Below are 144179 nucleotides of genomic sequence, written 5' to 3'. Positions count from 1 at the left end.
TCACGTCTGTTTTTTGCAGTGGTATAATTTTTGTCTTTTTAGTGTTTAAGGTAAGGCCAGATTTCTCACTTAATTCATTGACCTTTCTAATAAACTGATATAGGCCTTCCTTAGTTTCTGACAGAAGGGTAGTATCATCAGTATACCAAAAATTATATTCCTTCCTCCAATCTTAATTCCAGTGTTTGATTCTTTGAGTTCAATCTCTCTCATAATGATCTCAACATATGAGTTAAGCAGGAAGGGGGAAAGAATACAACCTTGGCACAATCCTTTCTCTATTTTGAACCTGTTAGTGTCACCAAATGTTATATCTACAGTAGCTTCTTGGTTTGCATAGACTGCATCAGTTTGATCAATTCCCTTTCAATGGTTGTTGCTATGTGTTGTTGTATGATTTTAAACAGAAATGAGAGCTATTGTGCGATAATTGGAACAGGTTGTTGAGTCACCCTTCTTTGGCAATGGGATGAACACGGATCATTTCCACTCCTCAGGCCAGTTATTAGTTTCCCAGATTTTCTGGCACAAAGATGTAATGGTTTTGATTGGTACACATCTCAGCAATTCTATGGGTATGTGGCCTTGTTGTTCGACAATTGATTTAAGGCTCAACTTTCTCCTCAAGAATGGCCTTTTCAAGTTCTATTTCTGTTTCTTTTTCATTTTGAAGACAGTAAACTTCTGTTCTGTTCTTCTGTGTATCCCCGCCACCTGTTCTTGATGCTCTGTTGGTCAGTCAGTTCCTTCTTCTGTCTATCTTTGATGATTTTGCAAACAGCATATGGCATTTGGTACCTCTTTACTTTTGTGAAATGCTTGCATTTCTGATTCCAGTACACGTCACTGTTTATTCTTGCTACTTTTTGAAAACCCACATTTAATTTTCTTTCTTCCTCACTCTTGCCTGCAGCTTTTGCTGTTTTCTACATTCAGCTAGTCTTATAGTTTCATCTGAGAGCCATTTTGATCTTTTTTCTGGCTTCTTGTGTGGGAGGTGTTTAAATGCTGTTTCAACAACAGTTGATTTAAATGTCCTGCCACAGTTCATCAGGCATTTTCTCTGTTTGCAGCCAATAGCTGTAGCTGATTTTTTTTTTACCCCCACTGCATATGCGAGTAGAATTTTATTTACATCAAACTTCCTTAACCCTAATGTTCTCTTGATGTGGTAGACTTTTGTTTCAATTTATCCAGTAACAGTTCATGATCTGAACCGCAATCAGCACCTGGATATGTTTTGACAGCAAGGATTGAACTGGACCATTGTTTGGTTCCTATGTAGTCCATTTGGTGATGTTCAAGTTTATAGGCAATATTTATATCGGTTTGAGTCAAGTGTTCATGATACAGAATTGTGTCAGATCATCAACTGGATCATTCCTTTCTCCAAGTCTGAAGTTGCCAGTAATGTCTCTCTCCCCCTGTTTGCTAACTTTTGCATTAAAGTCACTCATTATATAAATGACATCCTTCCTGTGTACTTGTTTTACAGTGTTTTGAATGGCGGTATAGAAGTCTTCATTTGCTGCCTCTGTTGCATCAGATGTTGGAGTATATACTTGGTACAGCTGTGATATTCATTGGCTTGGCACAGATTTGGATTGTCATGATTCAGTCATTGTCAAAAAAGCTTTCTACTGCTCAAGAACAGTTTTTGTTTGCAATGAAAGTCACGCTGTTCCTTCTTATGGAGTTGTGCCATTAATAGTAGATGGTAAAATCCTGTGATTGAAAGAAAACATCTTCTGTCCTATATAATTCACTGATGCCAAGGAGGTCAATGTTCAACCTGATAATTTCTGACAATTTCTAGAGCCATTCCACACAAGGACCAATGTTGCTAAATGTTTGCAGTATGCAGAAACTCTATATTTAATAGTGGAATTTTGCCGTTCCACATACCTTCAATTCTAGTGGAATATTGTAGTGGTCTATTCATTTCCCACATGTTTCTGTTCTCACTGGAATCGCAACAAAGGAAGCGACATTTTTCCGCGCTTCTTCCCACCCCTGGCCGTCAATCAAATAGAACAGCCAATGAACTGTCGTATTTGTGCTCTCGAAAAGCCCCTTTCCCTTGAAAATTGTTTTTTAAAACCCCCAAAACGCCAGTAGCAACGAATATTTGTTCATTCATTGTCTCAGAAAGACCTTTTTTGCTGGCGTAGGAGCTGGCTCTTAATCGTTTCCACACTCTTCAAATAAAAAAAAAAATCCCCCACCTCCAATGGGCGCGCTTTGTGGCTGAAATTACAGGCAGTGTTGAACTGGGAGCTGTATTGTGCTCGGAAACTTTAAAGACAATTGCAGAAGGGAGCTTTGTTTTACTGTTAAGCACTTCTGTGGAGAGACTTTAACCGGAGACTTTAACCGCTTATTCGTTGCTTTCGCCAGTCTAAGGGGGGGGGGGAAATGGCGATTGCATCTCCAGAAGCTTAGGAGCGAGAGCGAGGGAGGGACATTCTTTCTACTGCTATTTTGAGAACACACATGTCTTTTGCTGATGTGTTGTGGATTGTACTCAGGAGTGTAGCGTTTTTTTCAGGGGGAATCCACTTTTTGCAATTCCCCCCAAAGCGCTATAAAATTCCAAATGTTGCTGGAGTTTGGCGGGAGTTTTGCTGATTGTTGATGACATCATGCGGAACATCAAAATAATAGTGTTTACAAACTGTAAGACTTCAGCTACAGTTAAGTTGTGTGGAATGGCCCCTAATATTCCTTGAGTCATTCCTCTAACATTCCAAGTTGCTATTCAGTGCATCTTCGTGAAGCTTGTTTTCACCACTGGCAGCATCAGCACCTGGGGTACCTGCTGGATTTTTCCCAGGCATGTCATGAAATCCAGGGCTAATTGCTGCAGGTCTTTGCTCTTCCTCAGTCACTTGTTGGGTACTTTCTGGCCTGAGGGGCTCATCACTGGGCACCAAATTTAAATCATTTGAGAGCTGTACCATAGGATTTTCTTGCCAAAATTTTACTAATGATGCTGCCAAATCTTTCCTTAACCCTTCCCATTTACCCAAGCTTGTAACTGGCATGCTCAGGTGTGCATGGCCGGGGTGGCATGCACATAGAATTGGGAAATGTCTATGAAGGTCAGTATTGTTTACTGGTACTGGCAGCATTGCACAATTCTATGGTATAGAATTGTGCAATGCTGCCAATATGAGTAAACAATACTGACATTCCTGGATCAAGGGTTTGATTCAGTATAGGGTATATGTAAGACTCTACATATGTAGGATCCAACAGGAACAATGCCAGTTATGTTAATGGAGGGGCTGGGAATAAAAGTCCACTTCCTCCCCATAGGAGTAGACTTATTAAAATGACCCTGGAGGAAGCCAAACTGAGTGGCCCCTGCAGCATGACAGTCCAGATCTGAAAGAAGCCATTCAGTTCAGTGGTACCAATCCTGAGCAATAGTGAGGTTTGCCAGCTCTGGATTGTGAAATAACTGGAGATTTGAGGGGCAAGTGAGTTTGAGGAAGGTAGGAGTTGGGGAGAAGAGGCATTTCAGTGAGATATACTACAGAGTCCACCTGACAAAATGCATTTTCTCCAGATGAGCTGCTCTCTCTCAGTTGTAATCCCAGGAAATATCCAGCCACCACCTAGAGGTTGGCAGCCCTAGCATTAGCTCAGCTGCTACTTCTCTCAGACTAGTGGTGTGAAAGGAGGCACCCATGAGTTAACACAGATTGTCAATATTTGTTAAAGGATCCCTTTAAAGTTAGTGCTAAAGTGACTCCTCGAGAAATTGCAGAGTTTCTTGAGCTTGGTTTTACTCATATCTGGCCACCGTAGCCCTCTAAAGCAGTGGTTCCCAACCCCCGGCCTTCAGCCAGGTGCTTGCCCGTGAGAACCTCAGCAGCGGGACATGGCTCCCTCTCCCCGCCCCCCCCCCCCAGCGAGAAACTTGCCAGGCCGCAAGCAAATCGGCCGCCGAAGCATGCCAGTGACACGCACTGTGCGGGGCGCGCACGCGCAGCAGTTTCATGCATGCACACATGTGCAGAGCTGCCACACATGTGTGTTTGCGCCCCCACCCGGAGCGCAAACACACATGCACGACAGGTCTGCGCATGCACGAATGCACAAAACTGCCGTGCGTGTATGTTTGCGGCCCCCTTGGGCACAAACGCACATGCGGGCCCCGGGTCGCCCTCTCCCCCCACCCCTTGGCAGTGGTCCGCAACCAGAAAAAGGTTGCGGACCGCTGCTATGAAGCAGCTGCCCCTGTGAAATTGTATGCTTAGTTGACCCTTTACACATTTCAAAATAGCTCCCATCACAAGCTAGCAGTCTCTTGCTGCTATCCTTCATTATCCCACTTCATCATTACTTGTTAATACATATGCAATCCCCCCCCCCCAAAGGACAATAACTGCACTTGCGGTAGTAATTTGCTGGACCACATCCAACGTGTTCACAATCCAGGCATAGTTCCCATTGGCATGTGAGGGACTGTGCCTGAATGGATGCCTGCATGCTGCCTTGAGTTGCTCAGGATCCATATTATAGCTCTTTATCTGAGGAAACCAAAGGCCAGTTTATTTTATAAGCTATTCCTGGAAATTAACCTGCCAACAAGGTAGGGGGAAGGGAGATAGATCTCAAAATTTGTGGTCACTGGCAGACCCTACTTCTTGAACCTCTTAAAATGCATTTGCTTTCCAAATTGACTTTTCCTCCCCTAAAGAGAGTTTCATTTAAATTTCAATCTATTAGACCATTTCTGACAGCTGAAACAGTAAATAATATCCATGATTTTCATGGAATGAGCTGGCAGGGTTATTTCCCTTTAGGGGGAGTTTATATAATGCAGCATTCATTTTGAATACTTGGTGGATGTTGCAGAGAAACGCTGCATGAAAAGATATGGCACAAGACCCTCCTCTGTGTGAAGCTATATTCCCCAGTCTGACTGAGTGATGAGGATTAAAATTGAAGTTTATTTTCATTGCCATTGTGCAGACTGGAGTTCATTAGGCATACTAACCTCAATACAATATTAGCACCAGGGAAGGATACATGGTGCACAAATTTCCTAATCCTGTGTTAATTTTATTTTATTAATGAAATAAACCCCACAGCCAGAGCCAGAAGGTCTGATATGCACATGGAGTTCTGCACATGCAAAGGATTTTGCATTGATGTTAATGAGGGAACTGAGGTTCTGAACACACTGCTGGGAAATACACTGTATAGAATATATTTTATGCTGGCTGCTCATGCTGGATTTATGCAAGGATTTATTACCATTTTCTACTGTACAATACTTAGGGCCTACATAGATAAGAAGCTGAACAGTCCAATGTGATTCTACAAGCCTGCAAAGTGTTTATTGATAAATAGCAGCTAGAATAGTCTTCAGTTGAGATTGATGCTATGTCATGGAGGATCTAACAATTTCTCTGTGCCATTTCCTCAAGCCTCCTCCTTAGCTGCTGCTATTTCCAAATTAAAGAAAAACAAGTTATGAAACAATGGCTAGAAGTATCTTATCTAGTTTGCCCCTTAGATTCTAAGCTTTTTTGGGGCAGGGACAGATTACCTTTTGTCTGTAATGCTCAATGAACTGTGTCAATATATCTAATTTTCATTATGGCCACATCTGTTAATATGCCAATCCAGAAATTGGGGCCATGGATCGAGAAGATAGATCTTTCCACAAACTTGAGATATGCCCCACAATTGCAGAAAAATCTTGAATCTAAAAAGGGGGAGGGTTAAAATCTTTCAAAATTTGAACCAAAGCAAATAAACTCAGTGGTATTGTCCACCTTCAAACTTAGTAAAAGGCAGAAGGAAAGGGCAGGGCCATTTACATGGTTGTTTTGTCCTTTGAAGCAAGATTTATTGGGGCCAGGACTGACGTGATATCATGGTACTTGCATGACTCATATAGCACTGAATGTTTGCTGCTGTTCAACACCATGAAAGCCAGTGTTGTGTTGTAGAAGGAATAGGGGGAGGTTTTTATATGCCACTTTTCTCTACCAGGAGTCTCAAAGCAGCTTACAATAACCTTCCCTTTCCTCTCCCCACAAGAGACACCCTGTGAGGTAGGTGAGGCTGAGAGAACCCTGGTATTACTGCTCTGTCAGAACAGCTTGATCAGTGTTGTGGTAAGCCCAAGGTCACCCAGCTGTTTGTGGGAAACTGGGGAATCAAACCTGGCTCGCCAGATTAGAAGTCCACACTCCTAACCACTACACAAGGCTGGTCTTAGTGATTAGGATCTGGGAGACACAGTTTTGAATCCTCACTCTATCGTGGGTCACCTTAGACCAGACAAACATTCTCAGCCTAACAAGTCTCACATGGTTGGTGTGAAGATAAATGGAGGAGAGAAACTGCCTTGGGCCTCCATTGAGACAGGAATGGTATAAATGCTTCAGTCCTCTTCTCCACATCAATTTAAAACATTTTTATTCTGCTTTCTCTCCCCTCAGTTGTTATGGTACACATAAAGTGCGACCCTAAGCACAATGAATGTCATTGAAGTTAACAGGATTAGAAGGGTCAGACTTTGCTTAGGATACTACTGATAAAGGATTACATTATAGTAACTGTGCAGTTCTGCCCTTTGAAAGCAATAGCTCTCTGGCTATACTTAGCTGAAATACCCTCATGTGAGCATCTTTTGACCCTTTGAATCAGTGGTCCCCAACCCCCAGTCCGGGGACTGGTGCCGGTCCGTAGATCAGTCAGTACCGGTCCGTGGCTCCTCCTTGTCCTCCTCCCTGGCTGCTGCCTCAGGGGCTGCCCTGCCACTCTACTGCTGGCTCACTTTTGGTGCTCTCCAGAGGCCGCCATGGGTGGGCTTCCTCTCGGCATGGCACTGCGCAGCTACCCCTGGCAGTGCCCCCCAGTGGGCAGCGGGAAGTCAGGGGCACAGTGGGAAAGCAAGTGGAGCATGGGCTCAGGCGGTGGCAGCAACGTCCCTCAGCAAAAGACTACAACCCCGCCGGGCCTCAGTAAAATTGTCAAGCATTGACCGGTCCCCGGTGATAAAAAGGTTGGGGACCACTGCTTTGAATCATATGTTACAGGCAGCCTTCCCGTCTTTCCATAGCCTTCACATGTATGACACCCCCTGTCCATTTCCCATCCTCAAAGGCATGAGTTTTCTTCTGTTTCTCTTTTCCTTCTGTGATTGAGCTGCCCTAGTTATATTTTCACCAGATAAGGATTTCTTTGTGCATTCACATAAAGGAATAACAATGGATTTAAACTCAGGAATGAACTCCTGTAATAACCCCCCAGTCTTTTTGGTTGTAGGTCTAAGTCACTCCTATATAACTTGCACTTTGCTTCAATCAAGTCTGATTACTGCACCTCAAAGCTCCCTCCCTATGTATTTCACTTAACTCATTTCATTTTGACATTTTGAGACTTTTACAGTCAAACCTACGTCCATGATTCTCTGAAACAAAATTGCAAGATGTTGGAGGTGTTTGTTACAGATTTGATTGAAGATGTATATGTCATCTATGTATGCAAGAGCTAAAGACAGAACTAAAGTAGTTCCACAGGGCATGCAAAAGGGAGCTCCTACACCAGGCATTTGGTTGAGGTCAACCTAATCCATCTCTCTCAATCGGTCCCTCCAAGCCCCCACCCATGACTGTTATGAATCTGCCCAACCCTTGGATCTCAGTATGAGTTCAGCTAAGGCTCTTCGAAGTCCCACCATCCTTTAATGTTAGTGTTGTTATTGTTAAAATGTTAATGCTATTGTTCTTACACCTTACTGTTACCAGAATTATGTTACCTGTACCATTTTGTTGTTTCATGGAAACCACCCTGAGCCTTCAGGGAGGGTGGTATATAAATACAATAAATAAACAAAATAAAGTATTTTAGTCATGATAACAACTTATCAATCAGCCTCTGTTAGCTCTATAGTGGAAATAAAATGTGTAGCCCCTAGGGTTTCCACTAGTTCATCCACCCCCGGCATAGAGTATATATCAGAGTCTGTAACCTTTAACATTTGATACTCAACTCAAATTCTGTCTGATCTAGTTTAGAGACTAAAATAGCTGTTCAGGCCCAAGGATTTTCCAAGGTTTTCCAATAAATCCAAGGTTCAACATTTCTGTAACCTCCCTCTTGATACTGATGGCATTTGGGCAAGTTACTCTATAAGGTGGAAGCGCAATATGCCTGGTATCTTCAGTACTGGTCTTGTGCTGAGCTAACTGGATTCTTCCTGGGAAATTGGAAAAGAGAGTTTGATACTCCATGTGCCATTGCCAGTCTTTTGTCGGGCTTAGTGCCAAATTTACCTCACCTTTGGCTATCTTCCCCCAAACCTGTCAATGCAATTTCCTCTTTTTGCCCTCCTCTGGCCTTAAGGACCAGTAGCACTGAACTCCTAGAAGAGATCTGATCATCATGAGCTCTCCTTCTGCAAGGCATATAGAGATTTGTTTGCAGTAAACTCTTAGTAGAGTAGTCCACTCAGTATAAAACAACCATTACCATCCAGATTATATTGAGCCAAAAAAGAACATGAAACCTGTACTGGAAAGGAAAGAGCTATTCAGAGGATTCATGAGAAAGTAGTGCTACAGGAGGAAAAGAATTACATGCCAATATTAATTTATATAGGAAAAACTGAAATTGCTTAATGAAATGGGCATCACTGAGGTGATTGCAAAATCAGCTCCTACCTCTGAAACCTTGCTTTCTGTTGACCAGTTTATACCACTGATCTAGGCCTATTTTATATACATATACATTGTTATATGTCAGTTCAGAGGTCTGGTAAAACAATGACCTAAAAGTGACAGTGGTTGGGTTGGGAGAGTCAGATGTTGTATAAATTAGCCTGCAGTATGTGGAATACTTGAGAGCAAACCAAGTCACCATGATTTCAGCTGCCAGTATTAGAAAAGGCTATATATGAATATAGTTCCACTTCCTCTTACCAGTCTGTTTCCTGGTCAAGTTCAAGGTTTTGGTATTAACCTTTAAGGCCATGCGTGGCTTGGGTCCTACTTACCTGCGGGACTGCTTGGTTGCTTATGCCCCCCCCCGCAGGGCCCTTCACTAAGGCAACCAGATTGTCCCACTTTTGGAGGGACATCTGGGGGCACCTGGCAAATTGTACTTATATTGCAAGTGAAATATATATATTACAATATTTTTGCATTCTATGAAACTTTTTGTTGCTCCATATAGACCAATTTTTTAATCAAGAACCCCCCCCCCCCAGTCAATGGTGTCCCACTTTACCAATGTTAAAATCTGATCACCTTATTTGCTCTGTGGGTATGAATTAACTGGTCATCCAAGGCCCCCGGAATGTTCGCCTGGCCTCAACCTGGGCCAGGGCCTTTTTGGTCCTGGCCCCAACCTGGTGGAATGAGCTCCCAGAAGAGCTGAGGGCCCTGTCAGAATTGTCAGCTTTCTGCAGGGCCTGCAAGACAAAGCTCTTCCCACAGGTGTCTGGTTGAGGCCAGGGTAGGCCGCCGGTGTTTTCATCAAGGACCCCTTCCCAAAGTCTACTAGAGTCTATTAGACCTGCATCCACTCACTCCTAGTAGAAGAATACTCGGCCTCCATCTGAACCGTCTGAACGAGGTGGGATGGGACAGATTATTGGTGTTTTTGACTACTTGCTTGTTTTATTGTAAATTTGGGATTTTATGGGGTTTTATTGTATTTTAATGTTTTATTCTGTGAACCGCCATAGGTTCCTAGGAAATGCAGCGGAATATAAATTGAATAAATAAATAAATAAATAAATAAATAAATAAATACTTCAATCTTGTGCAAGGGAGGAGGGAAGGGATTAAAAATGAAAATGGTCTTTCTTCCTCCCCACCCCCAACCTACAGAACTTCTGCAGCGTTCTCCAGGCTGGCTAAGAATTCTTGAACTTCCCCTTTTTGGAAGAGGGTAATGCCTGACCCATGAAAGAGATGCAGTGCCTATAATGGAATTGTTTAATCCATGTAGACTCTCCTATCACAAGTTTATAACAGGGTTAGAGCTCACGTTTCTTCCCCATATATAATGGGTAGAAAGAGATCCCTACAGGGGTGTGGAAAGGGAAGAAAGGCCATCTATCATTGTAGTTTCCAACAGATTTGCAAGTCCCTCCAATATACCCTGGGGCAGACATAGAGTGGCCAGATTTTTAACAGTTGCCAACAGGTAAAAAATGAACAGCTAGACTTTTTTCCAAAACAGAAACGTTGTGACAGAAAATTTCATCTTATTATTATTATTATTATTATTATTATTATTATTATTATTATTATTATTATTATTACATTGTCCAGATGATAAAAGCATAGCAGCCTTGACAGGAAAAGTTGGCAACCCTAGACAGATGTTCAAATACTCTATAGTAAAATTACTTTACCAAGGGAGAAATACTACATCACCCAAAAGAAGCCAGAAGCTAACAAAATGTAAATCAATCAATCAAGACAATAAGAAATTCACCCATTTAGAATCTGATTTTCCTAGCAGAATGTTCTAATGTTGCTACTGTGACAACATCGGGTCAGAAAATTGGTTCATAAATCAATTGAACATGTTTCAATTGCTGGGCTACATCATTATATAAAAACAGTTGGAGTCGTATTAAGTGTTTAGAATCCGTGTGTTGGAACTGCATGTGATAGTACATGTACGACTGGTAAAATATGATTTATGAAATATGCATGAATTAAATAACTCGTGGCATTAGGGTTTATTGTTGAACTAATTTTATGGCATCGTCTGACAGAAACCACAAAACTAGAAGGTATGTTTAAGCTCTTGAAAGCCAGCTAGGCTCAGTGTATGTCACAAGGAGCCCCGTAGAAAATAGAAGCGTCTCTTGAAGAGAAAGCCCCCAGTCTCAAGTATCCAGAGAAACAATGCAAATCCCACTGAAATATTTTATTTCTGCTAATGGGCTATGCAGTCCAAAATGGCAATGCCTCCCTGGGCATGAAATGTGGTGTATTTTACATAATTGGTTTAGCAGCAAAATAAGCAGATAAATAAATGTTAATGAACAGCTGGTCTCAATAAACAAGATAAATTAAAATTAATAATAATCTTATTCATTTAATGAACATTCTAACCATATTTTTTAAGGCAGGGATAAAAAATGCATGATCTCCTGCAGGGAGGTGTGAAGCCAAGCAGGAGGAATGTGTTTAGAGGCACTCTGGGGTTACCTTTGAGCCTCGTGGGGAGTGGGCAGTTTGCCAAAAGCTTTGTTTCCCCAGTTCACGAGTGGGGGTGGGAAGGACATATATTTCATCTGTCTCTGAAGATATTTGTATCTTCCCCTCCCAAAAAGGCTTCCAAGAAAGTTTGCAGCAAAAATATAAAACCATAATGTTAGACAGAATGGACAATTCCAGGTACAAAATATCCGCATCCAGGAACAAAGACTAACAGCACCATATTCACCCTCAGCTATTAAAAACTCCTCTAAACTGCACAGCCTTACAGGCAATGAGGGAAAGATATTCTCTTGACATTTGCTGGAAGATCATTCTAAAATAAGGTGATCAGATCCTCCCACTTTTGGAGGGACATCTGGGGGTACCTGGCAAATTGTACTTATGTTGAAATTAAAAATATATATATTACAATACTATTTTTGCGTTCTGTGCATTCTATGAAAATTTTTGTTGTTCCATATAGACCAAATTTTTAAACAAGAACCCCCCCCCCCCCCGGTCAATGGTGTCCTGCTTTACCAATGTTAAAATCTGGTCACCTTATTCTAAAAAGATGGAGTTACCAGTGAAAAACATGACAATCAGGCAGACAGATAAAGACCCTGCCATACATTACAGTTTAGGCAATCTGACTATGCCTAAGGGAAATGATTTTTTCCAGTATGCCTGACTTCTTTTTGTGTTCATAAGTGTCATGCGCCTATGTCAATCTGTTAGTTTTTCAGGGCTAGAGGTGGGATCCTCCCCTCCACACCTCCCCTCCAAGTTCTTTCCTGTTTGCGCTTTGCCTCGCTGCAAGAGGCAAGCAGTATCACTGTGCTCTCCTTTGAAATATTAAACAACCCTTGTAGTGACTAGGAGTAGAAGTCCAGCTGGGAAGAGAACCCAGCCTGGCTGGCACAAGTATTCACACCTGTGAGTTTCAAGCACTTCATCCTGAGAACCCTCCTCCAGTAGATTCCTTCTAAGAAACCAACTTTGATCAAGTGCCTGATGTTCTGGGACTTTGCTTAGTTGGGTCAGAAGGTAAACTTCTTGCCTCACAAACCATGGCAGTGGCAGCAGAGGGGGGCTTGGAGTAACTTCTACTTCTGATGCTGAGCTACTTCCCCAGCAGCTAGAGGAGCTGGCACTGACCGACACTTTTGGATTCTCCAGTATCAAGGGGCTGGTGGCCAAAGACCAGGCTGCCTGCCAACTAGGAGAGTGGTCTGGGGCACACAGAGTTCTCCTTGCACCGGGACTGGCATGAGGGTGCTGAATGCGGGTTCCCAGCTTGATCACCCTCATGGGATCCTACTACACTGTTCATTAGAGCTGGACCCATGTGGGAGGTGCCAGTGGACTGGAACCTGATGACAGCAGAGTTTGCAGCACTTCAACAGGGGGTTCATGCTGAAGGATCCACTGGTGGTCAGAAGAGCACCTCTCTGGATCTTGGCTGGAGGAAACCATGGCCTCATGGGGCACCCACCTGTGAATGCCAGGTCAAGGCTGGCAAGGAGGAGGTGATTAGCAGAGGTCCCATGGTGATGCTGCCATGACCTTTGGGTCATGGCTGACTAGGTCCAGTGACTCTGGAAGCAGGCAAATGGAAAACTACTTTGAACAGCTTTTGCCTTGAAAATGCCATCGTGGACACCATAAGTCACATGTGACTTGACAACAAAAAAATGTTGTGGAAAAGCTTTACCTGTTGATAATGGTTGCTGCTAAAGTCAGGTAAGCTAGTCAAAGAGGCTTGGGGAAGGGTCGTTTGACAACTTGCTTGGAAGAAGCACACTAAGATGTCAAAAATAAAAGGAACATCACACATCCGGACATATTCCTCCTAGCAATGTCATTTTTTTTGCACCACAACAGGTGTAGTATCTCCCTCTAGATCGGTTCACTTTTTGTGCATATTACTGAAAGATCATCCTGAATTAATTGATTGATCTATAATATTATTGGTAATGCTGGGTTTAGCCATGTGCTCAGACACATCAGATAATTATCTCCCACGGGGCTAACCACTTACAGCTGCAACATGAAGCTCAATAGAAAGTAAATCCCTCTGAACTCAGTGGGACTTACCTTCAAGAAGGCATTGCAATAATGAATCAAGAGTACCTTATCCAGCATGTGTGAAAGAGCTGAAGTGACTCCTAGTCTGAATCCACCCAAATAAGACCTTGAAAGCTCAGTGATAATAACTTCTAGGGGTCAACAAAATTCTTGCTTTAAACTGGAACTTTGTCAAATTCTGATATGGTAGAGACCATCACTGAAATGAATATTTGACGAGCTTCAGGAGCAGCTCTTTTTTTCCCCCTTTTTCCTTTTTTTTTTTTAGAGGGCTGTGGGGTACATAACATCATTTGAACAGTCACTGGGGAACAGGGGAAGAGAACATGCTTTGATTTTTTGAATTAGGAGATGGATGTTTTCACATAATTTATGCAACACTGGTTCCCGACATTAAGTCAGTGGATTTCACCCCAGGGTGTGGGAAATTGAAAGGCACTGATCTATTTGTCTAACAGTACATCACTGCCTGAGATGACTGCAGCTACCTAATTCCCTGATCAGCAATAGAACTCTATGGGTTTTTTTTAATGAACTAATTGATTTACCCTTCAACTAGTGCATTTGAAATTGGCACTAGTCCTGGTTAACCAATAGTAATTCCGGGTCACTCCAGGAGAACAGCAGGAGTTGACAGAGTCTTTTGCCATAATCAGAGTTATGGGAACCACCAAACAAATTCAGCAATGAAGATAAATGAACTGAGAATACTGTGATGAGGTGAGTCAATAGAGTTTGGGCTGATATTTTTCAGGCAAAAACATTTCTTTAAACCTAAGTAAGAAAATCCACCTGCAGCTAGTTTCAGCCTTATGGCATTCACATCACATTTAAATGAGCTTTCCAGTGTAGCAAGGGTTTATGGGTTTTCCATATACAGTTCAACTCAATGAAAGATAGTCATGGTAAGTCCCATGGAATGACAATATTCAGTTAAGTGCTTAGCAAGTCAAGTCCATGTGTATATGTGATCTGGGGCCTGTGGACCAAGTCCTGTCAGGAAAGTTTGAGGGACTTGGGAATTATCAGCCTGGAGAAGAGGACGTTTAGAGGGGACCCGATTGCTCTCTTTAACTATCTGAAAGGTTGTCACTTCAAGGAGGGCAGGGAGCGGTTCCTGTTGGCAGCAGAGGAGAGGACCTGCAATAATGGGTTTAAACTACATGCAGAGAGGGACTGGCTAGATATTACGGGGGAAATTTCACAAAATATTTCAGTAGTAGAATCATCTGGCTAAGGAGATGATGAGCTCCTCTTCATTGGCAGTCCTATTGCATCACTGAAGAGGGATACTTTTGATCACAGAGTATTGTGGTATTTTAAATAGGCTGAATTTAACTGGTTTAGCTGTCACAAAAGAATACAAGATGCCAACCTAGTTATCTCCAAATGTCATCTGAACAGAACGACTAGAGCAGTCTTCCCCAACCGCTGGGCGGCGGACCAGTACTGGGCCGTGGAGCCCTTGTTACTGGGCTGCGGCAGGGGAGACGGAGGCACGGGTGCTGGCACGCCAGCGGGTGCACTTTCCTCATCACCTGCAGGCAGCACCCGCTGTGCCGGGAGCGATCAGCCACTCCTGGGCCCCCGTGCAGCGAGCGCCGCGCTGTGGGGGGGGGGAGGTGTGGGCACCGGTAGGCACAAACATGCAGGCGCAGAATTGCCGCACCTGTATGTTTTTGCCCGCCAGCGCACCTGTGCCCCCCTCCCCCTGGTCCCCGGTCCCCAGCCCAGAAAAGGTTGGAGACCACTGGACTAGAGGACACTTGATTGGGGTAGCCACAGTATGGATTATGCTCTCCCATGTAAAATTACAAATTTACATTAGACATTTTGGCTACACCAATTAATGTCTCCTAGAAAATGGTCATTAATAACTTCACAAGGAAAGAGACAAATTGTGGGTCAGCTGCTAATTAAGGCCAAAGCTGAAATGACCCAAACACACCACATAGATGGAGTAAAATATCAGTCAATCTAACAATGATAGAGTCAAATTTCTCTGTGAAAATCCAAAAGCTGATTTTTGTGTCCAATTTCCTATGTAATTTCAATGGTCTCTTGGAACCAGACTTCACAGTTTATTACCAAAAGCCAGAGATTTTACTTGTGAAGTATAGTACCTGTATGTCTGATAATGGGTGAAAGGGTATTCATGGTATTAATTCTCTGGTTTTATTTAGCCTGGGACTAAATTTTGTGTACAACCGCATTTCAGTTTAGTTAGGAAGTCCTTCACATTCAAGACATATCTGCATTTGTCCTTCCTAACTACAACAATAGAATTCTGTACAAATAATGCCATTAAAAGCAGTGTTACACCTGTATCATTTGCACATGAAATGTAACATAAAAATGACATCAAAGAAACAAAAAATATATTTCCTAAAGAAAATAGACAAATTATCTTCCTGACCATGCATAAAAATTAAAAGAGATGGAAAAATATGTTTGCATGCCCTTGAAAAAACTGTCTGACTCTGTGAATGCCAACAAAAATGATCCTTTCCTTTACTGGGAAGCTCAACATTTATCTGAAGTGATTTTATTTTATTTTTGCAATCAAGTCACAGCCATAGTCTCTGAACTATGTTGTGACCTTGAACGTCCTTGGTGGTTTCCCATGCCAATACTGAACAGGGCCAACCTTGCTTAGTTTCTAAAATCTGATGAGATCAGGCTAGCCCACACCATCCAGGTCAGGATATATAGAGGAATATAGGAGAGCAATTATTTAGATGGAAAACACGTATCTGAGAACAGAACTAGAAACCCACCATAATATTGAGAACGCCATCTCCATAGTGCCTTGCTGTAGTGCAACCAGAGTGCAAACAGCAAATGGCTGTACCACTGACCAGCCCTAGATATCCAATGTTACTGTGAGGCAAATTAGAACTGATAGTGTCAGCTAGAGGCAAACAGGTTCAAGAAGAAGAAGAGTTGGTTCTTATATGCCGCTTTTCCCTACCCGAAGGAGGCTCAAAGTGGCTTACAGTCGCCTTCCCATTCCTCTCCCCACAACAGACACCCTGTGGGGTGGGTGAGGCTGAGAGAGCCCTGATATCACTGCCCGGTCAGAACAGTTTTATCAGTGCCGTGGCGAGCCCAAGGTCACCCAGCTGGTTGCATGTGGGGGAGCGCAGAATCGAACCCGGCATGCCAGATTAGAAGTCCGCACTCCTAACCACTACACCAAACTGGCTCTCAAGATATAATCAGGAGGGACTTGAGTGTTTGCTTACTTGCAAAGATTGTGTGGCATGATTGTTTATAATCTCTATAGCACATTTCATATGTGTGCAACTAAACAAACAAACCTATGGTTGTGCAGGAATTTATACCCAGGTCTGTGGGCTTCAAGTGGAGCATTGGTCCTCTCCAGTGACCAGTTCCTATGCTCTGAATTAAAAAAAAATGTGGGACAGCTGATCTGAGAGAGAAATGATTCCATGTTGATCAAACAGCATTTAGATTTAAATAAGCAAATCTGAGTGTCATGATATATTTTAGAAAAGGGATATCTATATGGGACTAATTTCCATTGGATTTGGCTGGAACTAGCAATGACCCCAATAAACATCATCATAAGATTGCAAGGGTGGGTGAAAGGGAGATCTGCTTTGTGATCGTAATCCTCGGTGCTTATAGATCATCTCTCTTTCTTCTGTGTAGTAACTTTTGTTTCTACATTTTAAAAAATATAATATAATGTAATGTAATCAAAACAAAAATATAATAAAAATAATGATTACTGTAAAGAGCAGGAAAAATTAACCCTTCTGTTTTAGTTCATTTTCAAATGCCTTGAAGACAGATAGAGCACTTCATAATAACAGAGTGGCTTTTTAAAACTCATTACAGGGGAAATTTCCCTAAAACCAGACAACAACTGAAAGGATCCATGACAAGCCAGAAGCAGATCTAATCACAGATTACAGGAATGGCTGAGCTGGGAGATTAAACTGCCGCAAAAGTCTCTGTAGAAAAAGTACTGCAAGTATGTGAGTCTCAGTCCATGAAAGGACTTGAATTGAACTCAACACCTTGAACTGAACCCTGAAGTAAGCAATCAGGGCAGATATTTTGGAACAGATATAATGTGTTCATACTAAGTAACTCCTCAGTCAAAAGATGAGCAGCTACATTTTGTATCAATTGAAGCGCCTGAATTGTCTTCAAGGAAGCCTCATGTGCAGCATGTCACAATAATCTAGCTCTTCCCCACCCCCCGTCTATACCTGGATTCAGTTCCAAAGCTATGGATGATTTCATTTAAAGGTCTACCATTATGGTAAATACAGTGGTGACAGGTAAGGTTTACTGTTATTAGCTATGGAACTGTGGTCTAGAATTAGATGTCTCCAGTTTTGGGGGAAACATAAAGAACTGCAATGGAAACGGAACACATTCTACTGCAGAACTCGATTTATGGATCCCAGTCTTAGGAAAGAGCTGGCAGAAGTTCAGGTTTTAGTAGCATCATTTCTTTCCCTTTGTAATTCTGAAGGCTTTGTTTTGTCATACGCAGTTCCATTTTACATTGTTATATGAATGTCAGACTTTTACAGATTGCACTCATTCAAACCACGAATGTTGATCCTTGACTTTTTCACATTTGCAGTAGCATACACATTATTTTATTAAACCACTGAGAGTTAAATCACATCTCAAATGGAAATGCATCCCTTCTGTGCCTTTTCTAATATTCCAGGATTCTAATTTCTGAAAACCACCTCTGTTGTCAGAATGGGAATATCGTCTGTCAAAGAATCTATGAAGAAACTGTGCCATCTAGTGGATTTATTTTGTAAAGAAATCTTGTACATTAAAAAAACAGCTCTTCTCAGGTTTTGCTACAGCTTACTTTTCATTCACAGTTCCTAAACAAGGCAAGGATAATGAACAAACCATTTGATGCAGAATTCAGCATGTGTTGAAGCAGATATATGATGCTACACCAGGCTTGCAGTTTAGTCCTTGTATACAAGCAGGATCATACATAGCCTGAGTCTCCAGAGAAGATCCATTTGAACCCCAGTTCAACTGGAACACTAATTTGCCCCACCTATGCTTTAAAGAAGGGCTTGAAGAAGAGTTGGTTTTTATAATCCACTTTTCTCTACCCTAATGAGTCTCAAAGCAGCTTACAATCACCTTCCCTTTCTCTCCCCACAACAGGAACCTTGTGAGACAGGTGGAGCTGAAAGAGTTCTGAGATAACTGTGACTGGCTCAAGGTCACCTAGCAGGCTTCATGTGGAAGAGGAGTGGGGAATCAAACCTAGTTCTCCAGATTAGAGACCACCACTAATAACCACTACACTATGCTGGCTCTCAAGAGGAAGTGATGAGTGAATCCAAGACCCGTTTTCACTGGTTGGGTCCAATCTGAACAGCCCCACCTGCCCCTGCACTAAAACACTGCCTGAAATGGTAGCTGTAGCCATTGGAGAGTCAGGTGCAGCAAAATGAAAAGGAAACACCATCCTCTCTACAGATCTATTCAACATGATTCTAGTCCAACCAAATTGGTTATGTAAATTTGTTCTATGCAGTTGGGACCATTTTTTACATTTCGAGCAAAACAAAAAATAAATAAACAAATGCATTGCTTTGGGGCTGCCACCTCTTTTTGTTGGTAGGATTAGGATATCCCACGAAGACTCAGAAACCCTCACGTCAGTGAGGATCAATACTAACAAAACAAGAATACTTGGACCTGTTGATAATGTGATGAATGAACTTCTCATATGATTTATACCACTTGTGAATGGGTGATCTAGAAATTGGACATAAAATTAATGATTCATACCATCATTTGAAAGAGCCTCTTGTGGCGCAGAGTGGTAAGGCAGCCGCCTGAAAGCTTTGCTCATGAGGTTGGGAGTTCGATCCCAGCAGCCGGCTCAAGGTTGACTCAGCCTTCCATCCTTCCGAGGTCGGTAAAATGAGTACCCAGCTTGCTGCTGGGGGGTAAACGGTCATGACTGGGGAAGGCACTGGCAAACCACCCCGTATTGAGTCTGCCATGAAAACGCTAGAGGGCGTCACCCCAAGGGTCAGACATGACTCGGTGCTTGCACAGGGGATACCTTTACCTTTTTACCTTTACCATCATTTGAAGCAGTAGGTGCGAACTTAAATGGACTCCGGGGAATGGTAGAGGACAGGAAGGCCTGGAGGATCATTGTCCATGGGGTCGCAATGGGTCGGACACGACTTTGCACATAACAACAACAACCATCATTTGGGCTTAACAGAGTTTGGGGTAAATTTTAAAACACCATAGACAACACATACTCCTAATAGTTTTGAAATTCCAAGAGAATTTCCTCTGTTCACAAACATTTGAGTATTCAAAACCCTGGAAAAGTGATGGTCTGCTGAAATATATACGATCTAATGTGCATGAATGCAGAAAGATGACTGGAAAATCCTGCAGGGGCAATAAAGGGGAAAGTGTCATGCATCTAGAATTCTGATGCCTGGAAGAGACTCCTCAGACAAAAGTCCAATACTCCATAGAGTAGGAAGGAATCCAATCTTTACTGAAGAAATCCACAAGGCATAACAGAAATCTCAAAGAACGGAGCAGGAAAATAATTGACAGAGACAAAGGACCACACTCTACCCAGCCTTACATAGGTCTGGTCATTCATTCATTCATTCATTCATTCATTCATTCATTCATTCATTCATTCATTCATTCATTCATTCATTTATTACCCACCACTACTGAACCAGCTCATGGCAGCTTATAATCATAGCAGTCTTCAACCCGCTAACCCCCACCCCAAAATCTACATAGAGGAGTGGGAAGAGGAAGCATGGATCACAATGCTAAATGCTGACCCTCTTAGCACCGGGGGGGCCATCAGATCTGCCTTGCCATGCTGGCCTCAACCATAACAATTACACAAAAAAACAAGGGTTTCTGAATAAACGTACTAACAAAAAAAAGAGAACCTATCCCAGGCTATCAAAATCAGTACACAATATAATATTTATGCAATTTTTTGTTTCTTGTCTCTATTTTAATAATTAATGAAGCAACCAGAATGGACTCTAGGAGCCATTCCGCACCAGGATCTATGTTGCAAATTGGTTGCGGTACGAAAAAACACCATTTTAAATAGTGGAATTTGTCGTTATGCATACCAGCCTTTGTAGTGGAATCCAGTTGCGTTTCTATTGTTTCCCACAGGTTTCCAGTCTCGGCAAAAATTGCTAGCCAGGAAGCGATATTGCCGAGCTTTGTCCTGCCCCTTGGAGGGGTTGAGTTTCAGCCAACTCTGCTCTAACTATCCAGCAATGGTTTCCAAACATCTGGTAAATGGTTCCAGGGGGGAGTGCGGATCCATGAGGAGACAGAGCTGGGTATCTTCGGCATATTGATGACAATCCAGCCTGAAACTCCGTACCAGCTGTACTAGAGGGTGCATAAAGATGTTGAAGAGTGTGGGGGAGAGAACTGTGCCCTGAGGGACCCCACAAGGGAATTGATAAGGACATGATAGCTCATCCCCCACCGCAACCCTCTAAATCCAGTTATGGAGATACAAGCATATCCAGCCAAGAGCTGTGCCCCATATTCCCGTCTCGGAGAGGAGGTGAATCAGCAGTTCACAGTCAACCATATCAAAAGTGGCTGACAGATCTAACACAACAAGCAAGGCCGACCCACCTCGATTCAGCTGGAGATGGAGATCATCCATCAAGGCGACCAGTACCATCACCACCCCGTGGCCAGGATGTAAGCCAGACTGGTATGGGTCGAGCGCCGAAGTTTCCTCCAAGAATGCCAGGAGCTGGTCCACTGTGGCCCTTTCAACCACTTTGCCCAGGAACACCAAATGCAACATTGGGCGGTAGCTGGCTGGGTCCTGCGGGTCCAGGGAAGGTTTCTTGAGGGCAAACCACTGCCTCCTTTAGCAGCTCAAGGGACTCCCCAGTAGCCAGGGAAAGATTGATGATATCACTGAGCTGACCTCCTATCCGCTGGCCACCTCCTTTGAGGAGCCAAGATGGGCAGGGATCTAGGGGGCAAGTGGTAGCCCTAACCGACCCTGGCAACTTGTCCACTTCAGGTAAAGAGAGCCACCTGAAGCCATCAAACAGCACCTCCAAAGGTGGCCAACAGGCCCCCTAGTTCATTTAGTGTATCAACTGTGGCTAGAAGGTCGTGGCAGAGTGATAAGACCTTATCTGCAAAATACTGATTCAAGACTTCTGCTTGCTTAGTTAGGATTCACGGAATTTTATGAGATATGCATGGAAAACTATGGACAATCTCACTTGGTGGTTTCTTGTAGATGATAAGTAACACTGGTGAAAATACTGATACCTTAAGTATCCCATACACCAGTTCCTGTCAAAAGCTTGTGGTAGTTGCCATGTTTAATGTGATTTTATTTTGATTTGCTTCCTTGGCTATATTCATTGTATTGCTCCAACCCCTTTTGTCTAAAGTAAATCGGCAGTCATTCAGTCCTGGGAATCTCACAGGTAGCTCACTCCTTCCCCTAGTCAGTTTCCCAGCCCCTCTGCTGGGCCCCCTACATCACACACCTTTGGGATTCATGTCCCCTTGAGCCAGCCTGGCACCTGGGCCATCCCCACCTCCTCTGGCTAAGTGACCAGCTCTTATTGTTGCCATGTTGACCATCTGCCTCTCAAGGCAGTCGTTACCTTGTGGGGGAGAATGAAAGCCGAAAGCAATATAGCCCCTTCTCAGTTCAAGAAAAGGGTATGTTTGTTGCCACTTCAATGCTGTGTAATAACGAGCCTCATTTCTACAATCACAAGTCTTGCTAGTGTCTACAGAGAGCAATCCTCACAGTTCCTAGGGAAATAACTCAGCATCCTCAGTAGAAATTCTTTGGCAGACTTTAGATTAAAAAAATACTAAAACCAAAGGAGGTTACATTCAAACGTCTCAAGGGATCCAACCTATCAAATGCTGCTGAGAGATTTTTAAAAATCAACATGGAAGTGTTATCACTGTGTATTTCTACTCATGCATTATATCACTACTTTTTGCTCTTATGAGCATGGCAGAATTTTAGTGGAAAACTACTGTATATACTTGCATATAAACCGACCCGCATATAAGCGAAGACACCTAATTTTACCACAAAATTTTACCACAAACTTATTGACTCGCATATACGCTGAGGGTGGGAAATGCTCCATCATCATAGGCTCTCCCATCCAGCCTCCCCCCCCCCCAAAAAAAAAAAACAAATGCAGAAAAGTCAAGAGGATGAATGGCTTCTGGTTTTTGTATCCTGCTTTTCTCCAACAGAAACCAAAATAATAGTTTGGAAGAAGTGATTAAGAAGAGGAAAAAGTGAAGGCAAGAGGAAAAAAAGATTAGGATATTCTCAGTCAAACCGTTGATGTCCTACAAGCTGCCAGAGCAACAATCGGCTGGCTGGAGCAGGCTTTTATTTCAATTACCATATATACCCGTATATAAGCCGAGGAGGGCTTTTTCAGTGTGAAAAAGGTGCTGAAAAACGAAGCTTATATAAGTATATAGGGTACCTATAGATGATATCTAATTAATTAAGATTCCTAACCATAATCTTAGAGCCTCTTGTGGCGCAGGGTGGTAAGGCAGCAGACATGCAGTCTGAAAGCTCTGCCCATGAGGCTGGGAGTTCAATCCCAGCAGCAAGGCTCAAGGATGAGTCAACCTTCCATCCTTCTGAGGTGGATAAAATGAGTGCCCAGCTTGCTGGGGACGGGGTAAATGGTAATGACTGGGGAAGGCACTGGCAAACCACCCTGTATTGAGTCTGCCATGAAAACACTAGAGGGAGTCACCCCAAGGGTCAGACATGACTCAGTGCTTGCACGGGGGATACCTTTACCTTTTAACCATAATCTTAGAGCAGAATTCATATAACTTTGTTTCAAAACAATGCATACAGAGGTCTTGGCTGGCTGTTATAGCTGTACCATGCAAAAATAAAATCAGTCTTTTTGTATGTATGGTGTGCAAGCTGTGGAGGAGTTACTCCATTACATATTTGACTGTTCATTTTACACCCAACCCAGGGCTAAAACCATTGATGAGATGTTATGTAGTTCTAACCTCCACTCTATCAGTGAAAAGGTAATCTCTTATTTGACCATGTTGACAGTATTACGTATAAAACCTCACTATTCACTTTGGCTGCAAAAAAGGGCCAACACTGTCATTGTTAAGACAGGCTCTTAATACTTGCATTTCTGTATTGTTACATGCTGTCTCATTGTTCTATGGTTTTAACTTTTCTTTTCTATTTATTTATTTTATTTATTTATTTAGATTTCTATATCGCCCATTTCTTTGCGGCTCTCGGCGGTCTATGGTTTCATTCTATTTTATTGTTTATGAACTTGTCTCATATTTTGTAAAGGCCTATGGCTATATACAAATAATACTGTTCTGTTCTACTACTATTCTATTCGGCCTAAAGGTAAAAAGTGAAGTTGCATGCAGTGCCAATGGAAATCAAAGCCAAGAGTATGATCTATGTACTCACAGGCTGCCTGATGCCCCTATGCTATCAATACAGGGATCAACCAATTTTGGGCAAAATATTACACAGAAAAGTGAGCAGTAGGAAGTGCAGCTTAAGTACTCAAACAAGAAATGAATGATATATGCACAAATGTGTTGCAATGAGAATAATGTCCCTTGTCACCTCAAAAAGGACTAATTTGTAATACCAGGTAGGTAGCATAGACTGAGTAATAACAACTATCACTTTATTAGATGGATAGAAAGAGAAAAGGATCTTTCCTTCCTACAGGGTTCATGAGCAAAGGTGGGAATAGCCGACAAGGCAGCATTGGCAGCCTCATTAAAACAAGGGCTCAGACATGTCGGTTTCACAGTTACGCTTCCTACTCGTTCATTTGTCTTCATTACTCTCACATTATGTCTTCACAGAATCAAGCCAGTGGATAATGTTTACTATGAAACAGGAAGAGCAATGGAGAGAGTCTGCCTCCAGCTCCATAGAGAATAAGCATTTCGAAGTATGATGTTCTATAGTCATTTTTCTACCAAGCCCCACTAACTCCTGCTAACTAAGATAAATTAATTCACATTAGTTATTACTGGTTAGGGGTGGCCCATCCACTACCTGGCCCTAGGTGCCTGGCAAGGGTGCCAGTGATGGAACATCACCAACCACCCCATCATACACATCCCACACTCATGGCATCAGAACCTATCCAAAAGGCAGACTGGTCTCTCCTTCCCTCTACTGAGGGGAGAGGGCCTGGCTTTCTTCCTTTTCTCTTGCCTGATGGGGAAGGGCAAAGAGAACCAGCTCTTGTTGTAGTGGGGGTGGAGTGAGAGCCAGCAGTAGTGAAGGATAGGAGGCAGAAGCTCTGTCCCCCTCGTCCAGCTGCCAAGAGGTCAAGGAGGGAACTGCCTTCTTCCCATCTCCCTGTAGCTTAGCGAGAAAGATTGGAAGACAGCACATCTCACCTTGCCCAGCCCCCAAGGGACAAGGAGGGTGGGCACAATTCTCCTACCTTCCCATCGCACAGTGATGGGTGGGGCGTGTGAAATCTGTTCTGCTTTCCTGTAGTTTTTTGGGGAGGGACTAGAAGACCCGAAATCCTTTGGCTAGCCCCTTTGAAGAGTGTTATTAGCATTAGGGATGCTGCAGATTTCACACCAAACATGTTTGACACTTGAACTTACCTTGTTCAGCTGTGATGATGAGATGTGAGTTGATCATGAGGTCTGTTTGATTTTGTACAGAATGACTTGGATGTCTGCTGAATAAGTTTGCATCATTGTATTGTTGTATGCACGGGTGCAAAAACACTGTGGATCACAGCAGATTAATAATGCTAACAGTATTAATGCCCACTTAAACACTGGCAAAATTATACAGAAGAACTATACAAGCGCGAGCTTAACATCCCTGATGACCACAATGGGGTAGTTACTGACCTGGAGCCAGAAATCCTGGAATGTGAAGTCAAATGGGCCTTAGGAAGTCTGAGCAACAATAAAGCTAATGGTGGTGACAGCATTCCAGCATTTGTCTCTTGAGAAATTTATATGCAGGTCAAGAAGCAACAGTGAGAACTGAACATGGAATCACTGATTGGTTCAAAATTGAGAAAGGAGTTCGGCAAGGCTGTATACTGTCGCCTTGCCTATTTAACTTGTATGCGGAGCACATCATGAGAAAGGCGGGATTAGAGGAGTCACAAATTGGGATCAAGATTGCAGGGAGAAATATCAACAACCTCAGATATGCAGATGATACCACTCTAATGGCAGAAAGTGAAGAGGAATTAAAGAGCCTGTTGATGCGGGTGAAGGAGGAGAGTGCAAAAGTTGGCTTGAAACTCAACATCAAGAAAACAAAGATCATGGCATCCGGCCCTCTCAATTCCTGGCAAATAGATGGGGAAGAAATGGAGATAGTGACAGATTTTATTTTCCTGGGCTCCAAGATCACTGCAGATGGGGACTGCAGCAAAGAAATTAAAAGACGCTTGCTCCTGGGGAGGAAAGCTATGGCAAATCTAGACAGCATCCTAAAAAGCAGAGACATCACGCTGCCAACAAAAGTGCATTTAGTCAAGGCTATGGTATTCCCAGTTGTAATGTATGGCTGTGAAAGTTGGACCATAAGGAAGGCCGAGCGTCAAAGAATTGAGGCTTTTGAACTCTGGTGCTGGAGAAGACTTGCGAGTCCCTTGGACTGCAAGGCAAACAAACTGGTCAGTCTGACTGCTCCTTAGAAGGAAGGATCCTGAAGATGAAACTCAAATGCTTTGGCCACCTCATGAGAAGGAAGGACTCCCTGGAGAAGAGCCTAATGCTGGGAGCGATCGAGGGCAAAAGAAGAAGGGGACGACAGAGAATGAGGTGGCTGGTTGGAGTCACTGAAGCAGTAGGTGCAAACTTAAATGTACTCTGGGGAATGGTAGAGGACAGGAAGGCCTGGAGGATCATTGTCCATGGGGTCACGATGGGTCGGACACGACTTCGCACCTAACAACAACAACAAAACACTGGATGGTAAGATGCTTTTGAAACACAATATTGGTTTATAACTAATTTATATGAATTTTGATTCATTTAGAAGAAGAGTTGGTTTTTATACCCCATTTTTACCCAAAGGAATCTCAAAGCAGTTTACAATCACTTTCTTTACCCTTCCCCACAACAGACACCCTGTAAGGTCCCAAGATAACTGCTCTGTAAGAATAGCTCTAAGAAAGCTGTGATTAGCTCCATATGGCTGCATATGGAGGAGAGGCCACTATATCACACTGGATATTTAACTAAACAATTGCCTGCTGTGTGGATCAACACTGAAGTAGTGGGCAGAATTAAACTGGGCAGTGTGATAACATGCATGTGTGAAAAGCTGATTGCACCATGCTGTACCATTACAAAGGAATACAGCAAAGTAATCCACTGGACAACTAGGAACCAGTTGAGAGATTGGCTTTCCGGACACAACCTGTAAACAAACATGTGCATTGATCCAGGGTTGATCATACAAGCATCCCTGGTTTGCAACCTACATCTGGAAACAGAATATTTAGCATCTGCATTAAAGGTTTTCAGGCATTTGTATATACCGTATATACACGCATATAGGCCCAGGCACCTAATTTTACAACAAAATCCGGGCAAATTTATTGACTCTCATATAAGGCGAGGGTGGGAAATGCAGCAAGCTACTGGTAAATTTACAGGGTGTCCTAAGTGCTTAATCCATGCTCCATCATCACAGGCTTTCCCATCCAGCCCCCAGCCCCCCAACAAATACAGAAAAGTCAAGAGGATGAATAGCTGCTGGTTTTTAAACCCCGCTTTTCACTAACCAAAGGAGTCTCAAAGCGTTTTACAATTGCCTTCCCTTCCTCTCTTGATGCCTGATGCCCTGAGAGAGCTCTGACAGAACTGCTCTGTGAGAACAGCTCTGGCAGGAGAACCAAACAGTGCCCCCCAGGCCAGCAAATCAGAACAGAACAATAGTACACAAAGTTGGCAACCTACTACAACAAGTACAACAGCTACCAAACTGGGGGCTACAGTGCCCCCCACCCAGAACAAAACACTGAAATAAACAACTGTAAAGCTGCAAACTGAAAGAACTGTAAAAATCAACTTCTAAAAGAAACACAATCCCAAGAAGAAAAGGCAAACAATGCTGCCCCTCAGATAAAAGAAGAAAGAAACACTAGGAGAAAGAAACAGTAAATCCCAAAACACCCTCAACCCAACCCCAACCCCAACTAAAAGAATAGTTTGGAAGAAATAATTAGGAAAAAAGGGGGGGGGAAGTCAAACCATTGATGTCCTACCAGTTGCCAGCTTTCAAGATCTTTGCAGAAGGCAATGGTTGGCTGGGAGCAACTAGCTCACTTACAAAAAGCTCAGCTGCAAACAGCAATGCTACAATGGCTGGCTGAAAGTAATAAGCTCATCTTGCAACAAGGTCAGCCCAGTGTGCAACAAACTCAGCTGCAAAAAGCAATGCTACAATTAGCTGGCTGGGAGCAGACTGTTATTTCAATTACCTGCGTATAAGCCGAGGACGGCTTTTTAGTGCTAAAAACTGTGCTGGAAAACTCTGCTTATATGTGAGTGTATACGGTACTTCACAATCTTGTACAGTAGATTATTATTATGATTCCCATGTGGCAAGTAGGAGACTGAAATTAGGAGACCACCTCAACCCACCTGAAACACCTAGGGCAGAGGCAAGATTCAATTTAAAGACTTCCTGATCTACAGCTTAATCTTCTTGCCCCAAAGGCATAGCAGCCACATAATCAGTCTCCCACTCAGTGACCATGACTCTCCAAGGCACCTGAAATCTTTTAGAAAGTTCCTTGAAATAAGTTAGCATTGAAAATAAATGTCCAAACAGTTCCTTGGGAAATCAGGCCTATTATCCTTTGCATGCCTTCTCCAGCAGTTAAAGAACTGAGTTAGTGCTAAATTGAATGTATAAACAGAGAGGTAACAAGGGTCAGATTATGAGTATCTCCAAGAATCCAAAGTTCATAGTTGGCTTCTATAAGGCTTTGTTGCACCCCACAAGCTATTGGCCAAGAATATGAGTTGCAGACCAAGAAATCCCCAGTTAAAATCTGATTTCAGTACTTGTGTGGTAGAATTGTAAGTTGTTTTAAAAAAATGGATAAAAGTTTATGATAAATTATTGGCTATTTATAAATGCAAATTTCCAGAAATATGCTGTATACCGAAACAAGGAAGAAATTTTTTCTTCCATTCAACAACAGCTGCTAGACTTCAAATTGCATCATGTTGGAAATTACATCACCCTCCTCATATGGACTCTTGGGCTGGAAAAATCAGAGCAATTGCTGTGATGGCTAAATTAACTGATCTGGTCAATAGCACACCCCTGTGAGAATTTCTGGATTGCTGGGAAGTATATATGAATTCTTTGTAACTCTTTTCTTTTATTTGTAACCTTTCTAAGGTAACATTTTTTTTAAAACATCTAATTTCAGTCCTGAATTGGCTGAGTATACTGAGGCCAACTATTCTCAGCCTCTGGAGAGAAATACTGGTCTACCTCAGAGCACTGTTATAATGGTTACATAGAAGCTTATCTTCTTGAAATACTAAATATATCAACTCAAACCAATATTATTGCAAGTCTCTGGGTATAACAATGGTACATTCACACATCACACTGTAGTTAACATTTCAGGCTATGCAGTCATTAACCCACCTTCTTCCTAAAGAAGTCAGTCATCCTGCTCCAAGTCTTGCAAAGGTTCTTATTTAAAGCAAAAGAGCAAAGCACAATTCTATCTGGTAAAATGATCCAAATAACCTGAGCACCTATCAGTTGCCTCTTCTGCTCCCCATGTTCAAACATTTGACACCCAGCAACCATGATAACAGCAACAAAAACACCAACATTGAAAACCCAGCAAGATAGATTTAACCATCTCTTGGAGTCAAATGTTGATAAAATGGCTTGATCAGAGAGCTTGAACAAACAAACAACTCTATCATAAATCTGCTGGTTGAAAGAGCTATTTTCTGCAAAGCAGAAATGCAGCTTGCCCCTGTTAACACCTGAGATTTGCCAGTTCAACATATTTCTGACATGGTTACAGAGTTCTTTGTTCAAACTGCAACTAAAATTAGAGAATGATTCCATCTCCTACAAAATGCACACAGCTGACTTCTAAATTACAGCATTTAAACACACACACAACACACACAGTCCTAGGATCCAGCAACAGTACTTCTGAGTTTTACATCATTTATGAAAGAATAGTTTTAATTACTTCATGGGGCTGCTACACTGGCTATTAGACTTGCTAATAAGCAGCAGGCTACGTGCTCTCACTAGGGGACTGTCAATCAGGATACTAACAGGTATATAGCAATGAGAGAGCCTGGCTGAATGCACATGTACCGTATTGAAGCTCCTTGCAGAGTTTTTGTATTGCCTATGGAATGACAGATTTGGCTCAGCCACAGAGGGTTTTTGAAAAGGGACAGAGCAAAAACGGATTAAGTCCCATTGACGCGCAGCAAGCATAAAAAGCACTTAGTGGAGGAAATCTACCTTCAGCACCATGAACAGCTCTGTGGTTCAACCAGTCCACTACGCTGGAGGCTATGAGCCCCAAGATTCGAAGGAGTGGAAGGTGATAATCCCAGCCTTTTTAGGAGCGATCTGCTTAGCCGGCTTTGCAGGGAATGCGTGCGTAATTGGGATCCTGCTGCAGAACACAAAGAAAGGGAAACCATCTATGATCCACTCCTTGATCCTTAATCTCAGTTTGGCAGATTTGCTCCTTGTTCTTTTTGTTGTGCCCTTCAGGGCAGCTGCTTACTCCAATGGAGCCTGGTACCTGGGCTGGTTCCTTTGCAAAACCTCCGACTGGTTCCGGCATGTTTGCATGACAGCTAAGAGTTTGACCATTGCTGTGGTAGCCAAGACATGCTTTATGTATGCTAACAACCCAGCTAAACAGGTAACCATTAAGTGGCACACCATCTGTGCTGTCCTGTTGGCTATTTGGCTGGTGGCCTTGGGAATGCCACTGCCCTTGTGGTTCTTCAGCAACCTCTTAGAGCCAGAGGTAGGCTCTGCTTCATGCATCATGAAGATTCCAGCCCATGCTCATGCGTTTATGTCAGTCTTTGTCAAGCTCTATCCCCTGCTGGTATTTTGTGCTCCCCTTACCTTTGCTTTCTTTTATTTCTGGAGAGCTTATGGCAGATGCCAGCGGAGGGGGACCAAGACTCAAAACCTAAGGAATCAGATTCGATCCAGGTGCCTCACTATGATGCTTCTGAGTGTTACAATCACCTCTGCGCTGATGTGGCTGCCTGAATGGATATCTTGGCTGTGGCTTTGGCACCTAAATAAGGATGGGCCTGCTCCACCACAAGGATTCATGGCCACTACCCAAGTCCTGATGTTTGCCATCTCCTCAGCCAACCCTTTAATATTTGTGCTTATGTCTGAAGAATTCAGAGAGGGTTTCAAAGGCTTGTGGAAAAGACTTGCACTGAAAAAGCCTCTGCCTACCCCAGAATGTCAAGAGGAAATGGCAGCTGATAACGTGGAAGATCTCCCCAATTCTGCTCCATCACCAGAGTCTGTGGCTTCTAAGGAAGAGACAGAGCCTCCGTCTGTACTCCACACCTCAGAAAGCATGGAAATCAAGAAAGAGATGCCTGTTTTGCCAGATGTTGAGCAATTTTGGCATGACAGAGAAGCAGTCCCTGATGCTCAAGACAATGATCCTATTCCTTGGGAACACAACGAACAAGAGACAGTAGGTAGTGATCAAAAAAACTGAAGCAGCTTGTTGAAAAAGTAAACAAAAAGTTGTTAATATTTTTGTTGCTTACTTGGGGTAACGCTAAACTGGTATTTGAGGCGTGTAAAGCATTGTTACATGGACTATATTAGTTTGATCTTTGTTTGTGTTCAGTAGGGTTGGGGACATCAGAGTTAATAGCTGAATCATTTGCTCCAAAGTTTTATAATGCATTTTACTTACAATTCTTGTTCTGCACTTTCAGGAGGGTGGCTTAGCTAGAAATTACATAAAGAAAAGAAACTGAGTTGGTTGAATTAGCAAAGCAATTCTACTCCAGTGAGATGCGTGATAAAACTGCATGATCTAATTATAAAGCAAAAGGACTTTAGTGCAAGTAACAGGTTTTGTATGTGTCCACTGCTCTGAACAGGTTTTGTTCAATGCAAAAAGGTGCACAGCAAAAATGTAATTATTTTATTAATGAGAGAGTACATTTCCCATTTTCTTGTTATTATGACAACAGTATTTATTAAATGTACTCAAAGAAAAAAGGGACATTTTCCTGGTAAATGTTCTTGCTGTACTAGCTGCCTTACTGTTGCACAGAAATTATAAGAAGTCGGGTTCATGTTTTAGGAATAGAGCTCCATGCTATGCAAGGAGGCTTTTTTCTGTCCTCATTTTAAATGCATTATACTCATTTGGACAATTACAGAATGTCTGCAGTAAAGCTAGTTTGATGCCATGCAAGAGCATAACAACAGTCACTTCTGTTCCATTGTACTCACAATAATTTTACTAAAAATATATTACTCTGAAGTTTTGTAAAACTGACATCATTTAGCTGTTGCTGGATATCTTGATTTAAGATAATGTTAGATTTTAATGATTTAATCTTAATACGTTTTGGCTACAGCAAACTACAGATGAGCTTCTGCCTGTACGATAAGGCTTTCCTGCTTGCTTTTTCTCAGTGCAATTCCTAACTCTCTCCTGTAAGCCTCTAAGGGCTGGGGACATTTTGGAATTGCCTGGTGAGCAAGGTGACTTTGGGGAAAGGGAAAACTGGCAACCATCAGGGATTCCTCTTGCACAAGGCTCCTTTGGATCTATGATGGATCTTCAAAGTTGCCCATTACACAAACATGAAGTTTATGTACCAGGTATGTCCCAGCGTCTACAAATTCTATGTTTTTGTTCTTTCATTTCTTTACTATTTTGGAAATAGTTACAATAGAACAAAATTTACCTTTCTCCAGTGTCAAACATGAGTTCTCCAATGCACCTAATGAAACAATTGTTTATATAAGGTAAAATTGATACCAGAAAACCAACTTTTTGAAAGGGGCAGAACTTTTAGACCTATTTGCTTATGTAAATTTGGTAAACTGATTCAGTGGGCAACTATTCATACCAGCCAAGGGTCCCACCTACTTGTATAGAAAAAGCTGTTCCAGTTGCAATCAATTCCTGTTTGGACCATATAATGATCTGTTCACCATATAATGTTGTACCATTATGTTCTGTTGTTGGTAGAACTTAACTGATTGAAACCTCTTTAAGAGCTCTTCTTGGAGATGTTACTAATATATTATGCCCCACCTGTTAACAGAAATAGTCAGCAACATTTACTGTCTAAACAGTTGTACTATGTGGTCCAAAGGGATATATTATGCACACACATCCCATATAGGTGCAGAGGCACCTCATTTCCCCTTTATCTTTCCTTAAGCCTTTCTCTCTCCTAACAACTAGCCAATCTCTTTATCTCTTATCTAGCAGAGTTGCACTGTGCCAGTTGGCAGGTTGGGGAACCTGCAAGGTCTTGTGGGGGCACCTCACTTTCCCTTTGTATTCTTTTCCCCACATTATTTCCTCTTTCTCTCTTCCTAGCAGCTCCAATGTCCTCCTATGGAGCAGGTTAGGCTGAAAGTGTGACTGGCTCATAGTCATCCAGTATGTGTCCATGGCAGAGTTGGCATTTGAGCTTGGGTATGGGAAGGAGTTGGTTCTTATATGTCGCTTTTCTCTACCCGAGGGAGTCCCAAAGCAGCTTACAATCACCTTCCCTTTCCTCTCCCCACAACAGACACCCTGTGGGATAGGTGAGGCTGAGAGAGCTCTGATATCACTGCTTGGTCAGAACAGCTTTATCAGTGCCGTGGGAAGCCCAAAGTCACCCAGCTGGCTGCATGTGGGAGTGCAGAATCAAACCCGGCTCACCAGATTAGAAGTCCGCACTCCTAACCACGACACCAATTTGAAACTCCAGTTACTACATGAAACATGAAACATTGCTGCTGTTGAACAGTAACAAGCAGCTAAGCCTGAGTAAGTCATGCATGCTTTATTTGCTGCCCTGCCTCCTCCCCTTCACTGACACAAACCTAGACTTGAAGGTTGGCAATACTATTGTAGCTGCCTATCAACAGCTATTAAAAGCATTTGTTTCTTAAAACTACAGGTGCTGCTTCTTATATATAACCATCTTCAAGTATTTAAAAGGCTGCCATATAGAGGATGGAGCAGAGTTGTTCTCTCTTGCCCCAGAGGAACGGACTAGAACCAATGGGATGAAATTAATTCAAAAGAAATTCTGTATAAACATCAGGAAGAAGTTCCTGACTGTTAGAGTGGTTTCTCAGTGGAACAGGTTTCCTTGGGAGGTGGTGGATTCTCCATCTTTGGAAATTTTTAAACAGAGGCTGGATAGCCATCTGACAGAGGCTGATTCTGTGAAGGCTTAAGGGGGTGGCAGGTTATAGTGGATGAGCGATAGGGTTGTGAGTGCCCTGCATAGTGCAGGGGGTTGGACTAGATGACCCATGAGGTCCCTTCCAACTCTATTATTCTATGATTCTATGAACTACCCAGTCCTTTAAAAAGATTTCAGATTTGTCTGCAAACCTAGGGCTCCTCTCGGGTTTGTAGAACAATGTCTTCTCTGACCATATTCCCACACTCTGGATTTAAGTATCCACAGAAGGATCCATCTTGAGAATTCAGATATATTGTTATAGAGCAGGGGTGGTTACTCCTCATATAGAGATTGCATACAAATATGACTAAAAGATGCAGGAGATTAAAACTGTGAATGTATACCATGTTATCATTCCAAGAGATACTGTGATGCCATTCTCTGATGCCGTGCTAGGTTTAAAACTTTAAAGGCTGTTTCAGTAAATGCACACATTTACTTGTGCAAAACACTGAACATTTCAGTCATATTGACTACACAATTCTGGCTTCTAATTTGGTTTATTATTTGTGATGATATTTTGGTTTATATTTAACAATTTCCTTTCATTAATGGAGGAATCTTGCATTACGGAAATAAGCATCTAATACTGGAAGGGACCTTCCAGATCCAACATTTGGGTTTAATAAGTATGCAGTTAGTACACAGTCAAGCTGTTCTAACTATACATTATGTAGGCAAATGCTGACTATCTCACTTTTCCCTTTTAAGGAACAAGTTTGTAAAATTAAGCCTTTAGGAAAGATAAGATTCAAGCTGTGAACCTAATGACCACTCCAAATTAAAATGCTGATGACCAACACCGACCGTCTCTGACCCATCTGGTGATTCATGGGAAACATGCAAACACACTTTGAGCAATATAATTCAAAGAGTTATCTATACATTTTTTATAAGACAACATGTTTGTAAATGTATATTACCTATGGCAAATAAGCCCATTGGTACTAAATAGTGAAAAGGTCCTGAATTTTGGAAGAGAAGCATATGTATATAAGCATTTGAGGCTAAAGTGTGTTGTTGTCCTTAGAATTTAAAAATTATTTTTGATTTCCAATCTGAAACTTGTCAGGAAATATAGGATAGCACAGGAACCAGTATATCATTCTGTTTGGCCAGATTTGTCCTCCACATTGTTCTAAGGTCCATTAAAGGGGGGGGGGGAGACACAAAGCAACCATAAATACTGAAATAACTATTCCTGAGGAAGAACTCTGACCAAGTTTTGTGTTCTACCTAGGACAGGTAGCATTACAATTTGGAAAAAGCTAAACCTCCTCCTTACCTTCAGATTCAACCTCCAATTAGTAGCCAAATATCCAGCACAGCAAATAAGCAGAATCATCAGATATATGGAAATCCACTAACATTTTAGAACACAACTAATAAAGGAGCTGTAACAGCAATAAGCACAGGATCCCTCATTATCTCCTCTCTAAAGGCAAAATAATGAGCCTCTTGTGGCGTAGAGTGGTAAGGCAGCTGTCTGAAAGCTTTGCCCATGAGGCTGGGAGTTCGATCCCAGCAGCCGGCTCAAGGTCGACTCAGCCTTCCATCCTTCCGAGGTCGGTAAAATGAGTACCCAGCATGCTGGAGGGTAAACGGTAATGACTGGGGAAGGCACTGGCAAACCACCACGTATTGAGTCTGCCATGAAAACGCTAGAGGGCGTCACCCCAAGGGTCAGACATGACTCGGTGCTTGCACAGGGGATACCTTTACCTTTATCTTTTAAAGGCAAAATCTGATTGATACTGTGGTTCTGTTGCATAATTAAACTTATGTAACATTTGGGCACATTAGAATGCTTTGACGTCTATAGCACTTCAAACCTGTCACCAATTTACCTCAAACTATTCTAAACTAATATGAGTGACTGCATACTGCCAGATACAGAATAAACATTGAATTAGAATGCAATAAACCATTACTAAGCATATACAGTCCATATATAAAAACAGTTGGTTTATTGTTGTTCAAATACATAAACTGAACAATCCCAACATTTCAAAATTAAACTTTAGAAACACAAGTTTAACATTCAAAACAGGAATACAGTTTACGAGAAATATCCAGAAGGGAAATCCGTAGTCTAATTCAGAGGCGGTAGAGATCACTTTTATGGTAAATAAAAGTGTTTTGTACAACCGTGCTACCTTGGGAAGAAACACACTAGGCTTTTTGTGTGTGTATATTTCCAATTTACAGCAAAAACATTACCAGACTACTGGGCAAAGCAATTTGATTGTGCCTATAAGGGAGGACTGGGGAGGGGGGGAATCAAAGCAGGCCTGTGAACAAGATCAAAAGGTGTTTATTCAATTTGGTCTCTGCAAGGTTCATTTTCTCACTGCTGGACCCGGCATTAATGGAGTCATTCCTGATTTATATAGGAAAGGCCACACAAATAAAGAACTAGGCCCTATATTTTCAGGTTGTGGAGGAACATAATCTTACTGGGGCCTTCTATCATCAATAGATTAGTCATCAGAGTGCCTGATATCAGAGTGCCATTAGGACATCTATAGTACTCTTGCAGTTTTTTAACTTCAGACCACAAATGCCAATCATCCCAAGGCTTTCATATGTAACACTGCTGAAAAGAATGACTCCAAATGCTACCAACATCCACATCTTGTACACAGATATCGCATTGTTCTAGGACCTAAAAAATCACTGGAAATAGCTGCATGGTTAGAATATTTGTGAGTCATGCGACAAAGAGAAAAAAAGCACCAAGTTATGCAGATATTCTCTCTGTACAAGGGATCGCTTTATGTTCACAAACACTGCTTTTCCTCTGCTCCTTGGATGGTTCTGCAGTAAGTTCATGGTAATGTATATGATTAAACCTGACAGATGGCTCATGCAAGCTTCTTGACTTAACAGATACTCTTGCTCAACAGTACATTATAACTATTTTGTTGTTCGCCTTGTAGGCTCTGAAGCTGTAGGTGGTGGAGGGGGACCTCTGCGATCTAAGTCATCCACATAGGACACAATAAGTTTGCGTCTCTCTTCCGGCACACAGTCAAGTACCAAATAACGTTTGTCATTCTGTAATATCTTTTCGATATCTTTCAGATGCTGGTCAGATTCTTGAATCAGCTTTTTGGATCTGAAATTAAGTGTAGGGGATTACCATCATGCCAACAGTTACACACTAGATAAATTTTGATACAAATAGGTAAGGTCCCTGTAGAATTTCACCACTACCACAACACCATCCTGTAGCAATTCTACCCACCAGTGCCTGCAGTGCCCGCAGGAAGCTTAGGAGCAGATTGTTATTGGTAGGTGCAAAGTCATGTCCGACCCATCACGACTCCATGGACAATGATCCTCCAGGCCTTCCTGTCCTCTACCATTCCCCGGATATGGACTAATAAACTGGAGTTTAATCATGCCAAGACATATGCAACTGACAAATGGAAAGTCAGACCCAGGACTTAAGAGATCATTCATTCTGGATGGGACTACACTCACTCTGAAGTAACAGATTTGTAGTTGGGACCCAAGCCCACTGCTGGATAAGAATGTGACACCTGTGGCCAGGAGTGCCTTTTATCAGTTGGCAGAAAAAATCTGTCCACTGTGATGCATGTCCTGGTTTTGTCTAGATTACTGCAATGCATTGTATGTGGGGTTGCCCTTCAAAAGTATTCAGAAACTTTAGTTGGTGCAGAATGCTGAAGGAAAGATGTTGACTGGATTGGGTTGTAGAGACCACATTGATCCAGTCCATCTATACTGGCTCCCAATCTGTTTCTAGGCATCATTCAAAGTGCTAGTGTTGACTTTCCTGTTTTATGTTTTAATTGTTGCAGTAATGTTTTTGGAGTTGTGTTTTTATTATATGTATTTTTAGTCTGTTAGCCACCTTGTTTGCCCTGATGAGGGCAGAAAGGCAGGGTATGAATTCTGTAAATAAATTAATAAAGTTCTCTTGACATTGTAATTAAATTGGCCAAATTCTGCAGTACACGGATACTACAATATCCCTTTCACATGCAAATGTACACCTCAGATTAGGCAAGAATGATAAAGTGTAAAGTGTGTGTATGGGGGGAGGGGGGGGGACAACTTTATCCTACCACTGCCTGTACTGTACCTGTTTTGTAGGGAAACTGAAAGCCTCAGTCTCAAGGGCTGCCATGCATGCTTACTTGGAAGTAAGTCCTAATGAAGGAAGCTGCTCCCAATTAATTATGAGACTTTTTAATGACTGTATATAGGACAACAATATTAAAGAGCAGGAAACAGAATTCCAAAGACTACATTGTATCTGATTGCATACCTGTATGTTATAAATTTGGTCTCTTTCAAAAGTGTCCGGAAATCCGCTTTGGCTGTAATATATTTGTCTCTTATATACTCTTCAAACTCCCTTTGTTTTTTCTGTATGAAATAAAACAGGAAGTAATCTTTAATATAACTGGATAAGAGATTGTTACATACTTATAACCTTATAAAAATCAATGACAAGGAAAATATGCCTGGTGTTAAGAACAAATGAAAGACCAAAAATCACCATCATGGGTATTCTTACCCTGTCACTGGAAGAGAATTTAATGCACCTGGGATCTTCTTTAATAATCTTCTTTACTTCTTTCCATGTTGATGTTAATGTAATCTTTTAAAACAGACAAACAGAAAAATTGCAAGCTTATATATGAGGGAACAGTGCTATCCTGACAAACATCCAGTACCTGACAAAGCAAGTCCATGTGATGGACCCTAATAAATAAGGGACAATTTATGCACAGAGACAAGTAACTAGATGGTGTTGCAGAGAAAAGCAGATAACCTACCACTGCTGAACACATGCAGCCAATATTTTCTGGTTCTGAACATTACGGGGAGGGGGACACAACACATGCAACCCCAATCATGCTTTTGATATACTAACATACGGAAATGAAGGAGGAGAGCCCTGAGTGCTACTTAAGACCATAAATCAGGGGAACATTGGTTCATTATTTGTTTGCATTACTGCCTCCATATTGCTTCACAGTACAGCTCTTTTAAAATTACTTAAGTTGAGAAACTAAACTATTTTAAAGAAAACCTTTACTGTTTTAAAACAACTGGGAGGAGGCCTGGGGATGTCTCAGGATAAGTGAAAAATTAGTCTTGCTCCTAGGCCCAAAGAAAATTTGTCAAGGCTTGTCTGAAACAGTAATTCTGAAGAAGAAATAAGCACAAACTGAAAATCAGAAAGAAGATTACACAAACTACATATTTAAAGACCAGGGGGGAAAAACTTCCTTACTGATGACGTTTCATCCAGCAATTGGCGAAAATGCTCTTTCTTCTTCTTTGTAAGTGCCTCAATGTGTTCATTAAATAGTTTTTCCTTCTCTTCTCTTTCCAGAAGGGAGCCAGATTCCCACCGATGATCTTTACGCAGTGTCCTTCTAGTATCGGACCATGACACATCTGAAGATCGCACCTAATACCAAAAAAGAGTTCACATCACTATACATTAGTCACTTTAAACATTTAGCTAATTGTTGGGAATCTTACTTCTGTATGTTTTCAAAAACTCGAAGAGGTAAGATGTCCATATCCTGGACAGTTTGTCTTAACGGTATGTGAGTAGAAGTGCAGTAATGGAAGAGTGGCTATTAGTCTATTCAAGTTTTACATCACAGAATCAATTTCCTAGGGTTGGAAAGAGATATAACAGGAGAAGAGGAATATAGAAAAGGTCTGCAGTCTTTCTATCTAGAGATTTTTAGATTCTTCCCAAAGGTTTTTGCTTTCTTCATTTTTCTCTTCCAATGCTCGCCTCAATTTTTGCCTATTTATAGCCAGAATTGTGCAAAAAGTAATCACATTCAGAATTATGAAGTCATCAATGTTATGCAAATCTGCATTATTTATATATCTGATTTCTGCCATTCCCTCAGCCAAGTCTCTGGGAGCAGAAAACAACAAATTATTACCCAAAAAGAAGACAGCAGCAGAGTTGAAAGAGCATCAGAGGAAGTCCTGATGATGTTTTGCTTCGGGTCCAGAACCTGAGTCCCCGGGGGGGGGGGCATAGATCTATTATCAGCCCCGGCCTCAACCATAAACCTGGCGGAAGAGCTCCGTCTTGCAGGCCCTGCGGAACGTTGAAAGATCCCGCAGGGCCCGCAGCTCTCCCGGGAGCTCATTCCACTAGGTCGGGGCCAGGACCGAAAAGGCCCTGTCCCTGGCCGAGGCCAGGCGTGCTTCCCTAGGGCCGGGAATGACCAAATTATACTCCAGGAGTTGCTACAAGCTGGTGATCATTTACAGTTAGATCTCACCTTACAAATCTGCAAAATGTCACAAATCACAATCAACAGATGTTATTCCTTAAACATGAAAGCATGCTAGCCCTTGTTAATTTTAAAGAATCCTCACCATGTCAGACAGAAGAGCTTTGAAATTCTGTATGGCCTCTTCCCGTTTGTGCTGCTCTCGTTCTCTGTCAATTTCCTTTGTCTGCTCAGAACGAGCTTTCTGAACTTCTCTCTCCCGTTCACGCAGGCTTGCTTCAATGCGAGCCTGTCTTTCTAATTCCTTTTCTTTTTCAGAGTCCACGTTCTGAAACAGATGAAAAATCATACAGTATATTCTGGTTTATCTGTAACTACAAATGTTAATATGGAATAACTCAAATCTGATTAAGCAAGGTGCAACATGTTTAAAATGAGACCCTTTTTGAAAAAAATGTTACCAACATAAAAAATTAAGAACTTTTGTCTTTGCTTTGCACACAGCAGACACAGAGGGCTTGAAAATTAGATCTTGACAAATAAAATGCCTAAAAACAATAGTTTGCAGGAAGAAGAAATAAGAGTACCTACTGAATTATAACAGCTGAGTTTTGCTTATTTTAAGAGTGCAGTACAAATCACAGCTGGCATCTGAAGAACCTCATGACTTGTTCTGCATGTTCAAGCTGGCTTTGGGTTAGTTTCTCAAACAGCAGCTTTTAATGTCACATGATGACCTAACTTTCAAAAGGAGTTGGAATGTGTGTGTGGAAGTGCTGTTTGAAGTTTTTGATGTGCAACGCATCTTCTGGCACACCTCCTGTGACAGAAATGGGTACGGACATGACATCCGTAGTCCCCGCCCCTGGGAGTGTGCCAGAAGACATGGGGAGGCCACGAGCAGATAAGGCTGAGTCTGTGGCCGAGGTGCCAATAAAGGTGGGGGCCCTGAAGCCACCAAGGGCCACCCCACAACCCGTGGGACTGCTGTGGGGCAAGATGTATCCCCAAAGCTGGCTGGAATTGCTGTGTGGCCACTGTGGGGTGGGGCACTGCCCCTGAAGCTGGCTGGGACCACCCCGCAATCTGCATGACCGCTGTGGGGCAGGGCACTATCCCTGAAACCATCGGGGTCCATCCTATGACCCACAGCCAGCCTCTGAAGCTGCTGGGGCCGACCTGAGCAGCCATCAGGGCGCCACTTGTGTAACTGCAGGAGGCTCGGGCACTCCTAGCCTGACAGGTAAGTAGGGAGGAGGAAGGAGTGCCTGTGTGTCTCTGTCTGGGAAGAAGAGGAGAGGGGCCAGGGAGAAGGTCGAGAAAGCTAGAAGGAAGGAGGGAGTGGGGAGGTGGAGATGGGGGGAGGAGTCTGTGTGTATTGGTGTGTAAGGGTGGGAGGGACCAAGCAGCCCCAGAGCAGGTATGTGTTCCACATACCTGTGAGATGCAGATTATCACAACTATTTTTAAAGAATCACAATGGATATATTACAACCTTGGGATGCTCCTTTGCACTCTGGCTTAGGAACTTACATTTTTCCAGATGAATGGAAAACAACATTAATCTAAGAGTATGTAGCCTTTAAGATTAGCAAACTCTACAAAGCTCCCAATTTATCTTGTTCTAGAAATTTATCTGCACCTAATTAAAAAGTTTTTCAAAAAAAAAAATATATATATGCAAGTGGAGCTTCCTAGTGAGCAGACAGACACAGTGTGTTGCTCACATTAAGGGGAAAAGAAAATAAAGATGCCCCCTTCTCACAGCCTCTCTCAAGCCATGTGACTAGTCCTCCTCCTCCTGCTACTGCTGCTTGGTCAGAACAGCTTTATCAGTGCTCTGGCGAGCCCAATGTCACCCAGCTGGCTGCATGTGAGGGAGCACGGAATCAAACCTGGATCGCCCAATTAGAAGTCCGCACTCCTAACCACTACACCAAGCTGGCTCTCTTGGATAAGACCTCCTTTTGACTAACCCATTCTTTTTTCTGAAGATTCCTCTTTTCATATTAGTGTTTTAATTAAAATTAATTTACTATCACTGGGGCTGATATCTCCAACTTGTTTAATAATGTGTACACTTTATAGCAAGTCTTAAGTACTTGTAGCCAAATTCAGGGTAGACTCTGGAAATCTTGTCCATCACAAATGGAGTCATCAAGTTCATGAGACAGCTCAAATCACCCATTTTAATACAGCCTACTCCTCTGGCTGCCTCCCTAATTTCTTCCTCCATCTCGAGATCACTCATAAACATTTGATTAGATGAGCAACAGTGTGTTCACAGCATTGAATTACTTTTCAGAACTGGTAGTGCCAAACAGCAATTCTGTAAAAAAGTCTATTTCTCCTAGGTTTTCTCCTTTACTGGACTCGTTCTCTCTCTGATGGTCTATTTACCCCATCTTCTCTTAAGAGATGAGTCACTCCAAATTGGATTGGACATAAACCCTAGTTAACCAGGCTTATCTAGTGCCCCTTAAGCCTTGAACTTTTACATTGGATTATTCCAATGAACTCCATATATACCCTTGAAGACTGTTTGGAAGTCAATATTAGAATAAACTTTCTGATTGCTCATTGTCATCTAGGAACCATCCAAAAGTGCCTTTCTCTTTAAAAGCCAAAACACCCTGGGATCTGGCTCCTGAGAACTATCCTGTATGCTTAGATCACCTAAGACAGTGGTCCCCAACCCCCGGTCCGGGGACCGGTACCGGGCCGCGGCTCCTTCTCATCCTCCTCCCTGGCTGCTGCCTCGGGGGCTGCCCTGCCACTCTGCTGCCGGCTCACCTTTGGTGCTTTCCAGCGGCTGCCATGGCTGGGGCTCCCCCTCGGCGTGGCACTGCGCAGCTGCTGTTGGCAGCGCCTCCGAATGGGCGGCAGGAAGTCAGGGGCGCCGGTGGGAAAGCAAGCGGAGCAGGGGCTCAGACAGTGGCGACGTCCCTCGACAAAAGACTACCCCCCTTCGGGCCTCAGTAAAATTGTCAAGCATTGACCGGTCCCCGGTGATAAAAAGGTTGGGGACCACTGACCTAAGAAGACCATTCCAAATACCACTTCATTAGAAAATAGCTTTTTTTAGAAGAACCTACCCCTTAGATCTCCCTTTGGGTTGGGTGGATAGGTAATTATAACTCTTCACTATTTAAGTTTTTACTAAGACATTCGAAGGATGCAGATATTTATCTAATGGACTGTTATGATGACTCGGTTTTAACACTGTCAGAACTATTCATTGCTTCCATTCTCAGAGTATAATAGTGAAGTTTACTACACAGATATTCCTCTTCTCATCAAGGAAAAAAATGATTACCCACTGCTTTATTATTTCAGAACCCAAAAACAGGCCATACGTATATATGTTAATAAAATAACAGAATAAGGATGCCAACTTGGGAGTATACACACGAGAATAAAAAAATATATTATGAAGAAAGAAATATAATCAACATTCCTTTTTGAGGAAGCTTTTCAAAGTCTGGTGTTAATTGTTCCAGCAGTGAAATACTCAGAAAACCAAAGCTATTGGTACTGCAATACACATACTTTGGCTATTTTTTCAATATACTGCTTAAAAAGATCCTCCCTTTGTGAAGAGCTATCCACAGCTTTGTAGCGTGGGTCAGTCTCTACTTTGTCCTTCACTTTGCTCCAGCGGGACTGACTGTCCAAATGATGATTAGACAACAGTTCAAAGAAGTCCATTTTGATCTACATTTTAAAGAGAAGACAAAGGGGGGAAAAAGGGAACAAATGAAAAGAGATTGTTTGCTTGCAAATATATTTGAAAAAGGCAGAAGCAGACTTACCGTGATGGGAAAAACTGGTTTTTACTATACTCAAAATTAAGTTTTCCCAGAAGACTATTAGATTTTAAAATCTTTAACGCATGTAATTAGGGATGAAACTTTTATAAATGTATAACAGTAAAACATATTATGCAACAATTATTCAAAATGCACACTGCATTATATGACTGTGTAGTCATTAACTAAGTGAGCACCCAAGTTTGAGGCCTGCATCCAAAGATGATGTTTACACATGCATGCAAGAATGTCCTCAATAGGCAGGGCTTCTTTTTGAAAAACTGCACTAATACTATTCTGTTCTTTTAAATCTAGTTTAAAACTGTCACATCTTAATTCATACTTGAAATGGATCTCACAAAAGCCATATAGAACACCTGGACTGCACTGACAGGGCTAGTCCACTCACCCATTACTCAGAATGGGCTCTCCATATACCAGTTGGGATATATGCAAGGTCTGTAAAAAGGCTCCCTATTTTAGAGTTGTTGTTTTTTGGGGGGGGGGGAAGAGAACAGAACAAAGAATTGCTATTCCACTATTTGTACTGAAAGTCTGTGTGAATTAGCATACAAACTGGCTCACAGTTCTATCACACATATGTACACTGAATGTATGGATTCCAGACATTATGCAAATAACTGCAGGCTGCTCTTTCAAAGGAAAAGAGCTTGGTGAACTGTCCCTTTAAAGTGGACTTGAAGCAACCATTTATGGAACTTCTGGATTAAGGATTATATTATCAACATTTATGAGTAAGTTAGCATTCTAAGAGCACCACGGATAGCAACTAATACTGGACAGCCGCAAGAATGCCACAGTTAAATAGAGAGAAGCTGTACAAATGTATTTTACCTAATTGAACTTAAAACTAAAATAAGTTATAAAACAGAATGTTTTGCTTTTCCCCCCCAAAAGCCAGAAAATGTATGAATTATGACAAGGCCTTTCAGCATTGCTATGACACAGCAGAGGTGTAGCAGAATTCTACTCTGAACTGTTTCATACAGAAATCTCCTTTCTTCTCCCGTATGAGTACATGTAAAATAAATGACTGCATACCCACCCACCCCCATCTTTCCCTTAGCACCTACAGAGATATTTTCTGTTATACTTATGCTGGAAGTGGAAATACACAGCTGTTTGTGAAAATCAATTCCTCATGCATTTTTAGCCACACCACTGCAAAAGCAATTTTTAAAGGGTTGTGTTGGTGAGGCTAAAGTTTCTGCAATTATATGTATAACTGCTCCATCTAAATACCTTACCACACAACATTGTGACCACATACCCACTAGGCCTCTGACTCATGGGAACAAGCATCTCATTATGCCCAGTCAGCATCCTGCTAAATGGCCAGGGCCTTGCCCACCAAGCCAAGCATTCAGCCATCAGAGCAGCACCAAACACTTTGAGAAAAGACAGTGTGGCTATAGTATAATTTAACTTTAGTAATGATTATTCACTTGAAAGCTTGTTAAAACCCACCCTACAAAAACCCAGATCAATCATGCAGAGTGCTGTCACTGGAAACCCCCAGCCTTAACACAATATAGGAAAGCTATTTCTTAGTGACTAAAGTATGCTGCCTGATACAGATGAGCTGCCTTAGCAGCAATATCACGATCCAGATCTCTACAAATAGAAGCTACGTACAGAACAATGCTAATAATCTGTAATTTCCCTCAATCGTGCTTTTGGGCTCTTGGCAAAGTGTTTAAGATATGAAAGAACAATTTTAACTTTGACAATCTGAAGGCAATAATAATGAGGTAACGGTCTCTCACCGTTACGTGCAACAATTCTATTAATAATGGTGGCAAGATTTGCCACTCTAGCATTTAGGGATATGCATAGTATCCTTGAACTTATTAAGAATATGTTATTTAAATGCTAAATTTAACAAAACATGCAAGTAGTATCAAAATATGAAGCTTTCTAAGCCATATATTTAAAATCACATTTAAGCAGGAAAAGTCATGATCTTAGGTGCTTCTGCAAAAATCTTTAAAGTAAGGGTACAGGACACATCAAATGGATAAATGCTGTTCTACTTTCACTTTAGAGTACTAAGCTTACTAATCAGTCTTCCACTCAAGATACTACTGAAGTTCATTTGGAACACTATAGGCATGAAGCAGCTCTACCAACAATGGTAGCCGATAGCCACAGAGCATGCTGTCCTGTCTCTATAGATACCAGCAGCTGTCATCCACATTCTGGCTTGAAAGCTAGTACAAACTGACCACCTAGTGCTACTGTCTCTGCCAAAAGGACACCGATGTTTCAGCTAAAGACAACCCTTCCACTGTCCTGTCCAGCAAATAAAGTAAATCAAGGCAGCTAGCTGATATTTTATTACTATTCTACAGCTGAAGGAACATTCAGAATTTATAGTAGCAGTAAGCAATTAATGGAAAGCATGACCTTTTAAAGCAAAGAACAAAGACAGTTTCAAAAACAGTCTGCAGACTTTAAATGGCCTAAGTAGTTACTTATCATAACTATAGTCTTTTAAAAAATCTACCATTACATTAATCTTTCTTTTAAAAGAAAGTTAGTCATTCCCAGCCCCTGGGAAGTGCGCCTGAGCTCCTGGAAGAGCTTTGGGCCCTGCGGGAGCTTTCTGTGTTCTGCAGGGCCTGCAAGACGGAGCTCTTCCGCCAGGTTTATGGTTGAAATCGGCGTGCTGAAAAAGACCTCGCCCCCCCCCCCCATAGGGCCCTACTGGGCTACTAGTGGCAGATTAAAGAATAAAGATCAGCCCCTTTGTCCACCCCTGGGCCTATTAGCGGATAAGACTTGGTTGTTTCGCCGCAGAGCATTTGAATGGTCTATGTATAGACTGCTTTGGTTGATTGGTCAGGTTTTAGATTGTCTTAAACTGTTTTATGGGATTTTATCGGTGGGTTTTATGTTTATTGTTAGCCGCCATGAGCCTTCGTGGGAGTGGTGGGTCAAAAATGCAATAAATAAATAAATAAGCACACACACAAACAAACAAACAAATAAACTGAAATGAACAATTCTTGGGGAAAACCAACACTGAAGTACTGCAAATTGTGCAAATTCCAGAAGACAACAATGGCCTGAGCATCGTTCAGCTACTCAGGGCTCACAACAGATATTGGGCAACATCTGAAAATGCTGTCTGAAAGCTTCTCTGCTCCCTGCATTCCTCTACATGTGTGGCTATATGACAGAAGCCTAGTGTTTATAGTTTATACCTTATATCTTCCTCTTCATTCCCAAAGTATGATTATATTTCTAGCCCTAAGAGATCTTGACTTTTGTAATTTCATGAAATGAATGAACCACAGAGTTGGAAAATGTCAATATGAAAGTGCCATGTTTCAAACCCTTACTTTAAAGGTTTGTGAAATGTGACATAATTCTTAATTCAAACTTCTTTTCTGGAAAACTGGCTGAGAAAGCTTCATTTAACTTAGTAACCACTTTAAAAAAATTAAGATTTTCACATCGAAACACAGCAAAAGCAAATACAGCTGAAAATACTTTGCGTAATCAGGAGGATTCCCCCCTCTTTTTTTGCAGTTTACACATTCTGGGCACAACTCTCATCACTTCACAAGGAAAAAAACTGAAAAAATGTAAAGTACCGGAACTGCGGGAGGCTAAAGTCACCACACAGAGATACCAATTCTTTCCTCACTAGGGAATCCCATAATAGTTTGCGTGTCAGTGATTGACAGCTGTCAGACTGAACTGATTGACAGGCCGCACAGCACAAAACTGTAAAATCTATCCACTTGTTATAAAACAGAATACATAAAATGGTTACAAGAGGCTTTGGGAAAAAAGAAATAATTAGTTTCAAATGCAAAGATAAATACAATTTTAATACATTTGTAAATGTAACTCATGCAAACTTAAAATAATTTACTTCTTATTCTTTTTTATTATGGTTTAGATGCAACCGCACCACCTGAAACATAACCACAGATTTAAAACAAATTTAAAATACAGCTTAAGTAAGTGTTCCAGGTTACATGCTTTTGCCTCTAGAAAGCTAATCATTCTGGTATAGCACAGTCTAGAAGATGGCCTTAACTAAGCCATATTCTTTAAGTCTGAGTGCCTCACCTTCTATACAGGAATAGTAGTACTGACATAACTTACAGGGTTGTTACAGGGTTACAACAGGAGAATGCACGTGAAACCCTCTGATCTCTCCAAAAGTATTATATAAAATGCTAAGCAGTATTGTTAAAAAAGGACATGAACTGCGAAGAACCAAGAAAAGAATTTAAACTGTATATGCAAATACTTGAAAATATTTTGTTTTTGCAAATAGTTAAGCACGGATTCACATTTAGATTGACAAAGCTCCCTGTTCCAGAGGAATTTCCCAAAAATAATTACACATGCCCCTACCTATATCCCGCTCTTATTGAGGGAAACTTACATTAGCTTTACTTTAAAATCTATGGAAGCAACAAAAATACCAGAAATGATTAGGTTTCAGGGAGAAAATTTCCTTCATTCACACAGCCTGGGACACTGAAGCGGCTCTATATTTTGATGCTATACATTGCTGAAGACACTTTGTAGCATCCACCTTCCCCAGTACCATGCACTTGTTCTCTTGTACTGACAGTGCAGACAAATGACATTTGGAATTCATTAATTTTTAATAGTCGACCTTTAATTCTGAACAGCAATCATACTAAAATACATTTACTGGAAGATTAAAACACATACATTCACATCCACACCCACCCGCCACTGAAGTGTTAGCATTTAGACCTAAAGCAACTGTTTGAAATTTGCTCACAAAGACCTCATATCTTACTGGCACCACTGAGAGAGCAGGCTGGAGTTTTCCAGCCAGACAAGGCACTTCCTTTTAAACTCTGGAATTTTGAAGCCTACGTGTTAATTTAACAAAAAATAATATATGAAAAACAATATACATAATACTTCCTAGAATAATATACACATTCCAAGTTTTAAATTCTTTCTAAAAGCATAAAAAAGTGGGAAATGATTCAACCAGGAAAAATGGATGGCTAGTAAAAGTAATTTGGGGGAGGGAAACCTGGGACAACTAGCAATGGCCTTCTCCCACCCCTCTCATGCATACTACTTTCACACACATGGAATAAAAAATAAATCTTACCTTCTCTCCTCGAGTCTTCGAATCTTCTTTCTCCTTCTTCCTTGCTGCTGTGATAAATTCATTAAACAACGCCTCTCGATCTTTCATTTTTTCAATTGCTTTGAACCTTGAGTCTTTAGCATGCTTGGCTGCAAATTCACTAAAAGTAGTTCTGTAACAAAATGGCAAGTGTACTAATTTGGCAGAGCTTTCTTTGCTGGAATATCATTCAGCAACACAACCGCATGTTTTTCTTCTGTTGAAGCATATGTCCTAAATATCAACACACCTGTATCCTTATAACACAAATGGGTGTTCAAGAAGGAAAGTCGTATACTTTTCCTTATTTTTTAAAAAAGTTTTGCAACTTTTTTCATTTTAAAACTTTCCCTTTCCCCCCATTTTTAAAAGAGTATATGAATTTAATGCAGTTCTTCCATCAGAGTATAATCTTCAGGTACCAGCCTGCCTGGTTCCTTCATTATTACTCAATGCAAAATTATCACTCCCCATTCAACTAAGCCTGAAATGAAATTTAACAGAAAAATCCAGATTCTTTTAATACTGTATGCAGCATTTTCCACCCTTTCTTCCTGCAGCATTTATCATTACAATACTCTCACCTCCAGGGCCAGATTCCAAATCTCAGATGTGCAGTAGATATAGTACTGCCACTTACCTCGAAAAAAAAACACTACTGTGCTTTTTCCAAAATCTGATGCTAATCTGGCCCCAAGATTACGTGAGACATTATAATCCTACGAATGTTTTCATCACAGCACGGAAATAATTAGACTTGGAAAATCCCGCCTACTGTTGCTGTAGGGTAAATTAAAACAAGAGAAGAATTTGGTAGCTTATTCAATTGAATGGAAGTGAACGTAAACCTATACTAAAGAAAGTGAGCTGCAAAAGCAAGAGGCTGGACACCAATTCTTGAGCATGTAAAATACAAGGAGTGCAAACATCCTTAGGGCATCAGTTCCTTGGAGAAAAACAGCAAAATCAGAAGATGAAGAGCAATAACAAAACATTCAGGTCCTGTCAGACCTTAATTTTCTTTTACTTGCTGCTAACAAAACGTGAAAAACAAATGCTATAGAAATAATTATTTCTGTGTCCTTTGGGCTACAAAGGACAGTCAGAAATATTTTAATATTAAACCAGTAAAAGAGTTTTATGGAAAACAGATGTTCAAAATCAACATTTTATCACCTCCAAGTTTTATTCTACCCACTGACCAAATGACCCAGTTAGATATCTGTTTGCAGAATCAGGTAAATTCAAGAATAAAAGCAGAGCACTATTCTTCTCATATATTTCACTTTATTTTGTTGAAACAATTGCACCCAACTAAAACAAATGAATCATTAATACAAATTAATCTAGTTTAAGTTTTAAAAGCATCATGTTAATTGCATGTCAGTAGCATGTTGCATGTAATATGATTAACCTGTGGAAACCCATTTGGTCATTAACCGCACAAGGATGCAAATCTGTAACTTAAATAGGGATAATCTCGATGAGGCTTTCCCCATTGTTGGATGCAGAATGCCTTGCACTTCTGGGGCCATATGGACATGAGCTTTGCAAAAATAGGACCACTCAATATTCTCGAATATCACAACAACTCTGGAATTGCAGCCATGCTGAAATAGCCAGTATGAGAATTTGACCTAACAGCAGTAAATCTACAGGGTTGTGAATTTCAAAGCAAATGAAACCCTGAAAAGCAAGAGAAGCAAGCAACACCATAACACACTGGAGGAAAACACAAACTCTTAACAACACATCATCTGAAAAAAATGCTTTCCCACAAAATGGGGGTGGGGGAGATTCTTACCTAGGATTAATCTTTGATTCTTCCATCATTTTCTTGAAATCTTCCTTAGCCTGCATTATTTTGTTTTTCTTTTCTTTACGTTCTTCTTCGGCTCTAGTTTTCACATACTGATCAAAAACCTAAAGTAGTACCAAAGTGCATGCTGTACAAAATGCTCATCAGAAGACACAAGAAGGGCAAAGCAAAACTTTTTTTTCCTGCAGTTTTAACCCATATGGATACAAAGGCCCTATTTCACTACAGATTAGTGAAATATTTCTATTTCATATTTACATATGTTCTTTACTGAATGATATGGCAAAAATAGAAATGTTACAACACACTTATATTCAGGATCATCTGCTTTTTCGTTTTGCAATTTATTCAAAGGGATATGAAGACTACAAAGTGAAGGCAAGATATGCAGCTCATTCCCACAGGGCTCCAGAGAAGAAGTCACTGTTGATATGCAGTGTTTTGTATAAGAGGAGGCTTCACCTATAAAGAGTTACAAATACAACAAGGCTGATATGCAAACGATCCCTGCACTCAACTACGGATGGCTCTATTAAAATATTTTCTAATAGTCACCTCCAGAATTAATTTCTGCAACTCGCTCTATGCGGGCCTGCCCTTGACTCTTACCCAGAAATTGCAGCTGGTGCAGAATGCAGCTGCTAGGGTCTTCACAGCAACATCTTGGAGGGCCCATATCCACCCTGTGCTGAGGCAGCTGCATTGGTTGCCAGTTGTGGCCTAGATTAGGTTCAAGGTCTTGCTGTTTACCTTTAAGGCCCTTCACGGTCTGGGACACACATACCTGAGGAACCATCTTCTGCCCTATGTCCCTTGCAGGGCCTTGTGCTCTGCAAGCACCAACTTGCTGACCATTCCTGACTCCAGGGATGCTCGTCTGGCCTCAACCAGGGCCAGGTCCTTTTTGGCCCTGGTCCCTACCAGGTGGAATGAGCTCCTGGAGGAGCTGCAGCCCCTCAGAGAGGTTTCCGAAGGGCCTGCGAAATAGAGCTCTGCCACCAGCTTTATGGTCAGGACCAGTGCTAAAGCAGGTGATATGGGTCCTCCTTGGCACTGGTGTCTGAACATCTTGGGGCCCAACATCTTGGTCCCCCCCCCACACACACATTGTCCTCGCAAGGGCCTTCCCGCTTTAAGCAGGGCCATGGGTTTTTTGCCATCTGTCAAGATTTTTGTGCATTGTAGTAATTGGGGTTTTAATGGAGTTTTATTGGATTTTATTGTATGGATTTTCCTTTTATGTGACCTGCTGCAAGCTGATTTTAAAGAGTGGCGGGCTATAAATCCAATAACTACATAAATAATAAACTTGGGAGCAATTACTATGGAGGATAAGATATAAACAGAATGTACTTCTAAGATCATTTAAAACACTGATTATTTCCTTTTGCAAACTCATTTATTTTCTACTTTGTGAGAAAAGACTGCATAGACTAAGATTATTATTTCAAATGCAATAAACTTACTGTCATGTACCTCTTAAATTCAGCTCTATATGAAAACCGCTGTACAGGGCATGAATATGGAGTTGTTAAAAATAATCCTTTGCTGTTTGCATTAGATCTCTGCTCCCCTTAATTTCCATCTCTAAATGTTTCCTTTTATCCCTTTCTTTCCCCTTTTTTCCTTCTCCCTCATTCACCATTTTAATGCAACCCCTTATTCTTCCCACATCCTTGTATAATTTATTTCCCATACCCCATGAAAGTTTGGGCACCATTTGGTCGTTTTAGTAACCTTGGCAGATGACAAGGTGTGAGCAGCTCAAGTTTTCCAAGGGACTCAATGGAGAGGTCAGTCTCTTGCCGTTTTATCCAGTGACCCCCTGATGAGAGGCAGGAATCTGCTGACACATGCACGTGATGGAAAGGTTAGTTTCCTTACAGTCTGCAAATGCAAACTGAATAATTCCTTTGGAAGGGAAGCATCCACAAGGAAAGTCATGCATTTCTGTATATTTGGGGCAACTACTATACTCTCTGGCCTTTGTGACTGGCCCTGCTGCACTAATACTGCTATCAGTAGGGCCACAACATCATTATCTTTAACCGCTCCAGCGGAGCGGATTAAATAATTGGGTAAGGGCACCTAAGGAGAGCCCTGTCCGTGATGGGGAAGGGTGCCGATAGACCAATCGCACTCCGATTGTCAGTCAGGCGGCAAGGGACCAATCGTCGCCCCGCGCTTCCCGCTGCCTCCAGGAGCCCGGCTGCGCCACGCCTACACACGCCCGCCTACGCACTCCCGGCTGCCGTGCCGCCCTAAGACTGCCGCCCCCCAACTGGCTTCCGCCGGCAACGAGCCCCAACCCACCCACACGCCACCCAAACCTCGCCCGGCTGACCCGCCAGACCTGCGCCGACCTCCGACGACGACAGATCCATACAGTCCCTCAGGCAGGCTGCGACCCACTGGCCGCCACTCTCTACCACTTCCGCGACCGCTCCCCGCCCACCCTCCGATCCGGCCCTGCTGCGCCGCGACACTGCCGCACCCCGCTAGCGCCCGCTGTCTTCGTTACAGCGGGCTCTCTTTCTAGTTAACTATAATGACACTAATGTTCATGTCATTTGGCTTTCTGCTCAATATTCCTGGTATTAGTATTATGACATAAGTATTCTGAGATGGGGATAGTTCTTTCTGCCAACATCTTAACACAAGCCTGCGGCGCCGCGGACTAAATAAAGCAGTAAGCCCTTGGAAGGTGGGCTGTGTCCGGGATGAGGAAGGGTGCCAATTGGTCTCTCCCTCCGGACAGACTATCGGAGGGACCAATCAGCAGGCACTTCGCGCCTGCCGATTGGTCCCTCCGATTCCCCGCCGGAGCAACTGCGAGCCGTGCACAGTGCGGCTCGCAGTTGCTCCTTTGCCGGTGACCTGACGCATCGGGCGGCGCAAAGTGCCTCCGACGCATCAGGCCGCCGGGCAGGGAGCCCCCGGCAGCTGTGCTCTGCGCGGCTGCCAGGGGCTCCCTTGCCGGCGGCCTCCCTGCCCGGCGGCCTTGAGAGCCCCCGCCAGCCTCAACGAAGACACCGCCGGAAACAAAAATGGTCGCCGGCAAGAAGACACCGCCAAGGAGCCGCCCGCCCTCGCAAAAGGCCTCTAACGGGTAAGCCACCTTTCCTCACCCTACCCTCGCCAGTCCCTTGCTCTGCCCCCGCCTGCTAGTGCCCATTGTATTTGTTATACAATGGGCTTTTTTACTAGTATAAATATATACCTATGTCTACATTTCAGCGCTAAACTTTCATTTCCTCATAAAAACAAGTCAATTTCTCTGTCGAGAACTTCCCCACTCCTTATTTTGTAAGCCTTGATTTTCTATAATTCCCAAAATGGAGCTCCTATCAAACCACTTTGTCCAGTGTAAATATTAAGCTTTATTTATAAGGATTATAATCATAAAACATCATGAAGGTGAAATAGTAAAAGGACGACTCCTAGACTACCTGCTTGGCACTCTGGGGAGTCGCCCCAGAGGACCAATCATGTGGGCTGTGCCTCCCCGCCCCCACAGGCCACTTACTCCCTCTGCGTGGCCTTGGGGGGGAGAGTCTTCCTCCAATGATCACTCACAGGAGCTCTTGCACCCTTCAAGACGCAGTGCTGAGCCTCCGATTCACCCTCAAGGGGAGGGCGCCCTGCCCCACTGCAGTCCTCTGTGGGGACAGGAATACCAGTGGAGGCCCACTCAGGGACTGCTGTGGAGTCTCCAATTTGCCCTCACCAGGAGGGCACCCTCCCCCACTAAGGCTCTCATGCGGGGCCAGAAGTGCTAGCCACCTCTGCTGTGGGATCATGCTGATCTTCCCAGACTCTCAGCTTCCATGCAGGGCCAGAAGCCCATGGCCCTCCTGCCTTTGGGGGCAACTAGCGGGAAGCCCTCTGTGTGCTCTGCCCCGCCCCTGGTACAGCCATTGACCTCTTGACTTCTGGGGTGGTGTCAGAGTGGCTGGCAGCTCCCAAACCACTTTTAGAGTGGCCTTTGCTGCTCCCGTCCCTGCTGCCCCTCTTTCCCCACTCTCACAGCAAGTACTGGCAGGGGAGGGTCCAGCTGCCAGCCGCTACTCTGCTTTTAAAGCGACCTTCTCCCTGCTGCCTTCCAATCCATGCCCCTTGCTCTCCCAATGGATGCTGCGGGTGCGGGGAGGATGCCAGCTCCTAGCCCACTTTTAAAGCAGGCTTTGCCGCTGCGTCTTTCTGCCCACTCTCCCTGCGCTCCCGCAGCAAACCCTGGTGGGGGAGGGGGTCATCAACTGCTGCATACTAACCCACTTTTAAAGTGGGCTTTGCCCCCTAGTACAAATATAACTAGCATATTGTGAAAAATACCTGTTTTCTTTCTTTAGGGTTAAGAAGCAAGTACCGGGGATCGAAAACTATCTTGTGTAACTCCTTCTCCCAAGTAGAAAAAGCAGAAACCTTTAAAAAAAAAAGGGAGGGGGGGACAAAAAAGTGCTGATTTTCCTGGCAATTAAACTCACCCAAAGTCGTACAGGTTGTGCAGTTTTGCTTGAAACCTACAGGACATCTGTTAGAAAGGACCCACAACTGAAACCCTTATAGCAGTTTCATCACTAATAGATGATGAGCTGCAGGAGGTCTGCATGGCAAACTTCCACACTAATTGGTGCAGAAAACGTCTACATAATTACAGAGAACTAACACACACCTAATTACTCATTAAAATAACCACTACTGTGTGACATTTAAAAATTGCTAGATCAAAAGATAGCTTTGAAGTTCTGCACCATGATTTCCTATGCCTCCATGGCTAGTTTTCTGAACCCTCTATTTCTCACTCATGTGAATTAGACAGTTTCATACACAGAGAAAATTTTGGGTACTACTTAACAGAAAACAATCCTGGAAAACAACAAATTTACCCCAAAAATGTCACAAAACTTATGTTGGAGAACTACACCATAAACTAGTAAGTCTACCATCCCCTACACTGATAAGAGATTTCTGTACTCAAATGTAAATTAATGTGCAATTCTTCATCACTCTCCTCATACTTTCAAGAATGGACATCGTAGAAGCCTGGGAAATATACTTCCCTCACACGTATCAGGTAAGTTGAAGACTAGTGATAGGCACAAACTGGATTTTTGTGGTTCACAAACTGAACTGGTTCATGAGCCATCTAAGCCCCTGCTTTCTGTTCCCCACCATTTTAGTGGCAAACAGAAAACAGAGAGTGAAATGGCTCAGAGCAGCTCTTCAGTTTACGAGCATCACTTTGGACACCATGAACTGGCCAAAATTCATTATGAACTTTAGTTTAGCTAGTTAGTGCCCACCTCTAGAGACTATTGTTAGCTTTATTTTACAAACAAAAGCACATAATTTAGTAGCTATGCTTTATATGTAAGATTTCAGCATCCATTATATTCCATCCTATTTCTTGGTCACCTCACCAAAAGAAAAAAAAAGTTCAATGTTCTTATTAATATATAGGAATATTTCCTGACCCCTCTTTCTAGCAGCATGTCCTTGAACTGTTTCATTCGGGCCTCCAGAGGAACTATGGCCCTCTCTCGAGCAGCTTTAATTTCCGCTTCCATGGCAGCCTCCTTCTCTGAATCAATGTCTTTGTTATCTTCTTTCCTATAAAGACATACACCATTCCACAGAGAATCAGTATTACAATTAAGAAATCTCATTTTCCATTACTACACATTCAGGGTGAATTCAGATTATCAGTATTTTCTGTCCACTATGGGAACAGCACTAGAACCAGACTATCTAAATCCAAACGTCCAACAAGATGAATATTTCTATGCTTTTGTAGGCTCAAAAGAATCGCACAGCTCCACAGAAATGTAATCAACCTTGTGATTACAAAAGTCTGTAATCTTGCAGAGACAATACTTGCAGAGACATTTTAAAGCCCAGATAGATTCACACACATCTTCTATGCGCATAAGAGTCACAGAGATCTTCTATGCTCATAAGCAAATTCACCTCAATCCCATCACTATTCTAATAAATGATGTCTTATGTTTTCTTACCAAAAGATGATTAAATAATGAAGATTTGGGTTAGCCAAGCTTTCAAGGTCCCTACTTAGAAATGTCTACTGTTATGGTGATAATAGTTGTGGGAAACTCTTAGTTCGCCTATTAACCACCATTCATTATCCTGTAGTAGAGAAAGCTGCTTTCCCGTTTCTCCCTCACAATCATCTACCACAGGCAAATTATGGAGCCCAAGAATGCCCCCATTTACGAATACCATTTACTAATTTTAGGTAAACTTACTTTCGTTTCTTCGCTTTAATAGGTTCATCTTCATTGGTTTCTTCTAGCATTTCATGTTCGTCTTTTACTGAAAGAGAGATTTCTATTGGTAAACTTGTAAGATCATTCAACCAAACGTCATCATTTATTCTTGCTTGTCGCCTGCATAGTTCTGAGGAATCTACCTCATGTTATTTTTGAAAGACAGAGAGATATCCTATGGAGATACATCAGCATCTCAAGATCAAAGGAATCATAGTATTTAATCAATCAATAATACATGTCTTCAATTAATACTTAGATAAAAGATACACCAACTCTAGAACAGTTTCCAGAACCTTACATTTTACCCTCCAAGAAACAAGATTCAGATGGAACATCAGAGTAAGGACTGGCAATCAGAAGTTCTTTTGTGGGATTAATATTCCCCCCTCAACTCCTGAATAGTGGGCTTCTAGCAGTTGCAAATTACAGCTGACTACAGCACCTGAACTGACAATTTATGGTGTTAATCTGCAAAACACCTTCCCATCTCACCAACATGGTGTGGCAGTTTAAGAGTGGTGGGCTCTAATCTGGATAACTAAATTTGATTCCCCACTCCTCTACATACAGCCAGCTGGGTGACCTTGGGTTGGAACAGTTCTCTTAGAGCAGTTTTCTCACTCAGCCCCACCTACCTCACAGCGTGTTTGTTGTGGGGAGAGGAAGGAAAAGGTGTAAGTTTGTAAGGTGTTTTGGGACTCCTTTGAGAAGTGAAAAGCATGGTACAAAAACCTGCTCTTCTTATGCCACCTTCCAACTCAGGCAATCTAAAAGGTTCTGGTGTGTGCTCTCCTTGAGCCACAAATCCTTGATTATGGAAAACCACTTTCGCCCAGCTCACTGGTTTGGAACTCAAGGTTCCAGCAGCTACCACCACCACCAGGGACCATCAAACAATGCCCTATAAACCTATATGCAAACTTAGCCCTATATGCAAACTTAGTTGGTATATTTACAAGCAAAAAAAGGGAATTAGAGGCAGGAACCCATGAGTGAGAGGAAAAGGTTTGGCATCAGTATGGTACTTTTAGTAAATCTGTATTGAACTTTTATGAAAGAAGTAGGTGCATCTTGACTGTGTACCTGCAATATGAGAACTTATTTGGGTTCTATTTTTTCATTATCCTTCAGTCACTAAACCTGATTGGACTGACTATATTTAATCTGGATACAGTTTGTTTTTTAATTGGTGGCATTTAGGATATGTCCGTGCTATTTAAAAGTGGCTAACAGTGGCTAACAATGAATCCTGCTGCTTTGTTTTAAGTGGAAGTGGAATATATGTTTGGCCAACATACTTCACCAATTATCAACAGATGGCAGTTTCATAATTATACAAGTACTAGAAAATAAGCCCGCTGCAGGCAAAATGCAGCGGGCGCTAGCAGGGCTGTGCGGCGGGGCTATGGAAGTCCTGGATCGTTTGGGAGGGGTGGGACCTCGCGGCCTACCTGGTGTCCTTGGGGGGGGGGCGCGGCGGGAAAGCTGGAGGGCAGGAGGAAGTGGACTTGCGTAGTATTGACTTCCGTAGGATTCTCGAGCTGCGGCTGGGAAGCTGGCTGGGCACTCAGGCTGTGGCCGGTGGGCGGCGGCGCGGGCGGCGCTTGGGTGGCAGGCGTGATCGGCTGCATGTGGTGCCGGTGGAGGTGGCCAGCTTGGGCTGCTTGGTGGAGTGGGCCGCCGGCGCTGCCGGGTGCCCCGAAGCTTCCTCCACCGGCCGCAGCTGGTGGTGTGTTCCGGTGGGCGATGAGTTATGGGCGGCAGTGGGGCGTCCTGCGCGTGCGCGGCAGGCGGGAGCAGCCTCAGCCGGCGTCACGGGAGCTGGGCGGCTGGCGCTCCGTGTTGGGTCGCGTAAGTGCGGGCGGCGGCCCTGAAGCATCCCCCGCCGGCTGCTGCTGGCTGGCTGGGCTGGGGGGCGATATGTTGTTAGCGGCAGCGAGGACCTGCGGCCTTGAAAGGCTTGCAGGTAATGGCAGCGGGCGGACAGCTGTTTCGGAGCACAGAGGGGGCGGATCGGGAGGCGCTTTGCGGGCGGAGAGGATCGGGCAGACGGCCGTCCCTGTGGCTTCCGACGCAGCTTGTCTCCCCGCCTGTTTGCCTCATGTCGCCGCGGCGGCGGCGGCTCCAGCAGCGGGCGGGCCAGGAGCAACGGGCCGGTGGCTCCCAGCGGCTTCCTTCGCTGGCCGTCCCGACTGGTAGCGCGAGACCTCTCCGCCTCAAAGTGGCCAGGCGGAGCGGCAGACAGCCTGCCAGCCAGCCAGCCGGCGCCGCACGTGGGCCAAGAGCGTTGCGAGGGAGGAAAGGAGGGAGGCCTCCGCGCTTCCCTTTTGCAGGCAGCGCGGGATGGCGCTGTGGCTCGGCGGGGGTCCCGGGCTCGCTCGGTCGGCGGGCTGAGACGGCGAGAGGCGCTTTGTGCCTCTCGCTGCGTCAGGCCGGCAGGCAGGGAACCCCCGGCAGCCGCGCTCTGCGCGGCTGCCGGGGACTCCCTTGCGGGCAGCCGGACGCATCGGAGGCGCTTTGCGCCTCCAACGTGCCAGGCCACCGGCAAAGGGAGTAAGTGCAAAGGGAGCAAGTGCGAGCCGCGCTGCGCGCGGCTCGCACTTGCTGGGGCCGGGAATCAGAGGGACCAATCGGCAGGCGCTGCGCGCCTGCCAATTGGTCCCTCCGATTGTCTGTCTAGAGGAAGGGTCCAATTCGGACCCTTCCTCATCACGGACACATCCCGCCCTAGAACCCCTTAGCCTTTTATTTAGTCCGTGGCGCCCGCGGCACCACGAGCGGTTTAAAGATATTACAGAATTGAAACGGTGTTTTTTGATACCTTGGATTTCTCAAAGCAAGACCTAGCGCTGAAGGAACTTACTATTCTCTTTATACTAATGAAAGTTTAATATAAAAGTGTATGTACATTTAAAGAAATAATACCATCTTTTAGAGACCACTAAATAAGACTATTCTGTCAACACATGTTTGGTCTACATTATTTTTATCTATATATTTTCTTAATTTGGCCTATATAAAATTTTATGTTTTCAACTTCAACATATTTTGTCTTTTTATTAAAGCTGAATTGTTCTACTACTGAATTGTTCTATCATACAGCATTTTGTAATACATCTTACAAGAATCTCTAATCTCTAACTCCATATAAATGAACAGCATTAAAAATCCAAATGAAGTAACTAATAGCTTGGGTTTAAGAAAAAGATGAAAAAAGAAGACACAGAATCTCCTAATTTTGCCCTTCTTCTGTCAGACACTTGTTCTGAAAATCCTCTCCGAGCACTGGAAGAATCTTGTAAATAAATACATATACAATGGTATGAAGCACTGCAGCAACGAGGGGGAAATCAGTTACATTTCTTTCTTCTCCTTCTTCCATTGGCACCTTGTGTCAATGAAGGAAAACTGCTTTCATACTCAACATTGCATCCCCTGCCCCCACCCAATATGCTATGTTTTGTCTGCAGGGCTCTCCAGATCTTCACAGAATATTTGAGAGACAACAGCAGGTACTTAGAAAAGATGAAGGAAAGATCCATTCTATCTACTTCTATGAGCTTTTCTACTGGATACAACCAGGTAAGGCATGCAGATACTACAACTCAGCATTAGTTCACTATCTGGACTTTTAAGTATTCTGACCTAGCAATACATAAAATAACCAGATTTTCCAGGAGAAAAAGCACAGTTTAAATATCTACATTTAGCTGACCACAATATTATTATTACTAGATTTATTGCCCGCCGCTATCAACAAAGCCGTCTCATGGATGGTTAACAAAACAGTAAAACCTCACATAAAATATATAAATATTAATCCCCTGTTAAAAATCTATTCTCCCTGCACCCCCCCCCCCCGTTTGACTAGCTCCCTCTCTGTGTACCATGGGAATCATCTATGAGTGATGGCAGTCCACTACCAGATGATGATCTAACCTGGAGGGGCCCATCCGATCTGAGATGCCCTGGCCTAAACTGCAGATCTGCCGTTTTTCAGGCCCTGCGGTATGCAGGGAGCTCCTGCAGGGCTCTCAGCTCTTCCTGGAGCTCATTTCACCAGGTTGGAGCCAGGACTGAAAAAGCCCTGGCAATGGTCAAGGCCAGGACACACACCCCAGGCGAATCTCCCGGGGGTCAGGTACCACCAACAAGTTAGTGCTCACAGAACGCAAAGCTCTGCAGAGGGCGTAAGGTGACAGGCAGTCCCTCCGGAATGTGGGTCCCAGACGGTGAAGGGCTTGAATTGTGGAGGATCATCGCTGGAGAAGACATCTCAATGTTTTGACTGAGGGACTCCTCTCCTCTATCCTCTATATCAGTGGTCCCCAACCTGCGGTCCGCGGCCCGCTGCCGGGCCGCGAAGGCCATGGCGCCGGGCCACGGTTCCCTCTCCCCACCCCACCCCGCAGTAAAAAACTTCTTACTGCGGGAGGGCGGGGAGAGGGAATCAGGGCCGCGCTTTGTCCCTGCTGCCTTGCTCTGTCTGCCGGCGGAGGCTGTGGGAGGAGTGGCCGGCACAGGTCCCCCCCCCCGGCCCGGCTGCCCTGATGGCGCTCCGGCTGTCAATGCTCCGCAGCGGTGGCTGCTGCTGCCCTGCGCGCCCACCGTTGGTGCGCCGCGGCTCCTGCTCCCGCTGCTGCTGCTGAGAGCGGGTGGGCATCGCTCAGTGCCTGCAATGCTGCCCGGGGTGCGGGCCGGCGCAGGGCACGCATGAAGGCGGCAGCGGCGCATGATGCCCGAGAGCGGGCCGGGGCCGGCGGAGGGCGAGCAGCACAAGCGGGGCTCGGCGGCGGCAGAGGGCGAGGCAGCCCCCAGCGTGCTGGGTGAGTGCGGGAGGGTGCGCGTGTCCCCGGGGAGCGACGGCAGGCAGGGCAGGCGGGACAGAGTCTAGTCTAAAACAAGAAGGGGCATCGTTCCCCCCCCCACGGGGGCATCACTAGAATCAGCAGCCAATTCTCCAGCCTAAAGTATTGCAGCCTTGCGACGACGGCCCATAAAACTACAACTCCCAGAAGGCCTTAAGAGAAGCCGAACGAGAGGGCGGGGAGCTTGACGGTGGCTGCGAAGGATTGAAGGGCGCGGAACGCCTGTCTCCCGCTCTTGACAAATTGGACTCGGCGGAGATCAAATCAGCCAATGAGAGGCGGCTTCGGAGAGCAACGCGGCGCACCCTGGGCTTGGCGCGCGCTTGACTGCCTGAGGAGCCGAGGGGGCGCGGCATAGTCATCCTTCTGGTCCGGAAGGCTTGAGGGAGCGGAGCTCAACGTGCCCGGAGTTCCTCGCGGCTGGCAGAGGGAGGGCGGCCCTTTGAGGTAACAGCAGGTCGCGGCCTCTGGCTGCTCCCACCGCCGGCTGAGAACGGTGTCCGGGTGGCACCTGCCCAACAGGGAACGGGCAAGCCCACTGCAGCCTCCCGGAGCCTGTTCTGTAAAGTGGCCTCTAGTTTTCCCGGGGGGCTGGAGGAAGAGGCCTCTCGCGTGGCTCTGGTCCCCCCGCAGGGGCTCCTCGCGTCTGTGGATCCCCTCGAAAGCTAACCCCAGCCAAGAAGGCGGGGCATTCTCCACGTGCTTTCTCCAGTGTGCATGTTTGTGGGGAGTCTAGTGGTCCTTTTGGAAGGTTAACTTTGGGTATATGTTTTTTGAAATGGCTTCTGTAAGTGGGTGCAGAAGAGGTCGATCTGAATGGACACACTGGGACACAATCCCTTCCCCCAGCTATTGAAAGTCCTGTATTTGACTACACTTCTAATGTCATTCAAATCAAGACAATGAAGACCAAAAGTTCTTATTTGTCCAACAACAACAACAGCTAAAATCCTCAAGATGCCCAGTTCAGTCTGCTATACCATTTGCAAGGGGTGCTCACTCAGAATGCATACATTGCTAGATCATGTGTTATATGTACTGAAATCCGCTGAATTCTGTACCCAGAAACACAGACTTGCAATCACAGGGAATACTACCCCCCCCCCCCACTGGGCCTCAGTAAAATTGTCAAGTGTTGAGTGGTCCCTGGTGATAAAAAGGTTGGGGACCACTGCTCTATATTTCTGTTTTTCTCCTTCTCCCACTTCTTGTTTTCCTAAAAAAAACCCTTTTCTCTTTGGGTTTCTGTGGGTGGGGTGTGTTTGGAAGGGGGGGGGTTGTTTTGAGGTTCATTTGTTGGTTTTACTGTTTTTGGAGGGTGTTTGCCAAGTTGTGGGGGGGGGAGTCTGGTGTTAAAGTGGGCTGGTATTTTTATTGTTCTGGGCCTGTGTTGGTTAATTGTTGATTGAAATTGTTGGAGTTGAATTTTTGCTGTTGTTGCTGTGTTTGGGGGGGTATTTGGGGGGTAGGAGCACGGCGAGTAGAGTTCCTTGTTTTTGGGGTATCTGGTTAGAGTTAAAGAAAGATTGATTCCGGTGTTTTTCCCTTCTTTGTAGGTTTGCATTTGTGTGATTTTTGTGGGGGCAGGGCAGAGTTTGTCTACTGGGGAAGGGGGATCTGATGTTCTTAAAGTGCAGTGTTGAGTCCATTTTTATTGTTCTAGCTCTGTATTGTGGTTTGGGGTGCAGTGATTTTTTGGGCTGCTAGTTTAGCATTTAGGAGTTCTTTGCAGGTCTTGGTTTTGTTGGTTGCCATCTTTGGGGACAGTTCCCTGGGTGGCTGGCTTTTGTTGTGATTTTCTGATTGTATCCTGGAGATGGGGGACTGTTTGGTTCTTCTTGGGGTACCCAATTAGGACTGCCCCTCTAAATAGGCAGTAAAAGAGACTGTTTTAGGAAACATTTTAAAGTCCTACTAGTTTTTAGAATAGACAGTTCCTTTCCTAATTAGCCAGCTCAGGATTGGATTCATAAGAGAAAAGGCAAGTGGGAACACTTAATAATAGCTTAATAATTTAAAACCACCTGCAGGGGCTGTGCCTCTTCTCCACTGAAGGCCAACTTTGACTTGATTTGAAGGCCACCAGTTTCAGGGGTTCTTAGCGGAACAGGAGGGGGTCTTCTGAGTTTAGCTTTTTAAAAACTTACAACTTGTTTCATGTACTGTTTATACATTTTATGTAAACCATCCTGAGCCTCAGGGGAGGACAGTATATAAATATAATAAACAAACAAACAAATAAAAAGGTTTTTCCTCATTCTTTCCTACTCTAGGTTAGCTCAGGTCATTCAAAGCTAGCCAGGCTTAGCATCAGGTGCCTGTAGTTGTTTAAAATCTCCAAGAGAAAACTGGAGCTGAAAACCTCCATAGAAGTCAAGTCAACTTAGGGTCTAAGAAAGCAAAAAAGTAGCTGGGGAGAGGTTTAAGAAGTTTCCAGCCAGGTTTACTTAGAAACAGGTGTCATTGCAGGTAGTGCAGGGCCTCTAGTTTCCCTGTCTCTAAAGGTAGACTAGACACAGTTTGGCCAAGGGTAGCAGAGATGAGTGGAAGGAAGGTCCGGCTAGTGGCAAAGCCGCCAAGAAAACTAGAGGGGTGGAGGGCAGTGAGGGGGTGATGGAAGTGTCCTTCCCCCCACCTGTGAAGAAGCCTCTCTTGGGCTGACCTTCCACCTCTCTGACCTCTGGCCAGAGTGGTGCAATAAAGAGCGCCCGAAAGGCTCTCTTTATTGAGGCGGCAGCTGGGGCGCCCCCTTCAAAGGTGCAGCAGGTAAGTGCTGGCACTACTGCGGGGCCTGCTGATCAGGCAGCCCATCCTGTTACTGCCGTTGCTTGATCTTTCCCTCAGGGTGAGCTTTGTGAACCTGAGTGGCATGTCCTTCATGTCCGCAGGCATCATCATAGGGGTGCAGAGAGCCCTGGGGAGATGGGGGAGCGACTGGCCCGCCAGTCCACTCCTCTTTCTCCTCCAGGATCCAGCAGGCCTGAGTTGAGGGGAAATAGGAGCAGACAGGAGAGGTGGCGCAAGAGGAAATCTCGACCCCTTCCCCCTCTCTCACCTCTTTCTGGCCCTACCTCAGGACACGGTGTGTTCAGCCAGAGCTCCTCACAAGAGGCAGGCTCAGGGGACTTCCGAGGCTTCAAGGCAGCCTGTGGGGTTCTGAGCCTCCAAAGTATGGAATCACTTCCAGATAGTGGAGGGTACCCACTTGGAAGAGTGCCAGCTATGCAGGCAGAAGGTGAGTCGTGGAAGACCAGAGCATCACTACATAACTAGTGCCTTCATGAACCACCTGAAGAGGCATCACCAGGTTGTCCTGTTTCAGGGGAGAGACAGGCTGCAACTGGAGTGCCTGCGCAGGCACTACCAGCCAGTAGCATTTTTAGAGTCTCCCCGGGACCTCCACCTCCAGAGCTCTCCCAAAGGGTTCTTCTGGGAGGGGGGGGGGGAGTGAAAAGAAGGGAAGCTACCATGGTGGAAATACTTGCCCAGTCTAGCTCTGGCATGCCAAAGGGGGGTGTTGAGACAGGGTGCAAGGCCACTAACCATGACCTGGCTGGGCTCATGGCAGTGGGAGGGTACCCCTTTCATCTGGCCGATGATGTTTACTTCTGTCGGATCTGCCATTACATATCTACCTGGTACACGTCTTCTAGTCCTACCATGATTAGCAGGACAGTGTTGACCTCTATTTATAGGGCAGACAGGTGCCACGTGGAGGTAGAGATGTCCTGGGACCACTGAGCTTCTGGGACCATACACTTCACTTTGGACATATGGACATCATTTCATGCGCAGGACGCAAACATCTTGCTGACTGTGCATTGCTGGGATGTACGGGAGGTCCTGGGTGGGGTGGAGTCTATTAGGCAGGGTGAGGGCTAACGGGCTAGCTTTTGCCATGCCTTGCTGCACATCGAGCCCTTCAATGTGTGGCACACAGTGGACAACATTTAGGGCGCCATCACAAGGATGTTAGATGGGTAGTTAGACAGTGGGCTCACCAAGGGATTCTTGGTGACAGATGGTGCCCTAAGCATGACAAAGGCGGTCAAGGACATGGGCCTAAAAGCACATCTCCTGTACAGTCCACCTTCTCCACCAGTTCTTCCACCGAAGACACCGACTTCAGGCATGTCATTGAGAAGTGCCTAAAGATCATGGTGCATTTCTCCCACAGCTCGTACGTCTCGAGGCTGGGGAGAAAGCAGGTCCTGATGGGCGTGCCGGAGCACTACCTGATCGGAGATATAAGTACACACTGGAACTCCACATGTGCCATGCTTGAGTGCTTGGTAGAGCAAAGGAGAGCATTAGATGGCCTTGTCCAGGAGACAAGGATGTTTATGCTTGAGGAATGGCTCACCAACCGAGAGTGGGAGACCATGGCCTAGACCGTGGAAGTTCCTGAGGCCTTCAAGACTTTCACGGAAATGCTCTCATCTGACGTGGCGAGTTTGGTCTTGCCCATGGTCCATAAGGCCCATCAGGTAATGGCCCCCTTTATGGACCCAGCTAGAGGATGTGCAGGCATAGTTCCAGCCGTGTGAGCGCTTGCACAGAAGCTCATGAGAGGGCTTGAGAACCGCTTTAGGCCCCTATGTGAGTCAGAGCCATACAAGGGTGCAGTCCTGTGTGATCCGCATGGAATGGGCAGCATTGAAAAGAGGGAGACGAGCCTTCCAGAATGGTGCAAGACTAGTCTGGTGGATGTCCAAGGAGGCTGAGAAGGCAGCCCAGGCACGGGAGGAAGGAGCCAGCATGTCTGCTGCTCCTCCCCCAGGTCCCTCCTGGAGGCTGGCATCCCTGCACCATAATTGGTACTAGTAGTGTAGGGAGATTTCCCCCATTCACACCCTTGCAGGGGGCCCCTCTTCTCTCCAGTGGAACCCAGGGGAGCTCTGAGTGGACCTCAGTGGGTCTCCAGTTCGCACCTGGAGATGACACCCAAGCATTGCTTAGTTAGTGAGCTACAGCTGTCCCTTGCAGCTCTGGCATGCAGTGTCCCTTTTCCCCAGGAGAGGTGATGGGAATGGGAAGAACTGCTCTATGTGTGATGAGCAGCAATTCCCATCTATTCCCATCATCTCCTGCTTGGAGGGTGGTATCTGCATCCTACACCTGAGTGAGAGTCCCTCCCCTGCTTTACCTCCTTTCCCAGGGGCTGAGAGGGGGGAGTGGGTATATGTAACCCCCCATACTTCCAGGGTAACTCAGGGAGGGTCCTCCCTGACTCCCCTCCAGGTTTTCAAAGAGGTGCTTCCAAAGAGGCAGAACGACAATACTTTATCTGCAAAAAAGCTTGCTGATGCCTCACAGTTCAGGTCCAATTTACTAAAATTTTGGCGCTTCCCTTGAGGGTGGTAAAATATCGAACTACCTTAAACAATTGAGCTGGGTGAGAGCTCATGGACACAATTTCCATGGCAAAGAACTCATGCTTAGCCACTTTCACTGCCATCTCATACGCCCTCCTAAGCATGCGATAAGATGTTCTTGCCGCTTCATCCTGGAAATGGTTATAAATAGTCCTGGAAGTGGTTATTTACACACAAAAATTAGCTAATAGTTATCTCTCTCTACCATGATAATTGATTTGGTAAGAAAGGATGTTTGAAGAGGGAGAAGGGCACTGAAGCTAAAAAGAAAAATGACAATTTCAAAGGGAATCTTTGAGAAGGTCTTACATTAAAAGGAAGGGAAATATACTGTAGATGTGCCTGACTCAGCTCCTTGAGGTGAAAGGACTTCAGAAGCTTCCTCCTGGAAGGAGGTCAAGACTCAGAGCAGATGCTTTTTAATCTTAGAGGCAGTATTCAGATACCACCTGCATACACTTTCCAATAAGGAATGTAAGATTCCAAATGGAACCAGAAAGCCTTATGAACAAATTATGGCAAAACTGATCCTCTGTCCCTGCAGAGCTATCAAAGGTATTGAGGGTCACCAGACACGTGAAATGCTTTATCCAACACTTGTAAAGGACAACAGTGTGCTGTTCAGAACACCTCCTGTTCGTTCACTTAGATTGAAGCTAGGGACAAAGTGGTAGTATGGTTTATCTTTTACAGCAACCTGCTTTCCATCAGGAGCCAGACAGATTCTTTGAAAACGTCCAACAAGGATCATGAAGACCCTATGCTTGCTGTCTGTACCCTAAAACCTGGTATCCAGATGTACATTGCCTCTGAAGTTCCATTAAGCTGTTAACAACCATTGACAAACCATGAATTTGCCTAGTCTAATCTAGAGGCAAACAATCTCTTTCAGAAAAAAATATTCTGTACAAATCCTTCTACAGTGGCATAGTTATCTAATAGTTTATTATTTCTTCATTCTATCAGGGAGTGATCAAGATTAGAGCCAGGTCCTCCATATCATAGTGTCTGGCAGTAGCCTCCCATATGCACTATGAAAATATTAAATCTCAACAGTATAAGATTACCATTCCATTGTCTTTTAGTCATTTGAACCCAAAATACTGGCTTGGTACTGTAACCAGAATGCTAAAGGAATTCTGATCTAGCACTTTCAGTAATGAGTATCCTACAAAGTAGTCCTAGTAATGCTATTGCAGTATAGGTTAGGAGAGTAGGTCATAGAATTCTCCTTTTCCCCACTTTACTATCCTTTACAACTTACAATCTTTGCAGAACCTGCACGTGGAGCTGCACAGAAACCATGAAGATGAACAGGGGTTGGTTACAAGAGCCCCAAACCAATCCGTCATACAAAGAAGTCAAGTTGGCCTTGGGACTTCTCCTGAGGGGAAAACATCTCCTCATGTGCCCTAGTTATAAAATATGCTGAACAAAAGTCTAGAAGCCTAGTGCTGAAGACACACACAGTATGTGGTTCCCAATGTAGTATAGAAGTTAAAAATGCAGAACAATTGGGGATATCAAGGTTCGAATCTCTGCTCACTATGAACACTGGGTATTCCACTCTATTCAGCATGCTCCCATAAAGCTATAAGACCTCTAATCAGTAGGCTTACTCACCATCTTCAATTTCACACACACACAAACACTAACATTTAACAACTCCTGTGACTAAAAAGGAGAGAGGGGACTAGTCTGCAAAAATCCAAATTCAATTCTATTACTGGTCTCAACCAGAGTCTGTCTTTCAGGATTCTGCCTCCTAGTGGACAGGGAAGAGAACATCAGTGGGAGAAATATGTTGCCTATCATGAACATAAAAAATGTGAAATTAAATTCAGTTGAGCCTAAGTCGCTACAAACTCTAACATCTGCTTTGACTATGCCCCTTGCTTCAAGGTGAGCATCAAATTGGAACCAGTGAGAAAACAGATTAAACTTACACATTACAATATTGAAGGGGAAATCAATCTAACACAGATTTTGTTCTTACTTGTTTTTTTTCCTTCATCCATTCCTTTTTTGTGAGGAGGCTCTTGAATAATTTTGTCCACATCTGCTCTTCCTATTAGGTCATCTGGTCGGTCCCACATAGACAGTCGAGTGGTAGGGTTATAAAAGAAAACTCGCTCGTCACCAGTCCATACAACGCACCTATGGAAAAGCCATAAATCTGTTTACCTGTATTCTGTGTTTGATTAAAAGCAGTCCTGGACTGAAAGCAGTCCTTTGGATTATAGCCATGGGCTTAAGATCCATCACTGCCGGCACTCAAGCTAAGTAGAACTTCATATTATGAGTTAGGGATAATTTTGGTCTATAAACCTATACAAGAATAATCAAGGTGGGTCAAAATAAAAGTCTAATGCTGGTAAGAGTACAAGGAAAAAAGAGAAAATCAATTCTGAGGAGGAACTAGGAAAAACTTCATTTTGCGGGCATGCTTCTGAAAACATGTGATCACTGCAGTACAAACAGTCAGAAAAAGGTGCATACTGTTCATGATCAAAGTCCTAGTTCTGTTCCTTTAGATCACCTGATTAATTACTTTGAAGTCTGCCATAATTATTTCTCTTGGTAGATTAATCTCTCTGCCATTATTTCATACCTTACTCTTTAATAGGTCTGAGGAAATCAGCAATATGACCACTCAAGCCAATTCCTTCCATGTATTAGTACAGGATTGGGGGAAAAGAACCTTTTGGTAGGCAGCTCACCTGCTCACAATTTCATAATGAAATTAGTGGACCTCACTCAAGACAGCTCACAATTTTCCCTTTTTGAATCAGTGAGTAGAAAGGGAACAGGTCTCAATAGAGGCTCCCTCTGAATTCCTCTGTTTTTTTCTGGCACAAATCTTTTATAGTATTTTCACAAAACCCATTTAAGACATCTAAACTGAAACTGACCTAAAGGGCAATTCATATACAGGTTCTAGTGAGATGTCTGCCACAGCTAATTCCTCAGTTCTTACTGTTAGTTTTCCTGAGAAATTTCCTACTCAGAAATTAGTAAAAGTAGCTCCATTTACAAATATATAAATTTATAAATTTATAAATTTATATATATATATAAAAAATTTCAGGCCAACCCTCATCCTGACTAAATGCGATGTTCAACAAAAGCTATGCAGATAAAACTGTGGTACAAACTTGTATAATGCAACTTGCTGTTGAGTCATGGGAACGAAGATGCTAAATCCAGATTAGAATCCAGTTACACTTTTTGGCACACTAGGTTAATATTCCAGCCAATGTTCCCTCTATTTTTTCCCCATACACTGTGGAGCAGTTCACATCCTGAGCAAAATATAACTGCTGTAATCTTTAAATGGGCAGTGGGAAGTGCTGAACAGGGCCAGCTACTGATGTGCCTTGAAAATTGTGATTTTGTCCCTGTGATCCATGATCTGATTGTATCTAACTTAAAAAAACTGTAATGCACTTTATGTGAAAACTGTTTGGAAACATCAAATAATTCAATACACAGGATACTGAATATAGTGACTATATCTCTCGTGCTGAAAGATCCAAGTATCTCTTGCCAGGCATAATTCAAAATACTGCTGTTTACTTTTAAATCCCAAGTCATCTTGCGATGGTGTCCAGCACACCACACAATCCCCCTTTGAAGCTCTCTATGCCTAGCCCACAGAGGCAACAAGGGTGTCAAACAGTTTTCTTACAATGGTACTTTGGCTTTGGAATCTAAAGTGCTTTGCCCTGTTAAAATGTTTTGGAATAAATGGTTGGCGGCTGGTCATTTTCAAATTTTCCTGGATGAGGAAAATATTTGAATCTTTTCCACTCCGGTTTTTGGCCTGTGAGATCCTACGAAGTCCCATTTTATCCTCTATGCCAGACTTTCTCAACCAGGGTTTTGCAAAATAAACAGATGTTTATCCCTCTCTTAACTGTTTTTATTATATTGCCCTGTTTAACAGGGTTTCACTTACCTGTAACTGTTGTTCATTGACATCTTGTGTGCAGACCCATGTTGGGACTGCGCAAGCACAGGCCAGCCAAAGTCTTTTCTAGCTAAAGCCCTACAGGGGGCACTACCGCTCCAACACAGTGCGCATGTTTGCAGCTTCCCACCCAAATGCACACGTGATATGGGCGGAGCGCCCCCTCAAGCCTCAGCTCCAAACTGCCGCCGAGACCCCAAGCTGAGACACCAGCCGAGACCCCAAGATAAAAAGGGCTCACAACAGGGACAGAAGAAGGAATGTGTGTCTGCACACAAGACGTCAATGAACAACTGTTACAGGTAAGTGAAACCCTGTTTGCTGTGCAGCCCCAAATTGGGATCTTCATGATCTCAATACCTGTGGAGGTGGGCTGAGCCTTTAAGAAAAGACTGGAAGACAGCTCTCCCAAACCCCAAATCCTTTCTATCTTGGAGGCTGATAGCATAGTGTCTCATGAAGGTTTCTTCCCTTGCCCAGGTATCTGCTCGACAGATTTCCTTCAAGGGAACATTCCAATGAAAAGCTGCTGAGAAGCCCATTGCACGAAGAGAATGAGCCTGAACTCCGACATGGCAAGAACTTTTGGAGCCAAATAAGCTGACCTGATTGTAGACACCATCCACCTTGAGATAGTATTTGGAGAAACCTTACAACCCTTATTCGGGCCCCAATAACAGATTAATAAAGATTTTTGATTTTATAAACTCCCATGTTCTACGTAAATAATAAAGGAGTGCTCTTTTAACCTCTTGAGTGTAATGATTTCTTGGAACTGGAAGATGACTCCAGAAAGAAAACAGGTTGAGCCATATGGAAGCTCAACACTGCCTTAAGAAGGAAATGGGAATCGAGCCATAAAATAACTGTACTAGAAAAGAATTGTAGGAACAGAGCATCAGTTCTAAGAGCACAATCTCTCCCACTCTCCTTGCTGAGGTAATGGAAACTAGGAAACCTGATTTAATTGTCAAGATTCCCAATGGAACCGAGTTTGAGGGTTCAAAGGGGAGGTAGCATCATGGCTGACAAAACCATGTAAATACTACTGTGGGGTAACCTTCGGAAGGGGCAGAAACATATTGAGCAAACCCTTCAAAAACAGGATAATTTGTTGAGAGAATGAAGATCAGCCTTGAAACTGATCATGGAATGGAGACAGGGCCGCTAGATGGGTCCGAATAGAGGATATTGTGAGACCCTGTCAAGCCAGGGATAGCAAGTACTCCAAAACCATGGGGAGGGGACAAGAAAAGGGACAAAGTTGTCTGTCACAGGCCCACTCCTCAAATCCATCCCACTTCAAACTGTAGGAGTATTTCATAGAGGGGCATCTAGACTGCAGGAGAAATTCTTTAACCCCTTGAGACAAATATTCAGTTGAGTAACCAGGCTGTCAGGTGCAACCATTCTGGTGGGAAGAATGGGAGCAATAGGAAGGAGATTAGATCGGGATGTTGTGGGAGCAGCATTCAGCGACCCTTCAAAAGGGTCTTGAAAATGTTTATCAGATCCCTTCTCAGTCATCTCCTCTCCAGACTAAACAGACCAAGCTCCCCCAACCCTTCTTCATATGTCTTGGTCTCCATATCCCTCACCATCTTTGTTGCCATCCTCTGAACATGCTCCAGTTTGTCTACATCCCTCTTCAACTGGAGTGCCCAAAACAGAACACAGTACTCCAAGTGAGGCCAAACCAGAGCAGAGTAAAGTGGTACCATCACCTCCCGTGATTTGGATACGATACTCCGTTTGATACAGCCCAAAATCCCATTTGCCTTTTTAGCCACCGAGTCACACTGTTGACTCATGTTCAAAAATAGTATGGTCTACTAAGACTCCTAGATCCTTTTCACACATGCTACTGCCAACCTCCATTAGGAACCTCCTCAATCGCTCCTTTATTTAACAATTCCAACACTTGCGAGTCAAATTCAATAAACATGTTAATGTGCGCTTTGGAACCAGGAAAACAAACCGCTAACAAGTTAAACTCCAAACAGTAACCATGAAAGACTAGAGAGAGGACCCAAGAATCTTGGGTAACCAACGACCAAGAGTCTGTGAAGTAGGCTAAGCAATTCCCCAAAAATACCTGGCCAATAGTTTGGTAAGTTAATTGTCAAAATCTGTTTTGCCCCTGTTGCTGAGGGGGCTAGTCTCGCTGGGGATATTGTTGACTTTTAGGTCGCTGAGGATGTCATTTCTTTTGAAAATTGTGGAATGGTTGGGGAGGACACTGCTCAGGAGGGGGCGGGGGTGAACAGAAATATGGTGTATTGCAACGTTGTTGGGAAAAACAAGGGTGAAAAGAAGGAAACGAGGGGAAAGAGCTGAGAGAACGTGCTGTCTGGTGACTCTTCTTCAAAGAGGACAGGAAGTCGTCACTGGTAGCCGCAAATAAAGAGTCCTTTTCAAAAGGAAGATCCTTGACTTTAGCCCTGGTGTCAAGTGGTAAGGATGTGCCTTGGAGCTAAGAGTGGCGGCGCAGGGTAATGGCTGATGCCACTGCACGGGCTGCAACCTCGGCGGAATATTTTCCCATGCTAATGGCCTGTTTGGATGTCTTAAATGCCTCCATTTGAATGAACGTAGCTAATATTTTTGACTTGTTTGGTAACAAGTCCAGAAATTTCAACTTGCCCTCACAAAAGACCATTTGATATCCAGCATTTATCGCTTGATAATTAGTGATTCAAAAGGAAAGGGCAGTGGAAGAATAGGATTTTCATCCTAAACTGTCCAATATCCTACTCTCCCAGTCCAAAGGGTCAGAATGTTGGCCTTGGCGTTGTTTGATCTGCATATCCGCTAGTACGGTTGATGTGGAGGGAGGATGTAGTGAGAAAATTCGAAGCATCCTACTTTATGGATCCAGTTTCCGTGTAGCCGAAGCTGGGCTTTCCAGATAGGAACTGTGTGGTCTTCAAAACCTTCCGGGATAGGGAGGGAAATGGTTGTCAGGGTATCGGAATATAAATGACTAAGAACCTTGTCCTTCAGAAGAACATCTGTGGATGAGATGCCTGGGTCTAGTGCCTTCACCATGCAGAGAAGCTGTTCTGAATGGACGTGGTAGTCCTTGGAAGGGGAAGCAAGGGAGGAATCCTTGACGGATGTGTCCGGGGAGGGGCTGGAGGCCGTGCTGGGGGAGAGTGGTGGTTGAATGAGTTCACCTTCCTCCATGTCAAACTCCTCAGCCTGGGGATAAGGTTCATCAAAGCCACAGCAGGAACATTTCTTAAATACTGCATTAGAGGCCATATTCAAAACGCAGCACCCCCTGTAGGGCTTCAACTAGAAAAGACTTTCTGTGGCTGGCCTGTGCTCACGCAGTTCCAATGTGGGGCTCTGCAGCAAGACAGAAAATGGACCCGCCCCTTTCACATTTTATGGCTGTTGTATGCTCTTTTCTTATACTGTTCAGGTTTTAGTAATAAAATAAACAAAACTATGGTCTTCTAAGAAGAGGTATTAATAAAATCAAGAGATACTGCAAAGCAACTGTTTCATAGATTAGCTTCAAGTGGCAGGAAGGATTGGCTCCTCTGACCCCTCCAAGTGATAAGCTGAGTATCCACCCCCCACCAATATTTTTTTAATTGGGGAATACAACACTCCCCCTCCAATGGAAAATGCCACCTGAGTTCAAGCAAAATCTCATGTAACCATGGTTGGCACAGAATAACTCCAGAAAGATTGGAGGCTTTTGGCCTTGAAAAATCTACAAGCAGATTGAAATTGAAAGGGAGGAAAAACTTTCCTGTTACCTGCTGCCCCACCTCTGTTGCTTTTTGTTCCCTTTCCCTGCAGCTCTTAGCGCCTCTTTTTTGCCCCTTGCCCTTATTGCTTCACCTACTCTTGCTGCTTTTTGCTCCCACCCACCCACCACTTTCACTTCCTCAGTATTCAGTAGCTATGAATACTGGTGAAGAAGATAATGTTAATCAATTAGTTAATTAACTATTTTTTTGCTTAACTTCCAAATTCTATTATTAATTAGCATACTTATTTGTAGGATTATTAAATCAAAAGTTAATATTCGCAGTATGGGGCAAGAAAAGTTATGCACACACTATTACGTTAGTTTGAGAAAGGTGGCAACATACCAAGGAGTACCAGGAATAGGGGTTGTAGCCACTGGTTTTGCTTTCTGAGCTGCCTTTTCTTCTTCTGTCATTTCTTCCTCTTTTGGTTCCTGGTAGGAAACATAAGGCTGTACAAATGAGTTCTATTCTTTAATCAAGTCTTGCACTTATTTTAAAATAATAATGAAAAAGTAGCATGGTAAGTAACAGAATAAAATGAGATTTTTGCCACACTAAAAAAAAATTACCTTTTAAAAAAGTCTACTCCAAGACACCACTTATGTACATTGCATATATAAACACAATTTAATAAATCAAGATGTTTACTTCCACTAATATTTAATAAATCATTAAGTAATTCCCTAGGAAACATAAGGTTTGTGTTAAGGTTTGTCAAATTATTTTCTATGCCCGTCACTTGCTATAGCAGAAACAGTATCCTTTATCACTTTAGTGCTACCAGCTCAAATCTAGCTCTACTATCACTTTCATTTTTTTATTTTTAAAGTACTGAATTGTAGCTGACAAGTTTTCAGTAGTGAAAATATAGAATATATTGTGTAGACATTATCCCCCCAATGACTGCTTCTGATCAGCCCTGAAACAGAACAGACTTAATATTAGTCTACAGTTCGCATTGTTAATCAGTCACCAGGCAATATTCTATTACCTGTGTCCAGAGAGCACACATTTCCCTCCATCACTGCAGCTTCCTTCCAGCCCCCCACCCCAAATCACTCCTAGGGTTTCAGGAGCAACACAGAGAACTGGCAGGCTGAAGTAAGAAGAGATAAAAAGGAGATAGCTGCCCTCTCTCCTCAGCAAATTGTGTGTACAGGACAGGAAAGAGTGATTGCTATTCCTTCTCTTTCTTCATTTTAGTCACAGCCACATAGCTGCTTCTCCTTGCAGGTCCTGGGATGATTCATTCAGTAGTCATTAAGAACTGCAGTCTTGAAGAGGAATGTAACTACTCTTTATGCATATACAGTGGTAGTAAATTGGCTAATATGCTTTGTGCCCAATTCTGGCAACTACTCTGAGTATGTGACAGAAAATAAATTACTTGCATACTTTTGTTTTGTTTAAAATCAAGTTGATTTAAGTTAGAACTTCTCTCTCTGTAATTGTGTTTCCATCCACCAGAGTACTCAACACTAACTTTACCTGCAGTAGTATTAGGTCTTTTACCTCCTTTATAAGTTCTTTGATAGGTTCTACTTTAGGTTCTTCCTCTTCTGTCTCCATAGGCAAAGGATCTTCAGCAGGTTCCTTAATGCTTTCTTTCATCTTCTCTTCTACTTTTTCTACAAAAGATATATACTTTGATTTTTGTACACAAAATAGTAATTTATCAACAGAAAATGTAAAGTACATTTTAATTCTAATGTTTCCATTTTTGCCAGTGTCAACTATGGCCATATTTTTTATGAGAATCTTCACATAAGCAACATCAGTGAGTTTACTGCCAGGTAATGACCAAGACCTACATATATGGTATACTGCTGAATTCTACCTGAACCTAGTCAAGGAATAGAAGGGATAGTTTGTAAGACAAAGTTGTAGACACACAGATTTTCAAGGTTTAACAGGTCAGTATAAATGAAAAGCAACTGCTTCATGAGGAGTTCCTCCCTGTCACTTTGAAAAGCATAAGCTCATGGTAAGCCTAACCTACCTCATAAGGTTATCAGAAAGATAAGCAAGCAGTAGGTGGAAACAGGAAAGAGTAGGATACCTTTAAAAGGTAACAAAGTAGTAAGATGGCAATACTTTGGATGTGGGAAGAGAAGTCAAACCCAAATTACGCAGTAGTTGCTTGCCTGAGAAAGAAGATAAAAATAACAGAAGTGTTGGAAGGGGAGATGGCTGAGTGGAAAGTTTAGGAGTTCCAGCTTTGTATTTTGGGTGAAATGTCTGAATATTCAAAAAGAAATGCTTGTCAAAGGGAAATATGAGATTGAACAATGACTGAAAGGTTAGAAAAGAAAAACAGTAACAGGTATTACAGCACACAAATGGAAGTTTAAGCTGTAGAATGAGTGAAATGGGAAGATACACAAAGAAAAAGTTACCAAAAGAAACAGGAGCAAACAGCTGAACAGACAGGAAGAGATGGCAGAGCAAAGAATCTCATGCAGAACTTTATGAAAAAAGGGTACCAAAGTGGACAAAATGATCAGTGATAACCCAGGCAGAGGAAAGATCAAGAAAACTAAGTACAGAGAAGTGGATCTTATGTTTCACTACAGAAAGTATAGTTCCATAAAAAACAATGGCTCCACAATAGTACAGATTATTACTTGTCTTCCTCTAAATACACTGGAATTTCCAAACACAGGAACTCAGTTCCACTTTCGGAACCATAATAATTCTAAATGATTAGCCATATTAGTCTGCTTAAACAAAATAATACAGGATTCACGTGAAGTCTTGAAGACTAATACATTTATTCCAGCACAAGCTTTTATAAATCAGATGTCACTTCTTTAAATGCATAGAGTAAACTGAGGAGTCTGACTCATGAAAACTTCTGCCAGAATAAGTTTTGAATAGATTTTATCATGCCATGATCTCTGATAGAGAATATAGCTCTTTTACATTGGGCTTTTATTAAATAATGTGTTGCTATTGCTATCAATCCATACCTGTAGGGATGAAATGGCCAAGTAACTAATTAAACAGTAGCAGTTGCTAATAACTGTATATGGAAGAATGCATGCAAGATCATTCTCTTATTATATATAGCAAGGAATCAAATTAGTAGCAATACATTTTAATAACTGGAGACAATAACATTACTTCTTTAGGAATAAAATAGCTGCTAAACATTTACACAACAAATAAGAAGGAAATGCTGTTTATAGTGGAGTCCTTTATCACTGATGGTATACATGTCTTAATACTAGTTCCTTGATCACTATTCACATAGTGCACTGAAAAAGTATATCATACTGTGAAGCCTGAAAGATAAAATGTTGAAAAGATGTCTTGCTTAGAAGAAGAGATGCATTTTATACCTCGCTTTCACTGCCCAAAGAAGTCTCAAAGTGGCTGGCAATCACCTTCCCATCCTTTCCCCACAATGGACACCATGTGAGGTAGGGTGAAGCTGAGAGAGCCGAGAGAAACCACTCTGTGAGAACAACTTCTAACAGGACTGCAACTAGCCCAAGGTCACCCAGCTGGCTGCATGTGGAGGAGCAGGGAATCAAACTCAGCTCACCAGATTAGAAGCCGCTGCTCTTAACCACTACACCAAGCTAGCTTTCAATTTTCAACAGAATTTTTCACTTCCATTAATTTAGCCAAGTTTTAAAACATCATCATAAGCAGTTTTACCCAAGCTTCAAAACTGAAACCATACCTTTTTCCTTCAGTTCTTGAGGCTTCTCCCATGTCGATTCTAGTGTCCTATTGTTATAATAATAAGTCTTCCCATCTGCCGTTTTGTACTCTGTCCATTCAGAGACTGCTGTTGCTCCAGCCAATGTAGCAGGTGAAGCGGCAATAGCAACCTGAGGATGGATCATAGGTACAATAGGAGGAGCCATTCCTGGCAAGACACCTACATAAAAGGAGTAATAAAAAGGCAAAAACCGATCAAGTATCATTTTTTGTCAAAAGAAACAAACTGAAATAAGCATATATAATATAATGGCTTATAAATAAAAATGAAAGTGTTAAGACAGAAAACTAATGTGCTGTTTCTAAACTGTACCCCCATATTTCTTCCATCTAAATCACTAATGTTTATCAACTGCACATCCAACTAGGAGCAGCACAAGTATTTTATGTGCAATATAAATGTGATATAATTAGTTATTTCCAATCACATATACTGTATGCAATAATGACCACTGAAAGATGGAATTATATATTTTTAAAAGCAGCAAGACTAGATTGAGTTGCACAGAATCACCTCCACCCCCCAAAAAAAATTCTCCAAAGTAATTAGATGTTGCTGTTTATTTATCAAAAAGTCTCTTAACTGGTCCAACAGGGCTGCCCACGTACACATAAGCAAGGCTTCCACAGTGCTATGGAAAGATAATCCAGTGCGCTTACTGAACTCCATCTAACATTTTCAGCAGAAAAAACTAAATCATAACTGGGGATTTAGATTGTGGTCTTAATTAGAATTCAAAAATGAACATTATTTTTAAGGAACCATTGTGATCTTGGGATTTTTACAGACTTGGTTTTAAAGTCTCATAAAGCTTTTTACTGGCTTTAGTGAGTTCTTCACCATTAAGAATTAAATATATTTTATTTCTTTAGTATGCTGGGCATGTGGTTTTTAAAAAGCAAAAAAGTCATGCTATATGAGTTATGCTATAGATCCAACCCATGATAATTTCTATGAAAAGTGCAAAGAATTAATTTACTTATGACTCCTAGATTGTTAATTGTAATACTTCTGTCTTTTAAGTATCATTATATGAAATTCTTTAGATTTCAGGATAATTAAGTCAGACATATTTAGCACAGGCCAACTCTACACTTGCACTTCACTGAAAAGCTAAGGTATTGACTACAGTGTTTTAAAACAACCTTACAATGCACGCTTAAACAAAGACACACATAAACACATACACAAGCACACTAACATGCAAACAGTCAGATTGCTGCACAGGTGTCAGGAGCGAAAAAACAAATACTATGCCTAAACACACAAAAATATATATGGAGATGGAAGAGATTCACATGAATAAAATAATCTGAATTTGCAGAGGTTTTGTATTAGGCTAACACTGCCAATTAATTGGGGGTTGCTTGCTGGCTACATGGAAAGCTATATTTACAGTGCATTTTGGAAATATAGATCCAGTTATTGGGAAAAGCAAATAAAAGGTAAACAACAACATTCACTACCATGCCAACTTACAGACAAACAAACTAAGATGGTTTTAAAAAATTACCGGTCTTGGTGGTAGCGACTGTCTTTACATACGGGCAGCTGACTATTTGCATCATTGCTACACCTGTAAAATGGATAAGCAAGCATGTTGGAAAGCTGCCACTGTATGTCAACTACCACTGGGAATCTGAGCAATATCAGTTTTCAGCTACAAATCTAGCTTTCAATGGCAAAGAGAAAGCAGGCAGGAAAGCCTGAAGCCAATTTTGCTTTAACATTTTAACTAAATGATGCCAGATAAATTTTAAATTGCTGTAATAATCTCTGCAAGGACAACACAATAGTCCTTTTTTTTCTTTTTTAAAGTACTATAAACCAGGAATTTAATTTTAACAGAGATCAGTTTTCCAGACTCCAACACTACAAAATGGACACACATTTTGCTCTCTCAAGGTTGGAACGTATACACTCCTTTCCACTACCACCTGTGCACCTGGCATATAACCCCAATGCAAGAGACTCTTTTGCTGATGCCAGAAGCACCTGCATCTGTGGAATGCATCTTGCATGACAGAAATACACTGACTGCTAGCAATAAAGAACGTATAGGATCCAACATTCCATTTTCAGCCCTGTGTCAAACATTTATGAAAAACAACAGCCCAATCCTATACAACATTAATTTGAAATAAGACTCACTATGCTCAGTATAGCTTATTCCTCAGAATATGTGTAAAGGAATGCAACCTCAAAAATGTATAAATTTGGACAAAGAAAGAATGGCAGCGTTAACTAAACAAATTATCCTAGGAGGCATGGGAGAATTGGTTTGGAGGATTGGGGGTGGGGGAGAGACAAAGCTGAGAGATAAAGTGGGGCAAGTTAAGTGAATACAAAAGAAACAATAGAAAAGAAACATAGAAGCTGAACCCCGGCTCATTAGCAGCCTGTATTTGTTGTTCCTTTTATCTCTTTTCTCACCTCTCCCACTCCTACCCCCATCCAAAGGCCAAATTATAAGTTCTATGAGACTACTAATGTTACCAAGTTATGTCAAAGCTGTTCAACACAGCTAGGGTTTAAACTGAAAAGATATTTCTCATGGAACTGGAAGATATGAGAACCAATTCTGTAGTCAGAACTCCACCTGCATCACATATAGTAAGATCATTTAAATATTATTCCACCTCCTGGCTACTGTACCAATTAATGGGAACCAGTAAATTTATTTTCGAGAACAGAGAAGAATGGCTTTCTAATTTTAAAAATTACACTGAAAGGTATAATGAAGCATCCCACAAGACTAAAATGGGATTGGTGGGAAGAGAGAGTCCATGCAAGAACATTATATGAAGCAATATCACAGGAGGTACAAAGCTTCAAAGCACCTTTCAAATACTGGGAGGGGGGGAGGTGAATGAAGCCTATCAGGTTGTTTCTAGAAACTTTTCAGTCCCATAATTTGGGATAGGCAAAGCAAAATTAAATCATCAAGTTCAAACACAATAAAGCAAAATCACTGTTTATCTAAAAGTGTCCAATACAAAAACGTTAAAATCCTATTAAGGTGTTTTTGTATTGTGTCTTTAAAGAGTCTTTTCTCAAGCTTTATTCATGCATGGAGCAAAATGCACAGCTACTGTTGTTTACATGTGCTGCAAACTTGTAATGAACGCAGACGTTAATGGTGTCATCTATGTTTTGAATATGCCTGAAAGTCAAGGTCAATCTGTTCTTTTAAAGAAATCCAAGGGGACTAAACCTGGGCAAGATTTCAACACAACTGGTCTTCAGAATAAAACAGTAATTTTCTCTGCCAGACCTCATTTTGAAATGTGCAGTTAGCCTTTCAGGAAGCAGCCTATTTTAAAGGCCTGAATTTATCAAGTATCTAAAAGTTCTTCAACAACCTGCACCACAGTACAATGGCCTTGCTTTTCCACTGGAATGTAGAGATCTGCTTAGCTTCAACTCAGAACAGTTCTGTTGTGCATCAACTGAAAATTAACTTGTGTTTTAATTAACATGGTTACAAAACAACCAACCACCACCAAAGAAATGTGGATTTGTTTCTGAAACACTGAGCTACAGAGATTGTGAGCAGGCCTTCCAGTTCATGAATAATATAACTTCATATCACATTTAATTACCTAAGGTTTTAAACAAATATTCCTATCAATCTAATTTCCTCATAAATATTGTAACTTAGTGGTTCAAACATGCTTCACTTTTGTATTAAGAATTTTGTTTTGTTAGGATAACAGAGTTAAAAAACACACACATAGTCAAGGCTTTACTACGATGGCCTACACTGCTCAAAGATCATATGATTTAAAGGATAAGAAGAAATGTATGGTTTCAGGCTTTGTCTCCATCATTAAGCCTGAATGTTGTCTTTAAGTATTTTCCAGTGCAAGACTGCTTAAACAGTATGAGTAAAAATTCATTTTGTACTGATCAGAGCCAACAAAATTCATTTTATAGATCCCTGAGGTTCTACTACATAGTAAGGCAATTTATTCAGATGCATCAATAACCTAATTGGAAATATCTTATGAGCTGGAAAAACAACTACCATACATCACTTTGCCTTACTACACGATACAGCAACTTGTTAGAACTTGCCAAAAAGCTAACTTTTTCTAGAACTCTAAGTTGACTAAAAATCCTTGCAATGGTAGTCCCAAGTGCTCAAACTGTATTGTTGATTCTCTTGAATTAATGAGAGGGACTTAAAAACAATGACATCTGGTAGCAGACCACAAGTTTTGACTTCTTATAATTCCTAAAAACTCCCCTCTATCATATTTATTTCTGCAACTGTATACGCTTGAAATGTACTCAGATTTTAAAGAATGAAATATGTTTATTTCAAGAATTTAACTGGAGAGTGATCACTCAATCATACTATAATTGTTTTTTTCTGAATTTGTGCTACATTAGTACAGAGGCAACGGCTGTTTAAAAAGAGATGTTTCCTGGAACTGCAGACTACCAATCTCTTTGTAATGGCCTTTACACTGAACCTGTGAGGCTGCAACTGACAGTCCCATACACAAATGGAAAACATGCATAATTGTGTCAATTCAAGTTACCGATCTTGACACCACACAATATCACATCTGATCTGAAGAGTTCCCAGCTTTAATTCAGAGCCGTTCAATGAGTTGCAAGAGACTGTACTAGAAAGGAATACCGGAAGGCAAGGGCAAGTGTAGACCGCCACACACGGCCCTTTGCTTTTATATAATATCTATATTTGCTAAAACCCAAGTTTAAACTTTCTGATTAATGCCTGGCAATAAAAGAACACCTAGCAACATCACTACTAAAGCGTGACGTCCTGTCCTCTACATTCAATCAACTTAATGTCAAAAACACAGACCTATATAAAAACTAAAATTAAGTGGTGTTAGTTGCATTAGAACAGGGGTCGTCAACCCGAAGGCCTTGGTACCGGGCCACCGGCAGCCACGCTTGCCTCCCCCCCCCCCCCCGCAGCGAGAAGCTCACCAGGCCCCGAGCGAAGCGGTGAAGCGGCCCGGCTAGCTTCTTGCTGTGGGGGGGGGGAGAGGCAGGTGCGGCCACCGGCACGCCAGCAGATGCAAACGCGCATGCGCGTTAGCGCCACCTGCTGGTGAAAATGCAGATGTGCGGCGTCCAGGCCGGCAACTCTCCCCCACCACCAGAGGTGGTCCTTAACCGGAAAAAGGTTGGGGACCGCTGCATTAGCTAAACAACCAATTCTGTTAATAATTAGCCGATTGAAAATTAATTCACCACAAAAGTTGTTCACTGCTTTCGTTTACTACAGGAGTCTCATTCTATGAAAGACAACCATTGCTTTTCAGATCAGAAAGGAATATCATACTGCCAGAGACAAGATTAATTTCTTCTAGCTATTTACTGCAAGTGTAATAAAGTATGATGTCTGAAATGTAAATTATATTCTGTTTATGCCAAGCATAATGTTTTACATGATCAGTGTGGCTTGGCTTCTTTTCCAATTATTTATTTTATTGGAAGCTTTTGCTTTAAAGAGCCTGTCTGTTGATTCAAAATTGTTTGAAGAATATACTTTGAATGAAGAGAATTCAGGCAAATTCCATACACAATGGACACACAAGTGCAAACAAATTGACAACATGGACATGTGGTTGACAAGACAGTTATAGCTCTCAATTTACCTGGAAGCGGAATAGGCATGCCAGGAAGGGGAACTCGAAAGGGAGGTACCATTACTGGTGGAAATGCAGGAATTGCTGCTGTTGGCTGAGGTACCGCATGAGGAACTGCAGGAGGTAATGTCTGTGGGACCGGCTGTGGTACAGTCTGCACAGGTGTAGCAGAAGGAGCAGAAGTTGAAACACTGACTGAAGGTGTGGCAATTGACACAGCTGAGCTGGGGGTCTGGTCTTGTGTTGTAGGCGCTGACAGAGAAAACAAACATCAAAAACCATGCATTATACAGTTTGACTTGTTTACTTACCAACATTTTACCACTTCTGAAGAAGTGAACAGTGACTCTTGAAAGCTCATACTTTGCCACAATTTATGTTAGTCTTTAAGTTTAAATGCTATTGCTTTTCTACTGCTACACAAAGAGTAACATAACTATTCCATCTTAATCTATCAACATTTTATTGTATATTTCATGTTAAAGGGTTTATGACCATCTATAGTTTTCAAAGAGCATATTCTAGAACTCGCACATGATTAGATTACAACAGAAATGTCATCAATGTTTTACAAGGATTAAAGCACTTGACACTAAGATTTTTCATTTTCTTTAAAGTAGCGATCCCCAACCTGTGGGCCCCGGACCACATGTGGTCCGTCGACTAATTGGAGGTGGGCTGCAAAGGACGCCTCCCCCCCCCTGGCCCTTTACAACACACTTTGGGTGCCATTGTCTCCCATCACTCCTAGATGGGACTATCTCGTTGCAGAGAAACAAGCTCAGGGTTCGCATTGATTTGCCATTGTCATGAGTTAAAATTTCCATGAAAATAAAAAGTTCCTTATGTTCATTGTTGTGGCGTGTCTGTATCTTATTTTGAAGGAATGTTTAAACATTGCCATAGCGATCAGAGAGCGTTAGGGCAGTGCTTGAGAGTAGAGAGGTAAACTACCCCCCCCCCCGGCCCTCAGTTAAATTGTCAAGCTTTGAGTGGTCCCCGGTGATAAAAAGGTTGGGGACCACTGCTTTAAAGGATAACGTTAGTTATATCCAGGTGAGAGATTTCAATCAATTCTTCATGCATCAAATATATATAGATGATGTTATATTCAAAAAGAAAAAACATTCCAAGAAAATCCTCAATTTATGGAGGGCACATGCCACATGTAACACAAACAGAAGTCAAAAACAAAACATCACAAAAACAGTTTCACATATGCAGTTATAAGATAGGTATATTCTAGAGTCTTATAGCACCTCCAAGTGGTGCCAAAGATTAATACTAAACTTGACAACACGAGTGGAGACTGCCTTTAAGGTGAAGTAGTCCTTATGACAGTGAGATTACAAGTTTTAAAATTTTGATTGCAATCCTGTAGACACCCCCAAAGAAGCCTGTTTGACAAAAGAATAACATACAGTAATCTTAACACAAGCCCGGGGCGCCACGGGCGCCGCGGACTAAATAAATCAGTAAGCCCTTGGAAGGCAGGCTGTGTCCGGGATGAGGAAGGGTGCCAATTGGCCCCTTCCTCCGGACAGACTATTGGAGGGACCAATCGGCAGGCGCAAAGCGCCTGCCGATTGGTCCCTCCGATTCCCCGCCAGAGCAACTGCGAGCTGCACACAGTGCGGCTCATAGTTGCTCCCTGCCCGGCGGCCTGACGCCGTGGGGGGCACGAAGCGCCTCCCACCGCGTCAGGCCACCGGCAATGGAGCCCCCGCCAGTCGCCCTGCGCACAGCTGGCAAGGACTCCCTTGCCTAGCGACAATGGAGCTCCGGAATACCCGCCCGCAGTCGAAGATGGCCGCCGAGGACCCAAGGACGCCCCGCCGCCGCCGCCGCCCAAACTCGACGACGCCTCCGCTTGAAGGTCTGCTTCCTTCCCGCGCGCTGCCCTCCCCTATCCCTCCCTCTGCCCCCACCTTCTAGCACCCATTGTATTTTTTTTACAATGGGCTCTTTCCCTAGTTGTTAAATAATGCAACTTTGGTAATTAAAACGCTTAGAACTTACTTTGTTCTTACAATAGGTGAAGCAGAGTTTTGCTCTTGACAAGCCACATTATGACTTTATAAAATGCCAATGCCACACCCAAGGTTCTCATGTTTCAATCTATAAATAAGTTATAACTAAAAGCAATATTGCACAAGGGTAGCAAAACTTATTAAGTTTCTATGATACTCCACTACAGGGAGAAAACTATTTTGATCTTACTCTGACGTAAGGAAAAGTTAAGCACACTGATATTAAGTGCACTGCTAAAGATAAGATATATATGTTTATATTATCCTATGACACATACAGGAAGCATCTGTAACCATTGGTTATTGGCTATATTATAATATAATATAAGGAGCCTCTTGTGGCGCAGTGATAAGGCAGCCATCTGAAAGCTTTGCCCATGAGGCTGGGAGTTCAATCCCAGCAGCCAGCTCAAGGTTGACTCAGCCTTCCATCCTTCCAAGGTCGGTAAAATGAGTACCCAGATTGCTGGGGGGTAAACAGTAATGACTGGGGAAGGCACTGGCAAACCACCACATATTGAGTCTGCCATGAAAATGCTAGAGGGCATCACCCCAAGGGTCAGACATAACTCGGTGCTTGCACAGGGGATACCTTTACCTTTTACCTTTATAATATAATATATATATATAAATAAATGTGCTGAGCCCTCCTGGGTGGAGTGCCTGTCCGTTCTCTGAGCCAATCAGGAAAAGCACAGTGAGGCCCTCTAGTGCCCACCCACTAGTGCCCTGGGCAGGAGCACTCTGGCAAACTCGCAGCCACTGCGCTCCTGGTCACCGTACAGAAAGCCCGCTGGAGGGCAGGTGAGTATGGGGGGGGGGGCTGTCCGCTGCCACCTCTCCCAGGCTCCCCGGGCACAAAAAGCCCTGGCTAGCCTGAGAAACACTGCAGCAGCCCTTTCCCACATTCTTCCTTTCTCTCCTTCTTTTCTACTTCTTCCTACATATCTCCTTCTATGTTTTTCTTTCTCTTTCTTCCTCTTCCTATACTTCTCACCCTTTATCGTTCTTTATCTTTTCCTTTTTCTTCCTCTCTATCTTTTACTCTTTCTTCTCCTTTGATTACTTCTCTCCCTCTTAAATTCTCTTTCATTCTTTCTCTGTAGTCCTCTTTCTGTCTTTCCCTCCTCTTTCTCTCTCTGTTTGTCTCCGCTCTTCTTTCTATTTCTTACTTTCTTTCCTTCTACCTATATTTATTGCTATCACTCTTTTCCCTCTCTTTTCTTATATTTCTTTTTAAAAATCTTTTCCTATCCTCTTTTTCTCTTTCTATCTCTCTTTCTTAATCACTTTCGTTCTAGCTCTTTCTCTTTGCTATTTTCATTACAAATATATTGAGATGGCAAGCCTTCTCATCATCAGACAGGACTTTCCCTTCCTTCATAAAAGGAATAAAATAAAGTTTTCTCTTAAGCTTCTGAAACTGTTCAATATAGGCAACAAGCAACGCTCTCCTTCTCTTCTATAAAGGTACTATGGGCATACAGAACTGCAAAGAGCCCTGCATCCTTATGTCTTATTGTTGGTATTAGCAGTTGTAACACTATCCACTAACTTGCAGAATTTTGAATTTTCAGGAAAATTCAAATGCACACAATAGTCACCCCATTCTATAGGATCCCCAGTCCGCCTGCATTATTAGAAAATAACTATGCATTAAAAGCGTAAGTGTGAAGTATTCCTCTTCCTTTCATAAAAGCATTTCATCTGCAAAAAGAGTTTCATCTGCCAAAACAAGTTAATACTTATAGCCAGAGTAGGTTTATGATAATCTCATTCTAGGCTAGTTCACCGTGTGTCAGCTCTCAAATTAGCACTCTTGGAAAGACGTCACCATGCTCATATGAAGGCATCAACTGTGTAAACTAATCCCTCTTCATTGATGGCTTTCACAAAAATGGGGGGAGGGTGATCCTGAGATATTTATAATGGGTGTAGCTAGCCAATTTACATATGTCAGTCCCTTTCCTTTCCGACTGATTTTAGGAAAGCAAAAACAGTCAGCTTATACAAGGAAAGGCAGCAACATGGCATACTGTAAAGCTTCTACTATGGACAAAGCTTATTATTCACCTACACAAAAACTAACCCCCCTGCACCCTACAGGTTTACTCACTGGAAACTGTTTGCGAAACAGATGTCGCTGTAGTAGTAGTAGAAGTTGTTGAAGACTGACTACTTGATGATGTGGAAGGAGAAACTGCTGATGCAGGACTACTAGTAGTTGGTGTGGAGGCCCCCACAGCTTGAGCTTGGGCTTGGGCTTGAGCCTGGGCCTGTGCAGCAAGCATTGGTGTCAGCTCTGACTGCTGAATAACTTTTACACCATCTGGTTTTGTCCATGCTGATTCACGTGTTCTTGCATTGTAGTAATAAACCTAAAGAAAAATAGTCAGTTTTGTGTGATATGTAAGCTGTTTCTCTCATTAATTTTTGAAATGTAGAGTTTAAAAGTCACTTTAAGTAATATATCTTAATTCTGTCAGGTGGCTCAAATAACTGGTTGACAGATCGTACCCAACGAGTACTTGTTAATGGTTCAGCATCCTCTTGGAGAAGAGTGACAAGTGGAGTTCCCTAGGGATCTGTCCGGGGCCTGTGTTGTTCATCATATTTATAAACTAGGGACCAAGCCTCCCACCCCCTCCGGGCCCAGAAGCGTACCCACGGCCTCCTCGAAGGCTGGACTCTGAGGCATTGTACAATTTTGAAGTCCCACCTCCAAAACTCCAGGAATATTTTCAACCCAGTGGTAGCCAACCTCCAGGTGGGGCCTGGAGAGCTCCGGGAATTACAGCTCATAGTATAAAGATCAGCCCCCCAAGCAGAAAGGGCTACTTTCAACAGGGTTGTGGTAGAGAAGAAAAAGTTAAGTCCTCCCACACAAGTTGTTGAATTGAAAGACTTGAGGCCTACTGCACAGGGTTGTTGTGCAGATGAAACAGGAGACAAAAGAACCTCCGCAACAGCATCCAGTTTCATCTGAAGAATAAAGCTGTGCAGTGGCCTCAAATCTGCAGAGAGTTGCAAAGAAGAAAGACACATGGCTAGGCTTTGTCTAACCCCTAGCCAGAGCAGTATTTTAAGTGAGAAGGGGCTTTTCTGTGGCCTCCTTGTCAGCCAACTCTTTGGCAGAAGGGGAAAGTCCCCCCCCCCTCAAAAGCAAGGCCCACCCCCATGCCCTGAGGCTCCCCTGCGTTGGTCTTGGAAACGCCTCCCTCCCCTCAGTCAGTGGCTGTTAAAGGCTCCTTTGCAACAGACCTGAAGGGGGGGGGGACTGCACTCACCAGCCTCCTACCAGCTCTGTCAGTGTTCTGAAGCAATTTGCAGTTGGACATGACAGTTAGGACAGCCTTGGGGTGAAAAGGGCTGGTGCAGCCTGTCCAAGCCTCTGTTCTCATTCCCCTTGGCAGCCCTACGGACTTCCTCTCCCTGTGGTGGGCAGGAGCAGACTGGCAGTGATGTCTCCAGATTGCCCCTTGGTGGACGGGTAATGGAACTCTGGTCTGTCCTGATGAGGGCCCAATCAGAAGGCGCTTCACACCTTCCGATTGGCCCCTCATCCGACTGGCTGGAATTCTTGTCAGTCCGGGGCCAAGGGACCAATCATTGGCTCCTTTTTACTATCCTGGACTCAGCTCACCCCCCCCCCCCTTAGCCTTACTGTTTTATTTATTATTTGGATGAGGGTTTAGAGGGGATACTTATTAAATTTGCAGACGATACTAAACTGGGAGAGGTGGCAAACACAACCGAAGACAGAATCAGAATACAGGATGATCTTGATAGGCTCGAGAAGTGGGCTAAACTGAATAAAATCAAGTTCAATAGGAACAAGTGTAAAGTTCTGCATTTCGTTCGGAAAAACCAAACACACCTATATAGGATGGGGGAGACCTGTCTTCACAGTAGCACGTGCAAAAAGGATCTAGGAGTCTTAGTAGACCCTACATTGAACATGAGTCAACAGTGTAACTCGGTGGCTAAAAAGGCAAATGGGATTTGGGGCTGTATCAAACCGAGTATCGTGTCCAGATCACGGGAGGTGATGGTACCACTTTACGCTGCTCTGGTTCAGCCTCACTTGGAGTACTGTGTTCAGTTTTGGGCACCCCAGTTGAAGAGGGATGTAGACAAACTGGAGTGTGTCCAGAAGAGGGCAACAAAGATGGTGAGGAGTTTGGAGACCAAGACATATGAGGAAAGATTGGGGAAACTTGGTCTGTTTAGCCTGGAGAGGAGACAACTGAGAGGGGATTTGACAGACGTCTTCAAATATTTAAATGGCTGCCATATAGAGGATGGAGCAAAGTTGTTTTCTCTTGCCCCAGAAGGATGGACCAGACCCAATGGGATGAAATTAATTCAAAAGAAATTGTGTCTAAACATCAGGAAGAAGTTCCTGACTGGTAGCGCGGTTTCTCAGTGGAACAAGCTTCCTCGGGAGGTGGTAGGTTCTCCATCTTTGGAAATTTTTAAACAGAGTCAGAGAGGCTGATTCAATAGGGTTGTGAGTGTCCTGCATAGTGCAGGGAGTTGGAATAGATGACCCATGAGGTCCCTTCCAACTCTATTATGATTCTATACTGATGGTTTTTTTATATTATGGAAGGCAACTTCATGGTACCATCTTAATTGATAAAATTACTATTCTATACAGCATGTGTCTCAAATGCGCATAATGATGATGATTACCTTTCCATCTGGAGTTTTGTTTTCTACCCATATCTCTTCAGTAGGGGGCATTGATGGTGTTCCAGGGGCAGTAACTGGTGGCATCCCTGGAGGAAACATCATACCAGGAGGTGGTGGCATATTACCCATAGGAGGAGGCATGAAAGGTGGTCTCTATAAAAGAAGGAGAAAAAATTACAGGATATGTTCCACGGTTGGATCAAACCTTTCCATATACAGGCCTTCAATAACAACATTGGATGCTGAATAAAGCAGGGGGGGGGGGCTGCAGTCACAAATGGAAATTGACTAAAATCTCCTTTCTACGCCCCACAGAAGGGCAGAATGGTCCTGCAAGAGTACAGAAATGCTCTTACAAGAGTACAGAGGTAAAGAGGGGGAGATTTCAGCCAGTTTTCTCCTTCTGATTGCAACTTCCTCCCCCCAATCTCAACACTGTTCCAAACCTCAGGATCTGTTTGCATTTAACAATTAACTGAATCAAATCTGTGATCCATCTTTTGCTCCACTGGAAGCTTTGTTTCAGAACATGACAGTCCAATTATGATCATGGACTAGCCATTGGGAAAATAGCCAGATGCCCTACCCTGCCTGCTGGAGGCGGCGGCCGCCTGGGCGCTGCAGTTTCCCAGGCTTTTAATCCTGAGTGACTTCAATGTTCATGCGGACGCGCCGTCCTCAGGACTTGGCGGAGACCTGGTGTCTTCCATGGCAACGCTGGGGCTCTCGCAACTTGTTACCGGCCCTACCCATCACGCCGGCCACACACTCAATCTGATTTTTGGTGCTGGGATAGAGGTGGTTCTGGATGCAGCCTTGGCTGTGCCGTGGTCAGACCACTACGCCCTGCGGGCTCGGCTCAGGATACCACCCCCTCCCCAGTTGGGCGGCGGGCGGATTTTTGCCCGCCCGCGGAGACTTATGGATCCGATTGGATTCCGGAATACTCTGCGGGACCCGATGCCTCCTGGCGACTCACTAGCGGCTATGGTGGAGGACTGACAGTCCCGCCTGACGGCTGCCATAGATGAGATCGCCCCTAAACGTCCTCTCTGCCCTCGACTCAAACGGGCCCCCTGGTACACAGGGGCGCTCCGGGAGAAGAAAAGGGAGGTGAGACGACTGGAGCGAGTGTGGCGGAAGACTCGTGACGAGGTTACAAGAACATCTTATCGCACGCTTATGAGGGTGTATGAGATGGCGGTGAAAGTGGCTAAACGAGAGTTTTTTGCCACGGAAATCGCGTCCGCAAGCTCTCGCCCGGCCCAATTATTCAGGGTAGTTAGATCACTCACCGCCCTTGAGGGGCGCCAAAATACTAGACAATTGGCACTTGGCTGCGAGGCATTTGCGAGCCATTTTGCGGATAAAGTCTTGTCACTCCGTCGCGACCTTCCCACCACAATTAATACAGTAAATGAACTGGAGACCTGTTGGCCGCCTTTGGTAGTGAGGTTTGATGGCTTCAGGCGGCTCTCTCTTCCCAAAGTGGACAAGTTGCTGAGTTCGGTCAGGGCGACCACTTGCCCCCTTGATCCCTGCCCTTCCTGGCTCCTCAAGGGAGGCGGCCAGGGGATAGGAGGCCAGCTCAGAGACATCATCAACTCCTCCCTAAGTTCAGGGGAGTTTCCTGAGCGGCTAAAGGGGGCAGTGGTTCGCCCTCTCCTAAAAAAATCAACACTGGACCCGCCGGACCCTGCCAACTACCGCCCAGTGTCGCATCTGGCGTTCCTGGGCAAGGTGGTGGAGAGGGCTGCGGCTGACCAGCTCTCGGCATTCTTGGAGGAAACTTCGGCACTCGATCCATATCAGTCGGGCTTCCGTCCTGGCCACGGGGTGGAGACGGTGTTGGTCGCCCTTTTGGATGATCTCCGTCGCCAGCTGGACAGAGGCGGGTCGGCCGTGTTGGTCCTTTTGGATCTATCGGCGGCCTTTGACATCGTGGATCACGACCTCCTGATCCACCGCCTCGCTGGCACGGGGATACGGAGCACAGCCTTGCGCTGGATACGCTCCTTTCTCCAGAACCGGACCCAGAGGGTTGCGGTGGGGGAAGAGTTCTCGCGTCCCTACGGACTCCCCTGTGGGGTACCGCAGGGCGCAGTCCTCTCCCCCACGTTATTCAACATCTTTCTGCGCCCTCTGGCCCAGCTGGTACGGAGCTTTGGGCTGGGTTGCCACCAGTACGCTGATGACACCCAGCTCTATCTCCTCATGGACGGCCGCCCAGACTCCCCCCCGGAACCATTCGCCAGATGTTTGGAAGCAGTGACTGAATGGTTCGAGCAGAGTCGCCTGAAACTCAACCCCTCCAAGACGGAGGTCCTGTGGCTGGGAGGCAGAGGGCAGGACCAGGCAGCGCGCTTACCCACCCTGGCAGGAACGCAACTTACTATCGCGCTCCAGGCCAGGAATTTGGGGGTGACCATTGATACCTCCCTGACTATGGAGGCTCAGGTCAAGAGAGTAGCGGGTCAGGCGTTTTTCTATCTCCGCCAGGCCCGACTACTAGCGCCCTACCTGTCCCCTGACCACTTGGCTACAGTGATCCATGCGACAGTCACCTCCAGAATAGATTTCTGTAACTCGCTCTACGCCGGCCTACCCTTGTCTCTGATCCGGAAACTCCAGCTAGTGCAAAACGCAGCTGCTCGGGTCCTCACTGGCACACCTTGGAGGGCCCATATCCAGCCTGTGCTGAAGCAGCTGCATTGGTTGCCAATTGCTGCCCGGATCAGGTTCAAGGTTCTGTTTTTGACCTTTAAGGCTATACGCGGGTTGGGACCCACATACCTGAGGGACCGCCTACCGCCCTACATCCCCCGCAGGGCTTTACGCTCAGCGGGGGAGAATCTCCTGATCGTTCCTGGCCCTAGAGAAGCGCGCCTGGCCTCGACCAGGGCCAGGGCCTTTTCGGTCCTGGCCCCTACCTGGTGGAACGAGCTCCCGGGTGAGCTGCGGGCCCTGCAGGATTTACCAGCTTTCCGCAGGGCCTGCAAGACGGAGCTCTTCCGCCAGGTTTTTGGTTGAGGCTAGGGTCAGCGAATGAGTGCCAACATTCCCCCCCCCCAGACTTAGCATCTCCTCCCCACCCTCCCTGCCGCTCTGATAGCAGGGGTGGGAATAATAAGTTCCGCCATGTTGGGATTGTTTAAAGTCTTTTAATGGGTATTTTAATGGGGATAGGACTGCTGTGACCCGCCACGAGCCTACGGGGAGTGGCGGGATATAAATCCAAATAATAATAATAATAATAATAATAATAATAATAATAATAATAATAATAATAATAATAATAATATCTCACCTAACTTAAAACATCTACATTGGCTGGCAGTATGTCTACTTCAAGGTGAGCCTATGCCCTTAAGGGCCTTCAAGGCCCAGGACCACATAATTTCCTCCCACATGCTCAAGTGTGCCAACTACAGTCTTCAGGGTACTCTGTGCATGTAACGTATTTATGGAATTTCCTCTAGAGAGATGTTTGCTTGATACTATTTTTGTCATCTTTTTAGTGCCAGGCAAAGTCTGCCCCATTTGACTAAGTTTTTTTTATTGCTTCAGTCTAAGTGCCATGGCCACATCTACACTAGATTATTGTTACACACTATACGTGAGGCTGCCCTTTACTGACAGTTGAGAAATGTCAGCTAGTAAAAAATGTGGCTGCCAATGGTCTAAGTTAATATTCATGTGAAATTTTATTCACTTGTAAACTGTGATTAACTCTAACTTTTACCAGTTTGTCCTTACAAAGAGTTAATTTTGTCAGAAAGTCACTAATCTTCATCTCAAATACAGTACAAGTACGTTTTCTGGTGAAGGAAATTTCTTCCAAAAAAGTGAAGAAACCTGAGACAATTCATTAATTCTTTACAGTTGACTTATCACTCTGCTGTAGAAGTCCGCTAGGTAAAGCCCACTGGGTCAGTTACACATTCTCAGCCTAGCTTACCTCCTAGGGTCAGCCAGTTTGGTGTAGTGGTTAGGAGTGTGGACTTCTAATCTGGCATGCCAGGTTCGATTCCCCGCTCCCCCATATGCAACCAGCTGGGTGACCTTGGGCTCGCCACAGCACTGATAAAACTGTTCTGACCGGGCAATGATATCAGGGCTCTCTCAGCCTCACCCACCCCACAGGGTGTTTGTTGTGGGGAGAGGAATGGGAAGGCGACTGTAAGCCGCTTTGAGCCTCCATCGGGTAGGAAAAAGCGGCATATAAGAACCAACTCTTCTTCTTCTTCTTTTATTGTCCAAGTCACACTGCAGGTAATTGGCGAAAATTTGCTAGATGACCTTGGGTCAGTTACGCACTCTCAGCCTAATCTAACTCACAAATTGTTGTCAAGATAAAATAGAGGAGGAGAATGGTATAACCTGCCTTAAGTTCCCATTATTTTAATTTATTTATTTATTTTATTACATTTTCTATATCATCCTCCCTTGCAGTTCAGGGCAGTTTACAGTGCAGATTTATGGTACAGTACACTGCATGTGGCAAAAGGAAATGTGGTCGCCAAAGGATCTGCTGACTTGACACGATCAAAGCCGATACAGGGATGACCATGGACCAACTGAAAGAGGCGGTCATTGACAGAGAAGTGTGGCGAAGACTTTCCTATAGGGTCGGATACGACTGAACAGATAACATCATCATCATCACCACACTGAATGCATCATAATTATGAACTTATAACATTTCTAACATTATATCATAACTTTATAACTGTATAACCACTAACTGCACAATTCAAGTTAAACTTTTTTTTAGAATATTGATGGATCTGGAGTCATCCTGTGCATCTGCTGGGTGCAGTTGGTGGTAAGAGAGGCTTCTGGGGATTAAAGTTGGTAGTGTTGTTTCCTTGGCCTTGACTGAGAGCTTGGTGGAAGAGCTCTATTTTGCAGGCCCTGAGAAAGCTTTGGCAGGGCCATGATCCTTTCTGGGACCTCTTTCCACCAAATGGGGGCCAGGACAGAGAAATCCCTGGCTCTGGTTGAGGCCAGTCGAGCCTACCTGGAGCCAGGGATCACCAGTTTGTTGGAGTTTGTAGAGTGTAGTATATTCTGGGGGGATGGGGGCATAGGCAGAGAGGTGATCCCTCAGGTATGGCCTTGAAGGTAATTACCAAAAGGAGAAAGTAATGCTGGAGAATGGGGGTAACAGATAAAAGAAAGGTTAAGTGGGTGGAAAGAAGAAGGGAGAAAGGATATGGGGGTACCAGAAGGGAAAGGGAACATAACCCTTCAAGTCCTTGCACATTCCAACTTGTTCTCTTCCATTTCAAAACTGGCAAAAATGATTACATAATTAGACCCCTTATAACAGGGGTTGTCAACCCCCAGTCTGCGGCCCACTACTGGACCGTGAAGGCCTCAGTAACGGGCCGCCGCCGGCTACACCTGCCTCTCCCCCCCCCAGCGAGAAACTCACCAGGCCACAGTCCAGCTAGCTTCTTGCTGCGAGGGGGGGGGGGAAGAGGCAGGCGCGGCCGCTGGCACGGACAAACGCTCATGCGCGGAGCTGCCATGCATGCACGTTAGCGTGCCCTGGTGGCGAAATCAAGTATGTGCAGAGCTGCCGCGCATGCACGTTAGCGCCCCTAGTGGTGAAAACGTGCATGCGCAGCACCCGGACCACCGACTCTTCCCCACCCCCGGATGTTGGGGACCGCTGCCTTATAACACAGCATGCAACCTCATATCTTGCATGCATAGTATACAGTATAGAACCAAGTTACACGTAATGTTTCTTATTCTAAAGCTCTAAAGAAAATTTTGATTTATAAGTACTAGCACTATATATATTCATTTCTTCCTAAAGGCAAAATGACTTTACAATTTCCAGTGAGTCTTCACATTTCTACACTGTTCATGACCAAGCTATCACAAGAAAGAAAGAGAGCTAATATTCTACTACACTTAACAAAAAGTTGCCTGCAAATATTGCGGGATTTAAAAAGCTGAAATTAACAGAACACTAATGGAACATTATTATAATATTGTGTATCATGCCTAAACCCTGGCAACAGGTAATTAATGAATTTGCTGTGATCTTCACACTGACAAGAAAACCAGAACTCCCCTGCTGACAAATGGCTCTCTAGCTAGTTGTTGAATTTCAATGATATCACAGAATGCTGCTTTTTAACCAGTCGTATGTTACAAAACTGCATTGCCTCTATCAGGAAATGAAAAATTAGTAATTCTACCAGACAGGGGCCAGGACTGAAAAAGCAGTGGCCCTTGTCAAGGCCAGGCACTTCTCTGGGGCCACGAACGAACAGCAAGTTGGTATCCTCAGAGCGCAAGGCCCTGGGGGGGGGGGGCAAAGGGTGACAGGCAGTTCCCCAGATATGTGTGTATCAGATTGCGAACAGCCTTAAAGGTCAAAAACAGAACCTTGAACCTGATCTGGGCTGCAACTGGCAACCAGGGCAGATACCTCAGCACAGCCTGGATGTGGGCCCTCCAAGGTCATGCTCCAGATAAAGGTCAAGGTTCTGGTACTTACCTTCAAGACCACTCGCAATCTGGGCCTTGCATATCTGAGGGACCTTCTCAGCCCTGGCCCCACCTGGCGGAATGAGCTCCTGGATAAGCTGAGGGCCCTGAGCTGTCACAGTTCTGCAGGACCTGCAAGATGCAGCTCTTCCACAGGCTTTTGGTCAAGGCTAGGGCTGGAAGATCCTGTTCCCCCCCCACTGCCCCCTCCTCTTTAGGGCAGTGGTTCTCAACCTTCCTAATGCTGTGACCCCTTAATACAGTTCCTCCCTGTCCCTTCTGTTTTGTTATCCCATTCCTGCCCCCGCCCCTGCACACACACCCTCATTTGCAAGGAGGCAAGTTTTTTAACACAAGCCTCCTCTCTGGGTATTCGCAGCCCAGACCTCACAACAGCAGAAATCCTTGGCCAACAAAACCTCACCCGCATGCCTTTCCGATTGCATGGGAACCTCGCCACTGACATGCACATGTCTCTGGACCATGCCCCTTCCTCCCGCTGCCATTTGAAAGTAGGTGAGGAGGTTACTGCTGCCATTGCGAGGGTGCCACACTAGTGGCAGCAGGCTGTCTCGCGACCCCCCACAAAATGGTTGGTCAACCCTTCAGGGGGGTTACAACCCCCAGGTTGAGAACCACTGCTTTAGGGGATTGCTAGTATGATTGACAACAATAAAGGAAGTCTCACGCAGGACCTTTGGAGGAAAGTAGTTCTTGTGAAAAGGAAACCAAAGAGCTGGACTGTCAGAGAAGCTACAATCTAGGTCAGATGGAAAGACAGCTCAAGCCTGTATGAAGAAAGCAGGAGAGGAGAACCAAAAATAATGGAAGAAATAGAGATGAACAAATGAATAGTCTAGTAGAGTGGAGGGAAGACACACATGATTGGCTGGAACAGAGTGAAAAGGCATGTGATATATGCAAACTGGCAGGGAGAAACAGTATGTCAAAACTCAGGATAGTTCAAAGGCATGTGATAGAACATGCCGGAGACATGCCGGAAACAGCCGGAGACTTAATATGTCCAGACTACAAATCTTTGCACAGAAAAGGTTTGCATGGTTAATAGGCAAAAAGGGGGCCGTATTTCATATGCAACAACAATCTTTCATCTTTATAAAAAAATGCCCACCCCTATAACAATTTACCTGTAAATGCGGCGGTCCCATGGGTGGAGGAATTCCTCCTGGGGGTGGCATCGGAGGCATATTTGGATCAAATGGAGGTCGTCCAAATGGAGGCCGAGGAGGCGGTGGTGGGCCTCGCAACATACCAAAAGGTGGAGGAGGGCGCATAAGAGGTGGTGGGCCTCTCATGACAGTGTTTGGTGGAGGAGCTGGACCACGAAACCTCAGTGCTTGCTGCTGAGCCATTCTGTGGACAAAATCAAAACAAAGCAGTTCTGTCTTCAGGCTTGATCACTGAAAGGGCATTGATTTATAAATGAACCAAAACTTTGTGGCAAGCATTCTCATGAACAATTCTGGGGCTCCAAGCTTTACCCTCACAATTTAAATTATCTAGATTGGGGCAACTTAGAATGGAAAGGAACTGCACAAGTTTCCCTCCCACAGGCCTAGTTACTAAGGCACCTCAGACATGAGGTGCAAAACCCATACCTCTCCTATGTATACCCTAGGCATCTTGCTCTTGTTCCTAGTGATGAATTCCATGGCACCCAATGGTTACATTGCATAATATGATGAATAGGCATCCACCACACACCTGGATGGCAACATCTATATCCTTTTCACTTGTGACCTACAGCAGCCCCACTGTACCACCCAGCCCCCTATGATGTAGCTTAGTAAATGTATATATAGAAAAAAGTTCACCTTTGTAACCAACAAACGCTCTTCTGATGCTCTCAGGAAAACAATTTTGCCCACCATTTAGTGCCAGTGCAATACCAATGTTGGCATGATGACTCAAAATTGAAAAAAACAAAGGTTATAAGGTGGTGAACGACAACAGACACATAATTCAACACTCATTATTCAGACACCTGGAAGTTGTATAGCATCAAGTTGTTTAGAAATTCTCTTGCTGTATATAAATCAGAAATTTATGATGTGATGCTTTAAATGACCACTGCTATCACCTGTGTAATACTGCTTTTATTTGTGCATTACTACTTTTGATAAAGCTATTTTAATATATAGAAATGCAAGTGTATTTTGTCGGTTATGCAAAGTATACAATTCAGCCTTTCCAGCTGTAGTTCATATATATATATTTTATTTAAAATTCTTTGTAACTGACATAATAAGCATGCAATTTGTTCTTGGGAATTAGTATTCAGGAACAAAAAGTACACTATAACTAGCGATCTTTAAATTAACCTCTTTCACCAAAAATGTTCCTTTACCAGCTCTGGAAACACTCTCTATGAAACTGGGAGTAATAATATGTAACTTATCTAATGATGAATTTTAACTTTACATAATAATCCATAAACAGATCCCTATTGAATGCTACTTGTGGATTCACTACAAAGAAGTTTCATATGCCAGTGCTTTAAAAAACACAAAAATTAACAGCCTATTTACAAGTACAAACACTGTAATAAATGGTTGGGTGTTCTATTGCAACAGAATTACACTTTCTGGAGGAATCAATAAGCAATTAATTCCTCCATACCTGTAAGATGAGCTACATTATTAGAAGTTGGCCAATAATAGTTGTAGCAACCCAACATTAAAATAAATATTATTTAGTTTATTTCCCCAGATGAAATTATTTATTCGATTTATTACCTGCTGCTATCGTAAAACATCTTGTGGCAGGTTACAGAATAAAATCCCATATCAAATAAAAACATTATAAACATTAACACCACCAACAATAAACTGTGGGATAAATTGATCATCTGAATCTATCCTGATAAGAGTAATGGATAGACAGACAGAGCTAAAGGAATGTAGAGCTTCTAATTTTAATTAGATACACAGAAAAGCCTTTTCTGGCTGAGAAAAAAAAATCTGTACCCTGACAGGATATTCAGATTTCATGTCCTACATCAGCCTTTTCTCCATGTTCACCACGCATTGTGGAAGCCAGCTAGGATCATCAGTCCACCTTTACCACAGGCCTGGTCAAGAGGACAGCTGATATTATTTTACACTGAGAACTTAGGTCATCCTTCCCTAACTTCCAAAATCTTATCTGCTGGCATCACTGCAACAATTAAACAAAAAGAGAGGCCTGCTCACTTCGCCAAGTTTTCTTGGTCATGTTGGCATTTCAAAGAAACACTGTGTTTTATATATAATAGTGAGCAAATGGAGTCTGCTATAAAACCTAGTGATCATTAACACCTACATGGAATAAGCCCCTGATACACTCATGCTGCTTCAATTACTGATAGTCTGTTACACTATGTCTTAAACTGCAGGGTTATTATTTCAGACCACGGCAACTAAAATTGACAGGCTCAGATTGGAGTAAACCTGCATAAGATTACACTGCCAGAATGTAAAATAAGATGCAATGCATCTTGCTTTTCATTTAGCTGTTATGACCTGGCATACACTACAGTTCATTCCAACTAGCTTCAACATGTGTAGAGATATTTTAATTGTCTCTTCTCATATCCATATCATACTTCCATATAGGAAAAGTGTGAAACGTGCATGTAAGATTGTCACAATTACTTAACTTTGTATTCAGTATATATAACCTGCCTGTGCACAGAGAAAAATCCACTACATGGATGTGTTTTTAACCAGAGAAGTAGCCCTCATGCACGGTATAAAGTTATCTGATAAATATATGTTGCACAGGCAAGGAGAACTAACTGGCTGATATGCAAGTGAGTAGCTGAAGCAGAACAAATTTAGAGTCCAGTGGCACCTTTAAGACCAACAAAGTTTTATTCAAAGTATGAGCGTTCATGTGCACCCACACTTTCTCAGATACCATGTCACGGAATGGAAGTAATCTGTTCAAACTTACAGGTAGTGTGTGAAAATAAATTAATATATAGCATAAAGTAAATGTTTAGCGGGTTCCAGAGATAAATAAGGGAAAACCAGCAATTTGGATTTGTTTGTATTCACTTGATTCAAGATCTTAGCTAACTGCTGTCAGCAACTTATCTATTTGCCCATTATTCTCATAATGTAGATATTTGCATTTGTATTGTGGCCAAATGTTTCCCGTACAATTCAATCTTAAGTGAATACAAACAAATCCAAATTGCTGGCTCTTCCCTATTTATCTCTAGAACCTGCTAAACATTTACTTTATGTTGTATGTTAATTTATTCTTGAAAGGCCTTGGCGGGGCTGGCCCACAGGGGAGAAAGGAAGCAAAAACACCCTGCCAGCCCCTCACCACCACCAAGCAGCCCCATCGCAGCCTTACAAGGCCTCAGCGGACTGGACCTTGTCAGGCCCATTGTATTTTTTGTATAATGGGCTTTTCTGCTAGTATCTTAAATAACATTTTGCTCTTCTTAAAGGTGCCACTGATCTAAATTTGTTTCACTTGCTGATTATCTCTGAGGGAGTTGGGAAAAACCCTGACTTATCTTTATTAAATAAATGTCCAGCACTTCAGCACTTACATTAAAGTGAAAATGCCTCAGGGCTTTTGGCTCAGTGCTTTCTACTTTGACTAGCAACCTCTTCTCAAGATCTTGGCTGAGTTTCCTCCTTCCCATCACCTTCTGGGTGGAGTGAGATGTCTCTGAACCTGCCCCTTACACATGCGCTGCTTATGTTTTATCACTCAGTTGCCAGCCCTCCCTATAAGCCTCAGCCGTACAATAGCAGATGACTAGCAGACCAACTCATGTACTCACCCCTAAGCCCAGTAGTGGCGCCACGGCACCCACACGATAAAGGCGGTTAGTACAGCAAAGCTATGTTACTCAAAAGCACACCGCACTGTCCAATAGGGTCTATCTCACAAAAGCGCGCTTAGACCCGCAGTTTAGCACACGCACACCCACGAGCGTGAAAGCGTGGCAAGGGGCAGCTAACGTTTTTTATGACATGGCGCTCGATACATTTCTCTCCAGCCCTGTTGGCAACCCCAAACAAAACGCTCCCAGGTCGAAAGGAGATCAGAAGCTTCAGTAGCCTCAACACCCCCAAATCTGAATTTTTTGCGGGAAAAACTATTTTTTGTTTATAAAGGGGGGGGGGGACTATCCTCCCGTCCGTTGCCCAATTTCACCTGGTAAATCTAATGGGATTAATTGGCCGGGGCAATGAACGGGGAGTCTTACCATGACAAGAAAAAAATGACGCTTGAAGCGACTGTGCGTGCGGGGGGAGGGGCGGAGACCGAACGGTCGCTTCCGCCTCGAGGCTGACCGCGAGGGAGGGAGGGAGGCTGTGCTCCGCGCGCGCGCGCTCCCACGAGGGCCTCGTGCTCGTGTGGCTAGCAGGAGCCCCTCCGCCGCCAGCGCGGGCGCGGATAAGAATACTTCGCCTTACCTGATCTCATTATTGTAACGCTCCGCCGCACTAGAGTCCCCTTCGCCACCACCAGATCCGGCGCCGCCACTAGCGCCACTGCCACCTCCTCCTCGTTCCGCCATCACCAGCCGACACTGCCGCTTCACACGCCCACCCACGCCAAGCCTAACTCCGCTTCATTGGCTGAGGGCCGCGTCAATCAGATAGGGACAGGGACTGTGCCGAGCCCGGATTCGCTGCCTTCGCCGCCGATTTTGAATGAGGGATAGGAAACGAGCGCCAATTGGGTAGCTTCGCTCATGCGCCATTTCTTCTCCCTTTCGCATGCGCCCCTTGGAAGTCGGGACGGGGGCAACACACGTGATCAGTAACCCGGAACTGAAGTAATTTTTTTTCTTTTTCTTGAAGGCTGTTCTAGCTCCTTTTCCAACCAATAGGGAATGAGAACGTCATCAATGGGAATAGTGAAATATTTCATCCAAGTAAAACTGGTTTCTTTCTACGAGATGACCCAGAAAAAATTCTAAAACAAAAACCGGTTATCCGAATATAGAGTACTTAGAAAACGCGGAGTAACGTTGACAACAGGCTTCATTAAGTGATTTGGAAAATGGGGCTGAGCTACGATAGTCAATAAACAGAACTGGAGAAACTGCAGCAATAAGGTTTGAAATCTGAAAACAAGCAAAATTCTGATACAGAGTCAAAACAAAGGAATAAGCATGAAACGTTAAACAATGCAGAGGTTACCTAGTGGGAACATACAGGAAATAAACTCGTTCAGTTTACAGTCACCGCCCCTTTACCAAAGCATCTTTCTGAACAATTTGCCTACAGTTCAGTTCACTTACCGATGTAAAAAAGGCCTTCAGTTTTATTAGTTTGCAGAAAGCCAAGGGAATGGGATCTTTTCTGACCTCATCAAGTAGGCCTATTCGTAAGGTGACCAGATTGTCCCACTTTTGGAGGGACATCTGGGGGCACCTGGCAAATTGTTCTTATGTTGAAATTAAAAAAATATATTTTTGTGTTATATGAAAATTTTTGTTGCTCCATATAGACCAAACTTTTAATCAAGAAATCTCCCAACCCCCGGGTCAATGGTGTCCCACTTTACCAATGTTAAAATCTGGTCACCTTACCTTTTTGTAAAATAGGTGCCACAATCAAGAATGTAAATATATTTGGTTGAGGTCAACCCAAACTACTGCTTCCCCTCAGCCCTCCCCCCCAAGCCTCCCTCCTACAACCATCACTACAGACTCGCCCATCCCACTGGGCCATCAGTAGGAGTTGACTTATCTTCCCAATGTTCTATTGTTCCATAATGTTTTCTATTGTCATTGTATTGTGATAAACTGAGTTACTTGTATCGTTACTGTTTGATGTAAACCGCCCTGAGCCTTCAGGGAGGGTGGTATATAAATATTTATTTTATTTATTTTATTTTATTATATTTCTATACCGCCCTCCCCGGAGGCTCAGGGCGGTTTACATTAAACATATAAACAATACAGAAAACCTTTATTGGCATAAATATATGGCAGTTGTTAATTTTGTCCATTTATAGGGTGGTGCCTGTAAAAAGCCCTACTCAGGTGAGTTAGGCTACTGTGGTAGAGCATGGGCAGAAAGGACAGCTGGTAGACATCAAGGGTCCCCAACATGTCACGCATCAGAACTTAACTGGTGCTACACAAGAGTTTTTAGAAAGACAGTTTACAATAATACACCGTAAAATATAACCCAATATAACTGCAACACTGTCCCCCCAAGGAACTGTACCCACCCCCGATGAACCCCCTTCCACCAGACTCCATGCTTCGAGGGAGATGGTTGACAGATATATGTCTAGGATATCTCTCTATTGTAATCCTCTTGTATAAAACCATGGTGCATGTGTATAGTTCTAGTTTCCATATCTCCAAAAGGATGCTGCACAGCTGGGAAAAGTATAGAAAAGGGCAACTAGGGTAATAAAGGGGTTGGAGCATCTTTCCTATGAGGAAAGTCTGAAGAGTCTGGGACTTTTTAGTTTAGGGAAACATGATACAGCATAGAGTGGCTAACAGCTGCAGAGTATCAGAGACCAGTGAAGTTAGCTGGAAGGAACTGGAAGATTCTTTTAAGCTAGCCGCTGTCTCCCCATGCTCTGACCTAGATGCCCTTACTTAGCCTGATCTCATTGAGTCTTGGAAGCTAAGGAGGGTTGACCTGGGTTAGTACATTGATAGGAGACCCAAGGAAGTCCAGGGTCACTATGCAGAGGCAGGCAGTGGCAAACAATGTCTTAATTACTCCTGCCTCGAAAATCCTACTGGTTTCCATAAATCAGCTGCAATTGGATGAGCACTTTCCACCACACTCCAACAGGTGGAGTTTAAAGATGGCTAAGTGCAGGGGGTTGGACTAGATGACCCACGAGATTGTTATTACAAACAGCGCTGAATAGTTGCAAAGGCCTTTTAAAAATAAAGAATATCCTTTTAATGAGAACACTGCAGATCTAAATTGACATTTTTGTTGTAACTATAGACACAAGTGCCAAAGAAATGCACAGTTCTGGAAAATATTAACAAACCCTAATAGATAATTCTTCAAATTCCAGAGTAGTATTGTTGATTTAAATGGGATTCTGTTCCAGACCTGACATTGTAAACATGACAGGATCAGTCACTAATCTGTGAAATCCTAAACAGAGTTCAACCCTTCTGAGTTCATTGAAGTGGAGAGGACAACTATACTTAGGACTGCATTACAAAGCACCTTGATGTAACTTATTTTCAGTCTTTTACTTAGCCACTAGGAGATCCCCTTTAACAACCTTCCTGCTATAGTCAAATAAAATGCTGATACAGTACAAATCTTGAAAGGATCTTAGTACATCTGCTTGTAGCTTAAACAGTGGAATGTTTTGAAGATGTAACTGAAAGAACATTACATAAAACATCACTTGTTCCTGTCATCATGCTTCTTCACAATAAAGTTTTTCCAGAGAATATCTCCTAGAATTCTGAGCTGATTTATTAACCTCTGAATAATTCAGCCTCATAAATTGCCATTCATCATGTGCTGCTTGGGAACAGCAGCAATCGCTCCTAGTCGATAATGTCCTTGTATTTACTATGATGTATCGAGTTCTGTTCTCTTTCTCATCTGCTGTTAAATACCTTTAAGAAAGGACAAAGCTGAACACGAGGCACATGTGGCTCAGTTTCTGTCACCTTTTTGTAGAGGAAGCTGAAAGCACATCTGGAATAAACACAGAGCAGCACAATGATACAAGTTGTACATTCCTTTCCTCTGGTCATAGGTGGAGCATACAAGTACTTATGTCTGCCAATACTCTGAACCAAGAGCAGTTTTTGTCAACCTATACTGGGAGAAGGCCCTAGGAAAGAGAGGGAGCAGTGGAACTGTCTGGGTGGTGTCACTTTCAGTGACATGTCACTCCCCAGGAGTGTTACCAACATAATAAAGAAAAACTGTGTCTGAAATAAAGCTTTTTCTGACACACATGGGAATGCACTTTTGATTTAGAGCTGGGCAAAAGCTGAGAGCGGTGGTGTCAGAAAGTACATATTTTAGTAGGTGGGCTCCAAATCAGATACCTTAGAAAGTGTAGTTGGAGCAGCATCTAACAGATTTTTCCTTGTCACCCAGCAAGCCTTTTGATTTTGATTTTATATATGAGTGCATTCCTCACAATAATTTGACCACTGAGGAAGACCCCTTGGGGTCGAAATGCATTTGGTCCATTCTTTGGACTATTTCATATGCAGTTAGAAATCTGTTGTTTTAAAATGTTGATGACCATATTTTTAATAAGTTGAATTAGTGCATATTATTTAATAAATAGTTGTAAAACAAATTAAAAATTATTTTTGCAGCTCACCTTTTGGGTTCCTAAATTTTCTGGTTAGGTTGGGTTTCAGTTTCCCTTTTTGGTTTTGCATTGGAGCTGCTTCTAGACAGGCAAAAGTAGACCTCACAATTGATAGACTCCACTGATAAATTTTTAAGATGAAGAAAGAGAAAAACAGATTCAGAAAAAAAGTTGGAAAACCTAAACAAGGAAAGGGAAAGCAAAGGGACAGTAAAGAGATAGTGGCATGTCATAAACACACAAGCAACTTAACTATGTTTTGTGTTTTTAATGGAGTAAAATTAAAGGACCTTGTAAATTGTGAACCTATAAGGCCAATTAAAATTTTAATATAAGTTAAAATATTAGTAAAGTGTGTGCTCCTTTGATATTCCTAATGAATGAACTCTTTTAAACTTATGCTGATGGCTGATAATTGAACTCTAACTCCTGGGCAAAAGTTATCAGTAATGTGAGTATGTAAAGTGGCCACTGGCGTTAAATATTCATAGAGTCACAGATGGGAATCAACAAAGAGCACAGAAACAGCATATTCCTAGCCATTCTGTGGTGAGCATGTCAAAGCATCAAGAGCAACTGCTGATTTGTTGCTACAGCTACATAGATTTGTGTAGGCTGGCTTTGTAGAAGACTAGAAGAAAGTTTCTTTGCCAGCTGGTGTTTCCAACTGAAGTAGATCAAGATATACCAACAAGTTAAGGGGTTGTCGGGTTCTTGATCTATGCCAGATTGTTATCCTCTTAGTTTATATGTGTTTTCTGCTTGTAACCCAGGGGTAGGTGAGGAGGAGGGGGTGGGGGTCAGGTTGCACAAAAAGACTGAAACACTGAAATCAGAGAGAGTCTGATACCAAACAACCTGCTGTGGACACCTCCCTTTCAACTTGTGCAAGTTCTGGAACGGTGATCAGATCAGAACAAAGGCCTAGCTTTGAAGACTGTTAGGGAAATTTAAGTAGTTTAGAATCCAATAGGAATGATTTTAACAAATTTACACAGAGAAGCCACACGACACTGCAAAGACTAGCAGTAGCTACCACTTCATGCTTTAGTCAATTTTAAATGACTTTAACATTAAAAGCTATTAATAGTTCAATCCTAGTTAACTGAAGGGATGCCACCTTCCATATATTCTAAGTATCCCTTCCATGTGACATCTTCAGGACAGGATCTATTTTGAGTACTTCGGCTGTTTCAAGCACAGTGAGGGGCAAGCTATGCAAAAATAATAAAGGCCATCCCGCACATTGAAAAAATCAGCATTAGGCCAGCGCAATGGCATAACGCTAAAAAAAACGAGCCTCCCGAAATTCCTGCTCTGCTGCTGTCTAGCGCTTCCTGCCATTTTGCATGCCTGCTTGAAATGGCGGAAGAAGGGAACATGCTAGACATGTTCCTCTCTTCTGCCTGTCAATCAAGAGAGGCAGCCAATCACTCTTCTCGCTCTTTTAAAAGGACCCTCTAATTTTTTAAAATGATACTTATTCATTTAAATGCATATGCATTTATTCATGGATGCACAGGGCTCCTTTCACTGCAATCCCTCTTGCAATCTGGAGCCTTGAAGCTTTAAAAAAAATGGGAGCGGGGGGGCATTACTTTTCTATCTTCTTTTGGTGGGGAAGAGTCATGCTTTATGGGCAAAGTGGAGGGGGGAGTTTATTTTGTGCTCTGCCTGGGAAATTGTGTGTCTATTCATTGCTCCAGGCAGTTAAAAAAAGAAAGAAAAGAAAGCCCCGTTCTGGATGAAGAGAGAGGGAGGTGGGCTCAAGGACGGGCATTGGAGCTGGAGATCTCGATACTTCGGCCACTTTGGTAATGCACATGTCTTGTGCGAGTGAAGAACAGAAGATTGTCTAACACAGCTGCAAGTTGGTTCTTCTTCAAGGGACTGCCTAGACAAGTGGTTCTCAGCCTGGGGGTTGGGCCCCCTTTGGGGATCGAACAACCCTTTCACAAGAGTCGTGGCAGAGTGAGCAGCTTGGCAGGGGGGGTGCCGCTACTGTTGCCACACCTCCTGCAGACGCCCGCACTTGGCTGCTCTAGCAGCACCTCCAGAGCAGCATAGTCACCCGGCAGGCGCTCCAGATGGCGGTGCATCTCAGGCTTCAGACAGTGGCAGTGCAGCTACTGCAGTTGTGCATCTGGCCTCTCCAGGCACACCCACTCACCATACAGCATGTCCCACTCCAGCACTGCCTCCTCACGGGCCTGGCTCAGCCCGGCCACCGCTAGCCACAGCTTGGCCACCTCTTCCTCTGCCACTCCTGCCCACGCTGCACTGCTAGCTCCCGTGCCAGGCACCTGTTCTCCTCCTCCAGCGCCCACAGCCACCCCATGTGGCTGCATAGATGGCAGTTCAGCTCCTTCAGCTCACCCTGCATGAATGTACCTCCACCTGCTTGCCTCGCCGAGTGTACTCGCCCCAGCAGATGGCCACTCCGCTTTGGGTCTGGCCAAGGCCGGATGGCCCAAGAAGACATCCGGAGAGTGGCCCCTGATGGACACATACCCTGGCCCAGCCCATACACAATGAGAAGCTCTGCTCTCGGGCCCGACTGGGTTGCCTCCCCCAAATCATGGGTTTCTTAGAATCATAGAATCATGGAAGGGATCTAATGGGTCATCTAGTCCAACCCCCTGCACTATGCAGGACACTCACAACCCTATTGCTCTTTCACTGTAACCTGCCACCCCCTTAAGCCTTCACAGAATAAGCCTCTCCATCAGATGGCTATCCAGCCTCTTGGATTCTCCCCCATCATTCTCTCTAAGGGGGACCCTAAGTGGCCCATATCCCTTTACTGATGTCTCCAAATCAATTTTGTCTGAGGGAGGGTGCCTGCACACAAAAGCTGAATAAATCTTTGTTGGTCTTAAAGGTGCCCCTGGACACAATTTTTGTTCTTCCAAATCATTGGTTTTTGTTACTTAGTTTGTACCCTGCCTGTTATGTCTGTGGGCATTTGGCCACTGAAGCAAATGAGGGCTCCAGCCAGCCAAGGGACTAATCAATTAAAGGAACCTGATTGCTCTGCTAGAGCCAATCAGATCGCTCTGCTAAAGCCAATCAGATTGCTATGCTTAGTGCCAATTGGATTGCTCTGCTTAAGGCCAATCAGATTGCTCCGCTAGGGCCAATAGGATTGCTCTGGTTAAGGGCCAATCGGATTGCTCAGATTGCTCCGCTAGGACCAATCGGATTGCTCTGCTTAGAGCCAATCAGAGGCAGCAGCTGGCTGCCTGAAAGGTGTAAAAAGTGCATGAGTTTGCCTGTTTTTCTCTGTTCAGTAGTTGTAGTTTATTGCTGGAATTGCTAAATAAAAAGAGTTGTTCTGAAGGCTTGGAGTCTATGATCACTGAACCCACAGACTTAATACTGCCCTTCTCTCCAAGGGGGTCCCAAAGTGGCCGACATCGTTCCTCTTCCATTTCATCCAAACAGCCTTGAGAGGTAGATCAAGATAGACTATTTGTCTGCCTAGAGCAGTGGAAAAGAGTAAGATTGGCCTGGTGGCACAAGAGGCAGAACTGAACTGAGAAATTCTGGAGAGAAAAAAACAATTTATATACAATCATGAACAATGGATCTTCATGCCATTGGTCAGTTTCGGTTTAATTTCTGTGAAAGAACAGTTGTATACTTTTATGGTTGGGGGTCACCACAACATGAGGAACTGGATTAAAGGGTCGCGTCATTAGGAAAGTTGAGAACCACTGGCCTAGACAGAAGTCAGAAAGACCGAGGCCCAAATACAACAGGCCTGAATTGTTAACTCTTGGTTGCTGTAAGATGTGCTGAATTATTGTTACAAATATATATGTTGAAGTTGGGTTATAGCTATTTCCATAAATGCAAGAGTCACAAGGTGGGATCACACAGTCATAGATGTGAACTCTCTCCCTTCTTCAGTAAAAAAAGACATTGTTGTTTAAACTGAAAAGGTTACAATAGCAGACTAGAAAGGAAAGAATAGAATATCACAAAACCCAAGACCTACTGCCATGGAGTCTAGACCTTAACCCTGTGGGTTTCCAAGGCTCATGTATGCAAGAAAGAAGACTTTGTAAAAATGTGTACAATTTATTAGGACAAATTCTAGAAAACCAGTTTCTCAATAAGCAGTACATCTGTGAAAATATATGTGTATACTGGAAACCTCATCTTCTCCATGCCAAACATCACTTTGATAGGTGCCTTGCCTCAAATATTAAGGAACATAAAAGAGAGAGCAAAGAGAGGTAGCAACCAAGACGCAGGTTCTTCAATACTATAATTTTTTTAAGCCTGGCAAGATATGAAGAAATCCAAAAGCAAGATCTATTTCTGCTGTTGAGGACCTTTGTACAAAACACATTACAAATGGTCTCATTGTAATTACTGTGGAAAACTGTGCCCAGGATATTAAGAATGTACAGATTTCACAGATTATAGCAACTTGTCCAGGCATGGGAAAACAAATAGTGGGAGACTTCTTCTGAGAGACATAGCAGAAAAAAATGGGTTAATATGTACAATGAGTATCAAGTATTATTTAATTAATTAATTAATTAATATTTTTATACTGCCCTTCCCTACAGCTCTGGGTGGTTTACATAAAACATTTTGGAACATTCACATACAACACTATCTAAATCAATATAACAACAACAATCAATAACAACAATACATCAACTGGAACAATTAGAACGGCACTTCAATAATAACTTGACAATCCCTTAGTAGGTTCTGTCCCTCAGTCTGGGGGGGGGGGGTGGCACCTGTAGATGTTATGGGTCAGTTGGCCCCACCAAATGCCTGGTGGAAGAGCTCCTTTTTACAGGCCCTACGGCATTGTGGAAGTTCCGGCAGGGCCCTGATCTCTTCGGGGAGCTCATTCCACCAGGTGGGGGCCAGGACTGAAAAGGCCCTGGCCCTTGTTGAGGCCCAACGTGCCTCTTTAGGGCCAGGGATCCGTAGTCAGTTGGAGGTGGCGGAGCGTAGAGCTCTTCCGGGGGTATACTGGACTCAATGCATTAATTTGAAGTTAACAGTATCTTGTTTATTTGGGATATATGTGAACCAAGACTGCAAGAGCTATCCCAAGCAGAACTGTATTTATTTCAAACAAGGCTGGTTACAATATAAATGAAATATTAAAAAAAACAATTTAAACTATACAAACAAATCTATTAAAATAATACCAATCACAATAATACAGTGTGATTCTTATTGGCTATATGTCAAAAGCTAGGAGAAATGTACATGGTCAGCAAGATGTTTCTCAGACAGCAGAGACACAGTTCAAAATACCCAGTGTACATTCAAGAGTCACAATTTAGATTTAAAATTAAATCAATTTAATGCAGTCCTAAACTGCCTGCTGGATCCTGAAGGTGAGAGGGCCCTTTCTCATGTACCCACCAAATGAGCTTTGTTGTTTAAACTGATTGGTGGGATAGTCAGGAGAGTCTCTCTATGATCTTGGTCAGAAATGTATGGGAGAAAGGTTGCCAGCTCCAGGTTGGGAAATACCTGGAGATTTTGGGGGCAGAGCCAGGAGTGGGCAGGATACAGGGTATGGTTTGACTTTGGTGGAGTATAATGCTATGGAGTCCACTCTCCAAAGCAGCCATTTTCTTCAGAGGAATGGATCTCTGTCACCTGGAGATGAGCTGTAAAACTGGGGGATTCCCAGGCTCCACCTAGGGACTGGCATCCCTGTATGGGAGAAGACAGTCCTTCAGATACTCTGAGGCCAAGTGTAGCCCCAACTTGAGTACATGCAATAGTTGAGTCTTGAGATAAGTATAAGGCAAGGTTCACTTTGGCTAGACTGAACCAGGAACCGGGGCAGCTGATGCACCAGCAGGATCTGTGCAAAAGCACTCCCAGCCACTGCAGCCACCTGTTTTTCTAAAGTGACTGCTATATCAACAACATTCCCCAGCTGCAAGCCTGACTTTTCAAGGGCAGTATAACTTCATGCAAAACAATAGAAATCTCAAGTCCCTGGTCTGCCTTCTTACTAATCCAGAGAACCTCTGTCTTGTCAGGATTGTCAGTTTGTTCACCCTCATCCAGCATGTTATTGATTACAAGCACCCAAGCACTGATTCAGAACATCAGCAGTATCCTTGGAATTAGGTGGGAAAGACTCAGAAAACGTTTATTGGCATACAGAAAGAAAGACTGGATATCATCCACATATACCTATGGCTAGAAATTTGGGGGTGATCTTTGATGTCTCTCTCTCAAGGGAGGTGCAGTTCACCAGAGTAGCACAGGTGATCTGTGTGTGATATAAGCAATTGAAACAATCAGGAGATTATATGAAAAAATATGAGGAAGTTCCTAATCTAGCTGTGCTAACTGCACATCTGATGCCGTCTGTAGGATATTCTTCATTGGCAGGTAAAAGGCCATTGCGGCAGTAAGAAATACGCGACTCCGTATATTGGCATATAACAGGCCACAGCATTTATTCAACAATCTCCCAACGGAGGATTGGCACAGCATAGGGGATGAGCCTGGCCTGGCAGTGGCTACACTGCAACCCTTAGTCCACGCGCATCAGAGTCCGTCAACTATTTCCCCGCTGGGACTATGTGACCCTTTTGTTGGACTATTACACCGGGAGATGGCCCTGATGGGGGGCCCAAAGGGCGCGAACCTCCTTGGGTAAGCCCCAGGACCAACTGGTCATTCCGCAAGCTACGAAAGGCCTACCCCGCCAGGCAGACCTTACCTTGCTACTGACCCCGCCCCCTTTACTAAGGGCCCGAACCCTTCGGGGAGGCAGATTGCACACCGGCTCCCCTTAACAGGCTCGCTCCCGTATGCCTACCCGCTGTGATGAAATTAACAACATAACAATCAAACCTCAAATACAGGGAGGGAGGGTCACTTGCCTGCCCAGGACGCGAGTGGCGGGAAGCCGGGACCACGCGCAAGCCCAGCTTGCCGGCCCCGCCCCTTAGGCCACTCACGCCGCCGGCCGCGCCAGTGCTCCCCAGCGCGCAGCCGAGCTGGAAGCCACCAGGGTGAGCCACTCTTCTCCTGCCCATCCTTCCCCCACCAACGGGCGGCTCGGGGTAAGTCCCACCGCCTATAAGCAGTTGAATCATGTACACTATAGATCTTTCATATTCCAGCACAGAGCAGGACTTCACTGCAGTAACTCAGATGTCTGTCAGTGAACCTCAGTACAAGCACAGACCATGCCAAGTCAAGAGCTTTAATTCCTAACTCTCCTTACAAAGGAAGAACAGGGGTGAGAGGCCAATGTGGCCAGGTGAAACAAGGCTCTAGGGGTAGACAACAAAACCCGTTCCTCCGTCAAGTAGTAATTTCAAGGAACAAACAGATGAAAAGGGGAAGACACAGAAATATAATTTATGGATACCTAGTACTGCAGATTTACTTCTGTACCATAATTGATTTTTTTCTTGGAAGGAAGGAAGGAAGGAAGGATTATAACAAAATTAATTTCTTTGCATGATTCTACATACTGAGCAACATACCATGCAACCAGTTTGGTTTAGTGGTTAGGAGCGCCGATTTCTAATCTAATGAGCCAGGTTTAACTCTATGCTCCCCCACATGCAGCCAGCTGGGTGACCTTGGGCTCACTAGAGCACTGATAAAACTGTTCTGACCGGGCCGTGATATCAGGGCTCTCTCAGCCTCACCCACCCCACAGGGTGTCTGTTGTGGGGAGAGGAAAGGGAAGGCGACTGTAAGCCGCTTTGAGCCTCCTTCTCACTGCTCACACACTACATAACCACCTATGCTCTCATTCTGTTTTCTAACCCATACAACTTTCTCGTCCCATTTTTCCCACCAGGAAAGAGCTGTCTTCCTTGAATAATCAGAATTACTGAGGGAGCTTTTGATGGGACCACAATACAACAGCTCTCAGTTTCTTTCACTTTGATACTATGGTTTTCTCTTTCATTTTTATTCATGTATTTTGCTTAAAACCACTGGCACTACAAGAGAGTTGACAGTTCAGGGAGTGATTGTCAGTCGTCTCTGCTGAATGAAGAATCTACTCTCCGCTCCCTCAGGTCCTAGAAGCCAGTTCTTTATCAGCTGCCACTTCTACACCAGGTGACATACTGCTGCCGGTGGTGGATAGATAAGTCTCCAGAGAGAATGAGATTCAGGAACAGTCTCCTAAGATGAACAGGAAGGAAACACTGGGCTTCACTATTGGCGAGTCTTGCCCCTGCACTGAGATGAGGAGCATCTGTTTCCCGATCTGCAAAGTTAAAAGGAAAGGGAGGAAAGTGAACCACTGGCTGCCACTGACTCTTGCTCAGAACTCTCTACATGAGCTCAACACTGCCCATGACAGGAGATTAAAGACAATATTTGGTTGTGGTAACTCTGCCCTGGTCTTTTATCCCTGTATATTACAGGTTGACTCAGCCTTCTATCCTTCCAAGGTCGGTAAAATGAGTACCCAGCTTGCGTGCTGGGGGGTAAACGGTAATGACTGGGGAAGGCACTGGCAAACCACCCTGTATTGAGTCTGCAAGAAAACGCTGGAGGGCGTCACCCCAAGGGTCAGACATGACTCGGTGCTTGCACAGGGGATACCTTTACCTTTATTAGAGGTTCAGAATTACTTTAATAATTTATTAAAATGATCTGAAAGGTGTTTTTTTTTAATGTTCAGGAATATTCTGGCTTGATGGCAAGACTCCTCTCCCATTCTAACTCATTTATTGCCCACTTAATATTTTGTCACCCTTCCACTGCACACCTTGCTTTCATGTGTGAACAAGGTGAATTTGTGAATAAAATACAGATGGTACTTTGTCACCTCTGGTTTTGTTAGGATATTGTCCTTCTTTGCGGCACCAAAGAATATACCTAAGTTCATAAAAATCAGCATTTCGGTCAGATTACTATCTAGCCTCTGCTTAAAAACTTCCAAAGGAGGAGAACAGACCACCTGTTCCACTAAGGAACCACTCTCACTGTCAGGAACTTCTTCTGGATGTTTAGAAGAAAATTCTTTTGAATGGATTTCCACTCATCGGTTCTGGTCCAACCCTCTAGGACAACTAAAAAACTATCCTGCTCTATCTTCTGTATGACAGCCCTTCAAACACTTGAAGACAGTTAACTATCACCTCTTCGTAGTCTTCTGTAAAGGCTAAACAGACCAAGCTCCCTCAACCTTTCCTGATACAACTCAACCTTTCCTGATACAACTTGGCACACAACCCCTCACCATCTTTGTAGTCCTCCTTTGGACATGCTCAACTTTATCTACTTCTTTCTCCAATTGTGGTGCCCAAAACTGAACACAGTACTCCAAGTGAAGTCTTACTAGAGCAAAGTGGTAACATCACTTCCCATGATCTGGGTGTAAACTGCATGGAGCTTTTATTTCAACCCCAGATCGATTCAGTCCCTGCCCTCTACACAGAATGCGATTTCCGTTTGGATTTTGGGCAATTTAAATTTTCCTTCTGCAGCAAGAAGGATTGATCCGGAGTGACCCTACCTTTATTGTGCGATATTTTAGAGTGCTTTTAACGCTCAATATTGTTCAAATCCGGATTGGGAAAGAAAGCTCCATGGTAGAGAACCTCTGATAGGCCGCACCTGGTCATGTGACAAGCCTGTCTTAAAGGAGAAGCCCCTAATTTCCCTCAACTTCTGTCGGTCCTGGATTTTTCCTCCCTCCTCTGCCTTTTTCGATCTTCTCCCCCACCCCTCCAAGAAAAGAAAGAGGCTCCCTGCCTGGCTCCTCTCCCTCACCTTCAAGAAAAGAAAGAAAGAGGCTTGCCCCCCCCCGCCCTTCTGAACTACCCTAACCACGTGCAGAAGACTTTCCTGTTTCAATGGGTAGGGGGCAGTAAAGGAAGACCCGAGTTCAAAGCGATCTGAATTCAACAGGATTGACAATGGAATAAAGAAAGTAAGTGCAGACTCTGCCCTGGACTCTGTACTTCTTTTAATACAGCCCCGAATCCTGTTTGCCTTTTTAGCCACCAAGTCACACGGCTGACTCATGTTCAGTGTCTGGTCTTTTAAGACCTCCAGAGTCCAGATCCTTTTCACATGTACTACTGCCAAGATAAATCTCACCCCTTCTATAATGGTGGATTTGATTTTTCCTACCTAAATGAAGAACTTCACATTTATCAATATTGAACTTCATTTTAGCCCCGTTTTCTAGCCTGTCAAGATCATCCAGTTTTCTAATTATGTCTTTTGGTGTGTTTGCTACCCCCCCTCCTCCTCCCAGTTTAGTGTCATCTGCAAATTTAATGACCCCCTCTATTCCTTCATCCAAATCATTTATGAATATGTTGAACACCAGAGGGGCCCAGAACAGATCCCTGAACCACTCCACTTGTCACTGCTCTCCAAAAAGATGATGAACCATTTACCTGCACACTTCGAATGCAATCTGTCAACCAGTTCTCCATCTATTTTACAATAAAAGGATTCATACCACATTTTACCAACTTGTCAATAAGAATTTCATGTGGAACCTTACCAAAAGCCCAGAGGGCGGCGTTGAGAGAGGTTGAAAGGATGGAGATGCTCCACCAGGCCCTGAAATCAAGGCATGAAATTGGAGTCACTGTGGGTTGGCAGGTAGTTGTGAGTTCCTGCATTGTGCATGGGGTTGGACTAGATGACCTGTACAATCCAACTCTGTAATTCTATGATTCTAAGGTAAACTATGTCCACAGCATTCTTCTGATCTAGCAAGGTAGTAACTTTCTCAAAGAGATAAGGTTATTCTGACCTGACTTCTTCATAAGAAAGCCATGCTGACCCTTAGTAATTACATCCATCTGCTCTAGCTGCTTAAGCACCACTTGATGATTTGTTCTAAAATTTTGCCAGCTACAGATGTCAAGGTCATGGGTCAGTAGTTATGCAGATCCTCCTTTTTCTCCTTCTTGAAGATGAGGACATTTGCCTGCGTCCAACCTTCAAGCACTTTACCTGTTCTCCCTGCCCCTCCACTGTTGCCACTGAGAAGGCACAGTATCCGTATTTTGGGAGGCAGCCTGCGGCAGCAACAAAAAAACAACCCACAAAGATCAGGTGGGTGGCAGCAGCAGTAGAAGCATCATCATCTAGGCCTTTCAATGGCTTGCCTTCTGAGTCAGGGAAGGAGGCAGACAGGAGGCCAGAAAGAGAAGGAGGCCCCTGAGCTGAGTGTATGTGAGTCCCACCACCACTGTCTCCTCTGTTCCCTTCACTTGGCCATGTATGGCCAGTATTGGGGCTGAGGCAAAGGCTCTCCAGGCAAGTGCTCTGGACTGGAGGAGACCAGGGCACTCAATCTTGGGTGAAGGCCGGCACAAGGGGAAGAGGAATGGCCGCAATGGTGGCTGGCCAGGCCCGGCGCTGAGTTCTCTCACTTTACCTCCACTGCCCCTGGCTCCCTTCACTGTCTCACCTCCAAGCCTCATTGGCTGTGCTCTCTCTCCCCAATCTCCTCGGGTGAGTCACTGCCGCTCTGCCATGGAGGGTGGGGGCATACGGAGGGACATCATGTCCACAGTCGTTTCTATTTCCCTGATTGCACCAGAAGATGTTTTTCTCCAGAAATAAAATGTGTAATGCTTCCAGTCATAGATCTTCAATGGCACCAACTGGCCAAGATCCAAATAGCCTCTTATCAATACAACTCACTATCTGGGTTCTGTGATCCAGATATTTTCCGGCACGCTTGAATAGGCTTGCAGACACTGACATCTTGTCATTTTCTTCCCCCAGATTCCAGGTTGAAGTTTGATGTTGAATTAAAAATTTTGCCCTGGGCTGTCTGGAGGGCCTCTAGACTACAGCAGTGGCAACATCTGCCATGGGAGACCCACAGGTCCTGTTTCGGACTGTGGCAACCTTCAGCTGGCAGCTGAACACAAGGAGGGGAGGGGAGATAGGCAAATGGCTAAGGGAGGGTAGAGCAGACATCTGCTTTTTTGACTCTACCATCCATAGTTGCTAATATCCAGCAATAATATTTCAAGATATATTTTAGACAGTGGTGGTGCTGTATTCAGCACAAGCCGGTTAAGGTGACACAGTGGATAGGGGTATAGAAATTAAATCGTAATACCCATTTTATATACACAAACCTGATAGTTACTGTTGGCTAGATCATGAATGTTGCAGTCAAATTCACAGACAACCTACTTATGGCACAAAATGTGTTCATTTTTCAGGGTGCCTTAGATTCTTCATATTGTTTACACATACACTGTTTTCCCCAACAATTAACAGGAAAATTTGCAAAGACTGAACATTATGAATGTTGGGTTTTTTCACTAAGAAAAGTGAGGTGATATTATCTGTGAACTACATCTCCCCCTCTGCCACAAGCACCATTTCCTGAAATACACTGGGTATCTCTTATTTTGCAAAGCAAATGGCCCTTTGTGCCAATTTCTAGCAATGTTTATGTGATAATGGGTATTCCCAGTGGAGCTCATGACAGAAAATACTTGCTGTGAATTTGGTCTATGTGTGTCTGGGGGAGGGGAGGGGAGACAAAGAAGGGATTTAACTTGAATATTTGGAATGGATCCATTGCTTTTTTCTTTGGTTCTGAATTATTATTTTTGCTTGATATATCTTGTTTATCTTAAACAATTATTTTTTAAGCAAAATCTCCACCTATTCTTGCATTTATTTAAAATGATTTTAATACTTACTTTCCTCACCAAAAATGTGGTCTCAAACCTAGGAATGCTTGAAAAAAATATTTTAAAATGAATATTAGCAGTATGAGAAATTGTGATATTAAGTAGGCTATGATACCATAACATCTTGAATAGCTCAGTTTGGCCTGAACTTGTCACATCTTGAAACCTAAGCAGGGTCAACCACTGTCAATACTTAGATGGGAGACTACCAAGAGAAATAGGAGTTGCTATGTAGAAGAAGGCAAAGGCATAAGAAGAGTTCTGCTGGATCAGACCAGTGGTACATTTAGGCTACCATTCTGTTTCACACAATGGCCAACCAGTTCCTCTGGAAGTCCAAAAACAGGGGCTAGAGGCTGAGACCTTCCTCTGATGTTGATCCTGGCTCTGGGATTCAAAGACTGAATACCTCTGAACATGGAATGTCATTTTCATCACCATGGCTAGTAGCAAATAGTAGATCTAAGCGTGAATCAGTCTAATACCCTTTTAAAGATGTATATTTCTGTTGCCATCGCTGTATATTGAGCAAAAAATTCATTGAGCTTCTCTTCCTTTTGTTCCAGATCTTTGCTTCCTTTGATTTAGCCAATTTTTAATCCATAACAGAACCTGTCCTCTTTTCTTATGACTGCTAAGTTTACTCAGCAATCTTTAACAAGTTACCTTGTCAAAATACTTGTATATAATGTATATAATGTCTATATAATGTCTATAATGTCTACCAGATCACCATGATCTTTATAATGTATATAATGTTTACCAGATCACCATTATCTACATCCTTGTTCACTTTCTCAAGTAACTCCAAAAGTTTGGTAAGGCAGGACTTCCCTCTGCAGAAGCCATTGTTCATTCCTCTGTGTGCCTAGTAATTCTATATTTGATTACAGTTTCTACCAAGTAGCTTCTGACAGACATTAGACTAAATGGCCAATCATTTCTTGGTTCCCCAATGGATCCCTGTGTAAAAACTGGAGCAACAATTGTTATTCTCCAGTCTTCAGGTACAGCAACTGAATTTAGTGATAGATTATACATATGGGTTAATCCATGGATCAATAATCTTGTATTTGAATTACCTAAGGACTCTACGTATATGCCATCAGGGCCCATTATGCATATGTTGGATAATGCACTTTCAATGTACTTTAGAAGTAGATTATCCTGTTCCACACAGGAAAATCCAGTTGCAAGAGCACACTGGAAGTATATCATCCAATGTGTGCATAGTGGACCCAGGACGACAATTAATCTCTTGTGACCTCAATTGGACTCATTTCTTCAGACACCCTTCCTGAAAATGGCGGATGTGGCATGGGTACATGCCCCATACTTCCCATAATGAACAAAAAAGAAAAATTTAATTGAGCTTCTCAGCAATTTCTTCATCTTCCCTTAGGTATCCTTTTATTTTTTGATCACCCAAAGGTCCAACTGCTTACCCAGCTGGCTTTCTGCTCCAGATATATTTAAATAAATGTTTTTGTTTGTCTTGATGCTTTTATCAACCTGCTTTACATGCCTAATTAATGACTTATATTACTTTTGCCAGAATCTGAGTTCCCTCTGTCCAAATCATTGGGCCAGAACTTTCACTTTAGCTTTTATAGCTTCCTTAACTTACATTGTCAGCCACACAAGCATTCATTTAGACTTGACAGTACCTGTCTTAACTTGGGAAATGCATTCTGCCTGGGCTTCAATTAGTGTGGCTTTAAACAGAATCAATCATAAAATCATAGAGTCGAAAGGGACCTTCAGGGTCATCTCGTCCTACCCCCTGCAGAATGCAGGAAATTCACAACTACCTGCCCACCCACAATGACCCTAATTCCATGCCCATATGATGCTACTTTGAGCAGACCAATGGGAAGGTGGAATATAAAATTAAAAAGAATAACAAGCCAGGGACTTTGCAGTCCACACAGTTCCACTCTGCACTATTCAGCCACCAGTTATTAGGCTGCATCTCTCTTGATTAAAGCAGTAATTTCCTACATCTTCCTTTACATACAGAAGCACCTTCAAATCACAGTCCTTGTCTAGCACCATCCTCCCAGTACCACAACAACATTTCACTTCCGCAGCTGGAGGGAGGAGGGGCATCCTTTGCTTTTGTCGCTGAATCCCATCCAAGTTTTGGAAAACTTCCACCCACTTTAAACAAAAAAAAACCTGGTCACCAAGCTGACGTTAATAGAAAAAGACCATTAAAAAGCTTTATGAGATTCTGTTCTCCTCGTTCGGGTCCCTCTTTCCCTTCGTTGCTGCTGGCATTCTATGAATTATTGATGCGCCTAGGTGCTCCCGCTCTCCTGTTTCCTCTCCTGCACTGCTCCTTCTGCCTCCACATCCTTCCTCTGAGCAAAGGATTGCATGGTGTCGTCATAGGACCCAGATCAGCTTAATTAGCACTTGTCAGAGCTGCCATGTCAGTATGGCTTCTTGCTCACTGATGTGGGTGGCACATGCGACTGGAATGACTTTGTAGCAGAAGCTCCTTAGGTGGGTGAGTGATTCCTGTCCTTGACCAATATGATGGGAGCAGCCCTCCAACAGAGACTTTCGACAAGTCTGAATAAGCAAAACACACCAAAGCGGGAGGTTTGTATGGCAGGGTGGGGAAAGGGTTGGAAGGAAAAGCAACATCATTGTAATCATTGATCTGAAATATTGCAACTCCTTACTCTTTGAAAAAGCGACCTATTTGTTTTACAACATTACAAACAGATAGTATCTAAGAAGTGTGTTAAACTATAATAAAAACAGCAACTATAAGAGAGCAGAAGTCCTAAAAATCCCACTCTGCCATGGAATCTTGTTGACTGACTTTAGGCCAGTCACACTCTCTCAGCCTAGCCTGCCTTACAGGGCTCATGTGAAGAGAAAATGAGAGGAGAATGACATAAGCCACTGGAGAGAAAGACAAAGTATACATTAGGTAAACAAACTAATATAAGATGGCAACAGATTCTGAAGTCTTCTTTTAAACTTAGAAGCCCTGTGAGCCTGTATGTAGTTTAACGTTGCAACTCTGGGTTGGGAAATTCCTGGCTGTAGAGATGCCAGCCTCCAGGTGGGGGGAAAAGGCAAAAGCAGAGGTCGCCAATAGCTATGTATTACATTATTCTGAAGACATGTTTTGTTATCAAAACATTGGTTTTAGTCTGTTTCCTTTTTTAACAAGAGACCTTTTGGAAGATGTTTTGAAGATAATTGAGAAAGGCAAGACTGAAACAAGGAGATACCAGAGACCTGTTTTATCTTTTATCTAGCTACAGTGCTACTGAATCAAATTTCAAAAGAAATTCCATCTCAAAATCTGGAAGAAGTTCCTGATAGAGCGGTTTCTCAGTGGAACAGGCTTCCTCGAGTGGTGGTGGGTTCTCCATCTTTGGAGGCTGGATAGCCATCTGATGGAGAGGCTGATTTTGTGAAGGCTTAAGGGGGTGGCATGTGACAGTGGATGAGCGATAGGGTTGTGAGTGTCCAGCATAGTGCAGGGGGTTGGACTAGATGACCCAGGAGGCCCCTTCCAACTCTATGATTCTATGAATCAACAATCATTACTTATGAACATATTTTGTCTGGTTATTATGTTAACTTTTTACTATATAGTAATTTATTGTTTTTTATTTCTGATAGCAGACTTTTTGTAAGCAATGACATCACATTCAAAGGAATTTTCCATGCTTGATGGTTCTATATTATCTAATGTTTACTTAATCCTTCCAAGGTTATTTATATATTTACTACAACAAAATCAGAGTCCAGTAGCACCTTTAAGACCAACAAAGATTTATTTAAGGCGTGAGCTTTCAAGTGCAAGCACTCTTCCTCAGACTGTGAACTACCATCATGACAGTGGGAATATAAAGCAAAAGTTAGTTCTGTTAATTCGGACGAAGAGTGCTTGCATTCAAAAGCTCATGCCTTGAATAAGTCTTTGTTGGTGTTAAAGGTGCTACTGGACTCTGATTTTATTCTGCTACTTCAGACCAACATGGCTACCCACTTGAATCTATATATTTACTACTCATGTTTGTATAATTACCACTGCATTGCTGCATTCTCATGGAGTTTTTCTTGTTTGTGTAGCCTCTAAGCGGGACCTAGGGAAGAAAAGCAAGCCTTCTTTAGAAACGTTTCTTTATTAAAGTAAAGCAAGTTATTGCATCTAAAGCATAGTTAGAACTAAGGTACAGATTACATGGGAACACATATAGTGTACGGCAGAGGTGCCCCCCTTCCTGGGAACATAAAACAGATACCAGGTCAAGGATAAGGTGACCAGATTTTAACATTGGTAAAGTGGGACATCATTGACCCGGGGGGGGGGGGGGCTTGATTAAAATTTGGTCCATATAGAGCAACAAAAATTTTCATAGAATGCATTGAATGCAAAAATAGTATTGTAATATATATATTTTACTTTCAACATAAATACAATTTGCCAGGTGCCCCTAGATGTCCCTCCAAAAGTGGAACAATCTGGTCACCTTAGTCAAGGAAGCACAAAATCTTGATAACACTTAGGAGTGAGAAAACAACAGGAAGGAGAGAGACCATATGGGCATGGGAGAGAAGGGATGTTAAGGCATCTGATATGGGTGTAAACTGCACGGAGCTTTTATTCCAACCCCAGGTTGATTCAGTCCCTGCCCTCTACACAGAATGCAATTTCCATTTGGATTTGGGGCAGTTTTAATTTTCCATCTGCAGCAAGAAGGATTGATCCGGAGTGACCCTACCTTTATTGTGCAATATCTCAGACTGCTTTTAATCCTCAATATCCATTTGGGAAAGAAAGCTCTGTGGTAGAGAACCTCTGATAGGCTACACCTGGTCATGTGACATTCTTGCCTTAAAAGAGCAGCCCCTAATTTCTCTCAATTTCTGTCGGTCCTGGATTTTTCCTCCCTCCTCTGCCTTTTTCGATCCTCTCCCCCTCCCCTCCAAGAAAAGAAAGAGGCTCCCTGCCTGGCTCCTCTCCCTCCCCCCTTCAAGAAAAGAAAGAAAGAGGCTTGGCTCCCCCCTTCTGAGCCTCCCTAACTACGTGCAGAAGACTTTCCTGTTTCAATGGGGAAGGGGGGGAGAAAGGAAGACCCGAGTTCAAAGCGATCTGAATTCAACAGGATTGACAATGGAATAAAGAAAGTAAGTGCAGACTCTGCCATGCTCTGAGAACTACAAAGAGAATTTGTCCTTGGGTATCAGCAAGGCTTATGCATGGCAGAAAACATTACAATAATATTTCCCCTTGTTTTCTAACTTTATCATTCTAGCCTTAGGGGCTTTTTGCACGCCTTCAAAATCGCACAATGGTTGCCAATTGAAAACGCTATTGATTTGCCATAACGCACAACGTCGTTGACAATCTGCAACACTCCCGAAACCGATCTGCAAAAAGCGCTTCGTTGTAGCGCTTTCAGGGAAATCCCAAAAAGTGGATTCACCCTCCGGAAAGCGCTACACTCTTGCAACCAATATGCAACACTAGCGAAAAAGACCTGTGCGTTAACATTGTTGCGGTTTCTTCAAAGTCCCTCCTCCTGAGCCTGTCCTCCAAACTTCCGGCGAACTGTTCGCCATTTTTTTTTTCTCAGACCGAGCACAGATCAACGAAGCAACGAGACAGCGCCTGGTTTTCCAGCACGATCACTTTCGGAAATTGTGCCCGAACAGCACAATAGTATTTCAAAAGCACAGTAGCACACACCGTCACGGTTCCAAAATATGCCCAAAGCTTAAAACCCCGTCTACCATCGGCCAGACCTAGCGGAGTCACCGTCCCCCGAGCATTTTAAAAAACTTTCCTCTGAGCATGGCAACGAACATTCGCCGACCGCAGTCTCCTGTTTAGCTTTGAGGGGTTCAATATATATGATGCGATGTAATATCATGAGGGGTGGTTTATGTGTTGTGGGTGTTCATGTGGTTCCGCGTGCGGGGTTGTGCTGGGGTGCGGACAACCCCTTCCATCGGCGGCGAGACCTCCGGCTAGCGGAGTCGCCGTCCCCCGAGCATTTTAAAAAACTTTCCTCTGAGCGTGGCAACGAACATTCGCCGACCGCAGTCTCCTGTTTAGCTTTGAGGGGTTCAATATATATGATGCGATGTACTATCATGAGGGGTGGTTTATGTGTTGTGGGTGTTCGTGTGGTTCCGCGTGCGGGGTTGTGCTGGGGTGCGGACAACCCCTTCCATCGGCGGCGAGACCTCCGGCTAGCGGAGTCGCCATCCCCCGAGCATTTTTGAAAAGTTTTCTCTAAGTGTAGCAACGAACATTCGCCAATCACATATCATAGCGAATATTATTGGGGAACTGTCGAGTACTGTGGTACTTGCTCTGGGTGGACACCGGCATGCGTTTGTGTAATGGCGGACATTTCAGTAAAATGGCTCCTGCTGCATGTCCATACTGCTCTTCTCGCGTGTAAACGAATCTGCGAATGCGAGAAGTCAAACAATAAGAGCGCCAAGCTGGCCATTAGGGACAGCTCCGGTTCCCGCGCGAGGAGTTTTGAACGTGACATGTGACCTCGTGTGGCCAATGTACGTGTCCCCGACTGCCCACCACCAATCATGAGGCGGCTAGTCCTTTTGTCTTTGTGTGTGGGAAGGTATATGATCCGTTGCACCCTGCACCTCGCACCTCCATTTTGCTTAGCCACTTGCGAAGGCAGTATGGACTCCGTTTCACAGTCGTCGTCCGTCCAGGCAACCGGCAGGGGACCTACATGGAAGGATGCCGAGATACGGGACCTGATGGCGATTTTCGCAGAAGAGAAAATTCAGGACGCCTTCCGATCCTCACATCGGAATCGGGAGGTGTTCGAGCAGGTGGCCATGCGGATGCGTGCCCTGGGCCACCACAGGACCGGCCTTGAATGCCGGTCCAAAACAAAAACTATGCGGGCAGAATACATGCGGGCTGTGAACCACAACAAGGGGTCTGGCAACGCTAAAGTGACCTGCCCGTATTTCGAACAGCAGCGGGCACTGTACGGCGAGGGGGACGGAGACGGCCGGCCAAATTGCGTGGGGAGGAGCCTCAAGGTCATCCGTAGGCCGGCTGCTCCTGTGGAGGAACCACCCGCTGCAGAGGATCCCGGAGAGGGCACCTCGTCGACCGTCCAGCCTCCTCCCCAGGTCCAGCAACGCGGTGCGGACCTCATCACGCTGGACCTGCTTGCCCTCGTTCCTGGTGAGCCAAACGACATGTCGCAGCAGACGCCCCTTGCCTCCGGTAAGCACTTTTAATTTTGTACAAATGTGTGTTCTGACGTTTAGGAATCGTTTTCTCGTGTATTCGTTGCAACGCATAATATGCTAGGCTGTTTGTAGACTGCTTGCTATGGTAGCTATTTGAAACGGTTATGTTTAACCAACAACCCCAAAAGATTTGCAGCATGCCTCAGCTATAGGCCTTCTGCAGTACTTTGGTGCACTACTTTGGGAGCATGCTGTGTGTTTCAGGTTGTATGCTTGCTCCTTTTTCACTATTGTCTGCTGTTGTCCACAGAGACACAGATGCAAGGCACGGAGCCCCGCGAGTCTCCAGCAGCAGTGGACATGGATAGCGATTCGGGGGCATCAACAAACCTTGGTAAGTATTTGTGACAATAATGGGGCGGGGTGTGTGCTGTGTAAACTGCTTTGTGCTTTTCTGTTTGTGCAGGGGGCAGCTGCCCTGCTAGGAGAAAGAAGAGAGTGCCTCTACGTTGCTGGTGTTGGTTTTGAAGCTTGCTTTACCACCCTTCGGTCCTAAATCTGTTTTTTTTCTTTTTTGCAGATTTCATACCCGGAACACAGGAGGAGGAAGAGCGTGGGGTGCCTGGACCTCCTGCCCAACGCAGGCGGCTGGAGATTCCAGAGGGTGAGCATGCATGAACTGTTCCTTTCTAACCATAACTGCAGGACAATGTCACAAACCACTAACCATGTGCTCCCTTTGCATTGTTGTGAGTCTTGCTGTGAAAATAGGCAAACAAAAAAGCCCACCATGGGTAAACAAACACTAACCATGTGCTCCCTAGGCATTGTTGAGAGTCTTGCTGTGAAAATAGGCAAACAAAAAAGCCCACCATGGGCACCATGGTCGGTGTTGGTTGTATCAATGGCACTAACAGTTCTGTTTCTCATTTTTACCAACAGAGGTTCTTTCGGATGAGGAGGAACCACCCCCGGGTCCTGCCAGCCCACCACCTAGAGGTGCGCTCCCAGCAGAGGAGAGGCTTATGAGGGAACGCACCCGGCTGAGGCGCGTCTCCCTCTTGACCAACGTGGGCCAGAGCCTCCTGGAACACTGCCAGGAGGAGACACGGCGTGCTGCAGCCGCCGACCAAGCCATGCACACCCTCCAGGCCCAGGAGGGGAAAAATTGAAGGCAATCCTAAGGGATTCGAATCAATCCCTACGCGAAAGTGTGGAGGAGGTGCGACAAATAAGGAGACTAATGGAGAGGGCGGTCCTGGTCATGGAAACGGCCAACCCGCCACAAATCACTGTCAATGTTCCCCCCCCACCAACACCAACACCACCACCTCCAGCACCCACTCCACCAACCCCCTCTCTGAATGCCGCCACCCAAACAAGAAGGAGGACTGTTCTTGGGAAGAGAACAATAAAACCAGCGGACAAGTTCTCCCCCTCCTAGTTTGGGCCAGTTTTTCTTGTTAATTTTTTCTGTGTTTGTTTTTTTTTGAAAAATAAAGTTTATATTTTTGCCTCTGTCTCTGTGTACCCTACTTTAGAATTAGGAAGGCCAAAAGCGGCCTCTCTAGTGATTGTGTTTATTCTGGTTTTGTTGTGTGGGTTGGAGGGGTGTCAGTTCAAGGAGTTTTAGGAGTGTGGGGTGAAAGGTGTGCTAGTGTAAGGAGTCACACTGGAGTCTTTTTCAGAACATTATTAATAACATTTTATTTTCAAAAAACTTTTAACAGGGGAAAAACAGTAGGGAATGTAACTTGGAGCCCCACCACCACCCCCTCCCCAAGAAATCCAACTTTGTTTTTAAAAATAAATATTTTTAACAGGGGAAAAACAGCTGGGAATGTAACTTGGAGCCCCACCACCACCACCACCCCCCACACACACAAAACAAAACTCAAGTTCCACTGCTCCCCTCACCAGCACCTTTCCCTCCGCCCTCTGTCATCTCCCTCAGTCTTTTGCCCAATCGGGTCACTGTGCCCCTGACTTTCATCCTGAAGAGGTCTTCCTCCTCCTTCTTCTTCACTGTGTGGGGAGGAAAAACAGGTACACATTAGTGCCACAGATATTTTTTAATCTGGAGTTTACATGGATACAGTTTTTAGTGACCTTAGCCACAGTATGCGGAGAGTTGGGCGGTGGGGAACATAACCTACGTTCTTCCTCCTCCCTCTGCTGCCTCTGCCTCTCCAGCTCCCCTCTAAGGTCAGCCACTTCTGCCTGCCTTGCAAATGGGTTAAAAACAAATGGTAAGCCATATATATAGGCTAAAGTGACACAACCCACACCCAAGCACAGGTGCAGTACTCACAGTCCCTCCGCTGTTGCTCTACGAGCCCCTCCAAGGATGCCAGCCTGGCCTCCATGCTCCGCATCCTGGCCTCCATTGTGTCTGCTATAGAAATCAAATAAAATGAATTCAATCACACTTCTAATAAAAGCATCACAGCAGGCTCCCTTATGGCTTCTTGGGGGTACACACACATTGGTCTCCCTTAAAGAATTATAGCTCTCACCTGCAGCCTGTGCTGAGGTGGAAGGCCCCTCTTCCTCCTCTTCCTCAACGACTTTGGCCTCTGCTAGTTTTGCAGAAGATTGTGTGGCTGAGCGAAGTAAAAAAGAATTCATAACTCAAAGCACGCAAACCAGAGATAATACACAGCTGATGGCCACACCACAATCAGAGCCAAAGTGCATTGCCAAAGTGGTTTGACAGTACTGGCTGGCGATGTCAGCAGGAGTTGACAGCATCTTAATGCTTTCTCAAATATAATGGAAACAGTAGGGGAAAGAGGCATCTAGACATTCAATGCATGCTTTAGGGTACAAGATTAAACATAACGAAGGCAGCACTCACCCATATGTCGCCTCATCTCCAGGGGGGGCTTCCCAGCCTTCTCCCAGATCTTCACCATGAGATCGTGGAAGACTGTTCTTCCACTGGGCTGTGGAACCCCCCCCCCTCCCACTGCTCTATACTATTGAGGAAGTCTAGTTTTATCCTCTTGAATTTTGTCCGGACCTGCTCCCAGGTCCGGACGTAGCCCCTCTCCTCCATCCTAGATGCCAACACCTGGTAAGCACCCTTGGTGTGGCAGTGGGTGCTGGCCATAAGGCGGCCAACGCTTTTTGACTGGAGCACCAGCTCCAAAAGTGCCTCAGCCTCGGCGCGCTGCCAGAAGGAGCCCTTCAGTGGCTTCGGCATCTTTGGAATGACGGTTAGGCAACGAATATGCGTTGCTCCAAACCCCCCCCCCCCCAAATTTTAAATGTATCAAAGCTGCCCACCAATGAAATTATTCCTTGGAACATAAGTGGCTTGATCCTCCAGTTTGACAGGGGTCGCCAATACTTCCTGGCTACCCGCCTCCCCAAACTTTCCCTGTTAAGCGCTTCCGTATTGTGTTTGTCAATTTCAGCGGGGAGTTAGCATTTAGGTCTGTCAAAGTGCTTTTGGACCAGAGAATCCCCGTTATTTTGCTGGCTAAATAGACAAACCGCACAAGACAAGGTTAAACAAAGAACATAAAACTTTATTTAACACCGGAGTAGAAAACACGATCAAACACGTCTCCTATTTCTGTAAAGGTTACTGGCTATAGCGTCCCTAACCTTGCACCCCTCCGCATAGATCCTTTTTTTCCTGGCTTCAGGGATGTCTGCTGTATCCTCAAGGACTAGAGGTTCTGGTTCAGCCACAGGGAAGGGGATGTTATGTCCCTTGTCCTCGTAGATGTTGTGCAAAATGACACATGCGATGACCAACGGAGTCACATTGTCTATATTCACATGGAGTCGTGACATCAAGCAACGGAACCGAGACTTCAAACGGCCAAAGGCACGCTCCACGACATTCCTTGCCCGGGAGTGACTGAGGTTGTAGTAGCTCTGCACGTTTGTCCTTGGCCACTTATAGGGAGTCATGAGCCAGCGGCGTAATGGGTAGGCTCCATCCCCGAGCACCAACGCCGGTACACGCACGCCCTCAATGGTGGCGGTGGGGTTTCCGGGAACAAAGACCCCTTCGTCCATGGTTTTCCTGAGGTTCGATTCCCTGAAAACAAGGGCATCATGCCTCCTCCCACTCCACCCCACCTCGGCATCTATAAACCGTCCGGAGAAGTCCACAGTTCCTTGCAGGAGAACAGAACAAAAGTCCTTCCTGTTCCCGTACTCCTTTATGCTTCCCTCGAGTGCACGGATAGGGATGTGGCTTCCATCGACGGCTGCAAAACAATGCGGAAATCCAAGCCTGGAAAACCCGTCCATACTCTGAAATAAGGGAAAGAAAAGAATAGAAACCATGGCATGTTAGCGTGGGGTGCATCGCGTATTCGTTGCTCACCTGTCAAACAAGAAAAAAAATTTAAAGGGCAAAGGGGATAGAATGACACTCACCGCTCCAGGCCGGTCTCCAAGGCACACCACTTTGCTGTACAATTCAGCCTCCATGGCGAGGCAGAACTCCAGCAGGATCTCGCCAACCATTGTGACTCCTAATCCGAATTGCTGGGCTACTGTCCGGAAGTACTGCGGGGTGGCCAAGTACCACAAGGCGGCTGCCACCCTTTTTTCCACTGGAACAGGGCACCGCATGCCAGTTACTTGCCTTTCCATGCAGCCACGGAGAGCCTCCACGATTTCAAAAAATGTTCCCCTCGACATTCTGAAGTTGGCAATCCAGTGGTCATCATCCCAGCGAGACCACACAAAATTTTCCCACCAGTCAGCGGATCTTTCGTCCACCCAGAACTGTCTGGGGAACCGGACCTCTGCCAGAGCTTGCCAGCGTTTCTTAGCCGCCATGGTTGCCCTTAGAGAACGTCTTCTACTGGTGGTCGTCCTTCTGGCCATACGTTGTCGGTAGTCCTCGATAACAGACCTCCTATGCGACACGGTGGTATGGATATGCTGGACTACCACAAGCATCTGACCCAACAATTTAAAAATAATCCTCTCCATTGCAACATTAACCTGTGCGGCGGCCAGGAGGCTATGCAAACACAAGAGTGAGGCCGACCACGTGTCTGCCTAGGTGCATATAAGCAGGTAATCTGTGGGCGTGTACTGTGGGCGGGGATTCACCAATCAAACATATCAATGCATCAACCTCTAGTTCATAGAAAACAATAGAAAACCCGTTCCAACGGCGCCAATGATTTAACAATAATTCGTTGCTACGGGGTTTTCGGGGTTTTTTTTTAAAAAAGGGGAACCCCACCTATTTCGGCTTCTGGGTGGAGGTCAAAGGTGTCCCTGCAGTTTGATTGCCGGCCACGGGAGGCCAGAAGCACTAAAAAGGGACCTCCTTTGTGGCGATAAGATGGAGACCGGAAGCCTGTGGGTAACGAAACTGACGAGAAGTGAAAGTGCCAAATTCCGCAAAAACCGCAGCTGTGCGTTACGGGCAATTTTCGCTAGTTAAAGTAGCGATTTCACAAACGGCAACCAAATAGCCACTTTGAACTCTGTGCGAAATGGCCCTTAGTATTCCCTACACCAAGCTGGCTCTTCTGCTGGCTCCTCCAGGAAAACTGATAGTGTGGTTGAACAGTTGAATTTTTTGGGAGAACTCCAGGACCCACTTTGAGATTGGCAATAGAGTTACCAGTTCTGGGTTGGGAACCACCTGGTGACCTCAAGGCAGAGGGGGAGACAGGAATTGGTGGGATTTGATGTGGGGACCTCAGTGGAGTATAATGCAGCCATTTTCTCCAGGGGAACTGATCTCTTTATTCCAGATATGAGCTATAATTCCAGGGGATCCCCAGATCCCACCTGAGGATTGGCATCCCTAGTTAGTAACCTCAGGCCTAAGTAAGCCTGACTGGAGCAAGTGCATCATTTTCACTGAGAACCCCCAGATTCAAAACTTGCACCTGCAAGGAAGAATATAGTGGTCTCCACAAGAGCTATGAATATACTCTCTCATACTGGCTAGACCATCTTCCCATAGTAAAGAATAAGGTTGAGGTGTACATGAAGATGTATGGGCTCTTGTAATCCCACAACACCTGCTAAATAATATCAGTGCTGCAATACTTGCTCTAAGCCTGCCTGCAGTACAAATTGATAATTCTCTCTTCACTTGATGCCCCTCAGCCAAGCTATTCATTGTTACTTTGTTTTTTAGAGTCATTTCAGCTGAGATGCACCTTGGGAAATGAGTCTTCAAAACAGCAAGTGGCAGCTTGCTTATATGTCAGTCTAACTGTGTACAAGGAACTATAGGGGGGGGATAAGCTGGTACCAGGGCAGAGGTACTTTGTTTATTCCATTGTCAATCCTGTTGAATTCAGATCGCTATGAACTCGGGTCTTCCTCTCCTCCCCCCCCCCCATTGAAACAGGAAAGTGTTCTGCATGTGGTTAGAATCATAGAATCATAGAATCATAGAGTTGGAAGGGGCCATACAGGCCATCTAGTCCAACCCCCTGCTCAATGCAGGATTAGCCCTAAGCATCCTAAAGCATCCAAGAAAAGTGTGTATCCAACCTTTGCTTGAAGACTGCCAGTGAGGGGGAGCTCACCACCTCCTTAGGCAGCCTATTCCACTGCTGAACTACTCTGACTGTGAAAAACTTTTTCCTGATATCTAGCCTATATCGTTGTACTTGAAGTTTAAACCCATTACTGCGTGTCCTCTCCTCTGCAGCCAACAGAAACAGCATCCTGCCCTCCTCCAAGTGACAACCTTTCAAATACTTAAAGAGGGCTATCATGTCCCCTCTCAACCTCCTTTTCTCCAGGCTGAACATTCCCAAGTCCCTCAACCTATCTTCATAGGGCTTGGTCTCTTGGCCACTGATCATCCTCATCGCTCTCCTCTGTACCCTTTCAATTTTATCTACGTCCTTCTTGAAGTGAGGCCTCCAGAACTGCACACAGTACTCCAAGTGTGGTCTGACCAGTGCCGTATACAATGGGACTATGTCATCTTGTGATTTTGATGTGATGCCTCTGTTGATACAGCCCAAAATGGCATTTGCCTTTTTTACCACTACATCACACTGCCTGCTCATGTTTAGTTTACAATCCACAAGCACCCCAAGGTCTCGTTCACACACAGTGTTACCTAGAAGCGTATCCCCCATCCAGTAGGCATGCTTTTCATTTTTCTGACCTAGATGCAGAACTTTACACTTATCTTTATTAAATTGCATCTTGTTCTCATTTGCCCATTTTTCCATTGTGTTCAGATCTTGTTGAACTCTGTCTCTATCTTCCGGAGTATTTGCCAGTCCTCCCAATTTGGTGTCATCTGCAAACTTGATGAGTAGTCCCTCCACCCCCTCATCTAGATCATTAATAAATATGTTAAAAAGTACCGGGCCAAGCACCGAGCCCTGAGGTACCCCGCTACTCACCTCTCTCCAGTCTGATGAAACACCATTGACAACAACTCTTTGACTGCGGTTCTCTAACCAATTCCCTATCCACCTGACTATCTGAAAATCCAGATTGCAGTCCTTCAATTTATCCATCAGAACATCATGCGGAACCTTGTCAAAAGCTTTACTAAAATCCAAGTAAATGACATCAACCGAATTTCCCCGATCCAGCAAACCTGTTACTTGGTCAAAAAAGGAAACCAGGTTGGTCTGGCAGGACCTGTTGGAGACAAATCCATGCTGACTTCCTTGGATCACCAAATTGTCCTCCAGATGTTTGCAGATCGCTCCCTTTAATATCTGCTCCATTATCTTCCCCACAACAGAGGTCAGACTCACTGGTCTGTAGTTTCCCGGGTCATCCTTCCTCCCTTTTTTGAATATCGGAATAATATTTGCTCTCTTCCAGTCCTCCAGGACATCTCCAGTCCTTAAAGAGGTTCCGAAGATGATGGACAAGGGCTGTGCAAGTTCTCTGGAAAGTTCTTTGAGTACTCTCAGGTGCATTTCATCCAGACCAGGGGATTTGAACTCATCCAGTGCAGCTAAATGCCTCTCAACAACCTCTCTATCCAGTTAACCTGCTACCCAGACACTGTCCTTTGGCTATGGCCATCTCGAGATGTGCCTAAATACTTTGACCTGTGGGAAAAAACAGATGTAAAATTGGCACTAAGCCTTTTCTGCTTTCTCTGCATCTTCCGTTAGAGTTTGTCCGTCCGCACCCAACAGTGGGCCTATTGCCTCCTTTACTTTACGTTTGCTCCTCACATAACTGAAAAATCTTTTCTTGTTACAATGGGCTTTCCTGGCCAATCTTAGCTCCCTCTCAGCTTTGGCCTTTCTGATGATTGATCTACAGTGCCTAGTAACCTGTAGGTACTCTTCTTTAGAGCTCTGTCCTTCCCTCCATTTCCTGAACATTTTCCTTTTCTTTCTTAGTTCCTCTTGAAGTTCTCTGTTCATCCAAATAGGCTTCTTAGAGCTCCTGCAGTGTTTTCGTCTTTCTGGGATAGTCATTGATTGGGCATGCAATAGCTCCTGTTTGAGTAGCGCCCACCCTTCACATGCTCCCTTCCCTTCCAGCATTCTCGTCCATGGTATGACACTCATCATGTCTCTGAGTTTATTAAAGTTTGCCCTACGAAAATCCAACATCCATGTCTGGCTACAAGCTTCCTTGGCTCCTCATCTCAAAAGGAATTCTATGAGGACATGGTCACTTCCCCCTAGGGTCCCCACCTCCTTCACCTCATCCACCAACTCTTGCCTGTTGATCAGTATTAAGTCCAGTATGGCTGAACCTCTTGTGGGTTCATCTACCATTTGATAAATGAAATTGTCAGCCAGGCAGGTCAGAAACTTGCATGACTGAGGACGCTTCGCAGAGTTTTTTTCCCAGCACACATCTGGGAAATTGAAGTCACCCATGATGACAAGGTCCTGCCGCTTGGATATTTTCTCAAGCTGCTCACAAAGTGCAGCATCCACATCCTCTTGTTGGTCAGGCGGTCGGTAGCAGACACCAACCACCACACTGTTTGTTTTCCCCTCGCTTATTTTCACCCAGATGCTTTCCACTGTAGATATGCTCTCCTTCACTAGAATTTCCTGACAGCTAAGCCCTTTCCTCACATACAGTGCCACTCCTCCACCTCTTCGATCTATTCTGTTTTTTCTGAACAGTTCATATCCATCCACCATTACATTCCAGTCATGAGAATCATTCCACCAAGTTTCTGTGATGCCTACTAGATCATAACTTTCCATCAGCATGAGAAGTTCCAGGTCTTCCTTTTTATTGCCCATGCTTCGGGCGTTAGTATAAAGACATCTGAATCCTTTTACTTTTGGTTCCCTATGAGCTGGCCTTGCCGGTTGGGCTGCCTTCGATCGTTTTCCTTCCATACACTCCCTATGTTGATCGTCTCCTTCCCCTAGTGGCTTTAGTTTAAAGCTCTCCTGATGAATCTCCCCAGGTTCCTGCCAAACACATTCTTCCCCAGTTTCGATAAGTGCAGTCCATCAGGTGCTAGTAGGCCTTCCTCAAGAAAGCCTATCCCATGGTCCCAGAAACCAAATGTCTCCTGCCGGCACCAACTACGCAGCCAGTGATTCACCTCCATTATCTTCCTCTCCCGACGCATTCCTCTTCCCTTGACAGGCAAGATTGAAGAGAATACCACTTGTGCCCCCATTTGCTTGAGCTTCCTCCCCAGATCTTGAGGGTAGTTCAGAAGGGTGGGGGGAGCCAAGTCTCTTTCTTTTCTTGAAGGGTGTGGGGAGAGGAGCCAAGCAGGGAGCCTCTTTCTTTTCTTGGGGTGGGGGGGAGGGAGATGATCGAAAAAGGCAGAGAAGGGAGAAAAAATCCAGGACCAACAGAAGTTGAGAAATTAGGGGCTTCTCGTTTAAGGCAAGCTTGTTACATGACTAGGTGTGGCCTATCAGAGGTTCTCTACCATGGAGCTTGTTTTCCCAAACCGGATTTGAAAAATATTGAGCATTAAAAACACTCTAAGATATTGCACAATAAAGTTAGGGTCACTCCCGATCAATCCTTCTTGCTGCAGAAGGAAAATTTAAATCGCCCCAAATCCAAACGGAAATCATAGTCTGTGTATTGGGCAGGGACTGAATTTATCTGGGGTTGGAATAAAAGCTTCGAGCTGTTTACACCCAGGTCTGATCCTAGTCTGATTTTCACTAGTTTTAGCTCATGCATTGGCAGCAACAAGTGATCTGAGTTGTTAAGAGCTGTGCTTTAGGAGTAGGATTTTTAACTCAATTTCCCATGCCAATTTACTCAGCTCTCACTACTTTGGATCTCTCTGCCTTATTTAAAAAAATCCATAAATGTGCATTCTGTTAAGGGGTACAGGGAAGTTAAAGGGTTTCGAGGCTATAAAACTTGCACTGTAGGCCGTACTCTGTCTTTTCTGCTACCAACTCCAGGGTCGCGGACAGAGGGTAGCAATAGGAGAGAGAGTATCTAGCCGTCACCAGCTCACATGTGGAGTCCCACAAGGAGCAGTTCTCTCTCCTATCCTAATATCTTCATGCGCCCTCTTGCTCAGCTGATGCGGAGGTTTGGGCTGGGTTGCCACCAAACGCAGATGACACCCAGCTCTTCCTCCTGATGGATGACTGCCTTGACTCCCCCCCCCTCCCCAGAATCTTTAGCCAGATGCCTGGAAGCAGTGACAAAATGGATCAAGCAGAGTCGTCTGAAGCTCAATCCTGCAAAGACGGAGGTCCTGTGATTGGGTAGGAAGGGACCATGGGAGGAAGCGTGCCTGCCCACCCTGGACGGTGTGCAGCTCCTAACTACTCACTCCGCCAGGAACCTGGCCGTGATCCTGGATGCTTCCCTTACAATGGAAGCCCAGGTCACGAAGGTAGCGCGGCTGGCATTTTACCACCTCTGCCAAGCCAAACTACTAGCGCCCTACCTGGAACCAGAGCACCTAGCCACAGTGATCCATGCAATGGTCACCTCCAGACTGGACTTCTGTAATTCGCTCTACTCAGGCCTACCCTTATCCTTGATCCAGAAACTACAAATGGTGCAGAATGCCGCGGCCAGGATTCTCATTAAGACACCATGGAGATCTCATATCCGGCCGGTACTTCAAGAACTTGGTTGGCTCCCAGTTGAATTCTGGATTAAGCTTAAGGTTTTGGTAATCACCTTTATGGCCATATGCGGTCTGGGCCCAGTGTATCTGAGAGACCGCCTCCCTGCCTATACCCCTAAAAGAGCTCTACGCTCCGCCACCTCCAACTGGCTATGGATCCCCGGCCTAAAGAGGCACGTCAGGCCTCAACAAGGGCCACAGCCTTCTCGGTCCTGGCCCCCACCTGGTGGAATGAGCTCCCCGAAGAGATCAGGGCCCTGCCGGAACTTCCACAATTCCGCAGGGCCTGCAAAAAGGAGCTCTTCCCTCAGGCATTTGGTGGGGCCGACTGAGCCATAACACCTACAGGTGCCCCCTAGATTGAGGGACTGAATTGTTCCAGTTGATATGTTGTTGTTATTGTTATACTGTTATATTGATTTTGATAGTGTTCTATTTGAATGTTCAAAAATGTGGTATGTAAACCACCCAGAGCCGTAGGGAAGGGCGGTATAAAAATATAAATAAATAAATAAATCTATTAGGCAATTCTGTGTGTTTTTTAAAAAGCAGAGGCATCCAACCATTTCCTCAAGATAACTCATAGGGGTAGGGTGAAACCTGGAGTTCTCCTGGAATTATAACATTTCCAAACTATAAAGATCTAGTTCGCTTGAGGAAAAGACAGTTTCAGACTGCATACTTTGTGGTATATCACAAATTCTAGGAGAAATTGAAGCCCTTAAGTGACTTTGCATCTCCACTGAACTTCCTCCCCTTCCCAAACCCCACCTTCCTCAGGCAGTATCACAAACCTCCAGAAATTTCTCAAACCACGGTTGGCAACCCTAGGTGGCAAGGGTGGCAGCAGGATTCATCAACACTTTTTAAAAGTTTAGTGTTCAGTGACTCATCCAATGATAATGATTTACACCTGTGCAGCTTGGACTCAAATAATTAATTCTTTACTTGAACCTGATGTATGCTGGTATTGTAGAGAATAGCCAACACAAGTGACACAGAGATGCCTGAATGGAAGCACAAACTAGCTGAGTCCAGTGTAGTAAGTCGATGCAATACCTGTTTAATAGTTCCCAACATGTTTTGCTATACAGTGCTTTCTCAAGGGATTCTACAAACTTAGAAAAGGAAATATATAAGACAATAATTCATACTGAAAATATAACACAAAACTGAAAGAAGGTCATAAATGCATACAAAAAGGCATCTGAACAAATTAATTCCAGAAAATTACTTTCATAGCAGAAAAGCTTAGGCAAAATGAATAATAGCTACAATATATAGTTTTGGGCAACAATTGCATCCCAGTGTCACCTGCTTTGGCTATTGTTCTGGTTTTTCACTGGGTCCCACCCTTCTATCTTTGTATTAACATTCCAGAGAAGGCAACGATTCAAAATGGAAGATGGTGATGATCCAAAATGAACGGCAATCAAGCCTCCAAGTCTTTTTCACTCCACGGAGATATCTTTGGCCTCTTTTGTGTAGAGCAGGGGTAGTCAAACTGCGGCCCTCCAGATGTCCATGGACTACAATTCCCATGAGCCCCTGCCAGCGAATGCTGGGGGGGGGGGGGAAACTGCCTGGAGTTTTTTAAAGCAAACTGCTGGAGTTTTTTAAAGCAAACTGCCTGGAGCAATGAATAGGCATTCATTCTTTCAGGCAAAGCATTCTTCAGAGAAGGGAGAGGGAGGCAAGTGCGAGGGCAGGCACTGGAGGAGGAGAGAGCGCTACTTTGGTTCCACACATTTCCTTGGTGTGTGGCTTGCTGGTTGCTCTCCTCAGGCTAGCGCTTTAAAATGGAGCATGTAGCTACCAGTTTGCTGCTTGGACACTGGATGTTGGCAAAGTCATCCAAAATGCCAAAAATATGGCATCTGCAGAAGGTAAGCATTCCACTTTATTTCTCAGGTGTGTAATGGGAGCAAGAGTTAAGTGAGAATATTGGACGTTGGCCCTCCTTCTTCCTTATTGCTAGGATCCTACCAGGACAGTGGCGCACTGGAAGCTTCTTCTGTAAATCAAGTGGCTAGTTTCCTCCTGAGCAAGATTATTATTTAAATTAGAATGCATATTTTTGTTTGTTTGTTTTTTGCCTTGGTTCTAGTTACTGCAAAAGTGGGAGTCATCACAATGCCTGTTAAAATATCATTTCTATTCAACCTGTTTGGATGTGTGTGTGTAAAGTGCCAGCACATCGGAGTCAATGCTATGGAGTCTATCCTCCAGAGCAGCCATTTTCTCCAGGGAAATTGATTTCTGTTGCCTGGAAATGAGCTATAATTCCAGGGAATCTCTCAATCCCTCCTGGCATCCCTCAATTCCTCTCACCCAGCAAGTGCCATTTCAGCTGTTTTAAGATTCATGAAACTTTCAGAATACCCTTCCAATTCATGTATTTCCCCTTTCAAATACTCTTATCATAGTTACATTTACTCATAACTTGTTACATATTCAGTCTTGGGGAAAATCTGTATGTTGGGGGAAAAAACATGGAAATTGCCTCTGGCAAGCACCCTTCCAAAGGTACTAGAGATTCGGCCGTGAGCCAGTTTATATCTCAGTTCCAAATGTACATGTCCATCATAACTTTGCATTCTCTTTTGCTGCCTGTTTGCATTTCTGATGTGTCAGAAGGAAGATTTCTAAAACTCCAGAAGAAAGTACTGATAAAGACCTGCTCAACAAAATGAAATGTGAAGCTTCTGAGCTGAGGGAAATCACAAGAAGGCGATTTCTCTGCATGTCTCTGACCACAGGAACTTACGTGAGTATTTACCTGGCTTCCCTGCTAACTAGGGACTGCAGGTATGTGGGGCTGCTTAACAAGTCCCTGCCTGTTTCATTTCTCTCCTTTGTCTCATTTAACGTCCTTGTGCATCCAAACAAGAAGATAAAAAGATAAGGCAGATAAAAGTTCCCTGGCCCAGCTCTTCAACTCAGGCTGGTCTCTGGATGCTGGCTGACAGCCTCTTTCAGTGTGACAGAGGAGAAACAAGCTGTCCAGACCACCAGGGATTCTATTTGCCGCTGCCTCATCATTAGCCATCACTCTCACTTTTGAAGCTTGCCAAACAATGACAAATGTCTGACACTGGGGGAATTCAAGTGAGGGCATTTCTTTATTCCTCTTGTCTGTGTGACTTTCTTTCTTTCTTTCTTTCTTTCTTTCTTTCTTTCTTTCTTTCTTTCTTTCTTTCTTTCTTTCTTTCTTTCTTTCTTTCTTTCTTTCTTTCTTCATTTATACTTCAATTTCTATACCACTACTCCCAGGTGGCTTGTGGCAGTTCCCAAAAAGATTCCCCACAATAAAACCCCATAAAACAATAATTAAAGTCCCAATTGCAGTAAATAAAACCCCGATTAGAACCACCGCCATGACAGCGACAAACCCCCTCCCCCTTGGCTCAACAGACCTTCTGCTAAAAATGTCTCAGGGGACCATCTGAAGTGGAGCTGGTCTTCTGTGAGGGGTCCAGGTCTTCCTCACCCTGGCCTCAACCAAAAGCCTGGTAGAAGAGATCCATTTTGAAGGACCTGTGGAAATGAGAAAGTGAGTAAGAAAGACCTTTAATGGCATTAAGAACCAGGAGAGCCTACAGGCTAAAATATACAATAAAACATATCAATGAACTAAAAACAATGATAAGAATAATTCAGAGAGAGCAGCGATGCAAGGCCTTCAATACCTTGGGTTTCTAGACTTAAGTGGAGTAACAATGGATAAGAACTCAGCAACCTGTTTGGTAATATCAGGGGATTTATCCGCTAGCAGAAAATTGATAATCATGTCACCTGTGATGTTAAAAGAAGGTAAAAGAGGTAAAATCAAATGTTTGCATAGCTGGTCATACGCAATACAATATAAATTTTGGTGAATGGACTGACAGCAACACCGTGGAGGTCCCACATCCGGCCCATTCTCCACCAACTGCAGTGACTGCCAGTTGAATTCTGGATCAGACTAAAGGTTCTGGTAATTACCTTCAAGGCCATTCGCGGTCAGGGCCCAGTGTACCTGAGGGACCGCCTCCCCACACCCCAGAACTCCACCAGAGTACTCTGGACCTGTTGTGCCATTGCATTGTTGCACAGTTGTGCTGTTATATTGTATTGTGTACTATTACAACTTTATTTGTTGTATTATTAATTGTTATAACCACTGTTGTTAATATTATTGTTTGATTTTTTTGAATTATTTTTTTATTTTTATTGTATATGAAGCTCTTACAAAAAGATGAAAAAAGAAAAGAATGACCAGCTAGGAAAGCAATTATTGATACATGTGAGAATACAGTCTGTTATTATCCCAAGAAGTATATAGTCCGTTCCCATCGCATATTAGCCCTAACCTAAAAGTTACTGCTGCCTTTCCCAGCAAAGCAATCATTGATACATATGTGAATACAGTCTGTTATCATCCCAAGCAGTATACAGTCAGTTCCCATCGCATGTTAGCCCCAACCCAAAAGCCACTGCTGTCTTTCCCAAGAAAGACCAGGTAATTGCTCCACTGTTCGTCACATTCTTCAGGTGGTCGCAAAAAATGGAATTGTGCTCTTTTCCATAATGTATCTGCTGGTAAGTCTTGAAAGATTTGTGCTTCTTGATCCACCAATTTCAGTGGCATCTCCTGATATTTTTTGAGTAGATAGTTTCTTGCAGCCTTGCTGTCAAAGCTTACAAAGAGGTCTCTTGGTTGTTTCTTGCGTGCGGCCGCCTTTGAATAGACTCTGTATATTTTGTCAATCTGGATCTCTTCCTCCTCGAAGTATTCTTCCAGGCTTTTGGTGATTTCCTTCCTCAGGTCTGTTTTCCCAAATTCTTCCAAAACGCCTTTGATTTTTACGTTCCTAGCTTTGGATTCTACTTCCAGGACTTCGAATTTGTCTTCTGCCACTCTCTCCTGCTCCTGTTGATTAGCTTCCAAATGTTGGATTCTCGTTTGGTGTGTTGCCAGCTGAGTTGTGTTTTCATCAGCTATTTTTTTCAAACCATCGATTCTGTCTGAGAGCTCTTTCTCGGTATCTTGAATCTCCTTTTCAACCTTTTTGACTACTTCCAATATCTCTGAATTGCCCTTGCATATTAAGCGATACATCTGTGCATTGGTTAGGTTTTCCATTGCAATATTCATATTGTATACACCACTATATAATCACAGATCCCGGACAGGGCATCTCACGAGAGTTCAGGCGATCAGGAGTTATCAGTTAGGCAATCTCCGTGTTCTGTCAACAACTCCCGCTGGTGTTTATTTTAACGAGTGTATTTAGCTGGCTTGCCTCCCATCCGAAGAAAGAATTCCCTTGCGAATTGGTTAGGGAGGGGGAGAAGGGGGGCTAGTGCCTGGCTTTAAAGAAAGAGAAAGCAAACAGAGAACTCACAGTCTTTGTGTTGATAATGCCACTCCTTGTCTTGATTGTTCAAGCTGGGAAGAGATAGCCTGAGAAGAATGCAGGATTTTATGTGGCTGGTCGTTTCAAGATTAGAAAGTTGTTTTTGACAACGACGCAATTATGGCCCCGAGCACAAGCAGCGGTAATCCGGAGAACTTGGCCTCCGCGGATCTGTAGGATCCTCAGGAAGCCGTTCCCGGCTCCTGGGGCAATCAGCAAGTGAGATTTGCGCACCTCCCTCAGGTCTGCCAGGTGCTTCTGCTCCTGGCCCTCTGCTTGGCTTGGGAGCCCGTTACATAACGGGCTATCACAGCACCATCTTCTGTCGTCTCCTGATATTATTGTTTTATGATTAATGCAAATTGTTTTATGTATGGTTCATAAGTTCACTTTAAACCGCCCTGAGCCTCTGGGGAGGGCGGTATATAAATATAATAAATAAATAAATAAATAAATAAGTTTCCTCTAAGAATGCCAGGAGCTGGTCCATGGTAACCTTTTCAACTACCTTAACCAGAAACACAAGATGCAAGACCAGGCTGGGTCCTGTGCATCTAGCAATGGTTTCTTGAAAAGGACAAACCACTGCCCCTTTCAGTGCCTCTGGGAATTCCCCTGTAACCAGGAAGAGGTTAACAATCTCTCCCAGGGGGCCTCCTATCTGCTAGTTGCTCATCTTGAGCAGCCAAGATGGACAAGGATCAAGGGGGCAAGTGGTTGCCCTCACTGACCCCAGCATCATGTCTACTTCTGAGAGCCACCTGAAGCCATCAAATGAATCTCCTCAAGGTGGCCAAGGGCTTCTAGTTTCCTTTCTG

The 144179-nt window shown here is 44.0% G+C and overlaps 3 protein-coding genes across 9 annotated transcripts; 2 read left to right on the top strand and 1 right to left on the bottom strand.

The window, feature by feature from the left end:
* The first annotated feature begins 29742 nt into the window (after positions 1 to 29742).
* Positions 29743 to 34419, top strand: GPR151 (G protein-coupled receptor 151). Its single transcript, XM_077326984.1, has one exon. The coding sequence runs from the start codon at positions 29888 to 29890 to the stop codon at positions 31121 to 31123; it is 1236 nt and encodes a 411-aa protein (XP_077183099.1). The 5' UTR covers positions 29743 to 29887; the 3' UTR covers positions 31124 to 34419.
* A 1365-nt stretch (positions 34420 to 35784) lies between these two features.
* On the bottom strand, positions 35785 to 103341 carry TCERG1 (transcription elongation regulator 1). 7 transcript variants are annotated; one of them, XM_077326980.1, is made up of 22 exons: positions 103183 to 103337; positions 99574 to 99665; positions 98887 to 99112; positions 91232 to 91384; positions 88653 to 88914; positions 84516 to 84758; positions 80390 to 80452; positions 78835 to 79035; positions 76635 to 76774; positions 75489 to 75577; positions 69406 to 69566; positions 57143 to 57209; positions 56354 to 56489; positions 55212 to 55301; positions 50865 to 50983; positions 49043 to 49193; positions 43643 to 43807; positions 40239 to 40421; positions 39118 to 39297; positions 38395 to 38478; positions 38143 to 38243; positions 35785 to 36963 (listed from the first exon to the last, which is right to left on the bottom strand). In XM_077326980.1, the coding sequence occupies exons 3-22, from the start codon at positions 99109 to 99111 to the stop codon at positions 36762 to 36764; spliced, it is 3015 nt and encodes a 1004-aa protein (XP_077183095.1). In that variant the 5' UTR covers position 99112; positions 99574 to 99665; positions 103183 to 103337; the 3' UTR covers positions 35785 to 36761. The 7 variants fall into 7 exon arrangements, with proteins under 7 accessions (XP_077183095.1, XP_077183098.1, XP_077183096.1 ...); XM_077326983.1 differs by lacking the exon at positions 103183 to 103337 and adding an exon at positions 102972 to 102990; XM_077326981.1 differs by lacking the exon at positions 103183 to 103337 and adding an exon at positions 102543 to 102922.
* Positions 103342 to 126832: 23491 nt separating this feature from the next.
* Positions 126833 to 128108, top strand: LOC143831191 (uncharacterized). Its single transcript, XM_077324258.1, has 3 exons — positions 126833 to 127330; positions 127517 to 127600; positions 127879 to 128108. The coding sequence occupies exons 1-3, from the start codon at positions 127255 to 127257 to the stop codon at positions 128106 to 128108; spliced, it is 390 nt and encodes a 129-aa protein (XP_077180373.1). The 5' UTR covers positions 126833 to 127254.
* Positions 128109 to 144179: the final 16071 nt, after the last annotated feature.

Source organism: Paroedura picta, chromosome 3, assembly GCF_049243985.1.
Source record: "Paroedura picta isolate Pp20150507F chromosome 3, Ppicta_v3.0, whole genome shotgun sequence".
NCBI classification, from domain to species: domain Eukaryota; kingdom Metazoa; phylum Chordata; class Lepidosauria; order Squamata; family Gekkonidae; genus Paroedura; species Paroedura picta.
Note: the sequence above shows the minus strand (reverse complement) of the source record. Positions and strands in the feature narration are given on the sequence as shown.

Bases quoted from the DNA above. Each gene is read 5' to 3' on its own strand.
- LOC143831191 (XM_077324258.1), top strand. From the start codon at position 127,255: ATGCAAGGCACGGAGCCCCGCGAGTCTCCAGCAGCAGTGGACATGGAT. The intron at 127,331-127,516 runs GTAAGTATTTGT...TCTTTTTTGCAG, and splicing joins GGGGGCATCAACAAACCTTG to ATTTCATACCCGGAACACAG. The intron at 127,601-127,878 runs GTGAGCATGCAT...TTTTACCAACAG, and splicing joins GCGGCTGGAGATTCCAGAGG to AGGTTCTTTCGGATGAGGAG.
- TCERG1 (XM_077326976.1), bottom strand. From the start codon at position 103,286: ATGGCGGAACGAGGAGGAGGTGGCAGTGGCGCTAGTGGCGGCGCCGGA. The intron at 75,578-76,634 runs GTAAAGTTAGTG...GTTTCCTACCAG, and splicing joins AAGACCTAATACTACTGCAG to GAACCAAAAGAGGAAGAAAT. The intron at 50,984-55,211 runs GTATTTTTCACA...GTACTACTTTAG, and splicing joins ACCCTAAAGAAAGAAAACAG to GTTTTTGATCAGTATGTGAA.
- GPR151 (XM_077326984.1), top strand. From the start codon at position 29,888: ATGAACAGCTCTGTGGTTCAACCAGTCCACTACGCTGGAGGCTATGAG.